Genomic DNA, 109,551 nt, shown 5'->3' on the forward strand with positions numbered 1-109,551 from the left:
GTGCTTGTGTACAGTGAAGTTCAACCTATCGCGTACTTCGCTATGCCAGTGAGGTGGTGCACAATATTGCTGGAAAATGAAGTTCTCTGGCTCATCTTCTTCCAACTGAGGGAAGAGCCATTGCTCTAGTGTATCAAGGTAAGAAGTGCCAGTTACTGTAGGTTCACCAAAAAAGAAAGGCTACTACCGCTGTCTAGCGGATTGTGGTGGAAATATTGCGTGCTGGGCCAACTGTTTGAGTTGCTCTTTCATTTGACATATCATTTATAACTAAGTTTAATGTAATAAATATTATAAAGTGTTAAAATCCCAATATTCATTTATAAACACCCTGTATAATGATGCTTTTATTCTGGAGAGTTGATGGATTACAAAGCAGTAGTAAATATGCACAGCAACTACAGCCATTAGTGGTCTTATATGGTATGTACACAAAGGATGTGTGTACACTGAAATATTTAAAGACACTAAGCATATAGTTAAGTTCTGTTTCACACACTCGAGTAGAAAAGTAAGGAAAATTTTACACGCATGTGACCTAAGTATGAGGGTTAAAGATAATACAACATCCTGAATTTCAAGAGGTAATCCAAAGTGCAAAAGGTTACCAAAAAGTAACTGGCAAAACATACATTCACAGTAAGAAGATCACAACACCAAAAAATAATTAATGTAGAGTAATGAAACTTCAAGGATAGATTGTTCTACGTAGAATATTTTACGGATTAACATTGAAAGAGTGCAGGTCAATGTCAGTGCGAGATAAGCCATTGCAAATGTGAAATGCTGGTACATTAACAACCAATGTAACCGCCGCACTGTTGAATGCAAGCATGCAACACGCATGCATTGTGTTGTACAGGTGGCGGACGTAGCTTGAGGAATGGAGTCCCATGCCTGTTGCACTTGGTCACTCAATACAGAGACAGTTAATGCTGTTTGTGGAGGACACTGGAGTTGTTATCTGACGATGTCCGACATGTACTCGAGTGGAGACAGATCTGGCGATCAATCAGGCCGAGGCAACATGTTGACACACTGTAGAGCATGTTATGTTACAACAGTGGTATGTGGGTGGCATTATCCTGTTGTAAAACGCCCCCTGGAATGCTGTTCATGAAAGGCAGCACAACAGGTCGAACCGCTGGACCGATGTACAGATCTGCGGTCAGGGTGCATGGGATAACCATGAGAGTGCTCATACAAAATTGCACCCTAGACCATAGTTCCAGGAGTAGGTTCAGTGTGTCTAGCATGCAGGCAGGTTGGTTGCAAGCCCTCAACTGGCCTAACTAACACATGGCAATCACTGGCACCAATGCAGAATGAGCTTTCATCAGAAAACACAACAGACCTTGACCCAGCCCTCCAAAGAGCTCTCACCTGACACCACAGAAGTTGCAGATGGTAGTGATATGGAGTTGGTGGAATGCATGCTACAAGGCATCTGGCTCAGAGCTGTCCTCGAAGTAACCTATTTGTAACAGTTCGTTGTGTCACTGTGGTACCAACTGCTGCTCAAATTTCTGCTACAGATGCAGTAAAATGTGCCAGAGCTATAAGCCAAACACAACGGTCTTTCCTCTCGGTAGTGCTACGTGGCTGTCTGCAGCCCGGTCGTCTTGTGAATGTACATTTACGAGACCACCACTGCAACAAACAAGTAAAGTGATTACTTTCTTGCCAAGTCTTTCTGTGATACTGCAGAAGGAACACCCAGCTTCTCATAGCCCTATTCTGTGACCTCGTTCAAACTCGGTGAGATAAAGGCACCTTCGTCATCTTAAAGGAGTTCTTGATCAATATCAACTCACCATATCCAACCTCAAAGATAATTAATGCTCACTACCATTACAACATGATTTAAAGAAAATCTGATTTGCATTCTCATGGTGGTGATACTAGCACCACTCTTGTCTGACTGGTATGTAATTCGAAGAGACATCAACATTCAGCTGTATAAACACACGTACCAACTTTCATTTATGTTGCACAACTCCTCCTCAGTGTTGTTGTCTCTTTTTTCCTTCTTCTGTCAGTCTACTGTCAAAGGGAAACCCACCCATGAAATGGCATGTTGTATACCGGCTGTGACATAAACGCTGTTTGGCCTTCTACATTGGTATGACTACTGCCAAGTTACCAACTGGGATGAATGGGCGTAGACAGTGTGTTTATACTGGTAACACATAATATCATGTTGCACAGCATGCTCCACAACAGGACAGTCACTACCTTGGTGTCTGTTTCACATTCGTGATCTTTCCCCAGTTGTCAGAATTCCGCAGGTGGAAACTGTCCTCGGTTCCCGCCACCCACCTGGTCTTAATTTATTTTAATTTCTTCGGCCTCAGCACTTCTCCATAACCATTCCTTTCTCCACTCCTGTGTAGTTTTCCATATTTTTTGTTTTATGACCTGTCAATTTTTCCCGCACCTCACATCTACCACATATAATGCATTTAACTTTTCACTCTTGCACGATATTTTGTCAGTAAACCCTATCTTGCTTATTACCCTACCTTACACCTTTAAACTATCAGCTTTTCAAATCTCATCCAGTGCGGTCCCTTACAGTGTCTTTCCTTCTAAGCCTGCCAAGTTATTTTCATTTGTTCCTCGTCCTTTCTCTGTGTGCTTGGATATAAAAGGTCTCATATTAAGCTGGGATTAACGTCAAGACAAGCCTCATTTTGTAGATGCTTTTAATGTGGAGTACAAGTACAATTAACACTATGTTAAACCCAGGAGAAGGGCTCTGTAACTGTTGCCAAAAGATGGTTTATCACCGACAGTTATTTGCAATATGGTGAAGCACCATACCCAGGAAATTTTCATATATCGGACTGTTGCTTCAGAAGCCCACACAATTATAACAAAATGTGTTTTTTATCCTTTTTATTTCAGGACCGATTTGGGGTTTTCCAAATCCATTCCAAGCAAATCCTAAAATGACTCCAAACAGCCTTTTCTCTTCCGTTCCTTTATATAATGTTTGAAATCAACAACTTATGCAGACCACTTACTTGTAGTAGTATTTAATTATCATTTCTTACTATAACACCACATTCCCTGATTCAGTTAAATTGGTCCTGCAGAGAAGAAAATGAACCATGACCTTGAGCTTTGGATCAAACATTTAAGTATACAAAAGAAAAGCTTTAATGTGTGCATGCCTGATAAATACATAGCATTTTTCTGTAGATTCTCTCTCTTTTCCCCATTAATTTTTAAGACATGTCTTAAGGCTGTATGCAAATTTTATAAGATCACTTCAGAGAAAAATTTAATATTTGTGAAGCCCTTGGATTTTGTAGATCTCCAGAAGCAGAAGCTGTCTACAGTTTCACATTTTATTTTCAATCAAAATTATTTTCTTTCTGGAAACTACTATAGGGTAAAGTTATAAAATATGCTTCTTGACACCTCAGTGAGTAACATTTAAAGAGCAGATAACATGATGTTATCAACAGACAGTCTTACCTAAGTAGGGGAGGGAGAGAGAGAGTCAGTTACTGTAAAGATGACAGATTAAGTTGCAGACAGGCACATATTAGCTTTTGGCCACAGCCTTCATCATAAAAAGATAAACACACACATGACCGCCAACTCCTGCAGCTCGGACCAGAATGCATTGGCATTCATTTACATGAATGGTGTCAATTTAAAAGTATTATAACATTCTGTTACCTAATTGGCCAGTTTCAAGCTTTTAGATCAATAGGTGCTCGACTAGTGTTCTGAACCACTGACACCTGTTATTTCGAGAAAGCAAAGTATTCAGCACAGTGTGAAGTGCAGACTGTTCACAGTGAAAACTTTGTGGATTAAAGTTCTACATTTCTGACCAAGCTCTTATGCCTCTTAATTTGTATCAACACTTATCTTCGAACCTAGTTCGGCTACATCACAGGTAATAAGTCGGCAAAGTGAGAATTTTTAGGGGACCATGCTATACTTTCAGAGTTAGTCTTTCGGAGCAAACCACCTAGCTTTTTTACTGCTCCACATTGACTTCCATATACTACTTTGCTGATTACGTGTCGCCTTTTTGTTTTTCACATTACTTATTACTACTGACTCGAAACAGTGTGTTTCACAAATGTGTGTTGACTCAGTAGCTTTCTCAGTATTTGTTTTCTGTTATCTTCAATGCACAAATTCATTTCTCATTCCCGGCTTATAAGATGTGCTGAGAAATGGTCACCTCTAGTCTTAACTGGAGAATAGTTCCACTGTTTCCCTACTCTACTTTTTTACTGCAGAAAATGTAACCCCCCTAATTTCAGGCGACATATATTTAGGGAGCTGTAACTGTACTGATGAAGTTGTTGCTCGCAATATTGTTTAGCAAAAATATGTATTCTGCCCATTTAACTATCATTTATAATTTTATTTCTGAATAAAAAGGCACAAGTTCACATTATATTGCAGATTAACAAGCTGAGAGTACGGCAAGTTAAATATGCATTTTTAGCCTAAACATAACAAGAAAGCAGAGAAACTGGAATGGTGCCACATTTCTGCTGTAATCTGACTAAAGAAAAATACTGAAAATAATTAACATATTAACAGGCAACCAAACACAGTATATTCTGCCGAAAGTAAGGAGATCTGATTACCTCGCTGCTTCCCGCTCACCTTATTTCTTATGATGCTAACCAAACTGGCAGAGAAGACACAATTAAGTTGTAGCAGACATCAAGATCAAAGGCAAGGGCCGGACAGAGGACAAAAGTGGAATTATGATTATCTGTAAATTCATTATGTTATCAAAATATAATTATATATTTTAAAAAGATAATAAAGCCACATGGTTTTTATCTTTTCTTTTATATGTTTATAAAAAATATTGAGTTACATTCAGTATCACAACAATATTAGACACACAAGCTATGACAGTTACATTTGGACAATAAAATAGATCTGCTTTAAGTACAAATGTTGCACTCCAATATGCCATTGCAACTACATTTAAATAACTATTACTTATTAAAACAATATCGTACAGTATTAAATTACATAAACATCACAGTCAAGCTAAGTGTAAATACTTCAGTTCTGAGACACCAGTATCACACAGTGTATTTGTCATATTTCTGCATTTTGGCAGGAGAAACAATTAATGGCCACATTGTGTATGTACATATTTACAACAAAAAATCAAACCAAAAGCTCCGACCCCCTTTTCAAAAAAAAATTATTATATAGTAAATCAGTAAGATCACAGAGGCTTTTTTTATTCAACAAAAATATTTAGTTAGGAGGATGGATTAGAGAAGGACTTTAGCAATATAATGCAAAACAACTAATTAAAAAAGTCTTTTGTCAGTTGATAAACAATAAATGCAGTCAGTTTAGGAAACTTACTTTCATATGCACCATATCTGAACACAGAAGTTTCAATTGTGCCAAACGTATTACTATTTAAAAATCACAAGAGGGTTAAATACAAAGTTAAGAACAAATTTCATTCCTACATAAACATAATCCAAAACATTTTCGAGGCCAATTTTTGTTGAAGTCTTTCTATGTATCTGTAGGTGACTCATGTGGCAATCAAGGCAGCCTATCTCATTCAAATCCACACGTGGTTTGGTGCCACCAAGTATGCTGTCACCTTCCTCATTAACTAACGTTCCAGAGAACCAAATGTGGTCACGTGGTTGCACGGCAAAAGTAAAATTTCGGAAAAAGTCATCTGCTATAAGAATCACCTCTGCTCCTCTTCCAAACATGCCTGATTTCATATTTACTGTCACCTCAAATTTGTACCTGAAACAAAAATACTTTTTTATTTATATGATTTGTAAATTTGAATATTTGTGTGTACAATAATACATTAATGTCTTGTTGCATATGTTGATTTGTGACTATAAGTCAAAATTTTAAACTTTTTGCTACATCATTGCAGAAATGTTCCATGTTTTGGAGGACACTGTTAAACTAATACAACACTTCACAAATTACAAGTTCACTTACTTGTGTGGAAAAAATTTGCAGATCCAAAATAGTTTTGGGGGATAGGGAGAGGGAGAGAGTTTTAAAGCATGAGTGATCTTCTACTATAGAAAAACAATCTTCTAGTAACTCTGGCACAGATTTCTGTGAGATTTTCCACTCAACTTGTTAATATTTTAAATATTCTTTGACTTCTGCAGAGGGATAAACAGCTAAAGCTACGTATCATTTACTGAATCTTCATGCTGTACAATTAGTGGGCAAGGGAGGGAGAGAGGGGGGAGGGGAGGGAGAGGGAGAGTGGGGGGAGGGTTTTGAGGATGAATAATATTTAGTTTTTAATATGGTACAAAAATGCTTAAAAGCGAAGTACACATGTGAGTTTCACCCTAGGGGAAAAACCACAGAAATCAGCTTGACAAGTAAAATTAACTGTAAGTATACAGGATTGAATAAGGGTGTGACTTGGATAATAAGTATTACCACTTCAGCATTAACACTGTATTTTGTTTGTGAATGAGTATTTGTAGAATGTCTGGCTGAATAAACTGCTGCAAAATGGAACAAAGTTTTAACTATTCTGCTTCACAAGAACTGGGAGGAAAACTATAGGTTTATTAGTCACATCTCCACACTAATGCTTTTGACAAATAATATACAGGTTTTCAAAATGGAGATCGCAAAGATTAGCTCAAGGAACAGACATGAGAGGAACACTTAACAATAACAATGGAACAAATACGGAGATGAAGGTGGTTGTTGCAGGGTGGGGGGACGACAGGACATGGAGCCAGGTGAAAGGATTTCAGAGACCAGGAAGTTCCTGCTGGATTCTAGGAGATAAGGAAAGCTCGAGATGAAGATTTAATAGCAAGTGGGTAAATTACATTAGAAACACCCACAGGGGAAGGGATGTGTACTGATAAAGTCTGCGACACATGGAAACATCTATAGGAAGCCTTTATCCAGCAGTGTGTGTCAAATGGTTAATTGTGTGTGTGAGGAACATCAACAATGTTGGAAAAGATAGATTCCTACTTCACATAAAGATGACATGTTAAGTTGCGGATAGGCACAATTAAAAACACACTTACACATAAGCTTTCGGCCACAGCCTTCATCAGAAAAAGTGAAACACACACCAGTCGTTCACACAAGCAAGCACACCTCACACACACATGACCAGCAACTCCGGTATATTGGGCCAAAACTGACTGATTTGTAGCTATCTCAGTTGCATATCTACCTACTGCATTTTCTGTCCTCTCTTGTGTGAAAGTCTGCTGACACTTGATAATGCACTTCTAACAACTAACATAATTGTTGCTACCCACATATTTCAGCTTCCTTGAACTCACTCTGGTTTATCTATCTTGCTCACTTGTTTGTAGTTTCGTATATTCTCTGTTTCTAATCTGATGCCTAATTTTTAATTCCACCACCATTGCCCATGATCTTATTTATTACCACCAAACACAGTACCCAGAAGTGTATGTCCTCACACCTCCAATGTTTTAAATATTTTAATTTTCAGATGAATATAAAATGTTACTAATTTTCAGATTGTCTCTTAAATAATGTCAACATAAAACGAAATATCACTACTAAAATTCTGCAAGTAGATGGAAGGGCACAAAAATCTCCTACCTGTTGAAAGATTCAAGATGACATTTGGACTGACTCCGCTGTATTCCTCTCACTATCTTACAGATTTGTGCCTCATTTTCCTTCTTTACTGAATTACAATCCAACTCATTGGGTTCTCCATACCAACAAGAAATTATGTCCCGGACACTTCTCGGCAACTTTGATGTAATATCACGCAAAGTGTTGGAGACTTCAGTTACTTTAACCTGGGGGAAAAAAATGTAATTGAAACATTAATAATGCTACACTTGGTTAAGTGTAGCAAAATGGAATAACTCCAATGCTATACTTTTACTCCTTAGATAACTAATTTTCGCTGATCTCCATTATGCTGTTATTAACTATACCATAATTACTTTAAAATCTTACAAAGGCGATATTCCATTAAAATTAGGGAAATTCAAGCCTGTGAAATTTAAATGACCTTTTTTACATCCCCACTGAAGTATACATGGCAGTACCAAACTGTGCATCTAAGTTCATAAATTATTTAACACATAGTTAAACCAAATTACTACTTGGTTCAGAGTGATTCCATCACCACCAGTTTTGACATTTTTCTCATTATAAATTAAAATGTGTGTACAAATTTTACAAGTTATTTCCAGAACCATGAGACAACAATTCCGGCAGTCCATATCTGGCTACCACTGGTTAACATATAATAGTCAATACTGGTCAAAATGTATAACTAATTTATGCAGTAACTAGTTTTCTTTGTTCACCTTCATGAAGTTAAGTATGCCTATTAACTACCTCAGCCAGCTGCATTTGATATTTGTGTTGTTATCAGCTCCATGTTCAATGTTTTTGTGACTCACTCTGAAAACTATTTGATACTTGACAATCTTCCTTTAAATTATGATTTGTGGAGATTAATGTTTTGTAGAGACACAGGAGCTGCGATCATTATGGGAGCAGACTGAAGGCTTTCACAACTGGATGACATAGCTGCTCGTAAACATTTTGGGGTGTGAGGTCATGGTCCAAGGAACTCTTCTGTTCTTGACGTTTTATGCAGGACTGCGCTTGACATCCTTAGAGGTGCTCTTTGACTGGTCTTTTTTTTTTTTTTTTTTGGGCGCAAAACTGCTATGGTCATTAGTGCCTGGTCTGTGACTTAGGAAACGGTAAAAAACGAAAATGGAAACCAACAGCAATGGGAACGAAACTCAAAAAATTGGAGAAACTAATAGCAGAAGGAAAGCTTAAAAATCCACTACAGAAAGGGGTTGGTTGTCCCCAAAAAGAGCTTCAAATGACTGACGTCATCTCACTGGCACTATTAAACTCGAGAACGCGATCGGCCGAGCGCGTGTCATCTGCTAAAATGGACAATATATCAGGCGACAGCTGTAGACGGGCGCGTAACAGAGTAAAATAGGGGCACTCAATTAAAAGGTGTCTTACCGTCCACAGCTGAGAGCAGTGGGGACAGAGTGGGGGAGGATCGCCGCTTAAAAGATGTCGATGGCTAAAAAGACAGTGCCCTATCCGGAGTATAGTTAAAATTACCTCCTCCCGACGACGCGTTCGGGAGGAGGAGGTTCAAGCACAGGGAAGACCTTTCACGTCCCGCAATTTATTATGGGGAAGTGTCGACCAATGTGCGTGCCATAAAAGAACAACACGACGACATAAGACATTCTGTAGATCGGCGAAGGGAATCGATCGAATAGCTGGCCGAAGAAGAGGGACTGCAGCCTTGGCCGCTATATCGGCCGCCTCATTTCCACAGATATCAATATGTCCTGGGAGCCAGAGGAACACCACCGAGAAGCCCCCCCTAGTGGAGCAAGCGCAGGCAGTCCTGAATCCGGTGGACCAGAGGGTGGACAGGGTAGAGAGCTTGGAGACTGAGGAGAGAGCTGAGAGAATCTGAACAGATAACATACTGTATCCACTGATGGCGGCGGATGTATTGGACAGCCTGGAGAACAGCGTAAAGCTCCACAGTATAAACCGAACACTGGTCGGGAAGCCGAAATCGATTTGGGGTGTCGCCAACAATATAGGCACTCCCTACACCTAACGATGTTTTCGAGCCATCAGTGTAAATAAATGTGGCTTCCCCAGTTGTCAAGAAGGTTTTAGGAAAGCGGAAGAAAAGAGAATGGAGTAGTTGACGGAAGCGGACTCCCGGTGGTAGTAGGGAGGAAGGGCGGCCTGCATACCCTACATCCAAGGAGGCGTCGAAAAAAATGTCATGGGCCGCATTAGCAGGCATGGAAGACAGATGGCTAGCATAACGACTCAGAAGGACTGCTCGCCAATTGGACAGCGGAGGTTCAGCAGTCTCACCATAAAGGCTTTCCACAGGGCTGATGCAAAAAGCTCCAGACACTAAACGTAATCCATGGTGGTGGATAGAGTCGAGACGCCGAAGAATAGACAGCCGAGCAGAGGAGTAAACTATACTTCCATAGTCCAATTTCGAGCGCACTAAGGCGCGATAGAGGTGGAGAAGGACCACTCGGTCCGCTCCCCAGGATGTACCATTCAGGAGACGGAGGGTGTTGAGGGATCGCAGACAGCGAGCCGAAAGATAGGAAACGTGGGAGGACCAGCACAGTTTTCAGTCAAACATAAGACCCAAGAATTTAGCGACGTCCAAAAATGGAAGGTTGACAGGTCCTAGATGTAAGGAGGGTGGAAGAAACTCCTTACGACCAAAAATTAACACAAACGGTCTTACTGGGAGAAAATCGGAAGCCGGTTTTAATGCTCCAAGAGTGGAGGCGATCGAGACATCCCTGAAGACTTCGTTCAAGAAGGCTGGTCCGTTGAGAGCTGTAGAAGGTCGCAGAATCATCCACAAAGAGGGAGCCTGATACATCAGGAAGGAGACAGTCCATAATTGGATTTATGGCAATGGCAAACAGTACAACACTCAGTACGGAGCCCTGGGGTACCCCGTTTTCTTCGGAGAAAGTGCGGGAGAGAGTAGTGTTCACCCGCACTCTAAATGTGCGCTCTGCCATAAATTCGTGAAGAAAAAGGGGCAGCCGACCTCGAAAGCCCCAAGAGAACAGTGTGCGTAGGATGCCTGTCCTCCAACAGGTATCGTATGCTCTCTCCAGATCAAAAAATATTGCTACAGTTTGGCGTTTCCAGAGAAAATTGTTCATGATATAAGTGGAGAGAGCAACAAGATGGTCAACTGCAGAACGATGCTTTCGGAAACCGCATTGGGCAGGTGTTAAAAGACTGCAGGACTCCAGCCACCAAGCTAAACGGCAATTCACCATATGCTCCAAAACCTTACATACACTACTCGTGAGAGAAATGGGGCGGGTAATTTGAAGAGCTCGAAATCTCAGCAAAGTGTTGACCCAATGAGTTAGAAATTGCGACTGGGTCCACTAACTTATCATGCGCGACAGTGAGCCCAGAGACTGGGAAGAAACTAGGCGCGCCAGATAACTGTCGAATCTGACTCCAAACTTCCAAGGAGGGAGTGAAGGTGTTAAATGAGCTAGTAAAGAATTTACAGCTTGCCTTCTTGCAATCGCGGATGACGCGACGGCATCGCGCACGGAACTGCTTATAGCGGATACAGTTGGCCAAAGTAGGATGGTGTCTGAAAACGCGAAGAGCACGTCGCCGCTCACGTATTGCGTCATGGCATGCCTCGTTCCACCAAGGAACTGGGGGGCGCTGGGGCAATTCGGAGGTGCGTGGTATTGAACGTTCCGCAGCTATAAGAATAACGTCTGTAATATGTGTGACCTCATCGTCGACGCTAGGAAAGTGACGGTCATCGAATGTCGCTAGAGACGAAAAAAGTGTCCAATCGGCTTGGGCAAACTTCCAGCGTCGTGTGCGCATATATGGCAGTTGAGGCTGCAGTCTAAGGACACATGGAAAGTGGTCACTCGAGTGTGTATCATCAAGGGCGAAACATTCGAAGCGCTGAGCTAGCGGAACAGTATCGACCGAAAGGTCCAAATGAGAGAAATTTGTCGTGGAGGCAGACAAAAATGTAGGGTCCCCAGTGTTGAGGCAAACTAGATCTGCTTGGTGGAAGACGTCTAGCAATAGTGAGCCACGCGGACAAGGTTGCGGAGATCCCCAAAGCGGGTGGTGGGCATTGAAGTCCCCAACCAGCAAATAGGGGGGTGGAAGCTGACCAAGAAGATGAAGGAGATCAGCTCGTGCCATTGGTGTGGACGATGGAATGTATACAGTACAAAGAGAGAACGTGTATCCAGAAAGGGAAAGACGGACAGTGACAGCTTGGAAGGAAGTGTTTAAGTGGATTGGGTGATAATGGAGAGTATCATGGAGAAGAATCATGAGTTCTCCATGGGCTGGAGTGCCTTCAACAGAGGGGAGACCAAATCCGACAGACTGAAAATGGGGGAGAACAAAGCGGTCATGGGGATGCAGCTTTGTTTCCTGAAGACAGAAGATGACCGGCGAGTAGGATCGTAAGAGGATTGAAAATTCATCCCGATTGGCTCGAATGCTGCGGATATTCCAGTGGATAATGGACATAGGGTGAACAGAAAATGGAGGAATGTGACCAAGGTTGCCGTCAACTCAACGACTGCTCAGAGCTTGCGACCGACAGCATGGAATGGCATTCAGCCGAAGGCAGAAGATCCTGGTCCATAGGTTGTTCTGGGGTAGCTCCTGCCACCAGCGATCGGCCGCCAGCAGTGCGCCTCGGCGACACAGAAGACGGCCTAGGGCGATTACCGCCAGGTGGTGCTGTAGATGGGACACGCCTTGGTGGAGAAGGAGAGGAACTGGGTTTCTTATTAGCCTTCTTGGAAACATGATGTTTAGATGAAGGAGGAACCAATGGTTGTGAAGTTGGGGTACATAAAAAATCTTCACGAGTATGCTCTTTTTTCGAAGTCTTGGTGTGACTTTTGGGCTCGAGATTTAGCAGAACCCGATGAAGGGTGAGCCATAGAGTGAGCAGGCGAAAGTGGGGAGGTTGAACGGGCGATCTTTGCGCTGGCCGATCTGACGACCGTGGCACTAAGGGTGAGATCACAAGTCTGCGTGGCCGCCTCCTTTGTTGGCCGAGGAGAAGCAAGGACAGTGCTGTATTTTCCTGTCTGAGGCACTGTGGGCTGTCGACTGGCGAATAATTTTCGAGCAGCAAAGGTCGACATTTTTCCTTCACTCTGATTTCCTGAATGAGCTTTTCATCTTTAAAAATGGGGCTATCTCGAGAGGAAGCAGTGTGGTCACCCATATAGTTGATGCAACAAGGGGATGGAGGTGGACAAGCACCCTCATGGGCATCCTTGCCACACGTAACACATTTGGCCGGATTGGAACAGGACTGGCTGGTGTGACTGAACCGCTGACACCAATAGCAACACGTAGGGTTTGGGATGTAAGGGCGAACGGAAATTATCTCATAGCCTGCTTTGATTTTCGATGGGAGTTTAACTTTGTCAAATGTCGAGAAGACAGTACGGGTTGGAATAATGTTCATGTCAACCCTTTTCATGACTATGAACAGCCGTTACGCCCTGGTCAGACAGGTAGTGTTGAATTTCCACGTCGGACAATCCGTCGAGGGAGCGTGTATAAACGACCCCACGTGATGAATTTAAAGTGCAGTGCGGTTCCACCCGGACAGGGAAGGTGTGTAGCAGTGAAGAACGCAGCAATTTTTGTGCCTGGAGGGCACTGACTGTTTCTAACAACAAGGTGCCATTTCGTAATCTGGAACAAGACTTTACAGGACCTGCAATTGTGTCGACACCTTTCTGAATAATGAAAGGGTTGACCGTGGAGAAGTCGTGACCTTCGTCAGACCGAGAAACAACAAGGAACTGTGGCAACGATGGAAGGACTGTCTGTGGCTGAGACTCATTGAACTTATGCTTGTGAGCAGACATAGTAGAAGAAGAGGAAACCATTGCGAAAGTATCCCCCATGATTACCGGCGTCTCGGATGGCGCGCTCCTTCCTTGTGGGGGCCCTCTCTAAGGGCACTCCCGCCTTAGGTGATTGTTCACACCTCAGGTCACACCTCCCGAGAAACGGACGGAGGGACCAATCGGCACTTTCGAAAGGTATCAGCTCGGGTAATCACCCCTCCTTGGGCCTGGCCGTTACCAGGGGGTACATACGTGTCCTACCTGTCTACCCGGGGCGGGGAATTACGCGTTACCCCGTCACCGGCTACGCATGGAAACACGTGGGTCGGCCTTCAGACACGCACAGGGAGGAAAAAAGAGAAAGGGAAAAAACAAAGGGAAAGGAAGGAAGAGAGGTCTCAAACGCCGCAGCGGAGAAAAGGGCAAAGAGAAGAGGTAAGGAAAAGAGAAGGACAAAGGAAGAACGAAGACTTGCAAGCGGAGAAAGCAAAGAATTTGTTACAGTTTCGAGCGTCCGTCTCCGGACGTAGGCACAAAACATACTCCCAAAGGGGGAGAAAGGGAAGGAAAGAGGCGGAGGTGGGGGGGGGGGGGGAGGGAAGATGGGGGATGGGGAAGGATGTGGAAAGGGAAGGTATGCAGCCCGGAAAGGAAGGAAGGCCACATTAGCTCGGGGTCCCGTGCTCGCTACGCACGTATCCACAAAAGAGTTGTGGACCCCCTGGGGGGTCCGACTGGTCAATCAGCAAGACTCAGTGAAGGAGCATCTCTGAGGATGTCCAGCGCAGTCCTCGACAAAATGTAATGAACAGAAGAGTTTCTTGATCCATGACCTCATATCCTGAAAGGTTTACCAGCAGTTATGCTTTATGGCCACTGTTAAAGTCTATTAAGTGTAGTTTCTATCCTGTGTTGAGTAAACATGCTATATATGAAGTTAATAGAATAAGCTGATAATCATCATGTATTCAGGAAATAAGAAATATGAAAAGATTTCAAATTTATTTTAACAGTGTTGTTTCTTTCGTCGAACAATCAGATTACAAATTCAACCTGTTTTGGAGAAGGAGATGTTAAGATTTTAACACTCGTGAGGAACTGTTGGCATCAACCAGGTTAGTCAACTTACAATGGCTTGTAAGTTCTGAAAGTGTTCTTCCGAATTTACATCTATATCTATACTCCACAAGCTATTTCATCATTTATTACAGAGTAGAATATATGTTGTTGTGATATTACTTACCTGCCTTCTCATTAGCAAAAGGTCACATCCATGCCTTTATATCTGCCCTAATTTCTTATTTTATCATTAAAATCTTTCCACAGTACAAATGTATGGGGAGTTAGAATGTTCCTGGACAACAGTCTAAATTTTCTAACAGCAACCTTAACTTTTTGTAATACACCTTAGTTGTATGTATCCAACTAGAGAGTAGAGTGCATCTTTGTATGGCTGCAACCACATTAACCTATCACAAATTACACAGCTCTTCAATGAACTTTCTTACTTTCTACAGACAACTTACCTGATATAGATCCCAGATGTCAAACAGCAGTACTCAAGACAGTCTTTCATGCTACTTTCTTTGTAGATGTGCTGCCCCCACCCTCCCCCACCCCGCAATATCTCAAAGAATTACAACAATATGGCTTTCTCATTAAAATACTTTGGCAGTCATTCTATTTTAAACACCTCTGATTATTCTGACATTATATACAAAGAATGACATGTTGGTCTTTGTCTACAAATGTGCAAAGTTCAAGTATGCTTATGTTTATAGAGAACCACCAATTAATGAACAAAATACTCCACAAATCATCTTTAACATCGCAACAGTTGTTTTATAACACATCTATTTGTGCCTGTGTCCATGTAGTCATATGACAGTTCACGTAACATTTCTCTTTTACTTCATATTCTTGTGTAAACAAGAAATTTATAGCTTCAAAATTTAATTTCCTATGTATTTTTAAGGCTATACAACTGATTCAATGGAATACCAGAAAAATAAAGTACGCAGTTGTTTTATTAGGAGGACAATTTGAAGATTTTCATGGGGCCAGCAAAAGCTGTGATAGCATCCACTGTGTAATTCAAGATTTCCTCCAACAGAGAAATCTGAGAATCTAAAAATTAATATTCTTTATCCATATTACATTCGTTCTTTGCCCTATAAAATATTGAAATGAGATTTATATGGTGTTATGGAGATGGACACGTAAGGAGTAGCAACATTTGCATAGAGTTCCTAAAACTGATCAAGTCAGTTTGCATACTGTGCATAAAAGCTTATTTAACTTACTTCCGTAAGTCTCCACTCAATGTTACATCACCTTCTGATGATTTATCCCCATCTCAGCATTCTTACTGAAGTGATCCAGTTCTCTGCCAATTAAGCAGGAATACTGACAAAGGCCTGACCACAAATTTTAATTTTTCAACATGTTTGGTCTTACCTGGATTATTTTGCACTATGAATATCCATAAGTGTGATTAAGATTACCAGACTTTATGACAGTAATAAATATACTATGAAGATGGTATCTGTTCGCGAAAGAACAGATACCATTGACGACAGTGCAGCTTCTCTAGAATAAAATGATAATTAAATTGAAACCCTTAGCTGTCGACAGGTGTTGCTGATATACAGCACATCAATGGGGACAGCTGAAAATGTGTGCCATGTGAGCAGGAGATCCCGGGTTTGAGTCCCGGTCGGGGCACACATTTTCAGCTGTCCCCATCGATGTATATCAACAACACCTGTCAGTAGCTCAGGGTTTCGATTTAATTATCATTTAATAAATTAACTGCTTTCTTTGAGTTATAATTATATTTCCTATGCCTGTTTCTAAGAACAGCATAGTGAACACATGATCGTTTCCAAGACAGACACAAAGCCAACACCCACCACAGTAGTACAAGTTTCTACGCCACCTAGGTCCACAAATGAAGAGATTGAAGAAATGTATGATGAGATAAAAGAAATAATTCAGGTGTTAAGGAAGACGAAAATTTAATTGTGATGGGGCACTGGAACTAGATAGCAGGAATAGGAACAGAAGGAAAAATAGTAGATGAATACGGATTGGGGGAAAGAAATGAAAGAATTTTGCACAGAGTATAATTTAATTATCACGAACACTTACTTTAAGAATCATGAAAGAAGGCTGTAAATGAGGAAGAGACCTGGAGACACAGGAAGGTTTCAGATTGATTATATAATGGTATGACAAATTTTGGGACCAGAATTTAAACAATAAAGTATTTCCAGTGGCAAATGTTGATTCTGACTACAATTTACTGATTATGGGCTGTAGATTAAAACTGGAAAATTGCAAAAAACATAGGATATTAAGGAGATGGGAACTGAAGAAGTTGACAGTATTATAGGTTGTCGAGAGTTTCAGAGGGAGCATTAGGCAATGATTGCCTGAAACAGGGGAAAGGAATACAGTGGAAGAAACATGGATTGCTCTGAGCGGTGAAATAGTGAAGGCAGCAGGGGATCACATAGTTAAAAAGACAGGCCTAGTAGAAATCATTAGTTATCACAGGAGACATTGAGTTTAATTACTGAAAGGAGAAAATACAAAAATGTACCAATTGAAGCAGGCAAAAGTGAATACAAACAATTAAAAAATGAGCGACAGGAAGAGCAAAACGGATAAGCAGGAATGGCTAATGGTCAAGGTAATGATGTAGAAGCACTAGGGGGAAGATATGCCTATAGGAAAAATTAACAGGTCTTTGGAGAAAAGATAAGCAGCTGTATGATATCAAGAGTTCAGGTGGAAAACCACTCCTATGCAAAGAAGTGAAAGCTGAAAGGGGGAAGGAGTATATAAAGGGGCTATCCAAGGGAATATTACAGAAAGGGAGGAGGACTTAAGATGAAGATGAGATGGGATATATGACACTGCGAGAAGAATTTAACAGAGTGCTGAAAGACCTAACTCTAAACAAGATCCCTGAAGTAGATCAGGGTGTATACGTGGACAAGGAAAAAAAAATTCCCAGATTTTTCCTGGAATTCCTGGTAAAAGGTACACTTCCTCCCGGGTGAAAATACCCTTTTTCCGTGTTAAGTGAGAGTATACTTTTCCTCGGAACTGTAAAACGTTTCAGTCTTTTGAATGGTTATGGTTTTATACACCGGCGTAGAACTTCCTGGCACTTTAGAAAACGAAACTCGGGGAACAAAACACGTTTAGGGAAGATGTCTGACGTGCAGCAACATGTACACTGCATATTATCTTATTACGAAAGTATAAATTCGAATTCCACCAAACACCTCATGTTACTTGTAAAAAACATTGAAATTGTGATTGCGATGCGCTTTTGTAAGACTGTCATACCTCACGTCACGTGATCTCGCCAGCTGACGACGGCGGATATTCAGAACATAGGACACATGCTGCAGTCAGCCAAATAGCTTTATGTTCCTTGCCAATAGCAACATCACTGTTAAGCAATGCGAACACACAAATAGGAAAAGTTAATGGTTTAAATTAATATACGTAGTGCTGCTACAAGAAAAGAAAAGCTTTCACATATAATGTTGCCCCTTTTTGCGCGTGTTACACTAAGCTACATCTCACAAATATGCCAGTAAAATTTTTAAGAACGACATAAATGTCAGGTCTTCTGGGCTCTAAATTATTCTAAATCATTGCACTCAAAGAGTTGATTTTTAAGTGAGAGTCAAAAGCTCTGTGAGTTAAATTCACTGTACATTCTCACACATAGTTCATCTCGTGTAAAAGGAAATTTACTTTGAAAGTAAAGCTTTTCAAACCACCATTCGCAATATTTTCCTGCGACCTGTTAGAAATAGGTTCGTTTCAGCAGTTCCCAGAGAGCGCCAGATAACAAGCGTCTTACATAATGTAACAAAAGAAACAAGATATTAGAGGATACTCCAAGAGCATGGGAATTTCGTGAACCGTACTAAAATGCATAATTTGGCTTAAAGTGCACATTCGTATGTAAGTTTTCTCGGAGTAACAGTACTGTATTATCTCATGTTTGGTTCTTTATTATGGTGTAATGCCATACATTCTATAAGATGAAAACATGCACCAGAAATGCAGCGAACAATTTAAACTAGCCAATAGTGTGGAATTAAACACTCAGTTTCAAATAAATTGGCAATAAATTAATAAAAACCAAATTTCTTTAGTAAATTGACAAAAATAAGTTCATTGTTCTGCAATGCGATAATGCTCGACTGTCAGAAAGGGGAAATAAAATAAAATCTGAAACTAATAACATATTTTAGCATTCTGTAATTATGTGAGTGTATTTTAATTCACTTGATAGCTCCCGATCACAAAAATCCGTTTTGTTTTCATTTGACATGAGAGTAATGAACGAAAAGGAAACAGCAAAATTACTAAACGTAAACACGGGTCACGTGAGACTACCCACCTCCCTATTACAACTCAAGACTATTCTGTAGATCTGCCCCAGATCTACGATATTTCCGAACCGGGGCAATACTAGAGAGTGGCGCCCCTCCTCCCTCGAGCGTTTGGGTAGGATGCCAAAAATTTTAAAAATCGACTTTTCAAAAATATGTCCATTTTGCAGTGTACATCTTTATGAAGAGTCTGGTACCTAAAACATATGTGTTTGAGGAAATATAATACATATTATTTGGTCTTAAATGTGCCAAAGTGTAGTGCCATGCCTCTTCACACAGCATTCTTCTATCGTACGTCACTGTATTTCGATCTGTGGAACTCAACCATGTAACATTTTGTAATGGTTTTGTGTGACATAAAATTAAATATAGGATACATAAAACCAGTAAAGACAATAGACAAGCAAGATAGTACACATTTCTTCAATCCTTAAGTCCTTGCATTGCTTTTCTCACTAACCTTAGTAGAGCTTTACATGCGGTGCTTTCCTTTTGGGCAATAATCTATTAGCTCATCAAAGTTCGTCAAACGTTTTGCTACATACCAAATGTCGTCGTCTAATACTGAAAAAGGCACTAATACTAATAGTACCCAAGACAGGTGTGCGTCCTCGATCTGATTACGTGTATTTTGTCACTGTTTGCTAGATAACAGGTCTGCCTAATATTGCAGGAATTGTAACACACCAAATAAACGACACTGTTTTGGCACAAATGGTCATTTTTATAACACAACAGAATATAATCACTAAGTACCAATATCAAATGCCTATTACGCCTACTACAAGCAAAAAGTTTCATGTTAGGAAATAGTTTCACATTTCATTCATACGCTCTAGCTTCTGAAGCATGAGATCGAAAAGTAGTAGTACGAAATTTTATATAAATTTGGAATCGTCATACTCTTCCATAATTTGTGTGATGTACCCGTTTCTTCTCCTTCCTCATTCTAACAAACAATCTTGTCATCACTAATTTTGTAACTATTCTTGCCAGGGTTAAAACTTATTCTCAGGTTAACTTGACTAAACCTGCCACAATCATCATTTAAGTTATCCTGCATTTATTCTCCGGTTTGCGTTATTACGTGTTCGAACAATGCGTTTTCCGAACTACTCCCAGAATAGAACTTCAGCGGCTGCTAGCCGGGGACTGTACAACTGGCCCTTACCAGTTTAGCGTTCTGGCAAAAGATTTTCTGCCAAAATTTCATTTTCTTGGATACACCAAGAAGATAATAAGTAATCTTTCTTACCTGTTATTCAACAGGGAAGCATTCCAAAATCATACAAATAATCGATAGACCGACGTGTGCTGGATGCTAGGCGCTTTTTGAAACAAGGTCCCCCCCCACCCCAGAAACTGCTGGCCGGGGCAGATACCCCGGTTTGCTCCCAGCCCCTATATCCAAGCCTGCTGCGCACACGTGCATCTGACAGCTTAGGTGCGGCAGTAAAATTTTTTCCAGGTAGTATCTGTCTGTTTGCTGCTATTGCTTATACAGCTAACTGCCACACTTCTGTAGCCAGAAGCGGGAGAACGTACTACTCATATGCAACTCAACTGCGCACGCACTCGCTCGCAACTGCTCAAACGAATGTACTGTAAACAGTTGTGACGTCACGCACATCAGAGGCAATTTGCTGTTATGAAGCATTACACAGGCTTCCTAAAGCCGTTGACACATTTTGCTGTTGGCAGATGCTTGCGTGAGCACTGTGTTTTGTTGCTGTATATGGCGCATTTCCTTGGCAACTTAGTTTTATTTTCGTTTCTTTTTTTTTCTCTTTCATGTTTCATTGCTGAAGTAGCGAGATACAGTAATATCCTTTGTGCGAGTATTGGTTCTTACCAGTCAACGCTACAAAAATTTAACTGAAAACTGAAACAATGAAAAATTCCCGGAATTCTAAAAAAAATCCTGAGTTTTTCCCGGTTTTCTCCCAGATGAAAAAATTCCCAGGTTTTTCCCGGATCTCCCGGTTGCCTGGGTCGTATACACCCTGTAGATGACATTCCACCAGAACTACTGATATCCTTGGGAGAACCAGCCATGAGAAAATTATTGACTTGGTGTGCAAGATGTATGAGACATGCAACATATGCTCAGACATTAAGACAAATGTAATACCTCCAATTCCAAAGAAACAGGTGCTCATAGGCACGAATATTACTTAACTATCAGGTAAATAAGTCAGATTACAAAATGCTAACACAAATTCTTTACAGAAGAATGAAAAAACTGGTAGAAGACAACCTCAGGGAAGATCAGTTTGGATTCCGGAGAAATGCAGGAACACCCACGACAATACTGTTCCTACAACTTATCTTAGAAGATAGGTTAAGATTGGTTGATTTGGGGGAGGGGACCAAACAGCAAGGTCATTGGTCCCATCGGATTAGAGAAGGATGGTGAAGGAAGGTGGCTGTGCCCTTTCAAAGAAACCATCCCGACATTTGCCCGAGGTGATTTACGGAAATCACAGAAAATCTAGATCAGGACGCGGGTTTGAACCATCGTACACTCAAATGTGAGTCCAGTGTGGTAACCACTGCGCCACCTCACTCAGTGGCAAGTTAAGGAAAGCCAAACTTATGTTTGTTACTTTTGTACACTTAGAGAAAGCTTTTGACAATGTTGACTGGAGTACACTCTTCTGAAGGTAAAAAAATACAGGGAGTAAAATGTTATATACAGCTTGTACAAAAACCAGATTACAGTTGTAAGAGTCAAAGGGCATGAAAGGAAAGCAGTTGTTGGGAAGGAAGTGAGACAAGGTTGCAAGCTATCACCAATGTTATTCAATCTGTACACTGAGCAAGCAGTAATGGAAACAAATGAAAAATTTGGTCAAGGAATTAAAGGCCATCCTATGTAGGCATGACAACCAACAAGCTGTGTCTGCATGAACGGCCACTGACAAACTGTGGCCGAAAAACAAGTGGACCACCCTGTTGCTGAACATACTGCCAAACATGATTTCCCTCATCTCAATGACTGCTTCACACCCGGTGCCATATGGATCCTTCCCACCAACACCAGCTTTTCTGAACTGCAGAGGTGGGAACTTTCCCTGCAATACATCCTACATTCCCGTAACCCTCCTGGCCTCAACCTTTGTTAGTCACTGTCCTCACCCATTTAGCCCCCTCCCTGTCCCCATTCCAGCACTACACAGCTGTCATTTTTCTGCCACACCCAGTCTTTTAATTTCTTTTTATTTCTCTCCTTTCTGCTACTTACCCCCTCCCCCTCTGCACCTTTTCTCCTGCCCTCCGTCTAAACTGCAACACCTCACTGTTCACCATCATGCACTGGTGCTGCTGCTCGCAGCGTGGTTTCAGCTCTCTGAGACTGCAGACGTGTGTGCAAGTTGCGTTTGAGTTTGTATTTGTGTGTGTGTGTGTGTGGGTGTGTGTGTGTGTGTGTGTGTGTGTGTGTGTGTGTGTGTGTGCGCGCGCATGCGTGTCTACTGCTGACAAAGGCCTTAATGGCTGAAAGCTACAATTGTGTGAATCTTTTTGTTGTGCCTCTCAACTCAGCATTTCCGCTATATGGTGAGTAGCAACTGCCCTTCTCTAATCTAATCTAATCTAATCTTTGGAGCACAAGACCTCTGTGGAAGATGATTCCTCGGTCCATGTTAAAAGTTTTGTGTGGGGGAAATTGTCACAGGTATGTCACAGATGACCACATGGCTGAAGAACTGGAGACTGAAGAACTGTAGGTTGGGCAGTAGAGGAAGTTTTAATTAATAATGAACCACTTCATTGGTTCACGGACATCACGTCGGGTAATGTTGTGGAAGCTTCACAATATTTCAACGAGACATCTGCTCGTCGTCTTCAGGTGCTGACTGATGTGTAGCTGCAATAGCTTGCCAATATACAAGCTGACTCGCTAGAGAAGCGCAGGCACTAAGGTTTTTAGGCAATAACGTCATCATCGACAAATCATAGAGCACGGCGAAATCCAGCGCCCCCTGCCATACAAACGAGCCACGGGCTTCTCATTTGCAACGCGGGAAAAGCGCGGCCGCAAATAGCAGCACGGAACGCATGCAGGCAGAGTGTTGGCTCCCAGTTTAAGTGTGGGGACTTTGATTCTCCGCCTGTGTTGACTCGGATTTGTTCGACTGCAGCCGACGATGCCTTAGTACCGCCATTACTGGTTCCCATGCCTTGTTGAGTTGAAATACCATGTCTCTATTGATCAGTTCTGGCCAATGTATGATTTCCCACACCTTACACTAGATCTCCTTACACTTAGGTTGTCTTTAACAGAACTCAGCGTAGTTTGCACTCGCACTGGAGGGCAGAAGACACATTTTATTTGATGTTTTTTGAACAGCCTACCAATCTTGAAGGACACGCTACCAACATACGGTAGAAAAACCATCCTTATGGAGTTCTCTGCTTCTACTGGCTGTTCTTGAGCTTTAGTGCATGAAGGTTTAAATGCACTACAGATCTGTTTATCAGATGGGGAATCAAAGATCGCACACTTAAACTCGGCGCCAACACACTGCCCACATGTGCGCTGTGCCACTATTTGTGATCGCGCTTTTCTCGCGTAGTGAATGAGAAGCCTGTGGCTCGTTTGTATGGCAGGGGGGCACTGGATGTCACTGTGCTCTATGATCCATCTACAATGACATTATTGCTTTAAACCCTGGCACCTGCCTTCTCTAGTGAGTCAGCGTGTATATTGGCGAGCTATTGCAGCAACATGTCAGTCAGCACCTTAAGATAACAAGCAGCTGTCTCATCAAAATATTGTACAGCTTCCACAACATTGTCCAATGTGTTGCCTGTGAACCAATGAAGTAGTTATTACATTGGGAAAGTCTTAAACAACAGATACGGTACCTTTGTGGGGAGAAGATGGTCAATACAGTACGTGAGTTCAATAAACTCCACAAGAACAGAAACAGACTGTTGTGCTCTCTCGCGTTTTTACTGAGTTGTCGGGACTAGTAAACTATACAGACATTCGCCAAGTTGACTCACTACATAGACTCTGCAGCCGCCAAGAGGATCAAACAACGAGCCAGCATGGCACTGGTGAGAAATAATCTGTTACACAAGGCAAGAATTAGACAGACCCTCCAGGAGCTTGCTTTCACTACATCTGAATATCTCGTCGTGTCTGTCAGCGGATTCCTGGGAGAAGGGGGACGGTACTATGTGGTCACTTTCGGACTGGACACAGCAGCAGGCCGAGATGCGTCAGACTTCGACGTTCCATCGCCTTACATGCCAATCACTGCAAGAACATAAACCATGTAGAAGTACTATGTTTAATCTCACAGAAACAACTGAGTGATGCTGCGATATTGGTGTAGGAAAAAGGTCTAAATTTTGCGCCCACTCCAAAGGCCTTCTTGCCTATTAAGGATTTTATCAGTGCTGTTGAGCAATGTGTCTCAAAACTTCCGAGTGAGACCTGAAGAAATAAGGCAAGAGGCTTGCAGGGCCATAATCAGGATGCCCACACTGAAGCAGAACATCAACACTGAAGAAAGGAAAGCTCTCCGTTTGTTAAGAGAAGACACAGAAACAGTGATTTTATCTGCCAACAAGAGAAACGCAGCTGTTCTTTTGCCTCCAACATCCTATTTTGGCAAGACGATGATTTACTGCAGGACTCTGCGTATCGCTATCTCCAGAAGGATCCAACTGATGCAGTACAACGGAAGACATCTGTGCTCCTCAAATCCAGCCAAATCCTGAACATCATAAAAAGAGCTAGAGTACAAGTGCCAGTTCCATCATGATTCTATGAGCTGCCTATGATCCATAAGGAAGGGGTCCTCTTCGCCTCATCATGAGCACTATAGGAGCCCTGACATACTGCTTGGCAAAAAATCTGACTTCTCATCTAAGCCCACTGGTAGGAAAATGTGAACATCACATTCAAAACTCAGAAGATTTTACACAAGACTGAAGACTTTGCATCTTGAACCAGCTGACATTTTAGAGAATTTTGATGTCGTCGCTTTGTTCACATGAGTACCTTTGGTCGATTCATTACAACTTATAGGAACTCAGTTGGAGGAGGACATCTTACATCTTTCCAAACATGTGCTTATCTCGATGTACTTTTTATTTAACAAACATTATTTTGAGCAGATTGATGGTGTTGCTACGAGTAGCCCTTTGTGTCCCATAGTAGCTAACCTTTTTATGGATGACTTCGAGGATAAAGCACTTCAGTCAACGGTGTTGAAAGCTAAATGTTTCTGGACATATGTGGACGACACTTTTGTTGTTTGGCCACACGGAGCAGCAACAGTTCCTGCATTTCTGGAACATCTTAACTCCCTCCATCCCAGCATTTTCTTCACCACGGAAGTGGAGAAAAATGGAAAGATCCCATTTCTTGCTGTCTTGGTCTGCAGAAAAGAAGATGGTTCCTTGGGTCACAGAGTGTATTGCAAACTGACTCACACTGACCTACATCTACGAGCAGCCATCAACCATCTCAATGCAGTGGTGTGTTGCAGACTCTCATTCGTAGGGCTTGAATTATCTCTAATGCAGGGAGCTTATCAGTAGAGCTTAGCCATCTTCGCTCAAATGTACAAAACAGGTACTCTGATAAACAGATCTGTAGCACATTTAAATCTGCATGCACTCAACCTTAACAACAGTCAGAAGAAGCAGAGGACTCCATGAGGATGGTTTTTCTACTGTATGTTGGCGGCCTGTCCTTTAAGATTGGTAGGCTGTTCAAAAAACATCAAATAAACTGCATCTTCCGCCCTATAGCGCAAGTGCAAACTATGCTGGGTTATGTTAAAGCCGACCTAGGTCTAAGGAGACCAGGTATGTGTAAAATCCCGTGCCAGTGTGAGATATCATACATTGGCCACACGTGTCGCACCGTTAAGGACAGATGTGCTGAACAAAGACGTCACACCAGACTGGGTCAGCCAGAAAAATCTGCCGTGGCTGAACACTGTCTTCACACGGGACACAGCATGAACTATGGAGAGACAAAGATCCTTTCATCCGCTTTCACATACTTGGATTTCATCATTAAAGAAGCAGTCAAAATTCGTATAAGTAATGACCTGATCAATAGAGAGACAGGATTTCAACTCAGCAAGTCATGGGAACCAGCAATGGCGGCACTAAGGCATCGTCGGCCGCAGTTTAACAACTCTGAGTCAACGCAGACGTAGAATCAAAGTCTGCACACTTAAACTGGGAGCCAACACTCTGAATGCACACACGCTGTGCTGCTATTTGCAGCCCACTTTTCCCACGTCGCGAATGAGAAGCCCGTGGCCCATTCGTATGGCAGGAGACACTGGATGTCCCCGTGCTCAATGATTTGTCTAAGATGACATTATTGTCTTAACCCTTGGTGCCTGTGCTTCTCTAGCAAGTCAGCATATATATTGGTGAGCTATTGCAGCAACACGTCAGTCAGCACCTGGAGATGACGAGCAGCTGTCTTGTCGAAATACTGTGCAGCTTCCACAACATTACCCGATGCAATGCCCGTGAACCAATGAAGCAGTTACTATGTCGGGAAGGTCTTAAACAACAAAATAAAGAACCATTTTTCATTTTCCCCAGAGACTCTACTACCCCAATTTGCCTTCAATGTTTTCCATAAAAAAATAATGACCTCCTTCAGTCCAAGTGCAGACAAGTACTGGGTGAAGTACTGCATTCCAATGGGTGCCATCTACAGGGTGTTTCAAAAATGACCGGTATATTTGAAACGGCAATAAAAACTAAACAAGCAGCGATAGAAATACACCGTTTGTTGCAATATGCTTGGGACAACAGTACATTTTCAGGCGGACAAACTTTCGAAATTACAGTAGTTACAATTTTCAACAACAGATGGCGCTGCAAGTGATGTGAAAGATGTAGAAGACAACGCAGTCTGTGGGTGCGCCATTCTGTACGTCGTCTTTCTGCTGTAAGCGTGTGCTGTTCACAACGTGCAAGTGTGCTGTAGACAACATGGTTTATTCCTTAGAACAGAGGATTTTTCTGGTGTTGGAATTCCACCGCCTAGAACACAGTGTTGTTGCAACAAGACGAAGTTTTCAACAGAGGTTTAATGTAACCAAAGGACTGAAAAGCGATACAATAAAGGATCTGTTTGAAAAACTTCAACGGACTGGGAACGTGACGGATGAACGTGCTGGAAAGGTAGGGCGACCACGTACGGCAACCGCAGAGGGCAACGCGCAGCTAGTGCAGCAGGTGATCCAACAGCGGCCTCGGGTTTCCGTTTGCCGTGTTGCAGCTGCGGTCCAAATGATGCCAACGTCCACGTATCGTCTCATGTGCCAGAGTTTACACCTCTATCCATACAAAATTCAAACGCGGCAACCCCTCGGCGCCGCTACCATTGCTGCACGAGAGACATTCGCTAACGATATAGTGCACAGGATTGATGACGGCGATATGCATGTGGGCAGCATTTGGTTTACTGACTAAGCTTATTTTTACCTGGACGGCTTCGTCAATAAACAGAACTGGCGCATATGGGGAACCGAAAAGCCCCATGTTGCAGTCCCATCGTCCCTGCATCCTCAAAAAGTACTGGTCTGGGCCGCCATTTCTTCCAAAGGAATCATTGGCCCATTTTTCAGATCCGAAACGATTACTGCATCACGCTATCTGGACATTCTTCATGAATTTGTGGTGGTACAAACTGCCTTAGACGACACTGCGAACACCTCGTGGTTTATGCAAGATGGTGCCCGGCCACATCGCACGGCCGACGTCTTTAATTTCCTGAATGAATATTTCGATGATCGTGTGATTGCTTTGGGCTATCCGAAACATACAGGAGGCGGCGTGGACTGGCCTCCCTATTCGCCAGACATGAACCCCTGTGACTTCTTTCTGTGGGGACACTTGAAAGACCAGGTGTACCGCCAGAATCCAGAAACAATTGAACAGCTGAAGCAGTACATCTCATTTGCATGTGAAGCCATTCCGCCAGACACGTTGTCAAAGGTTTTGGGTAATTTCATTCAGAGACTACGCTATATTATTGTTACGCATGGTGGATATGTGGAAAATATCGTATTATAGAGTTTCCCAGACTGCAGCGCCATCTGTTGTTGAAAATTGTAACTACTGTAATTTCGAAAGTTTGTCTGCCTGAAAATGTACTGTTGTCCCAAGCATATTGCAACAAACTGTGTATTTCTATCGCTGCTCGTTTAGTTTTTATTGCCGTTTCAAATATACCGGTCATTTTTGAAACACCCTGTAGCTACAGCAATGGCAACTGTAAACTAGCCAGTTAAACTGTTGCCTCGAGGTGCCGTGCCCCAACCATGATGGGCACATACTCCTTGGCTTGCTTGGGTAGCTTCCAGCTCAGGAACCAACAGGGCGATCCATATGTGGTCAGAATGCAGGTATCTGACCACCCCAGAATGGCTGCAGTTGTGCTCTGGTCACCTGCATCAATACCTCCACAGGACGGGGTGCTACGGTTGACAGCAAAGGCCCCACTCAGCATTGTTGAGAGCCCATCTGGGTGGACACCCTGGTATGCAATGCTGAGGGAGGGACAGGACAATCGAAAAATTACCACTGTCACACTGGTCATCGTGGACTCTCAAATGGATGAAGGGGAGAACATCAGGGCTGCAAACATAAAGACCAATGGCCGAAAAAAATCCATTTGCCACACTGAAGTTTGTGGAAGTACCAGTATTTAAGAGACAAAGATTGAGCTCTGTGAGCAGAGCTCCGATAGCTTTGCTGTGACCAGTGATCATAGCTCCATCCCACAAAGGGTTGTGGGACTGAAGTGGTCACCTAAAATTAGTTAGGTTGGGGGGGGGGGGGGGGGGGACTGAGAAATCAGTGCAGCTGATGTGTTCTAAGAACCTTCGCTATCGACACACACACACACACACACACACACACACACACACACACACACACACATTACATGCAGTGAAATCCAACAACAATGTCCTCACGTATCGAGTGACACGTGTTCACTGTAAACATTGTCCAGAATTTCTGTGCAAATACTGCCTGAAGCTCTGTCACAGTCAACTCAATTCTTAAAACAGCCCTGATAGCCAGAGGGTAGGGGTTTATGACATTGTGAATCAAGTTTCCTGGAGGGCAATGCAGGAAGCAGGGGAAAAACAAAAGACATCATAGCTCAGCCAGTTCCACTGGAGGATCATTATCTTGTAATGGTGTGAAGAGTCAAAGGAGGCAGGTCACGCCCCAGTGTCCCTGCAGCCACCGATTGAGACTACAGGGCATTAACAGCTATCAATTTGAAAGCAGGTTGTGTGGTGGGCATCCAGTGCCACAGGGACCATCAGGAACTCTGCCTCAAGTACAGAGTCTGAACAGGTCTACATTTCTTAAGTCTTATTTTTGTCCCTCTTCTCCTCGTATAATTTCAGTGTTCATGAGGATTGTCTGCCCTAGTTTCAGGCACAGAGATGGAATGCAAAGTTCTACGACCAGCAACCTCTGGCTCTCTAACCCACTGGCTAGTATCTGGTTGCAGAGCAGAATCCTGAAAAGGATATGTCCCAAAGGACTCTTTCCTGCTGAGAGATGCCGGAAGAGGGTGTTGCCTTGCAGCCAGAGGTTGGGGACTGATATCCCTAATTGGTGGGGAATCACTGTTCCCAAAGTGGGCGTGGGGGGAAACAGTTGGAAGAGGGCCTCCAACCAATAGTTGAGCAGTCCTGACACAAGAGACACAAATATGAGGTACTGTCACTAGAGAGGATGACACTGTCATTGTCATAGCTGTAGCAAACATCATCATCAAACATACAGGATGCAAACACTCAAATTTCTTCTTTGCCTCATGATATGCAAGTCAGTCAAGAGTCCTGTATTCTTGGATTTTCTTTCCTCTTTGGAAGACAGTACAGTCTGGTGAATGGGGGGAATGGTGCTCTCTCCAGGTGACACTGTGGGGAGGGGGAGGGAGGGGGGGGGGGGGGAGAATTCTTATAATACTAAAATGACTTACTTTTTCACAAAAGTTGTATAAATGGCTAAGGGAATGGGGACATTACAGGCACAAAGGAAAACTTAATAGTACCTGGCATCGATATAAAATTCACAGTAAAATCTTTTTGAAGTTGTACATCTGGAAAGCAGGATACCATGGAATGACTGAAGCAGAAGAAACTGGAAGCACATAATTTGCTTTGCAATAGAAAAATGTTAAAAATTAAAAAGATAGATAAAAGTTTTAAAGGAAGGGGTACAAGAGTATGTGAGGAAAGATACCTTTACAAATCTCTTGCCAGAAGAAGGGACGTGGTAGCAGAACATAATATAGGACATAAGAACTTACTGGAGGGCAAAATTACAGGGGCTAAAATATCAATACCTGTAACTAATTTTGAAGAAAATTGATACAAGAAATATACATACATGAAAGACATAAAAGCTAAATGCATTGTATGTGACAGAAGTGGGAGGGGGACAGCGCAAAATAGACAGGTCAGAAAATGAAAGATGTAGAAAACTGAAAGGGAGTGAAGAAAGGAATAATTACTATGAAGAAATGCTGAGACCAAAGAAATTAGCATAAATTAATGCCAGGTGGGTGACAAGAACCAAGGATATGTTGTAGCACCAGTTCTCATCTGCAGAGCTCTTTGAAACTGTCTGGGAGATGAATCCAGATGGCACGTGTGATGAAACAGGCACCGAGATCACGTCTGTCATGTTGTAGAGCATGCTCTGCAACAGGAGGTAGTGTGTTGCCAGTGTACAGCCTCTGCCTATGCCCATTCATCTGGACAGCTAACTTGGTTGGTACTCATGCCAATGTAAAAGTCTGAACACTGTTTACATAAAACCTGGTACATTATGCGTTGTTTCACTGGTGGCTCTCTCTTTGACAGTATACTTTTCCCAGTTACGTGCCTGGTATAGCGGGTGGTAGGAGGGTACATAGGGTAAGTCTTGCAGGGGGCACTTTCACAGGGGTAGGAGCCCAAGTGTAGGGAAATGAGTGCAGAAGGAGCGTAGTGCCTGATGAGGCTACTGCAGAGATTGGTAGGGAAACACAAAGCTATTCTATGTGTGGTGGGCACAATCTCTTACAGAATGGACCTAATTTCAGGGTATGATTTTAGGAAGTCATGGCCTTGTCAGAGTAGTTGATCAATACTTCCAAGACCAGGATAATACTGAGTGACAAGTGGTGCTATTCTAGGTGTGGTGGGCAAAATCTCGGACACAGTGGATCTCATGTCTGGGTATGATTGTAGGAAGTCATAACCTTGTTGAAGTATCTGATTTAATACATTGAAGACCAGGATATATGATTGTAGGAAGTCATAACCATGTTGAAGTATCTGATTTAATACATTGAAGACCAGGATAATACTGAGTGACAAGTGGTATGTTCCTAAGGTGTTTTTTCGAGGGATCAGCAGTATCAGGATCAGATGTGATGGCCCAGGGAATCTGCTTTTGAACTAGGCTGATGAGGAAATTATGTCCATTTTGACAGTTGCTATCCTTTCCATGTCACATTTTCCCTTCCATACAGGAGGGAGTATTCAAGGAAAAAAACATATTTGTTCATATGCAGACTCTTAGCAGCAACACACCACTATTCCCACCTCGGCCTTCAGTGGACATAATTACCCCACCAGCCTAGTTAAAAAAACCAGATTTTCTGGGCCATAACATCCAATCCTGGTACTGCTAATCCCTCCAAAAACACCTTAGGAACATACCACTTGTCACTCAGTATTATCCTGGTCTTCAATGTATTAAATCAGATACTTCAACAAGGCTATGACTTCCTACAATCATACCCAGACACGAGATCTACTGCGGCCGAGATTTTGCCCACCACACCTAGAATAGCTTTTCGTCGCCCTCCCAATCTCTGCAGTATCCTCGTCAGGCACTACGCTGCTCCTGCACCCATCTCCCTACCCTGTAGCTCCTACGCCTGTGACCAAGCCCGCTGCAAGACTTGCCCTATACCCCCTCCTACCATCATCTATAATAGCCCTGTAACAGGCAAAACATATACTACCAAAGGGAAAGCCACGTCATATCAGCTATTATGTAAACACTGTCCGGTCTTCTACATCAGCATGAGTACCACCAAATTATCAATTAGGATGAATGGGCATAGGCTAAGGGCGTATATTGGCAACTTGCAATATCCTGTTGCAGAGGATGCTCTACAACATGGCAGTTGTGACTTCAATGACTGTTTCATCACACATGCCATCTGTATTCTCCCCCCAGACCAATTTCTCAGAGCTCCACAAGTGGGAACTGGCGCTACAACATATTCTTGGTTCTCGCCACCCACTTGGCGTTAATTTATGTTAATTTCTTCAGTCTCAGCATTTCTTCACAATAACTATTCTTTTTTTTATTCCCTTCTAGTTTCCTACAACTTTCATTTTCTGACTTGTCTATTTTTCACCGTCCCTCTCCCACCTCCATCACACACAATGCCCTTAGCTTTTTGCTCGTATCAGCTTGTGCATGATGTTTTAGCAGTAATCTCTGTCTTGCATATTACACAATCTTCCACCTCTAAGCTCTCAGGTTGTGTCGTCATCCCCAGCAATCAGACTTTACTTCCCATTCCATCCAGTAAGTCTCTCGTGTCAGGGTTCTGGGGAACTTATCCAAACTCTAAAATTCACCGGTCCTTTTCCTTCGCTCCTTCTCCTTCCTATTCAACCCCTATGCCAGAAGAAGGAGCCACTAGTTCCAAAAACTTGCAAACTGTAAAAACGTGTGTGTGTGTGTGTGTGTGTGTGTGTGTGTGTGTGTGTGTGCTCGTGTGCTCCTGCTGCCACTTTGTGAATAGATTTTTTTTTTTTTACCTATCTAGTTACTTATATTTTCAAAAACAGATTATTCTGAGTGACATACACGAAAGACACGATGATATGGATGATGGCATCAAAGCAGTCAAAATAAATCTAGGTTTTAAATGGTGTAAACAGACTAATAGGGCTGTGGAAAAAGGGGAGGACGTGAAAGCTGAGAAACGCATGTATGAGAGAGAGAGAGAGAGAGAGAGAGAGAGAGAGAGAGAGAGAGAGAGAGAGAGAGAGAGAGAGATAGAGATAGATAGAGAGAGAGAGAGAGAGAGAAATTAATCCAGTGAAAACGAGACAAGATAAAAATTCAACAACAAAGGTGAAGTATCCAATGGAGTCTACAAGTTGAGCAAGATTTTTGAGAGAATCTGTGAAATGTAACAGAACTACCAGCAAAAATTGGACATTTTAACATAGCCCATCTGTTGGTTCAGAAATTGATCAATAATCAATAATTACAATAATAAACTGTTCCCTACTTAATGTGTAGTCAAAAACTGTGCAACTATGAATCACAACAATGCACAGCACCTGTTGACAAGCAAACCACACACTGCATACCTCCTAATGCACATCTACTCTCACTTATTGTATAAGCTTATTCACAACCAGAATACAAATTATTATGGTAAACGAAGCACCATAGCATAAATAAAATTGCTTGATGAAATTATTTGATTTTCATATGATACATTCATAAAAATTTCTCAAGCACACCTTCGTAACATAGCCATCCCACGTCACAATGGCACCCGCCAGAGGGATGCATCGTAACTGGACAGCAGTCACAGAGGACTCTTCCCAAGCTGGCTGGTGGCAATAGTTCTGATATTGTTCCCAAGTTAAACTCGTGTCTGCATCAGGTGCTTCAGTTTGTTGGTGTTGGTTGCTACCAATCTCCTGCACCAATGGAAGCAGGAGAAAAACAGCTGCGGCTATACCTAACCCAACCTGCAAATGCATTAAGTAAGTTATAATCAGCTCAGAATCAGCAGAATCAATAACCTCACAGAATCAATAACCTCACAATGAGATAGTTTTCTTACTTGTAAACGAGTGAAGTATCTTTCCATCGGTTGGTGAACACCACCCTTTGCTCGCTGTTTGTTAATATACCAGGTGGCGACCACAGGTGCTGATGCAAGCAGTGCCGTAGTAACAACACGAATAAATATTGCCGAGTCTGCCAAGTATTTCCCTGCAGCAAGGACTGGAAGTAGTACTGTTGCAATACCCATTATGGGGACGATTAATACGAGGCCTACTAACGCCAGAGCACTTCTGATAAGACCGTACCAAGTTGCACCCTGCGAAGATATCACCGCCACTTGCCACCACGAAAGTGACACACAGTGGGGTATTAACGCCTTATATATTCCGCGCCACTTATCGCGAGATGCTATCTTTACAAATATTGCTGGTATTAGGAGATAAAACACAGCACGGCAATTCAAGCAGAATTCGACTCCATTTCCAACAATATATGATGCAAATGTAGGAACCCGTATGTCTAAAAAACGCCAGCCCTGTCTCACCACAGCATCAGTTTCGTAAGGATATTTAGCAAGAACATTAACAGCAAATGAAAAAAGCATTAGTAAATCAAGAGACTGGCCGTGATTCATAAATGCGTACAATGTAAGTAGTGTCAATGAAAATGCAAGAATTGTAAGCTCAGATTGTGGTGTCCACTGAGGTGCAATTACAGGATAAATCATCAGATTTATTACTAGTGCCAGGAAAAAGTGAGCATAAGGTTTAAGATTATTACAGCAATACTGATACTCAGCTTCTTCTGCATTCAAGCTTCCCCCACTGTAGCTCAAAAATAATCTCGACCACGACTGAAAATCGCGAAACTCTCGTTTCCTATGCAACATTTGAAATGTTGAGATGACCATGACAAAGAAAGAAACATAATATGCAGCCATGGGAATAAACAATAAAATACTGTCTACACCAAGAACAGTATAGATGAAAAGCAAAATCAAAGTCTGGAACTGCGACAGTACTACTGGAAAAATTGAAGACATGAACGGAGAACCACGCTTAGCGAGAGTTTCTACTAACTTTCTGTAAAAGTTGTGCAGTGAGTTGAGTGGGTGAAAAAGTGTTCTTCGTAAAAAGTTAGCAGCCTCAATATTTTGGTCAACTGGGTTGCTAAGCGTTAGAACGTGGTGGACAATTGGCAGCTCCCCACGCACATAGTTCACCGCAGCAGAAACCAAGTGGTCTTCTGTTAGTTTCTCTCCATCGTACTCCCTTGCTGTTGCCCATTCTGAAACATAAATAAGTTCACTAGTTACTTAACCAGTCAAACAGTGTTATACAGAATATCACATTTCTTCAAGTATCTGTATTCAGTTACTGATACATTATTAATTATTCAGTGAAATATGAAATGTTGAATATTTATAGTGTGGAAAGAATATCAGTGATTAAAGCATGGTTTCCTGCAGTGCACTGGAAGGCATGGAGGAGATGTTTATGATTAAGTCACGTTATCCTCCAAACAATAAGTCCAAAGTACAAGTCTATGCAGCTAGTACATACATATGGATTCTACAGGAGGGGGGGGGAAAAAAAAAAAAAAAAAAAAAAAAAAAAAAAAAAAAAAAAAAAAAAAAAAAAAGAGTTCTTAGTTGTAATAATATTATTTAATTAATGACAAACTTCATAAGGAAACAACATGGATGGAATCTATACCACAGCAATAGCCCAGCTGACAGCCATGTTCACATGCACCAAAAATGTTTTAAATTCACCACTGTTACCTCCCACAACACAAATTGAGGACCTAGGCTTATCTGAAGCTGAATAAACTTGATACTTTATTTCAAGATGTAATTTATCAAACTGCATGTTAGGTCGAACAGTTCAGTGGAATACCACAATACTGCAGTGTCTAAGAATATTCGAGACACAGACTACATGATAACAAGGAGCATTATGGATCTGAACAAACCACTGTACTGAGAACATGTCTTCATGATAGTAAACAATGTTTAAGCAATACTGCTATACCAAATTTCATGAATCTGAAAATATAAGTATGGTTATAATAGAGGGAAACATTCCACGTAGGAAAAATATATCTAAAAACAAAGATGAGGTGACTTACCAAATGAAAGTGCTGGCAGGTCGACAGACACACAAACATACACACAAAATTCTAGCTTTCGCAACCAACGGTTGCTTCATCAGGAAAGAGGGAAGGAGAGGGAAAGACGAAAGGATGTGGGTTTTAAGGGAGAGGGTAAGGAGTCATTCCAATCCCGGGAGCAGAAAGACTTACCTTAGGGGGAAAAAAGGACAGGTATACACTCGCACACACACCCATATCCAACCACACATACACAGACACAAGCAGACATTTGTAAAGGCAAAGAGATTCGGCAGAGATGTCAGTCGAGGCAGAAGTACAGAGGCAAAGATGTTGAAAGACAGGTGACGTATGAGCGGTGGCAACTTGAAATTAGCGGAGGTTGAGGCCTGACGGATAACGAGAAGAGAGGATGTACTGAAGGGCAAGTTCCCATCTCCAGAGTTCTGACAGGTTGGTGTTGGTGGGAAGTATCCAGATAACCCGGACGGTGTAACACTGTGCCAAGATGTGCTGGCCGTGCACCAAGGCATGTTTAGCCACAGGATGATCCTCATTACCAACAAGTACTGTCTGCCTGTGTCCTTTCATGCGAATGGACAGTTTGTTGCTGGTCATTCCTACACAGAAAGCTTCACAGTGTAGGCAGGTCAGTTGGTAAATCACATGGGTGCTTTCACACGTGGCTCTGCCTTTGATCGTGTACACCTTCCGGGTTACAGGACTGGAGTAGGTGGTGTTGGGAGGGTGCATGGGACAGGTTTTACATCAGGGTTGGTTACAAGGGTAGGAGCCAGAGGGTAGGGAAGGTGGTTTGGGGATTTCATAGGGATGAACTACGAGGTTACGAAGGTTAGGTGGACGGCGGAAAGACACTCTTGGTGGAGTGGGGAGGGTTTCAAGTTGCCGCCGCTCACACCCCACCTGTCTTCAAACAACATCCCCGGCTCGGCACCTCCGCCCCGAATGACATCCATGCCGAATCTCTTTGCCTTCACAAATGTCTGCCTGCGTCTGTGCACGTGTGGCTGGACATGGGCGTGCGCGCGAGCGTACACCCGTCCCTTCCCCCCCCCCCCCCCCCCCCCAAGGCAAGTCCCTCCGCTCCCAGGACCGGAACGACTCCCCACCCTCTCCCCCAAAACCCACATCCCCCCCCCCCCCCCGACGAAGCAACCGTGGGCCGCGAAAGCCCGAATTCCGCGTGCATGTTTGCGTGTCTATCAACCTGCCAGATATAAGTATATAGAGAACAACCTAATTGCACAAATTGTTACTCCAAGTAAACACACTTTACGTAAACTCCACACATTATTTGTTTTCATAGCATTCACAATTTCTGAAACGTCTTTTCAAATGATTTTTCCTAAGTTAACACTTTGTAGATGAAGCACAAGCATAGCACAGGCCAAACTTTGTGTCACAAAGACACGCCCGAGTATAGGTTGGGCTGCAATTTTCTCAATGCATGAGCCATCCATCGCTCAAAAACTGGACTCGTTGCATATGAGAACAATGTACAGGTGTCTCACTACCTATCCCTTGGCTGGTACTGCCTTCTGTTGTCAATTTAAAAAATTATTTCAAATGAAACACTGGTAAATGTAACAGCTGCTGTCACAAATGGCTAGCCAACATTATCGCATTGATATAATTTCATGTGTGTACTCGTTAGGCTTCAATGCTTGCTGTAATTCTGCTACAAATATGTAACGTTTGTTGAGTGGGCAAGAAATTTTAGAAGGTAAAAACTGGTCAATAATCCCCTCGCACTTTTTTTTTTTCCTTTGGGAGGATGATTATACTTTCTGTCATCATCATTTTAAAATTTGTAATGTATCAAAGAACTAAAGTAAATATGAAAAATAATTCTTAAGCTTGGTCTTTTGTTAGTACACATTACTCTTTTAGATACATGAATTACAATTACATATGCACCAGTAACACTTTAAATAACAGCATGAATAGCTGGTTTCCTAGCCCTGATGTTCTTCGAAGCAACCAGTCTCTGAAGTGTTAACAGAATTTGAGGCTGGTAAGAAAGAGGAGCAGTTGTGGGCTGTATTTCCACCCAGATGTATGACCACTGATAAATGTACAAGAAAATTTAGAATTTCTTCACCAACACAAAAAAGAAATGTACAGATGCATTAAGAGTCCAGATTTCTTACATCTTATCATGTAGTTAACTGTGGTTTCTGCAACTAATGCTTAGAACATTAAAAAGTAATCAAAATTTTGATATATATATATTTTTTTTCTAGTGGACTGTCACATCCAGCAAAAAGTAAATAAGAAACATTAAAATTTTAATCACTGATAAACTTCTCAGTTTAATCCACATTTTCTCAAGCCTTCTCAGATTTTGCTATTCATCTTACTAAACACTAACGAAGGGATCCCATACTCATTTCCTGGTCACCGCCACAAAGTTTCTGGAATAAGAAGGCTTGGAACTTGATCCTCCACACAGCTTCATGATGTAAAATGAGAAGCTACTCAAATAAGTTCCAGAGTTGTGTGGAGTGAACTGCTTGCTCAGAATTATAATACATAGATTGCAGAAAACATGTTCTCCTTAAAAGATAAATCAAAGAACTACCTGCTTACATATTCCTCCTAATTACTGCAGTGTCACATAAATCACTGGGATTTATTGCCAGAAGACACCTTCAACAGATTCAGAGGAGATATCTTTGCACTGTGCTAGTATGTATATTTTATATCATATATTTACTCAAAGATGTAACTTACAAGGCACCGAATTATGAAGATGTATTAGCATAGTTGATTTACAAACCTCTATCTTCTGAGTGCGGAACAGAATTCATACAAGCTCCTGCTTCCAATATACCATTTCCTAAATCCGCATTCTGCTGATTTTCAGAGTGCATACTAATTCCTCCATCTTCCTCTGTAGTTGTCATTTCTTTACTAACTCTTGTCATCTTTTTCTGAAGCTGGTCAGATGTAATGAAATCTTGTCCTGCCGAAAGACTAAAAAGTTCTTACATTACTAATAACCTATATGCAAAATTTTGCAATTTAGAAAAAAAGCAATAATTTAAGTTATCCATCAGAAATTATGTACTGCATGTGTGTAACAATATTTCAGAGTGGCAACTGTGTTAAGAGAAAAATACTTAAGTAAAAAATTAAGCACTCTAACTTAAGAGGTGGAAAAAAATACATAAAAAGGAAATAAAAATTTCTGACACAAGAACCGCAGACTGCTGCGCTATTTCTACTTTCTTACACAGAGGAAGATCTCTGCTTTCAAGTCAAAACCATTCTCAATTTGGTGTCATACTCTGTTTTTATTGCATCTTAGACCTTCTTATAAGCTTAACTACAATTTTTAATTTTGCATCACCATACACACATGACGATATGAAATTGATGATGTAATTATAAACTTTGTTGCTTAATCAACAGAGTCACAAATCAATAATTCAAAAACCTATGTTTCAGTTTCGAAACTTATTTGTGACAAATTAAGAGAGAAATGCTAAGTGATGTCATGGTTCAGATACAACATGAAGATCATACTCTCAACAACCAGCACCATAATCTAGGTCACTAATTGTAGCACAAAAAAAGGCATTTCATTTGAATAGAACCACGACTATCAAAGCATTGTGATTGATGCTTCAAATAACGTATTTACTTTACTTTCTTCAGAAATTTGTTGCAACAAGATTCTATGTTCAAACATGTAACTAGATTGCATGGTAGATATTTAAATTGCCAGTGAGATAAAGGTTTATGGTAATTAAATTTGCAGAGAAAAACAAAACATTCTCCTGTTTTTAATGCACAAGATACAATAAAATATGCGGAATAATTTAGCAGAAAGTGTCCCAAAACAACTGAAGCAGTGGACTGAAGGTGGGACGTAAGAGAATTACAGAATTCATTTCACCCTAAATATTGCCATTAGGGCAAGAAGCAGGGTAAGGAGAAGTAGAATAAGGAGACACTGCAAGAAAAAGCCTGAAGCTATACCACATCATCTGCAACTGCTATTAGTAATAATAAAACAAAATGAACTTCAAAAGACTGTAATGTTGATATCAATGTTGTTACTAGTTTACATTCTGGCCACTGTACCAGTCAGCATACATATAATTACTTTCCTTAATGCTTTTAAATATGTAGAAATTCTGATTTATTCTTTAGATTTTAATAAACAAAATTAATGTGATCTGTAGTTGAACAATAATATCCAACTTTCACATATTTTCTGATCTGTTCAAGAAGATGTTTACTACATGTGTTTTGCTATGAACATTTCATTAATTTAATCTCTACAAGGAAATAAGCATTTCTGTTGTGAGCATAATGGTATATCTCTGGTTTTAAAATAGTTCTCCGAGATATGTCCCCAAAACAGCAATAGTTGTTTCTAAGAACAAAGTGAGAAAGTGATGAAATGTGGAAGAAAGATATTTTATTCTAAATAATTTAAAGGAATCATAAAAGACTAAACCTGAAATCATTTAATTTCAATCTGACTCACAGCATAAAATAAATCCAGATATCCAGTACGTTACAGTGAGTGCTCCAATAAACATAATCGTTCCTTGTCTAAGCAACACAGAAATAAACAGCTTCACTACATTAATGTCATGCAAATATCTATCAAGAAGTCCTTTCCCGTTCTTGTCTATTTTTACTCAAGACAATGAACATGCAAACTAATAATAATAAGTAACTAGGAAGTGATGTATGCATAGCTGCAAACAATCAACAGCAAAATTATTTTAAATACAATCTGAATGAAGTACATATGAGGTGTGATAAAAAAGTAACAGGAATTTTTTAATTTCAAAGCTTTACACATCCAATTTTCATTTTTTTTTTGTCTTGTTGCTACGTGTTCCTAATGTATGCTTCCATTTTAACTGTTTTTAATATGTAGTTTATTGTTTACAGTCAAATAATTTGTGTGTGTCTTCGTGCGCTCGGCGAATTTTTACTGTTGACAAGGACAGTGGGACTCACTTCACCTATTTTGGGGAAACCTATTATGTCGAGTGTAAAGACGAGGCAAATGCAAAAGGGTAGGGGTCCATTAATTGTTGGCAGTTCGAACATAAGGCGAATAATTGTACACCTTATGGAAATGGCAGCAAGGGACAGGAAAGGACACTAGGTGCACTCACTGTGTATGCCTGGGGGGCTCATTAAACATGTTGAAGAGGCTATTCCAGCAGCCACTAAGGGAACAGGGTGCAAGCAACTGCAGAATGTGGCACATGTTGGAACAAATGATGCCTATTGTCTGAGCTCTCAAGTCATTCTTGGTTCATTCCAGTGACTGGCAGAGAAGGTTGTGAAGACCATCCTTGTGCATGGAGTTTCAACGAAGCTCACAATCTGCAGCATTGTCCCTGGAACTGATCGTCGTCCTTTGGTTCTGAGTCATGTGGAAGGACTGAGCCACAGATTTCAGAAGTTCTGTGACAAGCTAGGCTGCAACTTCCTGGACTTGCACAATAGGTTTGATAATTTTAGTGCCCCCCTAAATAGATCAGGTGTGCACCACACATCAGAGGCTGCTACTTAGGTATCTGACTGGAAAGAAATCCCCCCTACAGGTGACAGTATTAAAATCATAATGGTAAGTTGCTGAAGCACTCTTAACAATGTGCCAGAGTTTGAAGGGCTCATGAAAAGCGGTGAAGCTCACATAAGACTAGGTTCAGAAAGCTGGTTGAAAACCGAAATTAATAGCAGTGAGATTTTTGGGGAAAATTTAAGTGGATATCGAAAGGACTGGCAAATGGGAAATGGTGGTCATGTAATTGTCGCAGTACACAAGAAACTCAAATCTGCTGAGATAGAAATTGAAGCTCCATGTGAGACTGTTTGGGCAAGACTCAGTATCAGTGTGGGTATAAAATAATTTTGTTAGTAGTGGGCGTGATAAAACATCTTGTGGAACTTTACTAAATGTCTTCTTTGAAAACTACCTAGAACGGATAGCTAGGAACCCCACTCATTATGGAACTATATTGGCTCTTTGAGGATGTCCACATCGAAACTGATATCAGTGACGATGATGCAACTATGGCAACAACGATTACCAAAGTGCAAAGGACAACTAAAACAAGAAGAAAGATATCTATGTTTAGTAAACTAGATAAAAAAACCAGTAGTGTCTTATCTCAATGAGAAACTTAATACTTTCAGTAACAGTCAGGAGGATATAGAGGAACTCAGGCTCAGTTTTAAAAGAATAGTTGTCAATGCACTGGATAGACGTGTGTCCAGCAGAACAGTTCGTACCGGGAGGGAACCTCTATTGTATAGTCAATGTAAAGAAAGTACTAAGGAAACGTGTTACCACACGGTTGGTGTAAAACAAAGTGTAGAGCTACAGATAGAGAGATGTTGAGTGAAACATGTTTGGCTGTCAAGACAGCAATGTGTGATGCCTTCAATAACTACCATGCCAGAATATTGTCAAATGACATTTCACAAAATCCAAAGAAATTCTGGTCATATGTAAAGGCTGTTAGTGGCACCAAAGTTGGTGGCCAGTCCCTAGCAACTGAGACAGAACTGAAATTGAGGTTAGCAAAGCAAAAAATGAAATGCTTTACTCCATTTTCAAATGTCCCTTTACAAAGGAAAACCCAGGAGAATTGCTGCAATTAATCCTCGTACCATTCAAAAGATGAGTGAGATATGTATTATTAGTGTCAGTGGTGTTGAGAAACAGCTGAAGTCATTAAAACCAAACAGGCCCGGATGAAGTCCCTGTAAGATTCTATACAGAATTTGTGGCCGAGTTAGACCCTCTTCTCACTATTATCTATCGTAGATTCCTCGAACAAAAAACTGTGCCCAGTTCTTGAAAAAAATCACAGGTCACACCCGTCTACAAGACACGTAGCAGAAGTGATCCACAAAACTACCGTCCAACATCCTTGACATCAATTTGTTGAAGAATCTTAAAACATGTTCTGAGCTCAAACATAATGAGGCATCTTGAAAATAGCCTCCTCAATGCCAACCAGAATGATTTTCAAAAGCGTTGGTCATGTGAAACCGAACTCACACTTTTCTCAAATGGCATGCTGAAAGTTTTGGATCAAGTCAACAAAATAGATGCAGTTTTTCTGATTTCCGAAAAGCATTTGACTCAGTTCCGCACCTATGCTTATTGTCAAAAAATATGATCATATGGGGTATCATGTGAAGTTTGTGACTGGATTGAGGAGTTTTTGGTAGGGAGGACACAGCATGTTGTCTTGAATGGAGAGTCGTCGTTAAGATGTGGAAGTACTTTCAGTTGTGCCCCAGGGAAACGTGTTGGGACCCTTGCTGTTCATATAGTATATTAATGACCTTGCAGACAATACTGATAGTAAAATCAGGCTTTCTGCAGATCATGCAGTTATCTATAATGAAGTACTATCTGAGGGAAGTTGCATAAATATTCTGCCAGATCTTGATAAGATTTCACTATTGTGTAGGGATTGGCCACTTGCTCTAAACTGCAGAAATATAAAACTGTGCACTTCACAAAAGGAAAAAATTTAGTATCCTACGACTATGATATCAATGGAATCCACCAAGTCATACAAATATGGTCACCGGTTTGTTTAATCCATGACAGTGCCACAGAGACACTGAAGGAACGGAAGTGGCCGACTCTTGAGGGCAGACATAAACTACGAGAGTTGTTTGAAAATTTCTCGGAATCACCACGAGATGTCAGTGCTAGCGCAACGAGTTGTTCACGTGATATTCATTGGACTGTTGCCTGTAAACACGTGCCATGTCAGTGTTCTTGGAAGAGAGCTGTGGTGGTGATGGGGCTCTGTTGTTGTTCCCATGTAGTGATTAGTGAGGAAAATATATTACTTCGTAAAGAAAGATATGAAAGCAAAGGACATTCATGCTGATTTCCAGGATACACTGGGGGATGCCGATCTTCAATATTCAACTGTTGCTAAGTGGACAAATAAATTTAAATTTGGTCGGGAGAGCTTAGATGATGATCCACGCAGTGGTCGGCCAAGATGTTTCACTGCTCCAGAAATCATAGCAAAAGTGAATAAAACGGTCATGGAGGATCGCAGATTGAAAGTGCATGAAATTGCTCACACCTGCCAAATGTCATCTGAAAGGGTATATCACATTTTAACTGAAGAATTAGAAATGAAAAAATTATCTGCAAGGTGGGTGCCACGACTCTTGACACTGGATCAAAAATGCTTAAGAATGGACATATTGGAACAATGTTTGGCCCGTTTTAGGAGAAATGAACAAGATTGTTTGTGCCAGTTTGTGACCACAGACGAAACTTGGGTGCACTACTATACCCCAGAGAGTGGCATCATCAGTGTTATGGGATGCGAAGGGGATTCTGTTTTTAGGCTCTCCCCCCACTGGGCAAACCATTACTGGAAAATACTATGCTAACCTCCGGGACAAACTGCAACAAAAGATATGCGAAAAAAGGCCAGGTTAGCAAGGAAGAAAGTCATCTTCCATCAAGACAATGCGCACCCGCACACATGTGCCGTCGCCATGGCAAAATTACATGCACTAAGGTATGAATTGTTGCCACACCCACCTTATTCACTTGATATGGCTCTGTCAGACTTCGATCTCTTCCCAAAAATTTTTCTTAGTGGAAGAAGATTCACTTCAAACGAAGAATTGATAGCCTGAGTTGACAACTCTTTTGCAGCCCTGGAGGAAACATTTTCGAGATGGGATCAAGGCACTGGAACATCATTGGACCAAGTGCATTAATCTACAAGGAGACTACATTGAAAAATTAAAAAAAATGTTCTGAGAACTTTACAAATGACTCCCATGTCCCAAGGAAGACTACTAACAAAGTTTCAAGAACTGGCTTTAAATTATTACACTAGGGGTAGACTAGAACCCCCTATGTATTGCTCACACAGGGATCGCGAGGATAGGTTTAGAATAATTACTGCATGCATAGTGGTATTCAAACACTCGTTCTCCGCGCGTTCCATATGTGAATGGAACAGGAAGAAACCTAATAACTGGTACAATGGGATGTACCCTCTGCACTGCACCTCATGGTGGCTTGCACAGTATAGATGTAGATGAAAGAATTTGCATTAGATTTTGCTTGAAAAATGAAATAAAGTGCAGCACTGCATTCCAAGTGTTGACTGTCGGTTTCAGCAAATCTACTATGAGTAAGACAAGAGTTTATGAGAGATATGAATGTTTCGAAGAAGGCTGAGAAGACGCTAAAGACAACGCCCTAGTACATCAATTATTGACAACAATGTGAAAGAAGTAAAGAAAATGGCTCTGGAAAATTGTTGAATCACTATCAGAGAGCTTGCTGATGATGTCAGCATACCTTTGGCTAAAGCCAAGCAATTTTTGCGGATGAAACACGTAGCAGCAAAGTTTGTAACAAAACTGTTGAATTTCTACCACCAATGACATTGTTTATGAAATGTTGACTGAAGTCGACAATGATACAGAACTTCTGAAGAATGTTATAACAGGCGAAGAAACTTGGGCATATGTGTATGATGTCGAAACCAAGGCTTGATTGCCCCAATGGAAGGTGCTTGAAGAGCCAAGACTGAAAAAAAATTTGGCAAGTTAGATCACACGTGAATGTTCTTCTCACTGTTTTCTTCGATTACAATGAGCTAGACATTATGAATTCCTGCCTTATGGTGGTATGGTCAGTAAGGAATAACAAATGGAAGTTATGCACCATTTGTGTGAAGCAATCTGAAGAAAACAACCAGAATTGTGAAACTTCCTGGCAGATTAAAACTGTTTGCCAGACCGAGACTCGAACTCGGGACCTTTGCCTTTTGCGGGCAAGCGCTCTACTTTGCAGGTTTGCAGGAGAGCTTCTGTAAAGTTTGGAAGGAAGGAGACAAGGTACTGGCAGAAGTAAAGCTGCGAGGACAGGGCGTGAGTCGTGCTTGGGTAGCTCAGTTGGTAGAGCACTCACCCGCGAAAGGCAAAGGTCCCGAGTTCGAGTCTCGGTCCGGCACACAATTTTAATCTGCCAGGAAGTTTCATATCAGCGCACACTCCGCTGCAGAGGGAAAATATCATTCTGGAACCAGAATTGTGACAAACGCTCCTGGAAATTGCATCACGATAATGCTTCAGCTCACACCTGAATGCTTGTTCACGAGTTTTTGCCAAGAAACAAACAATTATGTTGCCTCAGGCATCGTATTCACTAGACATGGTCCCTACGACTTCTTTCTATGTCTGAGGCTGAAGATAACCATGAAAGGAGATTGTTTTGCCACCACTGATTAGATTAAAACAGAATTGCTGATGGAGTTGAACACCATAATGGAAAGTGAGTTCCAGAAGTGTTTAAAGACTGGAAAAAGCACTGGCACAACTGTGTGATATCCGAGGGTGATTACTTTGAAGGGGACAAAGTTCATGTTTATTCATTCGTAAAGATTCTTTACAAAAAACAAAAATTCCCATTACCTTTTATCTTGTATATTACATGAAGAAACTTTCGTATTTACAACTTATCTGTTCAAATGGCTCTGAGGACTATGGAACTTAACTTCTTTGGTCACCAGTCCCCACAACTTCTATGTGAGAGTGTCGATAATGGGGTCATTAGAGACTGATCACAAGCTTGGACAGGGGAAGGATTGGAAAGGAAGTTGGCCATGTCTTTTCAAAGGAAACATCCTAGTATTTACCTTAATCGATTTAGGGAAAACACGAAAAATAATTTGGCCAGATTGAAAGTTAAATCACAATCCTCCCAAATGACAGTGTCAGCTGCTGCACAACCTTGCTCAGTCCAAATCTTCTAGACGAAGATTGTTAAGCTACTGCACACAGTCCACAGATTTCATGTAATGCTCACGCTTGTGAAATTACGAACCGAGTGAAGTAGTCAGAAGTTGGGCTAAATGATAGGTTAATGTCCTAATGTTGCTGGCAATGGTATACAGCATTCAGTGTGTTGTGCAGATTCAACTGTTTATACAGCCTTGATGGAAGAGGTGATCATGAATGCAGTGGGTACCACGGTGTAAGTCTAAAGCACAAACTATTATCTTCATATCCTTGTAGTTTGTGAGACTGCTGCCCAGCCAGATAGGCAGATTAATCCTGTAAAGAGTACAATTTTATTAATCAGACAGTAAAACTAACGTGCAGGTGACCTCGTTTAGTTTACAAAGAACCATCTTTCCATTCCTGGATAAGTTAGATTTTGGTGGTTTTGCGAGTACTCAATACATTTTTCAGAAGACCCCTTCTGCTGCTGCTGATGGCCTGCTGTGATTTGTTTTCCTGAAATGGTAATGTGAGTGCAGTGGCTCACTGAACTGCACATTGTATCTGCTGACTGGAGTATCCACTGACACTGAATAACTGCCATAGGTGTTGCAACTCTGCAGTTGTCCTTTCCCAAGCAACCTCAATGTGGCATCAAATTGTTGATGTTCATCCTACTTGTATTAGTCTGTGTTCTTTTCCACAGTCATTGAAACTTTAACACTTTTGGTGCTCTGCCATCCTTGTGAGTATTTTGCTAGAGTTTATGATACAACACTGATATTCTTTTGTATGAGGAGTGAGACTGGCTGCCAATTATCGAAATGTTGAAAATAGATTTTGAAAAGGGTTCTGCCTTGAGCAAACAATTTTCTTCTTTTTCAACCACGTACATCTACATACACACATACTACGCGAGCCACCATATGGTGCATGCCAGAGGATATCTTGTACCACTGCTAGGTGTTGCCTAATCTGTCCTACTCGCAAATGGAGAGAGAGGTCCAAACAAGTTTATATGGTTCTGTACAAACTATGATTTATCATACCTTGTTTTTGCAGCCCTTAAGCAAGCTGTATGTTGGTGGCAGTAACGTCGTCAGACTATATCGTATGGCAAATGCTGTTCTCTAAACTTTCTCAACTGTGTTTTGTGAAAAGAATGTCTGCCAAATAGCAGGCCCAAAAAGCACACACTGTCCTTAAAATTTAAATTGTTCACATCGTGAGCTCTGGTTGGTTAAAACTTCAAGGAGCACAATTGAAACTGACAAGTAATCTTCTCGGGTAAGAACCTAAAACTGCTTTAACTGGCCCAAGCTTCCTGTATCTTGATTATCAGGTGTAGTTGCCTCATTGTCATTATAAGTTCAGAGGACGAGTAGAAGATCTTGAAATCATCCCCAAAGAGCACTGTTGAGGTGAGGAGCTGACCTCAGGATGGAGGACTCTGTTGTTCATAGGTGGGGTGAAGGTGCCACCTCCTTACCAGAACGTGGGTTACAGAGATGGTAAAGGTTGGATGTGCTTGGTGAGCCATTAATAAAACAGCCCAATTTACAATAGTGTTCTATTTATTTTAACATATAGACAAGATTACACCAGGAAAGAGGTGGCTGCCCCTCAACGACAGTGGTGGCACTCAGTGCACCGAGCACTGGGATCAGCAACAACCAGCCCAGGAGCAAGCAGAGCACATGCTGGGGCCCATGAAGCTGTCCCTCAAGTGTCTCATGTGCCTCTCACAGCAGCCCATCCAAGTCGAGATCACAGTGTACATTCAAATCGTAACATCCAGTGCGGCTAATGACAAAGGTGTATGCCTGCACTGACAAGTGATCAGCAATGATGGAAGCCTTAAGGAACTGATGTACTGTGACAAACAGACATGGTGACGCCCCAGAATGGGCTCGAACATGCGCCCCACTAGAGGTGACTGCCAGCAGGGGGTAATCACCCAGAGGGATACCCAATGATGTGTCCATCCCCAGTAGCTGAGTGGTCAGCGCGACAGACTGTCAATCCAAAGGGCCCGGGTTCGATTCCCGGCTGGGTCGGAGATCTTCTCCGCTCAGGGACTGGGTGTTGTGTTGTCCTAATAATCATCACTTCGTCCCCATCGACGGGCAAGTCGCCGAAGTGGCTTCAAATCGAAAGACTTGCACCAGGTGAAGGGTCTACGGGAGGCCCTCGTCACACGAAATTTCATTTCATTTACTCAATGATGCGAAGGTGCATACATCCCCATCTCAGCCGGTTGCCCGCATCTGCTGCAGATGATGTCCTTGGTGGATGACTGGATACTTCATTTGGCACTGCAGTAGTCCCACCTCAAAGCCAGCAGTGGCTGGCATCATGTACACACATCGATACAGTCGCGTACAGAGAACATCGAGGAGCATCTGAGAGTGAGGGTCTGATTTGGCAGGTTGCAGGGTTGGTGGGTTGTGATGGTGGTGTATTTATGAGTGTCTGCTGGCCAGTACTCTCCAACCACAGCATCCACACCCCAGAAGAGATGAGCTATAGCAGCTGGGGATCATCACTGGGTGGCAATGACTTCATTTTTTCTGTTCTTCTTGTTTAGTCAGCTCCTAAAGGGGCTTAGCCGGAGCTGCAATACTGCCCAACTTCACCATTCAGAGACACTGGTTAGCTTCTTCCACTTCACCAACTTCCTCATGAAGCACTCTTGGATTCTGAATACATGTCCTTGTGAAGTGGCGTCAGGGCTTCACGATGATGCTCCTTCCCTCTGTATGATGCCATTTTGCTGAGCGTCACAAGTACAGTTGATCAAAACCAACAGGGTCATGGTGCAACACTCATTTTTACTTGAAGAAATCCTGCTTCCAGATTTGGACCTGTGTACATTTCTGGAAACAAAAATTTTAACATATTCTTTACAAATTGGTATAAAAATATTTTTCATCATCATCTTACACTGAAATCTTAGCATAAACCACATGGTTCATTGGCTATTCCTTAAGGCTAAATGTCATTTGATAGTGTTAGCCCAATTCACTGGCAACAGATATGCTGGGTGCTTGACAGTTTGGGTGTTTTTCTGACTGAAGTAGACAGACTACATGAAACAAGGTCAAAAACTGCAGCGGTACCAAAAACTGAGACACTCATGGTCATAAACGTAATATACTGCTAACTGTCGTACTGCCAGAAATGCTGGGACATTTGCTCAGCAGCAATATAACCTTTCTGTGTGGCTATCAGTTCATCCATCAAATGGAGGCTGTCTGGTTTTAAGGAGTTACTTGAGCAGTTTACTTTCCAAATTGGTGATATGTCTGATGGTTTTTCTGGGAAATAGAATGACGGCTGCGCGAGATTCATTATGGTAGCTCTGAGACGAAGTTTAGTCTCCACTATATCACATTAATTAATATTCCACTACCATGTAATTTCGAGGCCTTGTAGTTCCCTTCAATTAACCTTGTTTCTAACACTTCACAATCATTATCTCCAGAGTAAATCCAATGCATTTGGAAGTTTGTGTGTGGCATTACACCATTTCTGACACTGTCGCATCTGTTTTGACTACAAATAGCTATTTCACATGCACTCCATCTTGGTTGGACAGACACTCTTTTTCACATGTCTTTCAGCTATGGGAGTCTCAAGTTACTATATGCCCATCCTAACAATTATTTCCAACAAAACAATCATCATTTCTACACAAAACAAAATACAACTAGTAACGCTGATTCTTGATACTCCACACAACCTCTGGCAAATCCACCACGTGCTGTAAATCCTACAAATCCATTACTAACCACACAACTGCTTAATGGCACAGATTGTTGTCCTCAGAGGTAGCACCATCCAGAGGATAGGAATCTGCTTCACTCCCCCACCCACTTCTCATGGATGGATGTACATGGTTCAGCATCAAACGGTCCCTGTTACCATAGCATACTCCTATCCGAATTATACACTATACCACCTATGAATCATATTATATTATAAAAAACCATAGCAACAAATGTAAAATAAACCATCTATATTAAGAAATTATAATCACTCCACTGAACTAGGATAATGATATAGCCATAACATGTTTTATGGCAAAGCTATTTTGTATGCCTTGTAAAACATTATTCACTGGCACGAAATGAGTGACTGCACAAGTATGTCCTTTGCGCTATCTTCTGTTCCTTCCTTTTCTTCATGGCTTTCACCTCCTTTGTCTTAAGATGATACTACAATAGAAAAAATGGCTACAGGGATAGTTGTTAGTGCCTTTTTCAATCTCTCAAATGTGGACTGACTCAACTGTCCACTGAAATTTCACACCCTTTAACAAATGTGTTAATGGTCTGACAATGTCAGCAAACCATTTGATGAATTTCCTATTGCAAAATCCTAAAAATTACTGCAGTTGCTTTGCAGTTTGTGGTAGCAAGAATCACAGACTGCTTGTATCCAGAACAGTCTTCATGCCATTGTGGACAATTACATGGCATAAATAGCTCACTTCCGCCAATACCATATTACACTTTTTAGTATTTAATGTTAAGCATGCTGAAAATAACCTTTTAGAACATTTCTTCCAACTCCTGCATGTACACCTACCTACCTACCTCCCTCTCTTTTTTTTTAAAAAAAAAGAGCAAACATTAGCGTGGTTTTAATCCCTTCAAGAATCCATTCAGTTATCCCTGAAATGTGGCCAATAAGTCCAAAAGGCATCCACTGATATTGGTAATACCCTTATGGTACAGTAAATGTGGTTTTTGGCCGGTCCTTTGGCACTAGTTGTAACTGGTGATAAAGTTTCAAATCCACTGTTGAAAAATACTGCACTGACCCAGATTGTCCAATGTTCCCATGATGTTCAGTATTGGGTGTGCATCCATCACAATTCTAGCATTTAGGTAACTGATAAATAATTGTGAAATCCAGGATTGAATGAACAATATTATGAAAAGGAAAGTTGTTACTCAAGGGCATCTGGCCACTCCTTCAATTCATCATCCCAAATCCGATCGTAACCATGCTGACCCTGTGAAAACTGCAGGACAAAGGCATACGCTGAAGGAGGAGGATGAGAGGAAGAAGAAGAAGAAGAAGAAGAAGAAAGTTGCTACTCACCATATGGCGGAGATGCTGAGTCGCAGACAAGTACAACAAAAAGACTCTCACAAATAAGCTTTTGGCCAGCAAGGCCTTCATCAAAACTACACATACACACACACACACACACACACACACACACACACACACACAACTGCAGTCTCTGGCAGCCAGCATCCTGCTATATGGTGCCACTTTCCTTTTCATAATATTGATAAATAACTGCAACAGAACCTCTATTTTCTCATCCAATTCAATGAGTTTTTGGGTACTATGACAAGTGTTCCCCATGGGCTATCACTCTGTTCAATAATGCCGTCCTTCAACTGTTGACTTATGAAGTCCTTCATTACTGATTGCAGGTGATGAGGTATTCTATATGGTTTCTTATAGGCAGGAGGATTACCCCCAATGGGACCCTGGGTTGAGTTGCGGGTGATGCTGGCAATGTCTATGGATTGAACAAATCTGTGAACTGTGTCAATAGTATCTCTCTGGCTATCCTATCTTTCCTTTCAAATGCTGTGCATTTTCATGTAATGCAGATGCACTGATAGATTGTTTATGGCAAAGGTGCACTCCTGACCTGTCTAAATCATCCTCCACCTCCTCTTCCAGGACATCCAAATTGGCTGTCACCAACCTCTTCGGCAAAACCATTTCATCAGCGCCAAAATTATCCACATTAACCAGAACCACGTATCCCCCATTCACTTTCTGCAAACGTGCCATACTCCTACATAGAAAGCAATGTGATATCTCCAAGTTATCAATGTGTTCCAATAGCTGTATAACACACACAGTGTCACTTAGTAAATCAGTACCTATGCTTACCCAGAGTACTTCTCCCATGCACTCATGTGTACTGAATCTTAATGATTGTGCATGCATTTCTTTTATGATGAAAAGTAGGCTGAAGTTTAAGAGACTAGTGAGAAAGAATCAAAGTTATCTGATGCTATAAATACTGTGGTAATGAATAGCTCAGTAGGCACTTCAGTTCAAGAGGAATGGACACCTCTAAAAAGGTCAGTCACATAAAGTGGAGAGAAAAACAAACACAAGGAAGGTAATGCGAAGACACCATGGGTAATAGAAGAAATACTTCAGTTGACTGATAAAAGAATGAAGTACGGATATGTTCAGGGAAATTCAGGAGTACAGGAATGAAATAAATGGGAAGTGAAGGGAAGCTAAGGCGAAATTACTGAATGAAAAATGTGAAGAAATCGAAAAGGAAATGACTGTCGGAAGGACTGACTCAGAATATAAAAAAGTCAAAACAAAAATGTTAAGAATGCAATGGGAATTTCACTGTTAAATGCAGAGTAGAGAGTGGATAGGTGGAAAGTGTACATCGAGAGCCTCTACGAGGGGGGAGGACTTATCTGATGCGCAATAGAAGAAGAAATAGGAGTAGATATGGAAGAGATAGGAGGTCCAGTATTAGAATCATAATTTAGAAGAGACTTGGAACACTTAAAATCAAATAAGGCAGAAGGGATAGATAACATTCCATCAGAATTTCTAAAATCATTGGAGGAAATGGTAAAAAATCATTATTTACATTGGTGTGTAGAATGTATGAGACTGGTGACATACCACCAGACTTTCGGAAAAATATCTTTTACACAATTCCCGAGATTTCAAAAGCCAACAAGTGTGAGAATTACCACGCAATAAGCTTAACAGCTCATGCATTCAAGTTGCTCACAAGAATAATATACAGAAGTGTGGAAAAGAAAATTGAAAATGTGTTACATAATGAACAGTTTGGCTTCAGGAAAGGTAAAGGCACGAGAGTGGCAATTCTGATATCGCGGTTGATAACGGAATCAAGAATGAAGAAAAATCAAGAAACATTCACAGGATTTGTTGACCTGAAAAAAAACACTTAACAATGTAAAATGGTGCAAGATGTTTAAAAGCCTGATGAAAACATGGGTAAGTTATAGGGAAAGATGGGTAGTATGCAATACGTGTAAGAACCAAGTGGGAACAATATGAGAAGACTGAGAATGAAGTGCACAGATTAAAAAGGCCATAAGACAGGGACGTAATTTTTTGCCCATACTGTTCAGTCTGTACATCAAACAAGCAGTGACTGAAATAAAAGAAAAGTTCAAGAGTGGGATTAAAATTCAAGGTGAAGGGCTTTTAAGATATGCTGATGACATTGATATTCTCAATGAAAGAAGAAGAATTACAGGATCCAGTGAATGGAATAAACAATCCAAGAACAGTAAGGAACTTATCATAACTGGTGGTCATGAAGTAAATGAAGTTAAGGAATTCTGCTTCCTAGGTAGCAAAATACCCATGATGGACAGAGCAAAGATGATGTAAAAAGCAGACTAGCACTAACAAGAATGGTGTTCCTGACCAAAACAAGTTTGCTAGCACCAGACAAAGGCCTCACTTGAGGTAGAAATTTCTGAGAATGTACACGTGGAGCACAGCATTGCTTGACAGTGAGACGTGGACTTTGCCAAACTGGAACAAAATAGAATAGAAGCATTTGCACTGCAGTGTTACAGATTAATATTTAAAATTATGTGGATTCATAAGGTAAGGAATGAGGAGGTTCTCCTTAGAATCAGCGAGGAAAGGAATATATGGAAAATACTAACGAGAGGGGACAGGGTGCTAGGACATCTGTTAAGACATCATCAGGGAATGAATTCCTTGGCACTAGAGGGTTCCATAGGGAATAAAAACTGTAGAGGACAACAGAAATTGTCATACATCCAGCAATTCAGTGATGACATAGGCTGCAAGTGCTACTCTGAGATGAAAAGGTACAGGAGAGGAATTCGTGGTGGGCCGCATCAAACCAGTCAGAAGACTTTAAAACAAACTGTATCTTAATTAGTTCCATCTTCAAGCTAGGAGAACTTTTCAGCAGAGTACCATTTGTGGTGGTCTCTCTCAGCTGGAACAACATTCCACTAGTTCGACAATGTGCTGCAAATGATCAATTTTTAAGTGATGCTTATTCAAGAAGTCAAACCGTAGGCTCACTCAGAAACCCTCACGGACATGCAGCAACTTTTCCACATGCTCTCAAAAATTTCTTGCTCCAGTACAAACATTGAAAGCCATCAGACTGAATGATGTCACTTCATTGTCCCCTACTCAACACATTCTGTGAGAGTGCACAAGCAATGTCAAACACTCGCACCACATCACTTTCAGTCGAATCACATTACTCATGGTCCATACCTCGTTATCAGTAGGCCGTTAGTGATCACATCATTGATCTTGCGGAAGGAATTGTTGGGATCTGAGGCCACAGCATAGTTTGGCATTTTTGAAAGCACTGTGCGACGAACAAAACATTATCAAGAACCCATAGGTGTGTTGGGAACTGGACTCTGGTATAACACCACTTGTACACAATAATGAAACTTAACACATCATGGCTAAACCTTTTTTAAACACAGTGAAGTTGAAACATTCTACTGCATATCCTGGGTCGGTGGATATGGTTTGGTGCCGGCTTCAGGAGGCCCAGCTACTTAGCAAATGTGCAGTCCTCAAAGAGAGGCTCTGTGATGATAATCAGATCTATCAATTAGGGTTTCCCAAGGACAATGTCAACAGTGACTGGCATTTTCTGATGGATGGTTTGTGAATGAATGATGGCGCCCCTGTCTAAGTGAACCCTATCCCACCCTTCCCACAAAGGGAAAATCTCTGGCAGTAATGGGAATTGAGCCCTGCTTCTCCATACAGTGTACTCACTGCCCACTCAGCTATGGGGGCAGAAATATTTAACATCTAGTTTGCCAAAAAGAGTTTGCTAATCCAGTACCTGTCTTTATTCAATGCTCTACTGTGTCTGTTTCACTTTTATCCATAATGTTTACACAAATTTCAGATGGAATCTGACTTCCCACATTATATCCTGTTCCGGTGTATTGACAAGCACCAGGACGAAGACCAAGGCCACAAGAGCAAAGAAGATGGTGAGACGACGTCAGCCAATAGCCCGCTGACAAGGATCGCACCACGACTGGAGTCCCCTCTAGCCAAAGAGAATATAAACACTGCTCCTGCTGTCCTCAGCTGGACAGTACCAGATGGAGACTAGCAGGCACAGTGTATTAGCACAGTACTAGTGGAGAGCACTACAATAGCAGTGACACATGATCCAAATCAACTGCTTACATGGACCTTGTAGACAGCAAAGGACTGATTGTTTGCATGTTGCCCATCGCTTGTGACACCATTGTAAATTCAAAGCTAAGTATTGTCAATCTTCTTATTTGTAATAAAAACTATTAATGTGATTTGCTTGAATTGTTGTATAGCATCCCGAGAACATAACATCCTTTAGGCACCCTATATGAGACGAATGGGCAGGAGGACCCTACATATCCCATCTACAGAATGTGGCTGTGCAATGGTTAGCCGATTGGCCCCACTTCTGGCAGGAGTCGTGTTAATACCCTGAACCGGGCGTACTGGTTTAGGCTTTCTGTATTTCCTTTACATCAATTGAGGTGAATGCTGAGATGTTTCGTTTCTGTTCTTAACCTATTTCAAGTTGGCCCTGTAAACAAGGCATTAAACTCTGACCTTACTTTTTGTGTCACATTGGTAAGTAGTTCCTCAACCTTCAAGTTTAAAACTGGCATGCCTGGCTTGTCATGATATGGGTTCAGGCTCAAGAGAGTTAAATGTGAATTACACATTAACTTACAATATATAGCATGCATGTTTATTCTGTTCACTGTAAGTATGTGACATATGAATGGGAATCCAGTCACCAGCCTACTGAACTGAAGTGGTAAAGGAGCCTACAGTTGCTATACATGCAATATAACTTTGCACTTTTGCAGGGGATGTTGGGAACATACCCACACGATTGCTGCCTCGTTTACAGGCTGTCATGGGGGATGAAACATAGAGGGAAAACGAGCCCTGCTTCTTTCCAATATGACAGGCAGCCCAATGCAATCAAAAATGGATTCATAATGCCTACTGCAATGCTATAGCATGTGGTACTGTTTAATAGCTAAGTCTGGCAAAGGGCAGAAACATCCCATACTAGCCTGAAGTCATGCAGCTTCCACTGATTCCTTAGTTTCCTGAGAAGCGCAATGTTATATTGCACATATAGTGCATCTACATCAATACTCTGCAAACTACTCGAATACACAGCACGTGATATTTGCCATTGTACCACTTATAATAGCTTCTTCCCATTCAATTCACATAAGGCGTGCAAGAGGAATGATTGTTTAAAAGCCCCTGTGTGTGCTGTAATTAGCCAGCTTGTGTTCTCATCCCTACAGGACTGATACATAAGAAGTTTTAGTATATTCCTAGACTCATCATATGAAGCAGGCTCTTTAAACTCTGTAAGAAGACTTTCTCGGCATAGTCTGCATCTATTTTAAAGTGTCATTTTTCCCTCACTCTGTTCACAAGTGGAACAGGAAAGGAAATCAATAGCAGTGCACAAGGTACCCTCAGTGATTTACCACCCACAGTGGCTTGTGGAGTACGCACACACATGTAAACACTGTTAGGGAATTCAGACCTGGACTGGTTTGGTTCTCATCCTGTTGCAGCTTTGCTACACTAGGTACTGTAGATATTTACATTAGCAGCAGCACAAAACTTGCTTTGCTGCACAACCTATTACATCCTCACCATAGTTTAAACTTTCCTGGTAGTATTCCCATCCATCCTCAGCAATATGACACCTTATCAGAGCCCACATTAGTAATTCTCTAAAAAATACTGTGATTAATGCCAGACTGGGAATAGGTAAAAATGTGGTAATGCGCCAATAGATATAGGCTTGTGCTGTGCTACGGATCTCATTCTATCACCAGAAATGTCATTTAACCAAAGTAGCTTACCTGGACACATTCACTGGCTTTAACTTACACAAAATTACCCTCCAATATCCTGGACATCGATTTGTTGTAAAATCTTAGAACATATTCTGAGCTCAATCATAATGAGGTGTCTCTAACATAACGACATCCTCCATGCCAAGCAGCATGGTTTCTGAAAACATCTATCATATGAAACCCAAATATCACTTCTCTCACATGACAAGCTTAAAGGTTTTGATTAAGGCACTCATGTAGACGCAGTATTTCTCGACTTCTGAAAAGAATTTGACTTAGTAACACACCTCTGCCTATTGTCAAGTTAAAATCCTATGGGGTACCAAGAGAAATTTGTGACGGGACTGAAGACTTTTTGGTACAAAAGATGCCGCATGTTATATTGGATGAAGAGTCATCATCAGATGAAGTAACTTCAGATGTGTCCCAGTGAAGTGTATTGGGATCCTTACTGTTCATGTTGTATATCAATGACCTTGCAGACAATATTAATAGTAACCTCACTTCTTGCAGATAATGTAGTTAACTGCGATGAAGTACCGTCTGAAAGAAGCTGCATAAAAATTAAGCCAGATCTTGTTAAGACTTCAAGTGGCACAAAGATTGGCAATTTGCTCTAAATGTTCAAAAAAGTAAAATTGTGCACTTCACAAAATGAAAAAAAAAGTAGCAGCCTATGACTATAATTTCAATGAGTCACTGTTGGAATTTACCACCTCAGACAAATAACTGGGTGCAGTATATTCTAGGGATATGAAATGGTACAGCCACACTACCTCAGTCATGGGCAAAACAGGTGGTAGACTTCCATTTATTAGTAGAATACTGGGTAAGTACAATCAGCCTACAAAGGACATTGCTTCCAAACAACTTACATGACTAGTTCTAGAATATTGCTCAAATGTGTGGCACCTGTATCAAATAGGACTAACAGTGGATACTGAATGTATACAGAGAAGGGCAGCAAGAATGGTCACTGGTTTGTTTGATCTGTGGGAGAGTGTTACAGAGATATTGAAGAAACTGAACTGGAAGGCTTTTGAAGACAAACTATCCCAAGAAAGTCTATTAATAAAGTTTAAAGAACTGGCTTTAAATTTCGTATCTAGGAATTTATTACAAGCCCCATACGTATAGCTCATATAGTATAAGATCAGAATAATTACTGCATGCACAGATGCATTCAAATAATCCTTCCTGATATCCATATGTGAAGAAACACTATCAACTAGTACAATGGTATATACCCTCTGCCATGCACTTCACAGCAGTATGTGGAGTATAGCTATAGATAGCCAAACTATAACTTCCAGCCTAACCTTGTCTGTCTACACTACAGTTTCCTCCCCCCCCCCCCCCCAACTTCATAAAAAGAGTCTTACAAGTCTATTACACAACTCAATTCAAATCATTGTTTTTATCAGTGGATCTACATTTCTATTAGACCTATATAGGTCTAATGATCAACAGAATCTAAACCACTAGCCACTTAAAATAAGTGGCATATTATAAACAAAATTTATAACCATCATCTACATCTTAAACATACAAACGAAAACACTGCAGACACTTATGAATGTAGTCACAACAGAAAGACTACTGATGACATGCGGTGTTCACTAGTCCTGCCAGACTTCTCTAACAATAATTCAACTAATACATACTTGAAATAACTAACTAAATTGGTATAGTGATTCAAGTTACAAACCTAGAGAACATTTCCCTTGCTGCTTTTCGGGCCAGCTTTTCTTCCTGGGACATATTTAAACACGATTTCACATCCAAGTAATTATGTTCCGTAATACCTGGAAAGGATGAAACTCAAATTCAATCTTGATGGAAAATTTAATATGTTATCTAGTCAGTAATGGAATTAACTGTTGCATGAATGTATACAGAGCACAATAAAAAATGGGTATTGAACGAGTAATATGAAAATTCTATACACATACTTTTGTAAACACTGTCAACACTGAGCACTGAAAAACGTATGAAATCAACAAGGCAGGGAATTACACCAGAACAGCAGCTAAATGGACAATTACCCTACTTATGCATAACTGCTGAATGAGGAATTTAGGGGTAGGCACGATATTCCCTATCGTTGCCCACAAAGGTTTCACATCCTGTATTTCCTTCATAAGCTCATATATACTAGTAACAGGCACAAATCTCCACGGGAACTCAGCATCTCCACGATCGGTGCCACTTGTGATGGAGAACTATTCCAATAATTAACATCACCAAAAATACAAGGTCACAATAATGTGTTTCAGTGTTGCCTTTAACTAACTAACTCGATCCGAACAGACCTTAGAAGGCCCAACGGTGTACCGACCGGTCGTCATGTCATCCTCAGCCCGTAGGCATCACTGGATGCAGATATGGAGGGGCATGTGGTCAGCACACCACTCTCCCAGCCGTATGACAGTTTACGAAACCGGAGCCGCTACTTCTCAATCAAGTAGCTCATCAGTTTGCCTCACAAGGACCGAGGGCACCTCGCTTGTCAACAGCGCCTGACAGACCGGACGATCACTTTGGTGATCTGACAGGAACCGGTGTTACCACTGCAGCAAGGACTTTGGCAGCATTGCCTTTAACTGCAAAATTTGTGTCTTTGGATACACTGTAAACAAAAACTCAATCTTACATTTCTGTATACAGATACAACTGTCAATAGTCCTTTCTTCGTATTCATATATACAATACTCCAACTTAATATCACTACAAAACAGCGACCAAATAACAAATGAATACGTTTCATCAACCCACAGCACACCCAACTTATTGCATGCAATATTTCCTTTATCTCAACCAGATTCAGTTATTACACTCTGGCTGCTTACCTTGTCCCGTCCGTAAGCAATGTCTCAAAATTTCAGTGGCTTCCGTGTTTCCTTGTTCTGATGCTTTAATCAGCCAGTACACTCCCAGTTTCTCATTCTCTTCTTTATCAGCATCCAGTTCTACAAGAAAGAAGAAATTATAACACAAGATACAAACCAAATTTATCGGAAGCTGCAGTGCAAGAATAGCTTTACCTGATGTCTCTTCAAGCAGCTGTTTTGCCAACACAACCTGCGATTCTGGACAACCATCTTCGGCCAACTGCGTTCGAAGTTTACGTAATGAACCTCTTGGGCCATCTGCGGACAGAAGTCTTTTCTTAACATTATTTATTAAGTTACACCATCAGGACACTTACACTTTTGTTTACGACGAAAACAACTGGATTTAGGCACAAAACAGCTCCAATCGGCACGGTAACATTTATTTGCAACTTCACTGATGTTATGACAATTATTCGTAAATGCTATTTACATTACAATTTAAAATGAAGTAAATATATGTGAGCGCATCAATCCAAACATTTTTATACATTGACCATGGCTTCTTGTTACTTCCAATTTGGCGCTCTTGATCACAAACTGCAATAGGAGTTGATGGGCATAACGACACTGTTCTTTCCGCTGTTATTCCAATATATCTGTTGGTTTATTTACTTCTAGCGGGTTTTGACTTAATAAGGAAATAATTCCAAACTTAATATTTCATGTGAAAAGACATATTACAATACCATATTTCAACTGAGTAACTAACAATGATTGGTTTTTCAAAAACAACTACAAGTAGTGACACATACCATGCAAAGTCCACTGTTTTCTGCCGGACGATCTGACAGGTGTGGGTACCAGCCCGGCCATAACAAACAATTACAAACCTTGACAGGCGTCTAAAGCTAGCGAAATGAGGGATGCTCAACTACCGGACCTACCGATAGATGGCTCTAGCGCGTGCCGGCAAGACGTTGTATAATTGAGTGTCCGCCATATCTGAATTTGGCAAACAAACCAAGTGTCAAAACACGGATGAAAATGTTTTTCGTTCTGCGCCCTCATAAGTATTTTATATTGGATGTTCTAGATATCTACACATCAACATAATGAAGTGTTTCTAATCTAGCGAGAAAAAACAGTGACAGTTCTGCTATGAAATTCCTAAATTCGAGTGTGTTTTGAAAGTTTGACAAGCGGACCTATAAATTGTTTACCATTTTATGAGTGCTTTACTTATTTGCCCGTTTTAAAACACTATTTAAGATTCAATGGAGGTCAACAAATTACCTTACTTGCCGAAACTTTTAACTACTGGTATAATTCGGAAAATCAAGTGTGGACAACAGTGAAGACGTCTCTTGAAAAAAAGTTGACATCGTTTGCTGAGGGGTATCTTTACTGACAACAGAAATTACAACTGAACTATTAAAGTATTACTTACGTATAAACAGAAAAAATGTTATTTTTCTTTATCTGAAGTGATGCATTGCCATGCTGACACTGTAATTGCAACATGCACTTACGAATTTGGCTCTCCCTTTGAACTAGGCCTAAGCACAATGAGAAACTCAGACAGGAGAGTACTGCAAATGTTAGAATAAGGAAAGGTTCTCATAAAAATATAATTAAAAATAATGTAAGTATATTTCATCAAAATATTGGGAGTTTAAAGAATAAAGTAGATGAGCTTCTGGTTTGTTTGGAAGATTTAGAAGCTGAGAATGAAATAGATATACTATGCCTGTCTGAGCATCACATTGTTACTGATATGGATAAGGTAAATGTAAGTGGTTATAAGCTCTCTGCATATGTAATGAGAGAAAATATGGAGAAAGGAGGAGTTGCCATATATGTCAAAAGTTATCATTGTGCAAAAAGTATAGAAACAAAAAAGTTTTGTGTAGAGAAACATATAGAAGCATGTGCCTGTGAGCTTAAATTAAATAAAGGCACATTTATAATTGTAACTGTATATAGGTCCCCATCAGGAAATTTTCATCTATTTCTGAAAAATTTGGACTCCTTGTTGTGCTATCTGTCAGACAGGGGGAAGCAAATTATTATTTGTGGGGACTTCAATGTAGATTCTCTGAAAGAGGGTAATAGGAAAAATGACCTTGAAGTATTACTCGGTTCTTTCAATTTGACACCCATTATTGATTTTCCTACTCGGGTGGTAAAGGATAGCAGCTCACTGATAGATAACTTCTTTATAGACCAAGATAAGTTTAACCAGATAAATGCTCAGCCTGTTGAGAATGGTCTTTCTGATCATGGTGCACAGCTAGTTACAATATATGACATAGCTCCATTCAGCAATACTAAACAGTCCTCCAAAGTAGTACGTTCAGTCAACAATTTAACAATTGCAAATTTCAGGGAAAGCCTACAGCAGTTAGACTGGGATGAGGTGTACCGTGAACCTGATGCCAATTTAAAATATAATTTATTTCATGACATTTTTGTAAATGCATTTGAAAACTGCTTCCCCAAGAAAATAGTTAAATATACTCGTAAGAAACCCTGTAACAAACCATGGCTTACTAAGGGTATAAAAATATCTTGTAACCGGAAAAGGGAAATGTATCTGACAGCAAGAAAGAGTAGTGACCCAGAAACTATCAAAAATTATAAAAACTACTGTGTTATATTAAGAAAAGTTATTAAAAAATCCAGGAGTATGTGTATCATGTCTGAAATCAGCAACTCTGATAATAAAATTAAAACAATTTGGAATATTATTAAAAGAGAAACAGGTCAACCAAGAGCAGAGGAAGACAGTATTACCATCAAATTGAATGAAAACTTTACGAACAAAAAGTCAGAAGTTGAAAATATTTTTAATAATCATTTTCTAAATGTTGTGGATATAGTAGGATCCAGGTGTTCATTAGAAGATGCTAGGCTGTTAATGGAAGAGGCCATACCTATGCAATTTGATACAATTGAAATCTCACCCACTTCTCCCTCTGAAATTAGGAAAATAATAAACTTGCTTAAAAGCAAAAACACACATGGAATTGATGGCATTTCCAGCAAAATACTAAAAGCTTGTTCTCAACAGATAAGTAAGATTCTCAGCCACCTGTGTAATAGCTCTCTGGAACAGGGCATTTTCCCTGATAGACTGAAATATGCTATTGTTATACCTTTGCATAAAAAGGGGGATAGATCTGATGTCAACAATTACCGTCCAATCTCCCTTCTAACAGCTTTATCCAAAATTTTTGAGAAAGTAATGTATTCAAGAGTAGCTTCACATATCTGTAAAAATGAAGTACTAACAAAATGTCAGTTTGGTTTCCAGAAAGGTTTTTCAACAGAAAATGCCATATATGCTTTCACCAGTCAAATTTTGAATGATCTGAATAACCGAACACCACCCATTGGGATTTTTTGTGATCTCTCAAAGGCTTTTGATTGTGTAAATCATGAAATTCTGCTAGACAAGCTCAAGTATTGTGGCATGAGTGGGACAGTGCACAAATGGTTTAATTCGTACCTAACTGGAAGAGTGCAGAAAGTTGAAATAAGTAGTTCTCGTAACATGCAAAGATCAGCACATTCCTCAAACTGGGAAACTATCAAGAATGGGGTTCCACAAGGGTCAGTCTTGGGTCCTTTGTTGTTGTTATTATATATTAATGACTTGCCATTGTATATTCATGAAGAGGCAAAGTTAGTTCTCTTCGCTGATGATACAAGTATAGTAATCACACCTGAGAAACAAGAATTAACTGTTGAAATTGTCAATACTGTCTTTCAGAAAATTACTAAGTGGTTCCTTGTAAACGGACTCTCACTGAATTTTGATAAGACACAGTACATACAGTTCCGTACAGTGAATGGTATGACGCCATTAATAAATATACACCTTAATCAGAAGCATATAGCTAAGGTAGAATATTCCAAATTTTTAGGTATGTCCATTGATGAGAGATTAAATTGGAAGAAACACATTGATGATCTGCTGAAACGTTTGAGTTCAGCTACTTATGCAATAAGGGTCATTGCAAATTTTGGTGATAAACATCTTAGTAAATTAGCTTACTACGCCTATTTTCACTCATTGCTTTCGTATGGCATCATATTTTGGGGTAATTCATCACTGAGGAATAAAGTATTTATTGCACAAAAGCGTGTAATCAGAATAATAGCTGGAGTCCACCCAAGATCATCCTGCAGACATTTATTTAAGGATCTAGGGATATTCACAGTAGCTTCTCAGTATATATACTCTCTTATGAAATTTGTTATTAACAACCAAACCCAATTCAAAAGTAATAGCAGTGTGCATAACTACAATACTAGGAGAAAGGACGATCTTCACTATTCAAGATTAAATCTAACTTTGGCACAGAAAGGGGTGAATTATACTGGCACTAAAGTCTTTGGTCACTTACCAAATAGTATCAAAAGTCTGACAGATAACCAACAAGTATTTAAGAAGACATTAAAAGAATTTCTGAATGACAACTCCTTCTACTCCATAGAGGAATTTTTAGATATAAATTAAGAAAAAAAAGAAAAAAAAAACAAAAATATTAAAAAAAAATAAAAAAAATAAAAAATAAAGGAAAACAAAAAACACAAAAAAATAAAGTTGTTATATTAACTTAAGTATGTTGTTAAATTAACCTAATTATGTCATATATTGGAAAATTCGACTCGTTCCACATCATTACGAAATATCGTATTCATGATCCATGGAACTAGTATTAATCTAATCTAATCTAATCTAAATGCCATGATTTTATTAACGCCTGTACATGACACGGTGTATTTAAACTGAGTGATATGGTAGAAGCACCAGTATTTAACAGTGCTTCAGTCTTTGATACGAGACAAGTAATACATTTGAATGAGATAAACTCAAAGCCCAACATTAAGGCTCCTCTTAAATGCATGACTTGTATTGGACTGATCCATGATGATGTAGGGAGTGAAGGAAGTTGTTGAAAATAACCTCGATCACAGCTGTTAATTTTAAGGTTGGTGTGTCTTAAAACTGTAATTTTCCAGTCTGACACCCAAACAAATTTAAAATTGAATTCAAAACATGTCAGTGAGCAAAATTAATTACACTTTGACTTGCAACCACAGAATTCTATTTCTGTGAATCTTGGTTCCAGTCTTTGACATGGTGTCAATCACTGGAATGAGTGGTTGTCAGTATACGGCCCAAGCAAAAAACAAACCTGAAAGTGAAAGCTGCAGAAGCTGGCCAGACAGGCACCCCAATGGCTGCTACAATCTGTGTGAGACAAGGGTGACATTATATTGCAAATTTATTGTAAAAAGTTCCATATTGTCTGAGTTTGTCCTATACTGACAGGACAATCTAGTCCAGTCGATTTTCTTATCAGCAAAAGTACACTAGCCAGTACCAGTGGCACAAAGGTAGTGCCACATTACAAACTATCTGGTAACAACAGAAGTATTAGTGGACAATGTACAGTAAATAATATGTAATAATCTGAGAAATTCAAAATTGGTTTAAAGAAATAGGACAGTATTGGGAAAGAGAGTAACATTTTGAAAATAACAAATGACGCAAGTAGAGTTCTCAGTTATGAAAGCTCGCTTAAATTTTTTTTCCCTCTCTCTCTTTTCGATTATCAAGGGAAAAATGTGATAACATAAAAGTGCAAGAAAGTTGTGTACAATGTTGGAAATGATGAAAAAGAAAATCTCACTATGCTTCCTCCTCCATGTGAAGAGTATTCCTGTAATAATAGCTAATAGCATACCAAGAACATGAGGGTGTCACAGTGGAGATCTGTTTTGTGGTACAGACACCTGATACAACTATTCCACAACAAAACGTACTTTCAGTAGGTGTGGTACCAGTGCACTCCCACAGGATAACAGAATATTATGTACTCCAGGAATCACATTGGGTACACCACATACAGCATAAATTGTACAGCAACTACAATGCTTTGTGAGCAAGTAATAATAGTCAGTATCTTTAATTTTAACATAACTCTTGACTCCCATAATTATACGTGTGCTTGTACTACAGGTTATTGGTAAAGCAAATACTAATTGAATACGTCTTCACACTTTTAATACTTAGCAGAAATTCTGAAAAAAGTAAATTGTTTTATTACTGTATCACCTCTATGGCGAATTAAGAGGTACTGACTGGTTTCTTTGAACGTTTAATAGAAGCCTTCTTTTTTACCTGCTATTGATTACGAGCCATTCCAAGTTCTGTACAGAACAATCTCTCGCATTTTTCATGAGGTTTGTTATTCTGTACACTAACATTTTATTCTTCTAAATGGTAAATAATGCATTCAGACAGTGCTGGTATTAAAGGTAATTCATGAAATAAATTATATTTAAGCCAGAAAATTAAAGGTTCCACATGGCACATGAAAAGTACCTTGCTACACACATGTATGTACAGATTCCAAAATGTATGTGAATTTGAGTTACAAACTTTTTTAAATAGAAATATGAAGATCACAATACTTTGGGTCTGCAATAATTCAAACGTAAAATACTTTAGTTCCCTGAGGGAAACTTTGTTCTTTATGTGACTCGTGCAACTGCTTTCACTCTTAATGGAAAACTAAATGGTTTATGTTAAAGTTAACAAGCAAAAAGTGTAACCATTGTTACATAATTTCTGTGAAGTAAGATTCCTTAATGTTATTTCCTTCCTTTGTCATCATAACTCGATAATTTCAGTTCCGTATGGGACATAAGAACTAACAAAATGAAATGCTTTTATTACTATGACCAAACAAAATCTTTTTAACATGTAGTACACAGTTCAAATCAGCAAAAAGTGTAACCGTATAATTAAGGTAAATGTTGATGAAAATTAGGCATGTAACATGAATACTGAAATTTCCTAGATTTCCACGTGTACCTGTAATCACTGTATTCTGTACTTTGTAATGCTAGAAAGATAATTCTATATGATTATTTGCATTCTCTTTCCCCCCCCCCCCCCCCCCACTCCTTTCCACAGGAAAATATAATAGAAAGACATCCTAACAAAATAAGGACAAAATTCAGAAAAATTAGGTTTTGCCTGACTCAGGTCCCCTTATTCTAGAATGGTTATAAAGTAATAAGAATGCTTATGATCAACTGGAACATTGTGTTCATTATAGGAAGTATTAAAACAAGAATTAACAGAGTAACAATTTTATTGCTCTTATGTTGCAGAGTATCCACAAACATTACTGTTTGAAACATAGGGCCACTGCATACTTCATTAGATCACACCCATCCTGTGATTAAACTGTTTTCTTAAAGTGAAAAATTCAAGTTAACATAGTTATTGAGGGACATATTTTCTCACACTGAAAGCCATCTGTCAAATAAGTCTCAGCACATTTTTTTCATTAATTTCACAAAAATCACCCGTTTTTAATGCAAGTGCATATTTTGTAACACCAAACATCTTAAAATAAGCTTGTATAATAAACAATTATAATTTTGTTACAATATCTACACAGGATGTAAAGACTTAATTTTACTTCAATGTGATTCATCTTTTGAAGTTCATCATTACACAACAACAAATCTATGGACAAAATAGTTTTAAAAAATCTGTCAAAATGCCGCACCCATCTGCATGGAATGTCCCATTACATAATTTTTCCAATTTGAGCACTATACATGATTAAACAATATGAGTTTATTTAACTTCTGCCTTATACTTGATTTGTTGTTTAAAATTTTCTCAGCAGGCTTTTTTTCCACATGTTTTTAAGCGTATGCAGGAGTATAGATGCAATCTTACAAACAAGTTGAGTCTGATGTAAGTCCTCAATCCTAATTTCATAACGGCAATCATGAAGAGCAGGAAATGGGTAATCTACAAATTTATTTTTAACACAATGCAAAATCTTGGCCTGTATATGTTTGTCACATATCCCCAGCAGTCACAATCATCTGAAAGAGTTTCTGAGTATTCTACAACAGAGTACATGCAGTCACCTGTTTTAACCAGTTTTCCCCGTTTAACAAAATTTACAAATGCATTTTTATTGGCCATATTGGGAAAAGCATAGAGAGTTCTAATGCAGATTTAACTACTGGTGGCTTCAGTATGTGAAGACAGTCTTTGCATGTGATCTGCCTTGAAAGGCGCAATGACACATACCCTGCAATATAATTGAGTATGTTTTACTTGTGAAATGAGAACTTAATCTTATCATCAAGAAGTGCACACCACTCCTCTACTTCATTTTCTGCAGCACTTTCATCACTTTCTACTATATGCTTTCTTGCATGAAAATCATAAACAGGTGGCAAACAACACACATTAAAATTTGAGCAATTCCCATTCATTGCAGTGACACTGTTACCCAAGAGCAACTTTCTCATGGCACATTTGAGCTGGTATGCTTTTGGATTGTTGTTCCAACCACATCTGGACCGAATGCAGGGGAAAAAAAGCTCTATGTGGTCTTGTGACAGTTTATATGTTAGCAAATACTTCAAAGGAGATTCAACACGAAGCATACTTGTCAGAGCTATGTGCCTTACTGATTGCACATTGAAAATTATCCCAAAAGCAAAAATATTTCTTGCATGGAGCAGCAATGGAACACCAATGATTTTTAAGCTTTTGATATAATTTTCAGTGTGTCTGAAAATACCGTGTTGACTGGGTGTTGTGTGATGTCCTTAGGTTAGTTAAGTTTAAGTAGTTCTAAGTTCTAGGGGACTGTTGACCATAATTGTTAAGTTCCATAGTGCTCAGAGCCATTTGAACCATTTTTTTTAATTTAATTTTTTTTTTTTTTTTTAAATACCAAGCCAATAAGATTTGTTGTCAAGTCTCAGGGGGCTCTTATACCCTTTACCTAATGGATTTCTGGAGTTCAGAATATCAATAATCCTATCAATATTATACAAAAATTCTACTGTTGCTTCACTTCCTTTAATATTTGGATCACCAACCCTCCTCAAACACTCTATACTATCTGTCACACTAGAACTCAGTCTGTGGAGCTAATGAAACATTCATTTTTCTATTTACATAACTTATATGTTGTCCTGATAGTTTGTTGGCAAATGTCATACCTTCTTCTTGTTGTACCTTGTTCAATTGCTCAACGAAAGGCCATCTAATAGTGCCAGTTGGAGATGATGTACCTTGTTCAATTGCTCAACGAAATGCCATCTAATAATGCCAGTTGGAGACTCAATACCAGATACTTCTGCTTGAGCATTTCTGGCAAACTTAATCATATGACATGCCCAAGATACAATAAACATTGTAGCTCTTAAAATCACCCTTGGAAAATTTTAAAGTACAGCCAAGTGTACGTAAAGTGCTTATATTTACCTTGCAGCCATCACATGTAACACACCAAACCCTAATGCCAGAACTATGCAGCCTCTCTAAAGCGGATTTTATCAGTGTGGCCTGATTATTTGCCTGTACACCGTTGATAAAGAAATATGCAATCGGGCATATAAATTTGCCTTTAATAGAGACAAGCATGAAAACCAGAGCCTCAGATGCCTCTATTACTTCTTTTGACTGAGGCACTTCCCCACCAAACTCTAAAAAACCTGTGTATTGCTTAGTTCCTTGGTCCCAAACTACTTGCTTCCTAAGTGCCACACTGTCTACAATTAGACATGAATTGCTGAACTGGTCCCTTACAATTGGGTTCGAATCAATGTAGGCCTACTTAAAAACATCTTTTAAGAAGCCAGTTTCACAGTCGACACTTGCCCCCCTTTTGGGAATCAATGATTTATGGGTCAGAGGCATTAATTTTTGCAGGTATTCATATGCTGCTGGTGAATAAAAGTACACAGTCATCGCAAACATTTTCACATTTGTTGTGTATCTATTACCCTTTGACGAGAGAGAGTTGTCCACTAAATTGCACACTAATTCCACTTGTGTTCCTTTCTGATGATTGAGGAAGTTATGTAACTATTCAGGAAGATGCCCCTTCTCCTTCAATGAACTTATGATGTCATCCATGGAAAACACTTTCTTCTCTCTTCTTCGAAGTTTTTCACGGACACACTTCAGTTTACGTTTTAATTCGTGCACAATGTCTGAGAAAAAATTGCAAGTTTCGGTCGCTTGTCTTCCATTTCTACTTTCGGCTGTATACCACAATCAATTACTTGAGAACCAACTGCACTCTGAAATAAAGAAACAATTTCGTTATATATGATTGAAATAACTCAAGGCTTGATGAAAAAATATTATAAGAAAACTTTGGGGGTGTGAAAACATCCTTATACTAACGATTTCGACACAATTCGTAGCTTCTGCATTGGATAAATGGGACATGCTTTCCACGAAAGAATTCTCATTGACAACATTCTCCACGCAATCAGTAGCTTCTGCAGAGGGCAAATCAAGCACGGATTCCAGGACAGAACGCGAAAAACAAAAATATGGAACTGTATTACAACATTGCGTAGACCTATGTAGCCCATCTGTGTCCGTACGAAATAAATTCACAAGAGTCAAAACCACACACATAGCAAGGAAATTAATTAGCTACCTCAAATGGAGAAGCATCGTAGTCACTCAAAATCCTAAAATGTCGTCGTGGCTGCTTATTTGGTGGCATCAAATGTGTCTGAAAGTCAAAAATTGATGGCACTGCTTCGGATCTGAGACGTTTCTTCCACGTTCCAGGGCTCACTACGTAATCATCTTGTGGGAAAAGGTTTCCGCAAAGAAAACTGCAAGACTTAGGTTTAAAATCTTTCCGCTTCACGGAAGTAATCCACTTCTTTAGCAGCTCTGGGTGCTTTAGAGGAAACCTGTTCAAAAACATCGAATTAGCAAACGCACTAAGTTTGTATTGTTGTCGTATTGTATCGGCAGTCTTATCACCTGTGAAATGGTAAGTCACTTTCCTTACTCCATCGCTTCGCACAATTGAAAGCGGAACAAGAAATCACCATTTCGATAATCCTTAATTCCTTATACACCGTACAGACCGAGAGAAACTTCTTGGCAAATTCAAATATGGCGGGCAATACAGACGATAGTAATCAGCTGGTAGAGCCATCTATCGGTAGGTCCGGTAGTTGAGCATCCCTCATTTCGCTAGCTTTAGACGCCTGTCAAACCTTGCGCCAAAGAGATGCGGTGCGAAGTTTGTCATATTCATACTCTGAAATAAGTCCAGAGATGATCATTCCAGAGGATCAGTCGAACGCACGCAAAGTAGAAAGACGAGATATAGTAAGCTACAGGAAAATGTTCGCTGACTGAAAAATAGAAAAGTGCAAGCTCTTCTATTAGAGTAGTGTCAGTCATGCAAAATTAAAGGGAGCGCCAGCACAATATGAGCAAATTATGTACATAAAATATGAAATAAAATTTGTCTGACTAAATTCAGCACAAAATGTATGACACTTATCGCCGAACAAATGGATTTCTTATGCTTATCTCGACATATTCATCAGTCACTTTGTGGTCTGATTAACTGTAGAAAAAAAGTGCAGTGAGGTAAGAGCGGACATTTACAGGCTTACCATACCTGTTAAAGATCGCAAAACGAAGCCCGAAATTTTAAACTTCACGTTCAAGAAATCGTCCACACAGCAGATTCGTGCAAACAGTCTGTCACTACATCATCAGACGACATAGTAATAAGCCTCCCTGGCATCGAGAAACAAGTGAAAGATCTGAAAGTAAATAAATCACCATGTCCAGATGGAATTCCAGTTCAAATTTACAAAGAGTGCTCTACAGCATTGGTCCCTTACCTAGCCTGCATTTATCGTGAATCTCTCATCCAGCACGAAGTCCCAAGCGACTGTAAAAAGGCGCAGGTGACTCCAGTACATAAGAAGGGTAAAGGAACGGACCTGCAAAATTACAAACCAATATTCCTAACTTCTGTTTGCTGTAGAATCCTCGATTATATTCTCAGTTCGAATACGATGAATTTTATCGAGACTGAGGAGCTTATGTCCACGAATCAGCATCGTTTTAGAAAGCAGCACTCGTGCGAAACTCAGCTTGTCCTTTTCTCACATGATATACTGCGAACTATGGATGAAGGGCAACCGGTAGATTCCATATTTCAAGATTTCTGGAGACATTTGACAGGGTGTCCCGCTGCAGGCTGTTAACAAAGGTACAAGCATATGGAATAAGTGAGTGGCTCGAAGAATTCTTAAACAATAGAATCCAGTATGTTGTCCTCGATGGCGAGTGTGCATCGGTGACAAGGGTACCGTCAGGAGTGCTCCGTGGAAGTATGATAGGACTGCTGTTGTTCTCTATACACATAACTGATTTAGTGGACAGGATGGGCAGCAATTTGTGGTTCTTTGCTGATGATGCTGTGGTGTACGGTAAGGTGGAGTATTTGAATGACTGTAGGAAGATACAAGACGACTTACAAGGGGACCATCAGAAGTATAAATAACGGATTTTGATGGCTCTTGGATATGTTGTAGGGGGACATGCCCTGAGTATGAGGCTATCCGCTTCTTTAGCAACGGGCCTTGGTTTTCGAGAAAATTGATTTTGAAGTTCACTGCGCGCTGTAATCAGCATAATGTCAGCCATCTTCCAACCAAGTGAGCGTGGCGCAGCGGTTAATGTCTACAGCTACCACACTGGAGCTACCGTGTTTGGGTACTTCCCGCGTTTTTGCTTTTTTAAAAATCAGAATAGTCCGACATTTTTCCATTTTATTTTAAAAGAATATCAACAAACAGTGCACATTCTGTGAAATTATTAAGAAGTTTAAATAGCTTAGGCTCGGCAAACAGAAAGTGGACTGTCTGCGCGGACTTGCCATCTGAACTCTGTGTATTGTAACAGTGTATCGCTCTGGTCACCGCCTTTTATTTGGCTACGGCGATATAATTTCATAATACACAGAGTTCGCACGGCCAGTCCTCTGTGTTTTATGAATAGGTATCGCCATTGTCAAACAAACGGCGGTGACCTAGCTCCGAAATCGCTAGTTTGCATTTGTTTTCACGTCCGTTGCTCGCAACACATTGTTAATGCCGTGCGTGTTCGAAGAGTATTGTGAAATGGACGACCCAAGTGTGTCTACAGAAGAGAAGCCAGAAGAAGATACATCAGAGGTAGAGGAGTTGAATGAACAACCGAGAGGCGAAATCGCTAACGCCATCAAATACGCCAAAAAGTTGCCTCGTGATTTAAATCTTCTAACAAATACACCGCCCAGCACGGTCTCTGCTAATTCAAATGCAATTGGCAATGAGATATGTGTCGCAATACGAGACCTGTTGGCCCAGAGACGAATCATCGACAGCGATGAATTGATAAACATCAACGAAGAAGTCGAGGTCCACGAACATGAAGCGGTGAGCTTCACTTTTGTGTGGATAGTCTCCTTCTTGCGGACGAATTGACATAATACAAAGCTATTTACTTTGCAGTATACGGGAGTAGAGGGAGATGGCGATTTCGTCGCAGATTATGTGCCTCTGTCTTACAAAAAACGAGCAGTCGCTCTTGCAGTAGCTCATCCGAAATGGAGCCTAAAGAGTTTGCAGTCCCACTGCGTCTCTCGATTAAAACATAAATCAATGCCATGGCGATGGAAAGAGGATGTGAAACGAGGTGGAACTCGTCGTGATAAAAAGAACACTATCGATCGTGAGGCGTATGAACGGTTCCTCGAAGGTAAATCGTATCTAAATATATGTCAAATACATTATAAGAAAGAGACTGGCTTGTGAAAACAACATAATTTCTTCCGCGAGCAGGTGACGAGCAGAACTTCACAGCAGTGGGCGATGGACGCTGCTGTTCCACTTTTATTGGATACCTTTAATTTCGTGGCCAGCTCGGCTTGGGATGAACGATTTAAACAAAAGCATAAAATCAGGCAAAGGAAAAATACGAAGTTCATCAGTTCCAAAGAATGTGCAACGATGGAAGAAGTATTAGTAGCTGCGGAAGAATTACGCACACAAACGAAAATACTTATTGGTAATTTTAACCTCGACTACTTAATCAACGCCGATCAAACGGGCTGTCAATATCAATCAACGTACAATAGATCCCTATCGAAGAGAGGGGCGAGAAACGTTCCCGTGCAGAGAAATGATTTAAACAATATAAGACATTCGTACACAGCACAGTACACTCTAACTGCGTCAGGAAAGGTGATCTTGTACTTTTTTTATGTATGCAGGACCCGCAGGAGAATTCGGTCTAATGTTCAGAAAAGAGTGGATGAAGTAACCCTCAGATTTAAAAACATAATTGCATCCTGCACGAAATCAGGGAAGTTCACAAAACTGGTGTACGAAGACTTTAAAATCTGAGATTCTTCCGTACATGGGACAAGAAAAATTTCTGTATATCATTGATACGTGGGGAGAGCAGACTGATCTGATCGTATACGATCACATCTTCGTTCATGAGAGGAAAGCGTGCACCTGCACCGTAAAGGATATCCCACCAAAGTGTCCTCCACTTTGCCAGCCTTTTGACGTATATTTTTACCGACAGGTTAAAATTTTCACGAAGAAAATTCAGAATGCTTCCGATTTGTTGAAGACCAACAGAACAATAGCGTCCAGGGATGATTCCATAAAACTACACTCATTAATTTTGCCTCAATTCAGGGCACCTGCTGTTTCGAATATGATCAAATACACATGGTTCACATCAAAGTTAATGAATGAAAGACAAACCTTTTTGAATGTAAATGAACAAAGTTTTCCGGTATCACTCTTAAAAACTCCGTGCACTTGCAAGGCTGTAACTTTTATGAAATGTGCTATATGCTGTAAAACATTGTGTTTCAGTTGCTTTTACGACAAATATCATCCGGATTTCTGCCGTGGCATAGCAAGCAATAGTGAGTAAGATTTTGTAATACTGACGTGACGTGAAAATTAAATTACTATAGAAAAAGTGAATACTTCTTAATAATTTCACACAGTGTACACTGTTTGTTGATATTCTGCAAAATAAAATGGAAAAATGTCAGACTATTCTGATTTTTAAAAAAAGCAAAAACACGGAAAGAACCTGTACACGGTACCTACAGAGTGGTAGATGTAGACCTTAACTACAGCGTGATGCTCAGTTGGTTGGAAGATGGCTGACGTTGCGCGTATTACAGTGCGCAGTGAACTTCAAAATCAATTTTCTCGAAAACCAAGGCCAGTTACTAAAAAAAAGCGGATAGCCTCATACTCAGGACACGTCCCTCTGCAGCATATCTGAGACCCATCAAATTCCGTTATTTAGACTTCTAATGGTCCCCTTGTTAGACAAAATTTCCAGTTAGTGTGATGAATGGTAGCTAGCCCTAAATGTGGAAAAACGTACACTACTGGCCATTAAAATTTCTACACCACGAAAATGACGTGCTACATACGCGAAATTTAACCGACATGAAGACAATGCTGTGATATGCAAATGATTAGCTTTTCAGAGCATTCACACAAGGTTGGCGCCGGTGGCAACACCTACAATGCGCTGACACGAGGAAAGTTTCCAACCGACTTCTCATACACAAACAGCAGTTGACCGGCGTTGCCTGGTGAAATGTTGTTGTGATGCCTCGTGTAAGGAGGAGAAATGCGTACCATCACATTTCCGACTTTGATAAAGGTCGGATTGTAGCCTATCGCGATTGTGGTTTATCGTATCGGGACACTGCTGCTCACGTTGGTCGAGATCCAATGATTGTCAGCAGAATATGGAATCAGTGGGTTCAGGAGGGTAATACGGAACGCCGTGCTGGATCCCAACGGCCTTGTATCACTAGCAGTCGAGATGACAGGCATCGTATCCGCATGGCTGTAACGGATCATGCTGAGTCAACAGATGGGGACGTTTGCAAGACAACAACCATCTGCACGAACAGCTCGACGACGTTTGCAGCAGCATGGACTATCTGCTCGGAGACCATGGCTGCATCACAGACAGGAGTGCCTGCGATGGTGTACTCAACGACGAACCTGGGTGCACAAATGGCAAAACGTCATTTTTTCGGATGAATCCAGGTTCTGTTTACAGCATCATGATGGTCGCATCCGTGTTTGGTGACATCACGGTGAACGCACATTAGAAGCGTGTATTCGTCATCGCCATACGGGGTGCCATTGGTTACATGTCTCGGTCACCTCTTGTTTGACGGCACTTTGAACAGTGGACGTTACATTTCAGATGTGTTACGACCCGTGGCTCTACCCTTCATTCGATGCTTGCAAAACCCTACATTTCAGCAGGATAATGCACGAGCGCATGTTGCAGGTCCTGTACAGGCCTTTCTTGATACAGAAAATGTTCGACTGCTGCCCTGGCCAGCACATTCTCCAGATCTCTCACCAACTGAAAACGTCTGGTCAATGGTGGCCGAGCAACTGGCTCATCACAATATAACAATCAGTACTCTTTATGAACTGTGGTATCGTGTTGAAGCTGCACGGGCAGCTGTACCTGTACACGCCATCTGAACTCTGTTTGACTCAATGCCAAATGAATACCCATTTATCATCTGCATTTCATCTTGGTGTAGCAATTTTAATGGCCAGTAGTGTAAGTTAATGCGAATCAGGAGGAAGATCAAACCTGTAATGTTTGAATACAGTATTACTAGTGTCCTGCTTGACACAGTCAAGTCGTTGAAATATTTTGGCGTAAAATTGCCAAGCAATATGAGACGGAATGTGCATGTGAGAACTGTGGTAGGGAAGGCGAATTGTCGACTTCGGTTTATTTGGAGAATTTTAGGAAAGAGTGGTTCACCTGTAAAGGAGGCAGCATATAGGGCACTGGTACGACATGTTCTTGAGTATTGCTTGAGTGTTTGGCATCCAAACCAGGTCAGACTGAAGGGAGATATCAAAGCAAACAAGGCCGGCATGACACAGCGTTGTGTTGCACAGGTCGCTGGGGGAGTGCCCTCAGCATTGCGGGGCCTGTGACACGGACGGAGGTCAACGAAGCCCTGTAGTGGAAACGAATAAATCGTTTGAAAAGCTTGAACAACACATAAGCATTACAGATGTAGCGACACCACGGTTTAAGAGAGGGAAGTTAGATTTGGTGCAGTATTTCAGAGCACACAAGTTACAGCCCTGTGCGGGCCGGATTGCAGTAAGTTACGCTGACCAGTGGCTGCGAAGTGTAATGGAGGCCACAGGGGCCATCGAACTGCTGAAAAGCGTTAACGGAGTGGTTTGCATGGTGTAAGCTATAGGCAGAAGGGGCCCACTGGCACAACCAGGGTCTGGTGCGTATGTGATGCAAAGCGATATGTAAGCAAAACAGAGGTGCGCAGCCAAGTGTAAATAGGTGCCATTTTCTAACGAGATTGATTGAAAGGTGGCAGCTCTCCTGGATGGCAGGGCGTGTCACTCCACCGAGCTACACGCAACAACAGATGGGGCGACAGTGTCCCAGTCCATGGCAGGTCGTTGGTTCGATTCTCTGAGGCTGACGCGAGGTCTGCAGCCAGTCAGGGCAAGCCACTCTTCGGCTCGCTACCGCGGGCAGTTTTCTCCGCTCCCGACACATGCTGGAGACTCCCGAGACGAGGGCGGCAAGTTCGGACGCAGGATCGCGGACAGTCGCTGCCGCCGCATTCTCAGCTACGCCAGCGAGAGAGGAAGCAGCAGCAGGGCTGGCCTACGGCTCCTGGCGGAGCAGTATGGAGTTAATGGGGATGGTGGCCGCTGAGTCGGCTGCTGGCGCAGCCATCCTGATGTAATTGGAATTCTACAGCTGGCAAACAAGGCCGGCATGACACAGCATTGTGTTGCACAGGTGGCTGGGGGAGTGGCCTCAGCATTGCGGGGCCTGTGACTCGGACGGAGGTCAACGAAGCCTTGTAGTGGAAACGAATAAATCATTTGAAAAGCTCGGCCGAGTTTTAATAAGGCACCTCCTGGCACCCATCCACTACATTTGGTGTCAGAATAGCGGACTTCATCTGTCCAGTACGACGTTCGAGCCCACCGCCTACATTACAGTCGCAAGATGTGGTGAGTGCTGTCAAAATTGTTCTTTTGAGTATTGGACGTTTTCTTTCTTGTTGGCGTTTTGAGTATAGCTTGCCAGAAACCACCTTTTAGATATTTTGCGTATGCATATTATTTATTTTGTCACAATTAATGTTAGTGTATTTGGGACAGTAAGATGTTGTTTTTCATGGCATTTGATTACTTTTTATTGGCTTATGATGTTACTGAGCATGATGATACGGATTTGTAGGAAGTCAGATTATTCTTGTACTTAGTCCTGAAACAAAACAACTAACTGAGATCCGGCCGGTGTGGCCATGTGGTTCTAGGCGCTTCAGTTTGGAACTGGGTGACCGCTAGGGTCGCAGGTTCGAATCCTGCCTTGGGCATGGATGTGTGTGATGTCACTAGGTTATTTAGGTTTAAGTAGTTCTAAGTTATAGGGGACTGATGACCACAGATGTTAAGTCCCATAGTGCTCAGAGGCATTTGAACCGTTTTGAACTAACTGAGAATGAAAGCAACACAATGGCAAACTCAAGGACGCAAGGTGTGTCGGAACCAGAAGCAGTGCGGATTTTGATCGAAAAGGTAGCACAATTGACAGCAGACAATACTCGGGAGAGAAAGGAATTAACATCTAGAAGTGAGTGGGAAACCGCATCTGATCAGTCGTTGTTGCCTAGGGAGCAGCAGATTGATCCAGCCGCCATGAGTTTGATTATTCAGTTTTCTGGTAAGGCATCTGAGGATGTGTGTTCGTTTGTGGAGGACTTGGAAATTTCAGCTGTGATGAATGGTTGGTCTGATGAGCAGTTGTTACATGAAGCCAAGATTAGACTAATGGGCGAAGCGAAAACATATGTGGGGTGTTCTGAGGCCTTGAGGAAAGCAGAACAGCTTAAGCGGTTAAAGGAAGGGCTTTTACGAAGGTACAAGAAACAGAATAGCGCTCGGTACTTTAGAGAGAGGTTAAGTACAATGACAAAGAAACAGGGGGAGACGGTGGAGAAATTTGCAGACAGGATAAGGCAAATTAATGAATACACTTACGAGTTGGATCAGAGCGATGAAGTGAATAGTGTTCTGTTGCAGGAGGCCGAGCAAAGGGCACTTGATGCATTTTTGAAAGGGTTACCGGCGCATATGTCACGGAAAGTGCGTGAAGGGATTTGTATTCGGCCATTCAGTTGGCAATTCAGTGTGGCAACAGGAATATGCGAGAGGCTAACAGCATTTGCAGCGGGTATAAAATGTTATAAGTGTGGTCGTACGGGACATGTGCAGAGGCAATGTACCCAGTCACTAAGGAATAGAGGAAGGGGTGGAAATCAGCAGCGTGGAGGATGGAGAAATGGAGACAGGAGAGGTGGACAAGTGTTAAACGACAGAGGGGGTGCAAGATCCACCTAAAGGAGTTCCCATTTAATTTCAGTGCTACGAATACATATGCAGAGGTGGAATGTTCAGTGGTTGGATCCGTAGGAACTAAAAAGTTTAAGATTTTGTTAGACACAGGGGCGTAAGTGTCAGTGGCTACTAAGAATATAATGGGATGAAGGAAGTTAGATCCACCACGTTATAGGTTGCGTGGAGTGGGTGATAAGGAGGTCACGCCTTTGGGTTCAGTGACAGTTGACTTTCACATAGAGAAAGTCCGATTTAATGCATGCATGGAGGTGGTACCATGGGTGAGCGAGGGCTACGACATGATCCTAGGAGTAGATTTCTTGCATCAACATCATGCCAAAATTGACCTTGGACAACGAACTGTGGAACTTGATGGAATGTTATTTCCGCTAGGGGAAATTGTTGTCAATGCAGAGCTGTCGCGAGGGGCTTTCAACGTAATGAACAAACCAATTGAACCGCGTACATTAGCATTAAGGATTAATTCGTATGAGTGTGTGTCTAGTGGCACCGGGAAGTCGCTTTGGATAAGTGTGGAGTCGAATCTACCTGTGCATACAGTATGTGTTATTGAACCGTTGGAGGATAATGAAGTTTTAGGGCAATTGGGTTGTTTTGTGAAACCTAGTGTTGTACCGCACAGGAGGGGAATGACGGGCGAGTAGTTCCCGTGAACGTGGATAATTTTAGCGCTGTAGACGCGAATTTGAGGAAAAGAGTTTTAGTAGCAAATTTGGATGTGCCAGATGACGAAGACTGGTGTTCGAGAGGTAGGCGAAGCGATCAGCCACTAACTGCCGATAGAACTGCATTGCGTGACAAAATTAAGCATTTGAAAGGAAAAGAAAGGGAGCAGATGGAGGAATTATTTTGGGAGTTAAAGGATTTGTTTTTTCCGCAAGGGCCGTTACAAGCAACTCCATTAGTTCAACATAGGATACCAACAGGGAATGAAGCACCTGTTTACCGTAAACCATATAGAATACCGAGGTAGTTGCAGCCGATTTTGGAGGATTTCACTGATCAGCAGCTTGCGGACGGTATTATAAAGCATAGTAATAGTTGCTGGGGAGTGGGCAGTGTCGTTGTGCCTAAAAAATCTGCGGATGTAACTAAGAAATCCAGGTTCTGTTGTGACTACTGAAACCTCAATAATAAGACATTAACGGACGCATACCCCATTCCAAACATATCGGAGGCTTTGGATCACTTAGGACAGTGCCAGTACTTTCCTACGATGGATTTGAAAAGTAGTTATCATCAGTTAGCGGTGGCTCCAGAGGATCGTCCAAAAACTGCTTTCTATACACCTGGAGGCCATTAGCAGTACATTAGAATACCATTCGGTTTGAAAAACGCTCTGGCAACGTTGCAGAGGTTGCTAGACAGTGTATTGAGGGGTTTGAAACCACGTCAGTGTCTTGTCTATTTGGATGACATTATAGTGTTTTCAAGTAGTATGGAGCAACATAGACAGCGGTTAAGGGAAGTCTTTATGAAGTTAAGAGCAGCTCGTTTGATGTTGAACCTGGAGAAATGTCATTTCGCATTAGAAGAAGTAAGATATTTGGGTCATATTATCAGTAAAGACGGAGTGCGAACAGATCCGAGGTTGGTACAGGCTGTAAGGGATTTTCGGGAACCTGAAACAGTTAAGAAAGCGCAGTCATTCATCGGAATTTGCAATTTCTATCGAAAGTTCGTGAAGGGTTTTGCAGATTTAGGACAGCCATTCACACGATTGTTATGGAAGGGTGTGAAATTTGAGTGTACAGAAGAGTGTCAGAAAGCGTTTGACAAACTGAAAGAAGTGTTGAAGGAAGCACATGATCACGTGTTATCCAGTCATGGAGGGTGTAGAGCGACGAAAGGGAGAGTGGGGGAGAAGTATTGGTGGAGAGGTAGGAAAGAAGATGTGGATCAGTAAGTCAAGAATTGCATACCATGTGCGCAGAGAGCAGATTTGAGACGGAAACAGATACAGCTACAAGGATTACCAGAAGCAATATGTCCATTCTCTTTCCTGGGGATTGATGTCTTAGGACCTTTTAGGTGAACATATTCGTTCTGAGAGTAAAAGACCATTTTTCAAGGTATGTGGAGATGGTGGCTATGCCAAATCAACAGGCAGCAATGGTCATGCAAGCGTTAGTAAACAACTGTATTTTGAAGTTTGGTGTACCAGGGACAATAATTACTGACCAACGGACCAACTCCATGTCGGATTTAATGAAGGAACTGTGTAGATTGTTGAACGTAAGGAAGTTGAGGATGAGTGCGTTGCATCCACAGGCCAATGGAAGGACAGAACGGGTACACATAACAGTCGGGAAGATGCTGAGTTTTTATGTGGATTCTCATCACCATAAGTGGGACGAGTATTTGAAGCATATTGTATGCATGTACAATGAAAAAGTCCATACAAACACCGATTTGTCTCCATATGAGGTAGTGTATGGGCGAAAAATGCCATCACCGTTTGATTTAGTGAAGCTACAGAAAGAAAGGATTGGTTAATCTGTACGTCAATTCGCAAGGACAATTCGGGATGTTTGGAAACGAGCACGAAAGGCGAATACAAAGGCTTTGGAAAGGCAGGAAGACGCAGTAAAGCGGAAAGGACGCAGTATAGGGTGGGGCAATGGGTAATGCTATCCAGCCCCTATACGCAAAAAGGGAAAACGAAGAAGTTCCACACGAGGTATCAAGGGCCATACCAAGTTTTCGAAACCACATCTCCCGTTAATGTTAAGCTTCAGCTGCGAACTAGAACGACGATATTACACATTGAGCGGTTATGGCCATTGAAGGGTTGCCCGGATGTGATTCCAGGCATGTCACAGGAAGGAAAGAGGAAGAAAGAAAGAGTGAAGAGAGATGCTAAGCGCAGAGAAAACCAGGAAGATAGGGTAGAGCATGAAGTACCATATGCTTTGCTTTCTAGAAAGTAGTAGAGTATTTGTAGTTCATTTTTTGTTTTCGTGCCATGTATCATTGGGTTTGCGTATAATAATTAGGCATTGTATTTTGTATGTGTTGTCGAGTATTGTAAGCCTGCCAGGGGCAGCAGTCTTTTTGAAGAGGGAGGAAGGGTAGTGGTGATCCCTCTCCTCAGGTCACTGAAAAGAGAAGTGTAGCGTGTGACGTATGTGGAGTGTTGTTGGAGGAGAAATCAAACGCAGTTCTGGAGAAATAAATGCGCCAGAGAAAATTTTGCGGCAAAACCATAATAAATATGTGTTGAACGAAGTCAAAGTCGTACGATTGCCTGTTTAAATTTTTAGTTATTGACAGTGCTGGGCCAGGAAAGTCGTGTTTATTGCACCAGTTCATATTATGTAAATTTAGGGATGAAAGTAGTCATACAATCAGTGCTGAGTTTGGATCAAAAATAGTGATTGTTGGAGGAAAATCTGTAAAGCTAAATATGGGACACGTGCACCATGCAGTTATTTTTAGCCAGAGGGACAGGAATAGACTGTTCAAGGACATTGTGGAGCCAAAATTGATCTTGCAACAGGTCGGGATGCATTGGATCTTCTCCACCTATGAGAATTTGATAGTAGTAGCAAGTTGTTTTGAGCGGGTAGTATCTACAGATGGGGCGACAGCGTCCCAGTCCACAGCAGGTCGTTTGGTTCGACTCTCTGAGGTTGACGCGGGATCTGCAGCCAGCCAGGGTGGGTCACTCTTCGGCTCGCTACCGCAGGCAGTCGTCTCGGCTCCCGACACGTGCTGGAGACTACCAAGATGAGGACCGCAAGTTCGGATGCAGGATTGCGGACAGTCACTGCTGCTGTGTTCTCAGCTACGCCAGCGAGCGAGGAAGCAGCAGAGGGGCTGGCCTAAAGCTCCAGGTGGAGCAGCACTTAGTCAATGGGGATGGGGGCCGCTGAGTCGGCTGCTGGCGCAGCCATCCTGATGTAACCGGAACTCTACAGCTGGCGAACAAGGCCGGCACGACACAGCGTCGCATCGCACAGGTCGCTGGGGCAGTGGCCTCAGCACTGCAGGGCCTGCGACGCAGACGGAGGTCAACGAAGCACAGTAGTGGATACGAATAAATCATTTGAAAAGTACGGCCGAGTTTTAATATGGCACCTCCTGGCACCCATCCACCACACAGAGATGCTTCAGGAACTCAAATGGGAATCCCTAAAGGGAACTTCGACGTTCTTTTCGAGAAACAGTATTGAGAAAAGTTAGAGAACCGGCGTTTGAAGCTAACTGCCGAACGATTTTACTGCCATGTGGAATAATCGGGTCTACTGCCGGATATTTGCGTCCCTCTGGCACAATATTTCGGCCACGTAACTCGTTGCTTTCTTCAGGTGCTACCGTATTGGAGGACAAACGACGGACCTCAGAGAGCTGCCATAGATGGAGACCAAGTCGGACGCGGATGTCCGAGGGAGCACCAGGGAAGAGAAAAACGGCTTACAAGCAGCGCCAGGCGGGCGCGGACCACTAACTGAGCGCCCGACGCGAGACGGGCTTCAGACAGCTGCCGCAACTGCAGATGATGGACGAGGCGGGCGCGGATGTCCGTGGGAGCACCAGGGAAGTGCCAACACCTCAGGAGCAGCACCAGGCGGGCGCGGACTGCGAACGGAACGCCCGACACAGGACGGGCCTGGCATTGACAAAGTTTCACCCTCCATTGCTGATGGTGGACTGCAGCTGAGCTCACAGCCACAGACTATACACTATGTGATCATAAGTGTCCAGACACCTGGCTGAAAACGACTTACATGTTTGTGGTGTCTTCCATTGGTAATGCTGGAATTCAGTGTGGTGTTGGGTCACCCTCAGCCTTGATGCTTGGAGCTGTGTGTGCATTCATACCAGTGCAGCAAGGTCGGCAGGCAAGCCCAATCTCCTCTGGGCAAGTTTGACATCCCTAAGGGGCATTTCTGACATGTCCATATCGCCATCGGTGGTCCCCTCCCTCCATCCGAGGACTACAGATATATCTTGTTGGTCATCGACCTTGTGACCCACTGGGTAAGATTGGTCCCCCTTACTGACATCACAGCCGAGACTGTTGCCCATTCCTTCATCTCAGCTTGGGTTGCTTGCTTCAGCTCTCTCATCCCTGACTAGGGATGCCAATTTGAGTCCACACTCTTTGCACCACTCTGCAAACTATGCAGCGTTGCCAGGTTTCATACAACAGCTTACCACCCGCAGGTGAACGGCCTCATTGAGTAGTAGCACTGCACACTCAAGGCTGCCATAATGTGCCACGGAGGCCTATGGTCAGAGGTCCTCCCATGAGTCTTGCCGGGTATTCACTTTGCTCATAAGGAAGATCTTAATGCTTCGCTCGCTGACAATCTGTATGGTGAGCCACTCCTTCTGCCCACCGAGTTCATCAAGGATTCACCTCCCGTCACATCCGAGGATCTCCCGGCCCTAGTTGAGCATGTCCGCACACATGTCATACACCTCCGCACCCCTGTGCTCCGTCCTCCGCCCCCCCATGATTATCCACAAGAACCTAGCTATGTGCGACTTTGTTATGCTGCGGGACGATACTGTGCAGGCAGCCCTTCAGCCACCCTGTTCGGGCCCTCACTGTGTGCTATGCCACGGTACCAAAATGTTTGTCACTCACCATGACGGACAGCCCCAGACAGTCTCAGTTAATAGACTTAAAATGGCATGGTCCCTCAAAGACGACCTTGCTCACGACACAGCTACCCTGCCTTCAACCGATTCATCTCTGCCCACCATCACCTCCCACATGCAGCTGTTGGAACCACCAGGCTGCAGCACTGCCGACATCGCCACACCCACTTCCCACATCGGCCACTGCCTACACCCGCCACACTGGCACTGAGATTATGACTTCATCCCATGAGCCTTCCCTCTGGTGTGCTCTGCACTATTGGGGGGGGGGGGGGGGGACTTCGTGGCATCTCTGGCTCAGAGCGCGCCCTATTTTGAGGAAACTTTTTCTTTTGACTAGCCAGTCTGGCGTCAACTTTCTGCTCGTGATGTGTGTAGCAGCCATAATTGTCGTATGTACAAGTGTTCAATAAATGTATATTTCAAATCAAAGTGACTTATCTCTGGACTAATCTCCAGTGATAATCACAGATGCATTTGGTTTGCTGGTCACTTTTAAACTGGAACTATTAAGGCCAATTCACACTGTTCATCATCATGGAACTGTCACATTATGGCACAGTCACCTCAGGATGCATTCACACTGTCTGTCACGTCACAGTACACCAATACAATTCAAGCTGTGTGATATCAACTCACATGGCTGTCCTCAGCTGCTTTTTTACGCGGGAATCTCCATCTTCACAAGGTGATTTTCAACTGCTTTTACATGTGAAGTGCACATAGCCACTTTCGGAACGTCATAGCTTATATATGTCGATGCTGGAGCCCACAATTGTACGAAAATGACATTTATTGGACTTAAATGGTTTGCAGGGGTAGCTTACGTTTTAGAGAAAGAAGACAGAGGCGCGAAACAACGCAAAAAATATCAATATGTGGTACAGAAGGGGAATTTCACGCACTACACAAGAAGCTCAAGGAAGAGGAATCTGTATTTTATATGACTTTTGGAAAGTTGAGGCACCATTCCTTTAATTTGTTATGTCAAATTGCACCCAGAATTACTAAAAGGAACGCAGTGCTATGAGTCGCCATCACATCCACAAAAAAATGATTTTTTAAAGGTTAAGTTTAGTTGCTAGCGCAGTGTGAATTTATGTGCAGTAGTCATATCTCCCTCCATACCTTTCTCTTCAAGACTTATAGGTTTTTTTATACATCTTGTATTAGTCCTTGAATTGTTGAAGTGTCTTATTTGTTATGGGGTTAGCTAGTGAAACAACATAGATGCTGAACACTGACGCTTACAAAACTGTTTCACATACAACCAAAAGAGCTACTTAATAAATAAGAGTGCCAAAAATACATATCCACACAAACAACTCTATAAATTATTTGATGTATACTCAAAAAAAAAAAAAAAAGTATTTTGCCACTGTTACAGTGTCTGAAGGTTTCAGTACCTTTCCTTATGAAACACTAAAAATGCCTGGCAGCACACAAATAAATTCCGCTTACTATTCAATCTGATTCTACACACAATACTTTATTCACTTCAAGTTGGAGCTGTATTGCAATCCATTTCGTTGTAAAATATTAAGTATGGTATTTTTATGTATAAAACTCCACTTTGTAAATATAGGAGTTGGCAAGTAATTTAGTTTGCTCATTTCATACAATTCAGGCTGCTGCGTCACTACTTCAGTTAATCTTTCGTCATTTATTATAAAATTTTTAATTTGAACAAAAGAAATAAAGAAATGAAACAATTTATAACGAAAATAAAGAACAAGAAACAACTCGTGTCATCCACAAAAAGCACGACCAAACGAAATATGGAGATGGCCGGGTATCAGGAGGAAGTGAGCTTGGGGGTCACATGACGTTGTCAGCCATCAAAACTTTTTTCCTGAGGAACACTGTTGGCGCCTTGATGTGACGTGAGGGCCAGTGTGAATGTCGCCATTTTGAAATTAGTTGCAGAAAGTTATGAATGATAGCCAGTGTGAATTGGCCTTTATTGGTAGCTGTTCCTCCCTTTCTTTTGTGGCCGTGTGTTTTCGGCTGTTTGAAATAATATGACCAACTTTTTGGCGACAGACATAGGCCTAATCGAGTTTCTATTGCAAACTTTTGTTTTCGCAGTTGCTCATCCATTTTGATTTCGTGTAAAGAGTACCACACAGTTTTTCCATAAGAAGCTTTGTTGTCTGCTCATATTCGGGAACATGACGCCAAGTCGACCTCTAAAACTAATATTCAGGACTTAATGTGTTGAAAATATAATGATGAAGCTGCACAAAAGGGGAAGGTTGCGTTTGGATAACATTTACTCAGTTGATTGGATAAGTTATCAAAAATGTTTACAAGTAGGGACACGTGTTTTGTTACATATAAGATGTCACATTTTGTTTCAAAGAAACACTTGAATAGTGTATATAACTGTTGGAAACTTACAAGGAAAATTATTCAAATTCTGATAGAAGGATGTCCCAATATTTTTCTATACGGTTTCTTTCTTATATGAATAGCATGTTCCTCTTTAAGAGCCTTTCTAATGATTGTCTCACTGCCAGTTTCTAAATGCATTGGACAGTTCTCCTTCCACTAATGATGGGCATTGACGTGTACCATCTACTATTGAATAAAGACAATGTTCCTTTAAAGAAAGTTTAATCTGCAATTTCCACGTTTTCCACTGATCTTCACTTGACAATTTTTGTACGATTAATATTTCCATAGTGCTGAAGTATCATGTCAGCCATATTCTTTTAATATTACATCTCAATCATTCTTAGTAAACGAAAAATACTCCAGCGAATTAGTATTCTTAATTCCCACATCCTGAAGCGATCAAACCTGTTTTGGTTAACTGAGGATGTATTTTGTGCCAAAAATAGAATACGACACTTTTAAGAGAATAGTGTACTTTATATACTGCAACAAGCATACACATACGTAACACAGAGCCAAAGCATAAATGGAAAAAATATTATAAGACACTCCTACAGCAGAAGGGTTTCATAGACCTAGGTGCCACAGTAGGGACTACAAACACAACACAATTAGAATTATTTTCTTCAATAGTATTAACATTCAATCTCAATTTTATTTAGTTCAAGGAAATATATTGAATGGTGGCATTAAAGAATTAAAGAGACTATTATTACACAGAGTGAAACAATATGATTTGAAATATCAGTGCAATAAAAAAAAAAAGCAGGGCATACACAGGCAATATTTAACTTGTACCCACGGCATTGTGCAGTTGCCAGAATGTTAACCTGCACAATTTCTACGCATTTAACAGTTTAATGAAGAGTATCTGAATACCAGTTAACAAACAGCAGATCAGTATCAAAATTGTTTAATAGCTCACAATGAGTACACATTATCAGGTTTCTTGTGTTCAACTTAATTTGGGGTGGCTGACTTCCAAATAACATGTTCACTCTTAGACTAGAGATTGTATTGGATTGGACTTTTTCATTTGCAAATAACTGTGTTTAATTACCTAGGATGAACAAGCAAATCATTAAAGCCCTCATATAGCTGGTCAGGAATGCTTAACACAATAGTAAAATCGTTCCTGAACATGAGAATATTCATGACATGTAGGTAGCTAATTAGTACTGCTGTAATTAGGAGTGACAATAAATAAGAACAGAACAAAGCACATGGAATATATTGAGGGAGATGTTTGGGTTAGTTACACCAAACAACGCCCATTTAGCAGTAGTTCATTTATTCACTCAAACACAAGCAAGGCTCACAAAGAACTGAACATGGCAGAACAGCCCAAAGACAATGCTCAGCATCCAAAGATGATGCTCAGAGTCCAAAGACGAACGCATATCAATGCTGGAGTTGACCTCAACGGCGAGCATAGCCCCCCGCCGCAATATGGAGTACTCTTGAGAGGCTGGGGGGGGGGGGGGGGGGGAGTGACTAAGGCGTCGGCGGGGGTGGTCCGCGGGAGCTGGACCACGTTCAGCTTGACAGCATCGTCGGAGAGCTGTGTGGGTAGATGTCGTGAAGGAAAGTTCAGCCACTGAACCTGGAAGTCGTTGAAGCGAGCCGGGCGTCATACTAGGCATGCTGATCGTGCGGCGACAGGTAGGCCGGCGGTTTGCGGGTGGAATGGAGCGACGACGATGTCTCTGGTGGGCGTGGCAAACACACGAAGCACATCCAGGTCGACGTCGGGCGGGAGGCGAACACATTTCACCAGGTGGCAGGGAACGGCGGAGGTTGTGTCATGGGTACTGGATGAAGAGAAACAAATGACGAACAGTGTATAATTGTGCAGTATTATTGAGATGTTGTGGATTATGTCCAGGGGGACAGGCACAAATACCTTGAGCAAGGGCACGTTCAAGATGGAGGGGGGGGGGGGGGGCGTGAGAAACCTCGACAGGGCGAGGCAGGCGACAGTGGAGAGGTCAAAGGACCCAGCGGCGAAAGTGTGATCGTAAGTAAGCTTGACGTGGGGAGCATGTGGTCACTTGACGGAGTGTGTGAGACTGGAGTAGAGGTCGAGGTCAGAGGAGAGCTTGATGATTGGAGATGGAAGTCACTCAATCAAGAGTGTAAGTCTGACATGGAGGGAGTGCTTGGAGCGTCGTGAGCCACGACAGTGAGTGGCGTGGTCGTGGCCTGAAGGGGGCTAGACATGAGCAGCTTAAGTCTGTTGAGAGAGACTCTGACAGCAGAATCTTTCATCTGGATGTCATAGGTGTTGGCTGAGCGCCGGAGAACTCGGTATGGACCAGTATATGGAGGTTGGAGGGGAGCACACAGTGTCATCTCGAAGCATGACTTATTCGCAATTGTCCGGAGATTTTGGGACGTGAACCTTAGGCGGGAATGGCTGGCAGGCAGAAGGATATGGAGGTTGATGAAGTGGCATCTGTCACGGTCCACAAAGGAAGATAAGTTGGACTGAGGGAGAGAAGCGGGAGGACTCACAAGTTCGCCAGGGAGAACAATGTTCTGGCCGTATACGAACTTGGCTATTGTGCCTTTGAGGTCTTCCTTATAGATCGCACAAATGCCGAGTAGCACAAGAGGAAGGGCCTCCATCCATAGAGAGTCGTGGCATCGAAGAGCCGCCTTGAAAGTGCGGTGCCAGCGCACTACTAGCCCGTTACTTTGCGGGTGATATGCTATGGTATGAATGCGCCTGATGCCGCAAATGTTGCAAATCTTGTTGAATAGGGCCAACTCAAATTGTCTGCCCTGTCAGTTGTGATGATAGCAGGACATCTGAAACACGATACCCATGACTCGATGAAAGCTCGAGCAACAGTTTCTGCCATAATATTGGGGAGGGGGACAGCCTCGACCCAGCGAGTTGTTCGGTCGATAGATGAGAGAACGTAACGAAAGCCGTTAGAAGGGGAGAGAGGGCTGACAATGTCAATATGAATATACTGGAAATTCCCAGGAGGGATCGAAAAGGTGCCAAGGGGGGGGGGGGTGAAGTGTGCTTGTGTACTTTGCAGCGTTGGCATGTGATTCAGGAGCGTGCCCATTGTGGCAGTTCTTGTTGACATTTCTCCACACAACGCATTCCGCTACGAGGCGGGCGGATGCACGAACACCAGGGTGGGCTAAATTATGCAATGCGTTGAAAACAGCTCGACGGAGTGTGGTTGGGATGATGGGGCATAACGTGCCTGTACTGTCGTCGCACCATATCTCACCAAAAATGCCAGGGAAGGTGGTGCAGACGAAGTGTAGTGAAGAAGTAGAGTCTGAAATCAGGTTTTGTGATTCCTCATCGGCGGTTTGGAGGTTAGGCAGTTCAGAGAGGTCTAACAGTGAATGGACGGTGTCGACTCGTGAAAGGAAATCAGGAACTATATTGTCAGCACCCTTTATGTGTCTGACATCGGTGGTGAACTAAGATATGAAGTCCATGTATCTGAGGAGGCGGATCAGCTGGTGGGTTTGTAATGGCCGCAATCAGGGGTTTGTGGTCTAATAAAACATAGAAAGGGCGTCCCTCAACATCAGTCTTAAAATGCTTGATCGCTTCGTAGACTATGAGCAACTCTCTGTCAAACACGGAATATTTCCATTGTGCATTGGTGAGCTTGCACGAGACGAACTGCAGAGGCGAAGTTTGGCCGTCGATTGTCTGGCTAAGGACGGCGCCGATGGCAGTATCACTCACGTCTGTGGTGATGGAAAGCTGCGCATTGGGATGAGGATGCACGATGGTGCAGGCCTCGGCAAGAAGATTTTTGAGGGCAGTGAAAGAGTCAGTCATAGCAGGGGTCCATGGAACGGACCGAGATCCAGAAATGTAGGTGCCTGCCAAGGTGTCCGTCAGTGGAGCCTGAATCTCTGCAGCCCGAGGTAGATGTCGACGATAATAATTAACCGTCCCCAGAAAGCGCCAGAGCTCTTTGAATTACGAAGGTCTGGGTAAGTTTAGTATAGTTTCTACTTTCTCTGGGGGCGGTGAAATGCCGTCGGCAGAGACCTGAAAACCAAGAAAAGTGACAGCGAGTTGATGTAGCTGCAATTTGTCCTGGTTGGTCTTGATGCCTGCTGCTGCAAGAGTGTTCATAATAGTTTGCACATGTTGAATGTTGTCCTCGACGGAGGAGCTGAACACGAGAATGTCATCAAGATATGCAAAGCAGAATTTTAGGTTGAATAGCACTTCAATGATTAAGCGTTACCAGGTCTGGGTTGCGTTTTTCAGATCGAAGGGCATGAATCGAAACTGAGATAACCCAATCGGAGTTGTGATTGCTGTCATCTCGATGTCTTCAGGTGTCATGGGGATCTGGTGGTAGGCCCGTTTGCAATCAATGACAGAGAACGTGGTCGGCACTTGCGAGGGAACTGGTAAAGTTGACAATGTTGCGTTTGGGGTAGGTGTCCATAATTGTTCGTGCATTTAGTCGACGGTAGTCTCCGCACATGCGCCAGGACCCGTCTTTCTTGGGAGTCATATGTATTGATGTAGACCAGCTACTGGCAGAGGGTTCAATGTTGCCGGAGCTTAGTAGTTCATAAATCTGATTTTTAAGTTCAGAGAGGCACTCGGGACAAAGTCGACACGGTTTACTGGAGATCGGGGGACCTGGCGTGAGGTAAAGCTTGTGAACTGTGCCATTGGTGACAACAGAAATGTTGCCGGCGGCACCGGAGACGATTTGTTCACAATGTGTGGCAGGTGGGGCAGGGGAGGTGTGGTCGTGGTGTTCGGAGCCACTCAGCGGATCCAACGGGAGCCAAGGCTGCAAAGTGTCCCAGAATTCAATGCGACAAGATGGCCACCGGCCCAAAGCAGTGGCACCGTGGTCGGGTGAGCTCGGTAGAGTTTGTGAGCTGTTAGTGAGTCCATTGTCCGAGAGCGCGGCCTGTGGCAGTACGGTTGCGGGCGAAACGCTTGGCACAAGTGCACTGTTTGTGTTGTCAGTGGTGGTCAGACAGTGGTGCACAGGAGCCAAAGTTGCATGGTTTGAGGTGTTGCCCGCGAGGGGCGGGGTAGGAGCCATCAGTTCGGGAACATGTGACGCCCGTTACACATGTGCACTTGTGTCCGGCTGAGTGTCAAGTGCTGGCTTGTTAGGATGGTGTGCCCTGCGGAACTGTCAGTACATGTTAGGGCAGTCTTGATAGCACAGTTGCGAGGGATAGCGGGAGGTAAACACATGGAGGCTCGATTGCTGGAATTGCAAGCAGATTTGGCGCACTTACTGACCTTGCTTTGTCCTTGTTGTAGTGTCTGTAATTCCTTTGCTGCATCGAAGAGCTGGAGCTGTGTTTTGTGGAGCCGGAGGGAGAGCTCAAAGTTTTCCTTGTGTAGGCGAGCGATGTGTTCGAGCTCGACAAGGCACTTGTGCATGGTTTCTTGTAATGTCGTCGAGAGACGAGCATGTACGGATGAGATGAGCCTGGACCAATGTGTCATGGGGGGGGGGGGGGGGGGGAGGGGTTGCTCAATGGAGCACAGGGGAAATGTCTTGGACGGATGATGAAACACGGTGTTTCGCACTAGGTCTGGTGAAAGTTTGTGGTGTCGCAAGAAGTCAATGCTTAGTATAGATTTGTCAATTTTGCACACTAAAAAAGTCCACTCGAGTTTGCAGTTTGCGGAGAGTGAGACGATGTGGGAAGTAGAACCCAAGCATTATAGTTTAGTTGAATTCACGGCTTGCAGTGAAGTGAGATGAAGGTGGATGTTCGACGATGCTAAGGACATAGGCAGCAGCGAAACATCGGCTACTGTGTCCTCTAGCAAAAGATATCCCGACGAAATGTCTTTAATGTACAGTCGTCCGCAATTATCTGGTCATTCCCAGACAAAATGGAGCACTGGGGGGTGCCTGTCATGTTGTGCGCAGGAGGCGGCACCCGGACCTACCTGCGATTGGCGTTTTGGAAGCAGCAGAGTGGTCTGCAGTTCCTTGCCACCTCACCAAACCATGTGGGGAAGTAACAGTAGGGGTAGTGCAGTTGTATTTTCTGCAGAAAGTTCGTTGCCAGTGGCAGTGGCCGAGGTTCGGTAGCCACAGCAGGTTTGGCTGAAGGAGGGGCGTGACCATGGGCGGAGCCGGTGACATCCCAGTTGCTTGTTTACTGCTTCCCGGAGCAAGCAGAACGGTCGGCACAGTACGGCCCCGCCCGCGTCCAGCCGCAGAGCAATGCGCCTGAACCTGAGACTTGTCAGGTAGGCAGTGGCTGGCGAAATAGAGCAGTGATGCATCGTGTAGCTTGCCAGCAATTGTCATTCTTTGCACGACAGGTTCAGGAGACCTTTGAGCCAGAGCAAATCGGATGTGAGTTTATCTGACCAGATGGCAAGGAGAGATGTGTCAGAGAATAGATTGGCGCTGACCGGGGCATGTAGTTGTCTCCAGAGCTGGGAAGGTTTGTTGTTGCCTAGTTGCTGGACGTGGAGGACTTGCTGTATTGCTGCCTCAGTTGTGCGTGCAAGCCGGCACAGAACTGTCGTTTTTGCTAGAGTGTACCGGGTTGATGAGTCCGGGGCGTCAACCAGGTCAGAATCAACTCCTCCTGGTCGTGCAGGTTGGTGATGAGGCACAGAAACCTGGTTGACTCGTCGAGTTTGTAATGGTCGAACACTTCGTCCACAATTTTGAACCAGGTTGTTCCTCTGTCGGGATTAATCGGCGGCAGCATAGGTAAGCGTTGTAGAACGTTTGGAAGAACAGGTTGAGTTGAGTTCGTCGGGGCACTGCCTGAATCGAGCTGTTGTTGCTGTAGTATTCCTGGAGTGTGTGCCTCCAGGGGATGTGGCAATGACAGCTGTTCAGGTGGCAGCTTGAAGGTGACACGTTGTGGTTGAGTGCGATCCGTCGCGATGCAGAAGGCCGATGCTGGTGAGACACAGTAATGCGTTGATTGTGGTTGCAGAAGCTCAACACATTGTGGGTGTGTTATGATTGACGTGTCGTGGAAGACTGGCGTGGATGAGGCACTGGGATGTGCCGAGAACAGTAGCACAAGCTCGACTGGATCCGGCGCGGGGGCGACAGGTGAGAAAAAGTTCAAAGTTTGAGAACGTGTGTTAGTCCGCAGAAAGCTTGACATATAATCAGAGCCGGAGCCACCTGTGTTGCAGGGAGGCTGCGGGGGCGCGGGCTGTCCAGAAGCACAGTGTGAGGAATGAAGTCGAATGTGGGACGGAATGTGTGAATGTTCACTGTTCATAGTCACTACACTCAAAACGGTGTGCAGATAAGGTGAATGTCATGGCACAAAACACTGAGGCATAGCAGTGGGACGGAGGTGGAGGTCAGGCACAGATAACAAGTTATTGTTCCTGTTGCAGGCCAAGGTATCGAAGTAGGAAGGCCTGTGCTGATGCTGAACTGAGGCAGGCACGGGCGTGGTCAGATGCTGAGGAGGACGTAGACCTGTGAACAAAGCAGTTCCAGCCACATGGCAGGTATCCGCGTGGTACTGCATGGATTGTGGCGTGGCAAATCGTTGTCCTGGTGGTAGTAGGTTGTCCGACAAAGCATTTGCAGAAATTGGCGTTGGTCCTGCACTGCACAGTCGATGAGGGAGGGCACATGTGGCGGGAACAAAGGCGTTTGATAGTCGGAGTCATGCACACTCCTAACCTTACTTATTGTTGCAGGCCCGAAAACGTCTGGCGACATCGGTGGAATCATTGAGTGAGAGGCATCGTGTTGCAGTCCTGATGGGTGTACATCACCCACAACATGATGCATGTCGATCACAAAATCCGGCATTAGGCGCTGAGCCGAAGTCTTTGTTCAAATGCTGTGTTGATTTAATACCCGCGAAAATAACCGACGCAGAGGTCGCGGACACAGTAAAATGGCGAAAACGGAAGAAGTTACAACTCGGGCTCACCAGTGAGGGAGATGTTCGGGTTACACCAAACAACCCCCATTTAGCAGTAGTTCATTTATTCACCCAAACACAAGCAAGGCTCACAAAACTTTGGACTTAGTAAGATGGCGGCACGGGTAGACGTACTAATAAACCGATCCGCGGAAAATTACGAGTTTTTAAATCCTGTGTGTGTAAAATGCAGTAAGAAGGTGAAATATGGTGTTAAATTATGTTCGTGGTCACAGAAATGGATCCATCGTCAATGTTTAAATGTCTTAGAGGAAAAAAACATGACTTGTGACTGTGGAAATGTGCACTGTAACTATCGTCATATCGTGTGTTTACAAACGGAATGCGAAGAAGAAAGCACGACTTCTTCATTAAAATATGATCTTATGTTAGCTAAACTATATGTAGAGAAGCTTGAATCAGTGATAGATAGTGTACAGAAGCTGGAAGAAGTGATAGACCATTCAAAGGGTAGTGAAACGGTTGTAAACGAACAAAACGGCAACTTTATCGGGCCTAAAAAGTTTTGTCGTGTTAATCGTAACGGAAACAACTTTCGTCTCCCACAAGCAAATAAGTTTGAATTTTTAACGTGTGATGAATATGAAATATGTGAAAAGAGCCAAAGAAAGGAAGTATTTTCATCAAATGCAGCGACCACAAATCATTTCAGTAGGCCTACGAAGTCCTGTAATAACAAGAAAGGAAATACCATAAAATACATGGAACATACTTATCGTGCAAACAAGATATCTACCAATACAGGTAAGAAGAAAAAAGAAGATATTTTCATACTTTCAGACAGTCATGGAAAGGGCTTAGCCGACATTTTGTGTAACATGCAAACTATATTCAAGGTTAGTGGAATAATGAAACCGGGGGCCCCCTTGCGCGAAGTTTTAAAAGACTGTGAACATTCTTTGAAGCTTGGAAGCAACTGTCTAATAATAGGAGGTGCTAATGATGTTTATAGGAACGAGGGCAAACTCGCCACAAGAGCTCTAAGAAGTACATCACAGAAAATTACAGATGTTAACTTCTTCATTGCCAGTATCCCACAAAGACATGATCTTATAGAAGAATCCTGTGTCAACAAAGAAATCACAGTTACTAATAGGAAATTTGAGAAAATCTGCCGAAGCCTCCCAAATGCCACATACGTGGACGTACCATCCACAGAGAGAAGTCATTTTACAAGGCATGGGCTTCACAGAAATAAACTCGGAAAATCATTCATTAGTCGTGAAATCCTTAGTGCAGTGAAGGCAGTTAAGGACAAGAATAGCACGACCATACCACTTCCACCACCAAACACAGCAACTGAAAATTTCCAACAAGAAAATGAAACTGACTCACTGACAACAGGTCCAGCACTAGAATCTCCACTTTCGTCACAAACAGCTGAGATAAATGAGTCAACTAGGACAGAAGTTTCCAAAGCAGCTTCAGCAGAAGCAGCTACATACTACGCAACTGCATCATTAACAAGAAAAAAAAACGCCTGATGTGCCAACAGCCAATGACCTTTCATCAGTATTGGCCGCTCCTCAGTCTTCAACAGTGAAAGACTTTTCACCAGCTTCACCATCATCATCAGTAACAGAAGCAAACAGAAGAAGCACAAGAACCAGGAAACTTTCAACTCTGCAGGATTTTTGGTACCCGGCCTCAGTTACAAGACTAACATAAGGCAGATACCCTCAGATACACCAACTTCCAAGTCAAACCGGCAACAGACTCACCTCCACTGTCATCAACAGAAGAATAACCATGCCACCAGCTCATCTGAAGGATTTTTTAGCATCAGGTCTAAAGGGAAAGGTGCCACCAAGATAAGTGAAAACAAATACCTAACAGTGTTTCACCAAAACATTCAAGCCATAAAGAACAAAGCACAACAGCTAGAAGTAGAATTGGAAAAATTTGATAGCCAAATTTTGTGTATCACTGAACACTGGTGCAAAGGGAAGCAAATTGAACACATTGCATTAGCCTCATTTGACCTTGCATGTTACTATAGCAGAATCTCAATGAATGGTGGAGGTTCATGTATCTATGTAAAAAAAGGTATATCATTTAAAGTAAGATATGATCTTTTAGATCTAGGTGAGGACAAACATTTCGAACTTTCCGCTGTTGAAATAATAGGACCTGGCATAGCAAAAAAATTAGTCATATTTTGTGTGTACCGCTCTCCTAGTGGAGACATTGATATATTCTTCTCAAAACTGAATCAAAGCTTAGACAGGGTTTCTGGACCAAAAGCAAATGTAATTATCTGTGGTGACTTAAACATTAATATGATGAAGCCTGATAAGGCTAGCAATATATATGTGAATATTCTAAGCTGTTACGGAATATCCTCCCTTGTTAATTGTCCAACTAGAATAGCGAAAGAATCCTCCTCATCTATAGATCATGTAGCTACAGATATTGATAGTAAAAAATGTCATATTGTTGTCCAAAACCTGGGCCTAGCAGACCACCTCTGCCAGATCTTAAAAACTAACATTCATGTAGAAACTCCTCCTAAACTTTGTACATATAAAAGAATGTTTTCCAAATCAGCCCTGCATCAGTTTAAATCCCAGCTAGAATATGAAGATTGGAGGGAAGTCTATGCAGAAACCAACACAAATCAGAAATTTATCAAGTTCATGTCAATTTTTAAACTCAGATTTGAAGAGATGTTTCCCAAAACTCTTTATCAAATTAAAACTACAAAGAGAAATCAGTGGGTGACTACAGGTATCAAAAAATCCTCAGAAACTCGTAGATATCTCAACTTCATAAAAAATAATCAGTCTAACCCAGAAGTTCTGCAATCCTACAAAAAGTACAGGATAATTTACAGAAAGGTTTTGCTAGCCGCAAAAAAACTTTCAAACAACAAAATATTACTTGAAGCTGAAAACAAGAGCAAAGCAGCCTGGAACATCGTCAAACAGGAAACATCTAACTCTGCTAAAAAGGACCTCAATTCACATATTAAAAACAAAGATGTACCAGTAGGTAACCCTAAAAAATTAGCTGATTTTGTAAACTCATATTTCAGTAGTATTGCAAAAAAATTACAGCAGAAATTTCCAGATACGTATGATTTACCTACTCAGAACCAGCCAACAAACTAAATGGTGCTCTTGCCAACTACAGAAAGGGAAGTGGCACTAGTAGTACACCAACTAAAAAATAAAACTTCAGTAGGACTTGATGAAATTCCAGTCTGCGTAATTAAAGATTGTATAGACTCCATAAAGGGCCCATTAACAGACATAATTAATGAATCTTTCGAGTCTGGATACTTTCCGGAGTACCTAAAACAAGCAAAAGTTATACCTATCCTTAAAAACGGAGATGTGGAAAATGTAGAGAACTACAGGCCGATCTCTATACTGTCTATCATTTCTAAAATAATAGAAATACTAGTCAAAAAGAGACTGCTAAATTACCTGAATAAATATAATCTTCTTTCCAATGACCAATTTGGTTTTAGGCCCGGAAAAGGCACACAATATGCTATAGCACAGTTCACTAAAGCAATTTTAGAAGCACTGGACAAAGGTGAAAATGTAAGTGGTATCTTTTTAGACTTGTCCAAGGCCTTTGATACAGTTGACCACAAAATCTTACTTCATAAATTAGGGCAAATAGGAATAAGAGGTGTGACAAAGAAGTGGTTCAAATCATACTTGGAAAACAGAGTTCAACGAGTTGAGATATCACAAGTTTCAAACAATTCCCTTATAAAACATCTGTCTGACCCAGAAAATGTGAATATAGGCGTCCCACAGGGAAGTGTATTAGGCCCAATATTGTTTCTTATATACATTAACGACTTCCCACAATGTATCAGACATGGCGAAAAAATACTTTTTGCTGATGATAGCAACATAGTAATAACAGGTGAAAATCCAACACAACTGTCAGAAAGAGCAAACGAGGCTCTCAATGATGTCCACAACTGGTCATTAAAAAATAAAGTAACCCTAAATGTAAAGAAAACTAACTATATTAACTTCCAATTGAACAAAAAACACAATGCCACTAGAATAAAAGTTAATAATAATGAATTAGAATGTGTAACAAGTACCAAATTCTTAGGGATGAATGTAGACAGCCAACTGAAATGGACAAACCATGTCAACATTTTGGCAAAGAAATTATCCACAGCATGCTATGCTCTTAGAATCCTTGCACCGGTATGCAATAATACCTGTCTTAAAATAACATATTACGGATATCTACACTCAGTCCTCAGCTATGGGATCATGTTTTGGGGAACAAGTGCCAGTAACATACAAACTGTGTTCAAAGTACAAAAAAGAGCCATAAGGATAATAACAAATAGCAACAACAGGGCCCACTGTCTAGAATTATTTAGAAAGCTAGGAATTCTAACTGTTTCTTGTGAGTATATCTTTCAGAACATAATGTTCATTAAGAAAAATCTTAACATGTACAACACAAATAGCCTAATACATGACCATGAAACAAGAGCTTGTCACCACATCCATCTAGATAGAAAGAACAAGGCAAAGACGCAAAAAAGTATATTTTACAATGGGATAAAACTGTACAACAAATTACCACAAGAAATTAAAGAAATAAATGAGCCCCTCACTTTCAGACAAAAGCTTAAAACCTTTTTAGTAAGTAAAAGTTTTTATACTGTAAAAGAATATTTAACATAGATGTAGATTATTAGCAAAATATGACACTATCACCAAAATATTATGTAGCCTAATTATAAATATGTGTATGACTAGTTATAAAAACTACACAAAATATGAGAAACCTGTTTAATTGTAAATGTAAATGTGTGCTCATGTGTTGTAATCTGACGACATCCATACAATATTTATTGTTCCATGGATGAATAAATAAATAAATAAATAAATAAAAAACATGGCAGAACAGCCCAAAGACAATGCTCAGCGTCCAAAGACGATGCTCAGAGTCCAAAGACGAACGCATATCGATGCTAGTGTCGACCTCATGGGCACCACAATATAAAAGCACATACAGTTCACACAACAAAGGGTAAATAACACATAGAAAATCCATAAGAACATATAAAAACACAGCGCCCTTGGCAGATGGTGTAAAAATTGCTTGACATCCACAATTCACTTGTTGCCACACACACATGATAGACCACCACAGAATACAAATAATGTCTCTGCTTGGCAACATGTATAGCAGATGCTGCATCGGGTCCGTTGATGGAAGTGGAGTGTCATCTCGGAAATGGGGACGAAAATGCTCGTGGCAGCCAGAATGGGTTGTGCACGCTTCTCATTGTGCTGCATCAGCCAGCTGTTGCACCTGCAGTGGAGATTGAGGCCATGTTTCTGGAAGATGCTGAGGTTTTGATGCTGCCATGGATGGTGGCACTTCTTGGAAAATGTATGCAGGCTTGACTTGGTTGAGTGAAACGGTTGTGGACTTGCTGTTTAACACAGTGTTCAATGTTTGCATTCCTCTTCTTAAGATACGATATGGGCCAGTGTAAGGTGCTTGTAGTGGTGGCTTGACACTGTCTGTTCAGAGCATTACATGGGAGTAGGTGTCTAATTCATGATGCACGTAACTGGTCAGTGTTCCATGTTTGGAGGCTTTGGGAGGTTGGATCTGAAAGATATGGTCTCTTCGCATATGTAGGAAATCCAGTTGGTCTTGTGTTGATTTTTGTAGAGGACTGGCATTGGCAAATTCTCCAGGAAGATGCAGTGCTTTGCCATAGACTAGTTCCACAGCCGAGAAGTCCATGTCTGGCTTGTACATGGTTCATGGACTAAGAAAAACTACCAGAAGGGCAGACATCCAGAAAGTTCTGTGGCACAAGAGCACTGCCTTCAGGGGGAAAATCCCATCACTCAATCTTTCCATTGCTGGCAGGATGATACTGGGTGGTCTTGAGGTGCATGTACCCACAGAACTTTGCCAACTGAGAGTACAAATTTCATTCATATTGCCAGCTGTAGTCAGTAGTTATACACATCAGGCAGCCAAACCTAGCTATTCACATTGATGTCAATGTGGAGGCTACTAGTTCTGCGGAGCTACTGTCCACTGGCAATGCATCCAGCCAGCACGTAAAGCAATCTGTCATTGTGAGCTAATTTTGCTTGCTGTTCCACCGGGGGAATCGGTCTACAGTGTCGAGGTGCTCATGCACAAAACGTAAGCTTGTGTCTGGAATATCGCTGAGTGATGCATGTACATTATGGGGCCTTTACAACACTGACATCAGGGGCATGTCTCAGTCCACTGGAAACTTAAAAACTTGCTGCCAAAACGTGGCCAGTAGGAATGGGAACACTCTTCCTTGCAAAACATGGTTGGACATGTTGACAAGATATAACTTTAACAATGAAGTGGCATCACTGAAGAAAGCCCAGAGTTCTTGGTCATCCTGCTGAGCCTTGGCAGTTCCAGAAAATCTATGGGTCTCAACACACCACTGACACATGAGAAACAGTAGTCACTACCCTGTTAATGTCAGCAATGTGTTTAACATCAGTACTAAATTGGCTTATAAACTCAAATTGATTGTGTTGTCCAGGAGAGCAGTTGTTGCTGTTCCACTTGAAGGCATAGATTAATGGCTTGTGATCCATGTAGACTGTCAATTTTCACATGTCTATCTGTGCCTGGAAGTACTTAACCACCTCGTACACAGCCAGGAGCTTGTGGTTGTAGGCACTCTAGTTCTGCCAGGCACTTGTGGTCATAGGTAATTTACTCGAGAAGTATGCAAGTGGTTGTCATGAACTACCTGACAATTGGTGCAATACTGCACCAATAGCAGTTTCGCTTGGGTTCATTTCTAACACCAAGGGTGTGTCATGCTTAGGGTGCACAAGGAGCGCTGCAATCATCATACTTTGCTTTGCAACCTTGAAAGTGGACCATATCGCCTCAGTCCATTGTATTGAAATACTGCCTCTAAACTTTGGGCCACTAAGTGCCACGTTTAACAGTTCCTGCACTTCTGCTGCACATGATAGGTGGTGGCAGTAAAAGCAGTCATTTGTTTCTGCAAACGCTTCAACACTTCACAAAAACACAACATGGCATTATCGTCAAATAAATTTGTAGCACACGTACCCATTGCTTTATTGGGGTGATGATTTTCAATGTATGATGCAGCCGATTCCCATACTTTCAGCATTTCTCTTATTGTGCCAGAAGATTACCGCTTCTGTTACCACCACCACCACCACCACCACCACCACCACCACCCGCTCCTCCTCCTTCTCCTCCTCTGAAGAACTCCTCTCCACAACCTCCTGCTGTGAAACACACTGCAACTCCATAAGCTTTTCGGTGGTCATTTCTTGGCTGTGATCTTCCACTGGCTCATTGATATCATTGCGACCCACTTCTAGTCCCATGCTCTGGGCCAAAGAGACAATATCATTGAGTATGGGTTCCACGGGTACTGTCTCAAATGCCTCAGAGTCACATTCGACAATGCACTCCGGCTAAAGCTTCTTCCAAGCACAAGTGAGAGTTCTCTTGGTAACCTCTTCCCGTGCCTTTTCGACTGTCATGATACAGTCAACGATGAAGAAGTGGTATTTCCAAAACTTTCAGAGAATGAGATTGGTAGCTTCAGTCAACTCAAAGCAATTATCGGAGTATGCTTTAGTGTAGAGATTCATAAAGTTAGAAGTAATCTGCTGGTTCATAGGCTGGAGTAACAGAGTGGTGTTGGGAGGCAGAAATTGGCTCTTGATGAATTGAAATTCTTCAAAGAGGTGGTCTTGTAGGCCTGGAAAGCTGCCAGGAGTGTTGTCCATAGCAAGCACGACATGGAGTGGCATATTCATTTCAAGCAAATATTTTTTACCAAACACTTCATTGATTCAATCTAAAAACAAATCACTTTACCCAAGTTTTGTTTTTGGGCCTCCACATCACACTTAACATGCTCTTCTGGACTTTATGCATCTTGAAGACTTATGGAGTTTAACTTTCAAACTGCCGCTTGCATAGGCACAGAATAGCAGTGTGAGGTGTTCTCATTGTCTTGTGATTGGGCAATGCATTCTCCTCTGATATTATAAAGGCATGCTTCAGCATCTTTTACCAGAATAGACCCATCTCCTCACAATTAAAAACCTGTTGCAACAGCTAACACTCAGAATGTACAAGCATTTTCAAGTTGCTGATGAAGTTCTCTGCTGCATTTGTGTTACAGCTGGCTGCTTCGCCATGCCTCACAACACTGTGGATGATGGGTCTTCTCTTAAACTTTCCGAAACACCCATGGCTTCCCTTAAACACTTCTTTGGCCACTGATGATCCTGGTGCCTTCTTAACGAGATCGGCAAAAATTATTGTCACCTTATCTCAAATGATGTTCTTGTTAATAGTGTTGCCTTGCAATTGCTTTTCATTTATCCACATAAGGAGCAGCCTATCAACATCGTTCAGAATGCGAAAACATTGTTTAGATATTCTTGTCACTCCCTTCGAAGCATCTGTCTCCTTAATCTTGTTCTTGTTCTTGAGTGTACCGCAAATAGTTGATGTAGACTGATTGTATGTGTGTGCTAAATCAGCAATGTTCACATCATGTTTGTGTTTCTCAATGATTTTACATTTCATTTCTAAGGTCATTTTCTTTCTCTTATAGTCATTTTCTTGCAGCTTTATCTTCGGGGACATTTCTACAAAGGCTATTAAAATTCACACACAAAAAAAACTATGTGATCACAAGCTGCTCTAAGATGGTAGCAGGAAGAATGCTAAACCCAGGCTACAGTACGTACTAAAAGACATTGTTCAAATGCTGTTGCTGACATTTAAGCATGTTCATATTGTTGAATGTTTTCCCCAGCGCACACTAATGGCTGGTGTCGTCACACTAAATTGTTGTCACTTGTTATGCAAAAATTGCTTGTTAAGTAAGTCATTTTTTTAAAATTTGTCTTGCTCGTAATGGAATTGCGTGTTATTTGAGGCCTCCTGTAATGTGTTCACCCTGAGACTAGAGATTGCACTGGACTGGATTTCTTTATTTGTGAACAATGGTGCTTAATTATCTAGGGAAAACAAGCAACTCGATACAGTCCAATGAACAGCTGGTCAGAAACACTTAACATAATAGCAAAATCATTCCTGAGCGTGAGAATATTCATGATACAAAGGTAGCTAATTACTACTGTAACCAGAAGTGACAGTAAGCAAGAACTGAACAAAAAGCTTGGAACATACAAAAGCATATAAAATTCACACACCGAAGACTAAACAAAACACAGAAAACTAACACAGTGTCCATGGTGGCTGGCATGGAAACAGTCCAACAAACCGCAATTTACTTGTTACAATGCACATGCGACACACCACAAAATACAAATAACATCCCTGGCTGGTGCAATTCTTGACTGATGGCTGCAACGACAACACACAACACACATAGCAGACTCTGCAGGTTCCAACTCATACACTGAAATGACTGTGTCCAATCTAGCTGCACTCCACACAAGCACTTTAACACACATATGCTGCAGAAGACCTATCACTTTACTACTCCAACAGCAGTGACCAAAATATCTTGATACATGCTCCGCCTACTGCCTCTTCAACTATCTCATGTGACTGCCATCATTAGTCAAAAGTTACTCAATGCTTAACCACTATCTCAAAATACAATTTTATACAGGTCTTCATGTGGGGGTGAGTCAAATGAAAATCTTAAATATTTTTCAAATGTTATTTATTGTGCAGAAGTGGTACAAAGTTGTATCACTTTTCAACATAATCTCCTCCACGCTCAATGCAAGTCCTCCAGCACTTACAAAGTGCATAAATTCCTTCAGAAAAAAATTCTTTTGGTAGTCTGCGCAACCACTCAAAAACCATGTGGCATACCTCTTCATCAGAACAGAACTTCTTTCCTCCCATTGCATCTTTGAGTGGTCCAAACATAAGGAAATAACTTGGGGCAAGGTCTGGTGAGTATGATGGATGAGGAAGACACTCAAAATGCAGGTCTGTGATTGTTGAAACCGTTGTACGGGAAGTGTGTGGCCTTGCATTGTCATGTTGCAAAAGGACACCTGCTGACAGCAATCCACATCACTTTGATTTGATTGCAGGCCGCAGATGATTTTGTAGGAGATCTGTGTGTGATTCATTGATGACAGTGATCTTTTAGGCATGTAATGCTCCAAAATGAGTCAGCAAAACCTTCCCTGCTGATGGTTCTGTTCGAAACGTCTTTGGTTTTGGTGATGAGGATTGCCGCCATTCCTTGCTCACTCTCTTCATTTTCAGTTGGTGGAAGTGAACCCAGGTTTCGTCCCCAGTAACGAATCTTGCAAGGAAGCCATCACCTTTGTCGTGGCACCAATCTTGCAGACACTTTAGGAAACTGGAGCCCATCATGCACAGTGTGGTGTGCTGACCCATGACTAATATGTAAACATGCTGCAATGTCCTTCAGCGTCACTCGGCGGTTTTCCTTCACTATGGCTTCAACTGCTGCAGTGTTCTGTGGAGTCACAACTCATTGTGCCTGACTGGGACGTGGAGCATCTTCCACTAAAGTCACACCATTTGCGAACTTCCTACTCCATTCGTAGACCTGCTGCTGTGACAAACTAGCATCACTGTACTGGACCTTCATTCATTGATGAATTCCAATAGGTTTCACATCTTCACTACGCAAAAACCGAATAACAGAACGCTGTTCTCCCCTGGTGGAAGTCGGAAGTGGGGCGGCCATCTCTATACTGATACTGCGACGGTATGCGTGCATCTGCACTATGCTGCGACCTACAGGCCATTGTGTACGTTGTTTGTAGCACGCTTACCAACTTACAGGATAACGGCATGAAATTTCGATTTGTTATTAGAAATTTAAGGTTTTCATTTGACTCACCCTCGTACGTTCCAAATATGTACGATATATATATGTTTGAATATTATTAAGTAAATATGTTCTTTATAGTTACAAATAGTTGAATTACTGACATGAAGTTATGACAATATTATGAAAAAGACCGTCTGGTACTCACCATATATAGGAAATACTGAGTTGCAAGTAGGCATAACAAAGGACAGTTACACTTTAAGCTTTCAGCCAAAGGGCCTTCTTCTGAAATAGAGATATGCACACATTCACAAGCACAACTCACATGCACATGAACACTGTCTCTGGCTGCTGTGGCCAAACTGTGGACTACAACCGTGCCTTAAAGCAGCAGCAATCTGGTGTGTTTGGTGGGGTTGGCGAGGTGGCGTGGGGTGGGGAGGGGAAGGATAGCTGGGTAGGGGTTGGGGAATGTATAGTACTACTTATGAGAGCATGCGGGGGTGTGGTGGGGACAGGTAGGGCTGTTAAGTACAGTCAGGAGGTTTGGGCGAAGGGGGGTGGGGGAGGGGGGAGGGGGGCAGTGATGGGGAGTATAAAATGAGAGAAGAGGAAAAGACTAGTGGATACTTTGGCAGAACAGAAGGCTGTGTGGTGATGGAGTGGGACCATGGAAAGGGGTAAGTACGTGGAACATAGGGACTAGAAAAGTTGAAGCCAGGGTAGTTACAGGAACATTGTGTATATTGTGGGGAGAGTTCCCACCAGAGCAATTCAGAAAATCTGGTGTTAGAAGGAAGTATCCAGATGGTGCCAGCTGTGAAGCAGTCACTGAAGTGAAGCACATAGTGTTGGCAGCATGTTCAGCAACTGGGTGGTCCTACCGTCTCTTGGCCACATACTGCGGATAGCATAATGTTGTTGGAGTTCCATCCTGGATTTTTTGTGTGATATTAATGTAAAATTACATTTTATATTCAGCATGAAACAAAACAGCGATTGATTTTATTCTCTCTTGCTAGTTTTAAACTATGTTGTTCAAGTAACTTCATTATAAATGTTAATCAACAACGGTTTTACTACATGAACCCAAACAATAAAAAAAATAGGATAAACAACACACACAGTAAACACTAACATATGATGGATGTGTATCTGCAGCTTTTGTTACTCTTGTTATAAGCAATTTCACATACAAATGTTAATGATGTCGTTAACAACTATAATACACAAACGGTAATAGTTTTATACAAATCATCTGTTTTTTGTGATTTCGATGCTGTCTTTAGATTTTCTGTAGCTTTTTTGGAAGTGATTTTATTGTTTTTGCTGCTATTTGTCTTATTGCTAGTGTCTATAGACACGCAGTGGCTTCGTTTCAGGCCTCTCACTGTGAGCTATTCCACCACTGGCAAACCAGGCAGGCCTACCTACACTGCTGCCTCACTCATTATGGACCCTTCAACTGTGCAGTGGCCCTTGCTTACTAGTTTGGCCCACCCACTATACTGCAACTTATCAGCCACATATTGCTCAATCAAGCCTTCCACACCACAATGAAGGTGTGTGTATGACCTATTGCTTGTAACATCACAATTAGCTTACTTTGCCATTAGAACATACATTCCTCATGTATATGTGTGACATATAACTCTTTCTGAAACTTAAAAATGCTGACATAGAACATCAAAGAGCCTCCAAATGCACGGTACAGAATGAGATTCAATTATACAAGGTGTACATATAGTCCAGGAACACTTTCAATTCTTTATTGCACGAGAACTAAACACTGTAGAGATGTCATACATATTGCATTTTGGAGAGAAACTCTGAGGTTTTTTTTTCTTTCAAACATTCGATATGCGAATCATGAGTGACCCAGCCTATGTCAATACGGTAATCGAACTATTGCCACACCTGTCCCAGCATAGCATCGTCGATTGTGGCAGTTGCTTCCCGTATTCTCTCCCGGAGCTCTGCTACATCACACGGTAGAGGTGGTACGTACACCAGATCTTTAATGTGTCCCCCTAGGAAAAAGTCACACGGAGTGAGATTTGGTGACTGGTGAGGCCATTTCAAGAAACAGCTGTCCCCTTCTGTAGCACAGCCGATCTATCAATGCGGCAGCTCCATGTTCGTGTACCCACAAACTTCACGATGAAAATGGGGTGGAGCCCCATCCTGCTGAAAGATCAATGGAGAGTCTGATTGCATTTGAGGAATCAGCCATTGCTGCAACATGTCCAAGTAGGAATATTCAGTGGCAGTGCTCTCAGCGAATAAGAATGGCCCTTACAGTTTTCCACGTGACAAGGCACAAAAAACTTTACCTTTGGGGAATCACGCTCAAATTCAATGCATTCGTGTGGATGCTTCGTACCCCAGATTCAACAAGTGTGCCTGTTCACTTTGCCATTAGCATGAAAAGATGCTTCATCGACAAAAAATTAAGCAATCAACAATGCCATCCCCATACTCATTCAATTCTTGCAACTGCGAACAAAACTCAAAACGCTTGTCTTTGTCGTTGTCATTGAGCTTCTGCACTAGCTCCAATTTGAATGGTTTCATAGAAAGCTTCTGTCGCTGGACTTTCCACACTGTCGTGGGAGCCATTTCGAGTTCACGGGATGCACAACACACCGATTTACTTGGACTCCTTATGAATGTCTCTTGTACGCACTCCACATTCACTTCACTCACACTGGGACGTCCGCTTCTCTTTGCCGGGCACAAGCAACCTGTCATAACGAATGCGTTGTGCCAGTGGTAAATGGCCTTCCTTGTTGGTGGCTTCTTACTGTACTTGGTTCTAAACATTCGTTCAACAGCTGCAGCACACTTGTTTTTGTCGAACTCCAACACATAGAAAGCTCGCTCTGCACCTGAACTCGCCATGTTTGCAACAAGCACTGACTATCGACAAATTACCAGACTACGCTGTGGCGATATACAGGAAAAAAAAACTTTCAGGGTTTCTCTTCAAAATGACATACGTATGATATCCGTACAGTTTTTGGT

At 41.8% G+C, this 109,551-nt stretch overlaps 1 protein-coding gene across 1 annotated transcript; it reads right to left on the reverse strand.

The window, feature by feature from the left end:
* Window positions 1–4,814: 4,814 nt before the first annotated feature.
* On the reverse strand, window positions 4,815–71,534 carry LOC124605358 (wolframin). The gene is made up of 10 exons (XM_047136984.1): window positions 71,508–71,534; window positions 61,229–61,306; window positions 60,627–60,731; window positions 60,432–60,551; window positions 59,291–59,387; window positions 38,634–38,830; window positions 33,777–35,008; window positions 33,448–33,681; window positions 7,609–7,814; window positions 4,815–5,775 (listed from the first exon to the last, which is right to left on the reverse strand). Exons 2-10 carry the CDS (start codon window positions 61,287–61,289, stop codon window positions 5,424–5,426), a joined length of 2,604 nt encoding a protein of 867 aa, XP_046992940.1. The 5' UTR covers window positions 61,290–61,306; window positions 71,508–71,534; the 3' UTR covers window positions 4,815–5,423.
* Window positions 71,535–109,551: the final 38,017 nt, after the last annotated feature.

This window comes from Schistocerca americana, chromosome 3 (assembly GCF_021461395.2).
Source record: "Schistocerca americana isolate TAMUIC-IGC-003095 chromosome 3, iqSchAmer2.1, whole genome shotgun sequence".
Taxonomy (NCBI): Eukaryota; Metazoa; Arthropoda; class Insecta; order Orthoptera; family Acrididae; genus Schistocerca; species Schistocerca americana.

Excerpts from the sequence above, each read along its gene's own strand:
- LOC124605358 (XM_047136984.1), bottom strand. The coding sequence starts at position 61,289 with ATGGCCGGGCTGGTACCCACACCTGTCAGATCGTCCGGCAGAAAACAG. Across the intron at positions 59,388-60,431 it reads TTGCTTACGGACGGGACAAG|GTATTACGGAACATAATTAC; the intron begins GTAAGCAGCCAG and ends CATCCTTTCCAG. Across the intron at positions 7,815-33,447 it reads GGGATGGCTATGTTACGAAG|GTTAAAGTAACTGAAGTCTC; the intron begins GTGTGCTTGAGA and ends TTTTTCCCCCAG.